Source organism: Prunus persica, chromosome G6 (assembly GCF_000346465.2).
Source record: "Prunus persica cultivar Lovell chromosome G6, Prunus_persica_NCBIv2, whole genome shotgun sequence".
In the NCBI taxonomy this organism is placed as follows: Eukaryota; Viridiplantae; Streptophyta; class Magnoliopsida; order Rosales; family Rosaceae; genus Prunus; species Prunus persica.
In genome coordinates this window covers 23,961,795-24,095,969 of record NC_034014.1, presented here as the reverse complement: position 1 = coordinate 24,095,969, position 134,175 = coordinate 23,961,795, and the positions used below count along the sequence as shown (strand labels likewise).

At 37.3% G+C, this 134,175-nt stretch overlaps 15 protein-coding genes across 23 annotated transcripts in view; 12 read left to right on the top strand and 3 right to left on the bottom strand.

The window, feature by feature from the left end:
* The window catches only part of LOC109949735, a 2,000-nt gene extending 964 nt beyond the window's left edge, over positions 1 to 1,036 (top strand). Inside the window, exon 3 of the mRNA XM_020565859.1 lies at positions 49 to 1,036. Within this exon, the coding sequence (XP_020421448.1) occupies positions 49 to 1,036 (988 nt within the window). The remainder of the gene's footprint in view (positions 1 to 48) is intronic.
* Positions 17,868 to 21,501, top strand: LOC18773658 (AP2-like ethylene-responsive transcription factor TOE3). Of its 2 annotated transcripts, XM_007205081.2 has the most exons (10): positions 17,869 to 18,808; positions 18,905 to 18,930; positions 19,038 to 19,068; positions 19,188 to 19,275; positions 19,370 to 19,515; positions 19,759 to 19,803; positions 19,911 to 20,014; positions 20,152 to 20,288; positions 20,404 to 20,520; positions 20,887 to 21,501. In XM_007205081.2, the coding sequence occupies exons 1-10, from the start codon at positions 18,342 to 18,344 to the stop codon at positions 21,139 to 21,141; spliced, it is 1,416 nt and encodes a 471-aa protein (XP_007205143.1). In that variant the 5' UTR covers positions 17,869 to 18,341; the 3' UTR covers positions 21,142 to 21,501. The 2 variants fall into 2 exon arrangements, with proteins under 2 accessions (XP_020420590.1, XP_007205143.1); XM_020565001.1 differs by lacking the exon at positions 19,759 to 19,803 and having other exon boundaries at positions 17,868 to 18,808.
* On the bottom strand, positions 25,042 to 30,729 carry LOC18772725. Of its 4 annotated transcripts, none has more exons than XM_020566545.1 (14): positions 30,610 to 30,729; positions 30,376 to 30,514; positions 29,917 to 30,044; positions 29,690 to 29,831; positions 29,428 to 29,537; positions 29,024 to 29,107; positions 28,899 to 28,947; positions 28,715 to 28,806; positions 28,398 to 28,536; positions 28,106 to 28,179; positions 27,146 to 28,026; positions 26,730 to 26,846; positions 25,636 to 26,650; positions 25,042 to 25,271 (listed from the first exon to the last, which is right to left on the bottom strand). In XM_020566545.1, exons 2-13 carry the CDS (start codon positions 30,466 to 30,468, stop codon positions 26,121 to 26,123), a joined length of 2,439 nt encoding a protein of 812 aa, XP_020422134.1. In that variant the 5' UTR covers positions 30,469 to 30,514; positions 30,610 to 30,729; the 3' UTR covers positions 25,042 to 25,271; positions 25,636 to 26,120. The 4 variants fall into 4 exon arrangements, with proteins under 4 accessions (XP_020422134.1, XP_020422137.1, XP_020422136.1 ...); XM_020566548.1 differs by having other exon boundaries at positions 25,636 to 26,596; XM_020566547.1 differs by having other exon boundaries at positions 26,730 to 26,840.
* LOC18772001 (L-ascorbate peroxidase 2, cytosolic) lies at positions 36,013 to 38,402 on the top strand. The gene is made up of 10 exons (XM_007205711.2): positions 36,013 to 36,137; positions 36,212 to 36,343; positions 36,450 to 36,624; positions 36,730 to 36,795; positions 37,260 to 37,308; positions 37,391 to 37,473; positions 37,573 to 37,652; positions 37,740 to 37,842; positions 37,965 to 38,023; positions 38,124 to 38,402. Exons 2-10 carry the CDS (start codon positions 36,225 to 36,227, stop codon positions 38,140 to 38,142), a joined length of 753 nt encoding a protein of 250 aa, XP_007205773.1. The 5' UTR covers positions 36,013 to 36,137; positions 36,212 to 36,224; the 3' UTR covers positions 38,143 to 38,402.
* LOC109949734 lies at positions 43,244 to 43,850 on the top strand. The gene is made up of 2 exons (XM_020565858.1): positions 43,244 to 43,468; positions 43,594 to 43,850. The coding sequence occupies exons 1-2, from the start codon at positions 43,244 to 43,246 to the stop codon at positions 43,756 to 43,758; spliced, it is 390 nt and encodes a 129-aa protein (XP_020421447.1). The 3' UTR covers positions 43,759 to 43,850.
* LOC18774131 (laccase-15) lies at positions 46,801 to 49,230 on the top strand. The gene is made up of 5 exons (XM_007204938.2): positions 46,801 to 47,054; positions 47,196 to 47,347; positions 47,433 to 47,677; positions 47,760 to 48,833; positions 48,939 to 49,230. The coding sequence occupies exons 1-5, from the start codon at positions 46,953 to 46,955 to the stop codon at positions 49,067 to 49,069; spliced, it is 1,704 nt and encodes a 567-aa protein (XP_007205000.1). The 5' UTR covers positions 46,801 to 46,952; the 3' UTR covers positions 49,070 to 49,230.
* LOC18772943 (probable LRR receptor-like serine/threonine-protein kinase At1g67720) lies at positions 66,106 to 72,983 on the top strand. Its single transcript, XM_007207160.2, has 15 exons — positions 66,106 to 66,594; positions 66,942 to 67,470; positions 67,667 to 68,172; positions 68,322 to 68,454; positions 68,558 to 68,629; positions 68,745 to 68,813; positions 68,888 to 68,959; positions 69,712 to 69,777; positions 70,080 to 70,234; positions 70,328 to 70,575; positions 70,962 to 71,088; positions 71,158 to 71,226; positions 71,350 to 71,536; positions 71,983 to 72,118; positions 72,395 to 72,983. Exons 1-15 carry the CDS (start codon positions 66,189 to 66,191, stop codon positions 72,725 to 72,727), a joined length of 3,108 nt encoding a protein of 1,035 aa, XP_007207222.2. The 5' UTR covers positions 66,106 to 66,188; the 3' UTR covers positions 72,728 to 72,983.
* On the top strand, positions 73,764 to 76,686 carry LOC18775276 (nuclear transcription factor Y subunit B-10). The gene is made up of 7 exons (XM_007205951.2): positions 73,764 to 74,028; positions 74,163 to 74,387; positions 74,487 to 74,616; positions 74,839 to 74,844; positions 74,957 to 75,031; positions 75,122 to 75,172; positions 76,275 to 76,686. The coding sequence occupies exons 2-7, from the start codon at positions 74,170 to 74,172 to the stop codon at positions 76,311 to 76,313; spliced, it is 519 nt and encodes a 172-aa protein (XP_007206013.1). The 5' UTR covers positions 73,764 to 74,028; positions 74,163 to 74,169; the 3' UTR covers positions 76,314 to 76,686.
* On the top strand, positions 78,593 to 86,667 carry LOC18773343 (E3 ubiquitin-protein ligase UPL4). Its single transcript, XM_007208333.2, has 17 exons — positions 78,593 to 78,823; positions 79,344 to 80,018; positions 80,132 to 80,242; positions 80,362 to 80,478; positions 80,563 to 80,721; positions 80,812 to 80,973; positions 81,389 to 81,541; positions 81,618 to 81,739; positions 81,835 to 83,011; positions 83,559 to 84,791; positions 84,897 to 85,124; positions 85,213 to 85,317; positions 85,428 to 85,508; positions 85,589 to 85,657; positions 85,757 to 85,885; positions 85,982 to 86,065; positions 86,165 to 86,667. The coding sequence occupies exons 2-17, from the start codon at positions 79,386 to 79,388 to the stop codon at positions 86,228 to 86,230; spliced, it is 4,629 nt and encodes a 1,542-aa protein (XP_007208395.1). The 5' UTR covers positions 78,593 to 78,823; positions 79,344 to 79,385; the 3' UTR covers positions 86,231 to 86,667.
* Positions 87,489 to 90,091, top strand: LOC18775629 (pentatricopeptide repeat-containing protein At3g09650, chloroplastic). Its single transcript, XM_007206366.2, has one exon. It carries the CDS (start codon positions 87,637 to 87,639, stop codon positions 89,857 to 89,859), a length of 2,223 nt encoding a protein of 740 aa, XP_007206428.1. The 5' UTR covers positions 87,489 to 87,636; the 3' UTR covers positions 89,860 to 90,091.
* LOC18774136 (probable DNA helicase MCM8) lies at positions 90,158 to 95,292 on the bottom strand. Its single transcript, XM_020567013.1, has 16 exons — positions 95,070 to 95,292; positions 94,627 to 94,885; positions 94,304 to 94,526; positions 94,058 to 94,221; positions 93,651 to 93,908; positions 93,232 to 93,327; positions 92,983 to 93,135; positions 92,618 to 92,688; positions 92,417 to 92,535; positions 91,940 to 92,069; positions 91,425 to 91,476; positions 91,133 to 91,289; positions 90,821 to 90,995; positions 90,577 to 90,747; positions 90,382 to 90,495; positions 90,158 to 90,246 (listed from the first exon to the last, which is right to left on the bottom strand). The coding sequence occupies exons 1-16, from the start codon at positions 95,253 to 95,255 to the stop codon at positions 90,193 to 90,195; spliced, it is 2,382 nt and encodes a 793-aa protein (XP_020422602.1). The 5' UTR covers positions 95,256 to 95,292; the 3' UTR covers positions 90,158 to 90,192.
* LOC18775320 lies at positions 96,306 to 105,042 on the top strand. Its single transcript, XM_020565857.1, has 10 exons — positions 96,306 to 96,528; positions 96,646 to 99,570; positions 100,632 to 100,800; positions 101,307 to 101,504; positions 101,618 to 101,878; positions 102,304 to 102,338; positions 102,419 to 102,511; positions 102,750 to 102,900; positions 103,014 to 103,666; positions 103,894 to 105,042. The coding sequence occupies exons 2-10, from the start codon at positions 96,676 to 96,678 to the stop codon at positions 104,608 to 104,610; spliced, it is 5,172 nt and encodes a 1,723-aa protein (XP_020421446.1). The 5' UTR covers positions 96,306 to 96,528; positions 96,646 to 96,675; the 3' UTR covers positions 104,611 to 105,042.
* Positions 105,250 to 109,744, bottom strand: LOC18773886 (interactor of constitutive active ROPs 2, chloroplastic). 5 transcript variants are annotated; one of them, XM_020567092.1, is made up of 4 exons: positions 109,412 to 109,744; positions 108,179 to 108,266; positions 107,354 to 107,537; positions 105,250 to 107,160 (listed from the first exon to the last, which is right to left on the bottom strand). In XM_020567092.1, exons 2-4 carry the CDS (start codon positions 108,196 to 108,198, stop codon positions 105,523 to 105,525), a joined length of 1,842 nt encoding a protein of 613 aa, XP_020422681.1. In that variant the 5' UTR covers positions 108,199 to 108,266; positions 109,412 to 109,744; the 3' UTR covers positions 105,250 to 105,522. The 5 variants fall into 5 exon arrangements, with proteins under 5 accessions (XP_020422681.1, XP_020422682.1, XP_020422683.1 ...); XM_020567093.1 differs by having other exon boundaries at positions 107,354 to 107,534; XM_020567094.1 differs by having other exon boundaries at positions 105,250 to 107,154; positions 109,412 to 109,742.
* LOC18775394 lies at positions 112,758 to 113,726 on the top strand. The gene has a single exon (XM_007206910.2). It carries the CDS (start codon positions 112,758 to 112,760, stop codon positions 113,712 to 113,714), a length of 957 nt encoding a protein of 318 aa, XP_007206972.2. The 3' UTR covers positions 113,715 to 113,726.
* LOC18774275 lies at positions 123,283 to 123,921 on the top strand. The gene has a single exon (XM_007207763.2). It carries the CDS (start codon positions 123,283 to 123,285, stop codon positions 123,919 to 123,921), a length of 639 nt encoding a protein of 212 aa, XP_007207825.2.

The window sequence follows — 134,175 nt, the reverse complement described above, 5'->3', positions numbered from 1 at the left end:
TCCCTTTTGCTTTGCTATTGTATCCGGTGAAACTGCTGACAATCGGAGGTGGTTTCTGCCAAGGATATCTGAAGTTTTGGTGGATGAAGGTAGGCAACTTACATTCATTTCTGATAGGCATGGTGCTATTATCGATGCTGTTAGGACTGTTTTTCCTGCTTCTGCCCATGGTTTTTGTCTATATCATTTGAAAGAGAACTTGAAAAAGAAGTATCCGCATTCTGTTGGTTCCTCTTTCAAGGATCATATTTTATGGCTTTTTTGTAAGTTGTTGTATGCACCGACTGTTGAGGAATATCAAGATATTTTGAAAAAATTAAGAGATGATGGCGGTTCAAAAATAATTGATAAGTTTTTGGCTGATCTCCCTGTCCAAAATTTTGCTAATGCATTTTTTCCGGGAAAGAGGTATGGGGAGGTTAGTAATGCCTTGTCCGAGTCGTTTAATTCATGGGTTAAGGATGTGCGTAGGCTTCCAATTTATGAGATGATTGACACTATTAGGGTCAAAATGATGGAGATGATTTCTAGGAGGAAGCTTGCATCCGAGAAATGGTGTAGTGTTTTGTGTCCGGTTATTGAGGATGAGTTGAAGAATTTAGCTGCAAAGGGTCGTCATTGGAGGATATGTCGCGCGAGTGAATCTATATTTGAAGTTCATGCTGATTTGAGTGTTATGGTCAATTTGGACGAGAGGTTTTGCTCCTGTTATCAGTGGCAATTGCTTGGGTTTCCGTGTCAGCATGCGATTCAAGTTATCCAACATTCCGGGTTATGTTTGTATAACTTTGTTGATGAGTATTACAAGGCAGACTTTTATAGGGCTACTTATGCAACCCCTATATTTCCTATACCTGATATTGAGAAGCCTCCTGCTGGAGATGTTTTTCTTCTACCTCCGCATACAAGAAAGCCTCCGGGACGACCTCCGACAAATCGCTTCAAGTTAAGCAGTGAAACTACAAGGCAGTTGAAGTGCAAGAGATGCGGTTCTTGTGATCGTCATAATAGGAGGACTTGCAAGGCTCCTATTTGATGTAAAGGTTTTGGAGTATAAAGACTTGAATGAGAGTATTAGTCTTTAACTAGTTAAAGTGCTATGTGATTGATTAGTGACAATCATAGTTGAAAGGAATAGAAATTGATATGCAAGTTGTTAATACGGTGAAATAGCAGTCACTGCATATGAATACTGTTTGAATTTTCGGTATTAATACATAATATGTACCATTTTTGGTATTTTGGAAATTTTGGTTTTGAAGTTTGATATGAATTAAGCATTACTGCTGTTTGAATAATCTATAAATGAAGGAACACTGTTTTAATACCCACTGTTTATGTCATTGTTGAAATTAAAAGATAGTTCTATGACATGGTATTAACAATTTATTTCTATCAAATAGGATTAACATTGTATTGAGAGTGCGTTGTTATTTGTTGGAGTTCACCTTTTTAGTTGTTTTAGTGTTATGGAGACCATTATTTCAGGTTACATACACTGTTAATTCACGTAAATAAACTGATTTTTGAATAAGTACATAACTTGAATTTGAAAATCACTTTACTTCAATGTTCTAAACCTACACAAGTCCTAAGAAACTACAATATAAGCAAGAATTTTTGCAAAATATTTGATTACAACTTCGTTCCTTTGCATTTCTCTCCTCTTTCTTTGATGGAAATCCAACTTCTTTCATTGCTCATAATTTTCATGAGAACTTCTTTTCTCATTTCCCAGACCTTTTCTTTGTTGAAATCTGATTCTATTTGTTGGTCTTTGGAAAGCTGCTTCATGAAGTGCATGACAAAGACGCCACAATCATTGCTGCATAATAGAGATACGCATGCAGGAGTTAGTTCAGTATTTTTTTCAGTTGAATAGGATTAAAGTTTCACTGTTATTGCATAACTTACGAATTGTTTGCTTGTTGGGGACATTCTCTGTTCTCAGTCAGCTTGAAGTTAGTAGTATCATGACGAATCAGATACTTCAATGTCTGAGCATATTCCGGTGTAAGTTTGTTGCTGGCAAGCATTTTTGCTATCATTCTAGCTGAAGCTTCATTAAGCCCTCTCGGCTTCTTGGCATCAAAATCAGGAATTTGGACGAGTTTTGTTTTCAGTGATGCTGCAGCACATTCCTTAAGAAGACAGAGGAACATATTCGCTGTCTCAACCTGCATCATAGTCATAGTCAAGTATGTGCGTAGTTTCCTTTAAATTTAGTGTCCTATGTATTAACAGTGTTAATCACCAGTTTTACTTACCAAAACAATTGCCTTCTTGTGATAATATTCGAGAGTTTGTTTTGATGTCCCCCTGAATGAGTTGAAGTGTGTCCATTTTGCTGCACCGGTGTCAAAGACAAGCAGCGTATGGTGGTTCTCATCTGTAATTGGTATGAACACTCTATCAACGCTTCCAATATTTTCTAGGAGTGGCATATAGAAAGCATGATATGTCAGCTTGTGTGAAGCACCTCGCAAAAACATCTGCATAAGTCATGTGTTGGTGATTAGTAACAATGTTGATGATATAATATTGATGTATTATATGTGATCTTACATAGTTATTGGCGGACAAATATGCATTTTTTTGTTTCTGAGGGTTCTGCTTCGCATCATCATTAAGTGCCTCTCCATAAGCATCGATGATTAGTGCAGAAATTGGATCATCTCCCATCAGCTTTTCAATGTTATGTTTGTACAATACTGTCCTATTGTGTAGGTAAAAAGCGCCCCTGAACAATAATGTTGTTTAAATAATAATTCAGCAAATAATAATGTCATAACAGTTTAATAGCAAGACAGTTCTACGGCATAGTATTAACAGTGTAATTCTATGACAGTTCTACGACATAGTATTAACAGTGTAATTCTACTACAGATTGGCTTACTCATCGGAATCAGATGCAGATATCCAGTAATTTTCCAAATTCTTCTTTGATTTTTCATCCAGCCTGTTGTAGACCTCATACATGCGCAACTGAAGGTATGTATCTTTTTCCTTCTTTTTTTTGTTGGGTGCTTCATCTTCGCTTTGGCTTTCTCTTTTTCAGGCTTTCTTATGTGCTTCGGGGTATGTGTAATCTGGTTTCTTTGCAGGCTTTCTGTCTTTTCTGTCTTTGATGATTTTGATGCCAGAACGTAACTGCCTGGTTCCTACTTCTTTCGCTTGCAGGAGAACTGACTTTTCAGGAGTTTTTTCATCAGCATTCTCATCTTCATCATTAGGAGTTTCTTGCACCTCCAATTCACTTTCTTCTGCTATTCTCTCATCTTTTTTCTCCTTATCAGCTTGTTCTTTCATTGTAATTTCTCCTTGTTCACCTTGTGTGAAATTTGTTCCCATCACATGTTTCAAAGAGGCAATAACAGTGTCTTTTTCTTTCATGCTCTCAATGCAGGACAACTTTTCCCCTTCAAGTAGTTTATGTTGTTCCTGTAGCTGTCTCTTGTTTGTTTTGAGTGCATGAAGTTCCCCTTGTAATTTTGCACCTTCTTTTTTCTCTTTCTCAAGCTGCTTTTTCAGTATTTCAATTTCTTTCTCCAACTCTTCTTTTTCTGTCCATATTTGTTGAATGAATGAATTTTTCTTTATGCAGGATTCTATAGCACTCTGCATCATATCCCTTCGAGTATCTGCCTTTTCAATCCAATAGTCGACTGCTTCTTTCAGCTGTTGGATTTTCTCATGGGTAGGGACTATTTCATGCTTGTAGTACTCTGGGATTGAACCCACTATGTCCTCAAAAATGGTGTTGAAGTCTTCTTCCTGGCTGTCAAGGTCTGGATGCTGTTGCTGGACATTAACAGTGTCCCCCTCCGTCATTGAGTCTCTGCTAAGGTCAACTGCTTGTTCTTCAATTTCATCATCTGCTTCGCATCCCGGTGCTTGTGCTGGTGGTTCTTCAATTTCATCATCTGCTTTGCATCCCAATGACTCTGTATTGTCTTCATTTTGCTCCTGTTGTGGAGTGTTTGTCTGGGTTGCACTTTGGTCCACATTTTCATGGAAGTTGAAGTTCTGTTTCTGGGTAATAATAGTCTGCTTTTTTCCTTTTTGTGTTTGACTCTTTAACTGTCACAAATATTAGAAAGGAAAAAAAGATCATTAGCAAATTTATATACATGTATATGTGTGTGTCCACCATCAATTCAGTTTTGAAATATAAATGTTGGGTCATTGTAGGTTATCTTACCCAATCTTTAAGTGTGATAACAAAGTCATCATCCTCTTCATTTTCTTCTTGTTCTTCATGGTCTGCGTGATCAGTCGTTGCTTCTTCTTCTTTTTCATTGTCTGCAGCTTTTATCTGTTGAATTATTGGAGTCAGTAGTAATTATGGTGTACTAACATTATATATGTTTACGGAAGTAAGAAAAATGCCTTAATGTTTTCATATTTTGCAATATTCAGCTTGATATTGAGCTCCGGAAGGCTCCATTTGACAGCCGCTGGTTTATGATCTTCTCTTCCAGGAATTGGACTGATCAGGTTAGTTCTTTCACACAGCCAATACTGCAAACATGTTTTTCAATATAAAGTGTTAATGCACGTGAAAACAAATAATATAATAGGATTAACAAATGGATGTAGTTTCTTACCAGGATTAGCACAAGGCAACCACTGACACTTGGTTGATTTGTCTTGTGCTTTTTATTTTTCATGGCTTGGTCCAGTCCAAAATGCATGTAATCTAAGACTCCTTGTGCCCAGTTGTAGCTGTTCATTGCTTCTAAGGTGTCAATCATAGTCAAAAAGGTCCAAGCCATTGTCGCCCCCGAGTTGCAAAAGAGATTTGTGATGAGGAGCTCTAGGATTAACAACCTCACAACATCCATTGCATTGTTCTTTCTGTCATCTGCTATTGCTGTGTTCAGGCACCTATCAACCTCAGTTTTTGTGATTTTTTTTGAATTCTTGAAGTACTTCTTTTCAAAGCCCAAATTTGTTCTTGTGGAAGTTGTTGTGCTTGGCAACTTGTTTCCTTTGTTAGGCAATCCAAAGATTTCAGACACATCATTGCTTGTAATTTCATACTCGTTGCCTTCACTGAATTTGAATTTTTTGGTTTCGGGGTTGTAGAACCTGATTAGTCTAATTATTTGATAATTAGACTTCTGGCATTCTACCTTGGTGAGCTGACCTTCCATGTAAGCCTTGATGATGCTCCAGAATGGCGTTTTTTGTAGGATCTTGAGGACATCCTTTCTTGCTGCAAGCTTGTCTTTTACCGTTTGCAATGTGTTGTCAAATGTGAGCATGTTGCTCTTGATCTGCACATAATTTGGGTTATTGCGTCTGCTTGGTTTGGCTTTTGCTGTTGTTAGTGGTGTGCCTTGTGTGTTTGTTGATTTTTTTTTGCGCTTTTTCTGGCTTGGGATACTTTTGTATGCTCTTTTTTTGAATTTCAACCCGGTTACCTTTTTTCATATGATCACCTGCAAAGTGAAACAAATATGTAATTTTAACTTAACAAAAGAAAGATGAAACATAAGTATTAATACTTCTATGACATGGTATTAACCATTTACTTCTATGCATTTGAACCTCATATGCATTTCTAGTGCATGTTGCACTAGAAGAGCAAAATGCATAGAAGTCCCAGGTTTTGATTAACAAAGGATGCTACATATGTTGGTCTTCAAGTGCACTCAGTGCACTAGAAGAGCAAGACACATAGCATGCTATATATTTTGGTCTTCTAGTGCACTGCAAGCAGTGCACTAGAAGAGAGAGATGCATAGCAGCCACAGATTTTGATTAACAAAGCACTGCACTAGAAGAAAGGATGCTACATATGTTGGTCTTCAAGTGCACTCAGTGCACTAGAAGAGCAAGACACATAGCATGCTATATATTTTGGTCTTCTAGTGCACTGCAAGCAGTGCACTAGAAGAGAGAGATGCATAGCAACCACAGATTTTGATTAACAAAGCACTGCACTAGAAGAAAGGATGTTACATATGTTGGTCTTCAAGTGCACTCAGTGCACTAGTATTAACAGTTGTGACATAGTATTAACAGTTCAAGTTCTATGACATAATATTAACAGTTGTGAAACATATACATCGCAGTCAAAACATGCGTTTTTTCAGAACATTTCTATCGGACTTTGAAGTTAAGAGATTTTGTAATACCTGGGAGTTTGATTGTGATGCTTTTTCAGCCATTTCTGAAGCTTCTTCGTTTGATTTGGGATGGTCTTCTGTGTTTTTTGCATCTTGAGTGTTTGTTTCTGTCATTGTTGGCCCTTTCGTTGGTTACCTGTATTAAACGTCGTACTCTTGCATTAGTTAGCAGAATCTTAAGATGAAAGTAGAAAGTGAGTTTGGGTTTTTGGGATTGTACCTTATGTCGATGTTTATGGTTGAAATTTTCTTCCTTTTTCGCTGGGTTGTCCTTGTGCTCAGTTGCTTTTTTCCTGGGTTTTGTAGTGTCGATTTTGAAGACTTGTGGCTATGGCAGAATGTAACTTCGATTCGCCGGCTTTCTCGTAATGGAGTTTGTCTCCTGTCTGGTGGTTATGGAGGTTTTCGCCTGCTTTTGGAGTTGGTGTCGCAGAGATCGGGGTTAGAGGTGAGTGGGTTTTCGGCTTTTGGGTGCCTGCGTGTACTGTTGTTTATCTGGGCTTAGATTTTTTTTGTCTTTCAATGGGCTTAGTTAAATTGGGCTTTATTGGCTTGTTGAGTTTTCTGGGCTTCTTTTTTTATGAGACTTTTTAGTTTATTTAGTTTATTTGCTTGATTTGTTTTGGGCTTTATTTCGTTTCTGAACTTGATTTTCTGAAGTTGGGCTGGGCTTTTTGAAAGTCACTGTTAATACGCATTTTGAACATTGTTAATGCGCAGTTTGAAATTTAGAAGAAGCTACACAGTAACAATTTTTTACATTTGAATCTCACTACACAGTAACTATTAGACATTTGAAAGTTAAGAAGCAGCAAAAGATTTTGTTTAGAAGCTACATATTAACACTTTGACATTTGGAAGTTAGAAGCCGGACATTTTCTATTTTATAGTTCTAAAATTTGTGAAATCCATGCTTTCATCCTTCATTCCCTTTTGTGAAATACCAACTTTTTTCACTTTCCATTGTCTTCAATAAAACTTCTTTTCTCATTTCCCACACATGCGCTGTACTCAAGCTTTCTTCAATTTGTTTTCCTTGTGACAACTGCTGGATGTAGTACATGACAAATACTCCACAATCGTTTCTGCAAATTCAGACATATGTATATGTAACATTTAGTGAATCATAGTTTAATTTGAATTGGGGGAAGAAAAGTGTTATTGTGACACTTACGACTTTTGGGGTTGTTGGGCGCATTCCCTGTCCTCCTTAAAGTTGAATTTTGTGGGATCATGTTTCATCAGATATTGTATTGTTTGAGCAATTGCTGGTGTAACTTTCAGGTTCGGAAGAAGTTTTGCAATCTCGTCGGTGAATTCTTCATTGTAGACGGGCTTCTTGAACTCAAGAAGTGTGAAGCTGTTTTTTTCTAAAATTGATGGAGCACATTCCTTGACACTATTGAGGAAGACATTTGATGCGTCTGCCTGCATTTTAGGCAAGTATGTTGTTAGCTTCACTGATTAAATGTTTTGTTCATGCATTGTATTAACAGTTCATATTAGGAGTCTGTCTTACCAAAATTATTGCTTTTTTGTTGTAGTATTCAACGGTTTGCTCAGTTTCCCCCCACAATGAGTTGTAGTGCGTCCATTGCGATGAATTGGTGTCAAAGACAAGCAGGGTGTGGTGTCCGCCATCCGTTATTGGTATGAACACCTTTGAAGTCTTCCCTATGCATTCAAGGAGTTTGACAAAATATTCATCGAATGCTCTTGGGTGCATTTTACCTGTGAGATACCTCTGCAAGATTAATAGTTTCGGCATTAGAGAGAATGTGAAAAATATAGGAAGATGAATAATTTGTGATTTTTACTAGAAGTAACGGGATAGGTATGATCTTTACGTATGCGTAGCACGTGATGTATGCATTCTGTTGTCTTGCAGGATCCTTCTTTTCATCATCATGAAGTATCTCGGCATACGCATCTATGATTTGTCCATAAATTTCAGTATCTCTTAATAAGCTTTGTATGTCATCTTTGAACAAAATGCTTGTCCCTTGCCAAAAAGCAGTGCTGTAACAGTATTTGTAGTTAGAAAAAATGTCAATAAATTGAAAGAACTGTTCAATAGAGTTCCAGTATAGCGTAATAATACTGCTTGTTTCCTTAAAAAAACCTTTTCCTAATGCATGCCTACCATGTAAAGTTCCAGTATAGGGTAATAACACTGCTTGTATCCTATGAAATCCTATATCTAATGCATGCCTACCATTGTATATCCTATGAAATCCTATAACTAATGCATGTCTAACCACTGTAAAGTTCCAGTATAGGGTAATAACACTGCTAATTTACTCTGAAATCCTATAACTAATGCATGTCTAACCACTGTAAAGTTCCAGTTTAGGGTAATAACACTGCCATATTACTCTGAAATCCTATAACTAATGCATGTCTACCCCCTGTAAAGTTCCAGTATAGGGTAATAACACTGCCATATTACTCTGAAATCCTATAACTAATGCATGTCTACCCCCTGTAAAGTTCCAGTATAGGGTAATAACACAATGAAATCCTATTTTCTAATGCATGTTCAATAATAGCATCTTGCATTGAAAATGAATGAAACACATTGCCTTACCTATCAATTGAACTTTTCCAGTAATTTCTCAGCTTTTCTTGTGAGAGTTCATCCAGCATGTTGTAGACCTGATATGTATTCCATTGCAGGAATGAACCTTTGGCCCTCTTCTTTGATTTGGCTGGTTCTTGAGGTTTTTTTTGCAGGCTTTCTCTTTTGTGCTCTTGTCTCTGCTTCAGGGAATGAGGAATCTGGTTTTCTTGATTTTATCTTTTCTGCTTCACCTTCTTTCTCTTCTACTTTATCTTCTTCACTCTGCAGTTCTTGCGCTAATTTTTGATCCCTCAATAGGGCAATAACAGCTTCCTTTCCATTAATAATTTCCAAGTAGAAAATCTTCTCCGCAAGAAGTTGATCATTTTCTAGCTGCAGCTTTGTCATGTAGGATTTTTCCTCATACATATCAAGTTGTATGGCATTCTTGTGATATGCTGCTTCCTTAACCATCTTCTGCAGTTGCTGCTGATGCTTCCTTAATTCTTCTTTTTCATTGTACAGCATCTGAATCAATTTATTCTTTTTTATGCAGGATGCTATTGCATCATGGATCTTTTGATGCTCTCCTTTCTTTGTCCAATATTCAGCAGCATTGTTGATCGCAATCATGTACTCTTTTGTAAGTTGTATTTCATCCTCCTTGTATCCCAGGACAGATCCAACATTTTCCTCAAATAACGTTGAATTCCGGTATTGCTGGTGGTGTTGCTGGTGGTCTTCTTGTAGCTGGTGGTGTTGCTGGACTTGATGTTCAGCAGCATCATCATGCTCTTCATTCATTTCAGCATCCTCCTCTTCATTTTCTTCTTCATCAGCATCACCATGCTCTTCATTCACCTCTTCAGCAGCATCATCATGCTCCTCATTAACTTCTTCAGCAGCAGCATCCTCCTCTTCATTCTCTTCTTCAGAATCATCATCCGGCTCTTGAGCTTTAGTGCTTTTTATCTGTTTGTTGAGTAGAGTTAGCATTAAGAGTGACATGGTATTCATAGTTTACTTCTATGACTGGAACTTGACAGTGGTAGAAAAGCACAAGAAATAGGATTTCAAAGAGAACTAGTAGTGTTATTACCCTATATTGGAACTTTGCAGTGGCAGACATGCGTTAGAAATAGGATTTCCTAGGGAACAATCAGTATTATTACCATATACTGGAACTTGACAGTGGTAGAAAAGCACAAGAAATAGGATGTCTATGACATGGTATTAAGAATGTATGTCTATGACATGGTATTAACAGTACCTTTATCTGGTTGTTCTCTAGATGATGAAGCTTCGCGCTGAGTTCTTGAAGACTCCATATGACAGCTGCTGGTGTCATTTGTTCTCTTCCAGGAATTGGAGTGAGCAGGTTAGATCTTTGACACAGCCAATACTGCACAATATTTTATTGCAATATCATGTGTCAATTCATATCATTTAAAGTAATGCTACGAATTTGCAGTTTGGAGATTGGTGTTCTTACCGGTATTAGGATTAGGCAGCCACTCACGCTTGGCTGCTTCTTTTTGTCTTTCTTGTTCTTCTTTGCTTGTTCTAATCCAAAATACATGTAGTCCAAAACTCCTCGAGCCCAATTATATTTCCCCATCTCTTCTAAGGTGTCTATTGTGGTTGTATATGTCCAAGCAAGTGTACAACCAGAGTTGCAGAAGAGATTGGTCATGAAGAGTTGTAGGATTATCAATCTTGTTGTATCCATAGCCCCCTCTTCTGTTTCATCTTCAAGTGCTAAGTTCAAGCACTTATCAATTGAAGTCTTTGTTATCTTCTTATAACCCGAGAAGTACTTCTTTACAAAATGGAGATTTGGCCTTGTTGAGGTTGTTGTGCTTGGTAGCTTCTTGCCTCTGTTTGGCAAGCCAAAAATTTCAGACACATATTGGCTTTTGATCTCATTGTCACCATCATCAAACCTGAACTTCTTTGTCTTCGTGTCATAAACTTGTATGAGTCTCACAATGTCATAGTTAGACTTCATGCACTCTACCTTCGTTAACCTTCTCTGGATATATGCTTCTATCAATGTCCAAAAAGGTGTCTTTGATAGCAGTGTTAAGACATCGTGCCGTTGTTCAAGTCTTTGTCTGATGTTGTCAATTGTTGTTGCAAAAGAGAGCATGTTGCTCTTGATCTGGACATAATTTGGGTCCTCCCATCTGCTTGGCTTCTTGTTTGTTTTTGTTATGGCTGATGACTGTTGTCCTTTTGGTTTGGAGGTTCTTCTGGTTTGTATTTTCTTCATCTTTTAATTTGTATACCTGCATTAGAAATAGGAACATGACAGTAAAGTATCGATGTTAATACCCTATACTGGAACTTGACAGTGGTAGAAATGCACAAGAAATAGGATTTCAAAGAGAACTAGTAGTGTTATTACCCTATATTGGAACTTTGCAGTGGCAGACATGCGTTAGAAATAGGATTTTGTAGGGAACAATCAGTATTATTACCATATACTGGAACTTGACAGTGGTAGAAATGCACAAGAAATAGGATTTCAAAGAGAACTAGTAGTGTTATTACCCTATATTGGAACTTTATTTACAGTGGCAGACATGCGTTAGAAATAGGATTTCCTAGGGAACAATCAGTATTATTACCATATACTGGAACTTGACAGTGGTAGAAAAGCACAAGAAATAGGATTTCAAAGAGAACTAGTAGTGTTATTACCCTATATTGGAACTTTATTTACAGTGGCAGACATGCGTTAGAAATAGGATTTCCTAGGGAACAATCAGTATTATTACCATATACTGGAACTTGACAGTGGTAGAAAAGCACAAGAAATAGGATTTCAAAGAGAACTAGTAGTGTTATTACCCTATATTGGAACTTTATTTACAGTGGCAGACATGCGTTAGAAATAGGATTTCCTAGGGAACAATCAGTATTATTACCATATACTGGAACTTGACAGTGGTAGAAAAGCACAAGAAATAGGATTTCAAAGAGAACTAGTAGTGTTATTACCCTATATTGGAACTTTATTTACAGTGGCAGACATGCGTTAGAAATAGGATTTCAGTGTACAATCAGTATTATTACCATATACTGGAAATTTACAGTGTTAGGCAAGCATTTCAAAGGGGATTTCGTAGGAAACGAGTAGCGTTATTACCCTATACTGGAACTTTATTTACAGTGGCAGACATGCGTTAGAAATAGGATTTCATAGTGTACAATCAGGGTTATCGATCCGAGATTAGTGACTAGAATAATGGTCCTATGCATTTATTCCAGTAGTGAATCCTATATAGTTTCAAGATTTTGTCCTTCATTCGAATTTAAAATACTGTTATTACCCTAGACTGGATCTTTATAGCAAATAATCAATATTACAGTAAATGTCTTACCTTTGAAGCGTTTTCTTGTCGAAATCGTTCTCTGAAATTTTGTCTTGGTTCTGAAGGTGGAGGTCAGTGTCTGGTGTTCGTTTTGAAAGTAGATGAAGCTTCGTGGTGATTATGGAGTCTCGGTTTTGCAGACGATTTGATGAAGACGAAGAGTGAAGAGACGTTTTGCAGAGATGGCTTAAATGAAGGCGCGCGTGCTGGCAGTTAAGTTACTGTTTGTTTACTTTTACGGTTTACTTTTTTTTTTTGGGCCGAAAGTTATGGAATACCAGGTACAATGTTTGGGCTTGTTTATAAATTTGGGCTGGGTTTGTTTTGGGTGTTTTTTGAGTTTTTTTCTGTTGGGCTTGATAGTGGCAGTGCTGTAATTTATTGGAACTTCAACACTAATTTGTTATTTAATAAATGGATTTTGGGTGTGTTTATGAAGTGTTTTCCATGTGGGGTTTTTTTTATAATTTCAGCTCCTATTTTGGGTATATTAGTGAAGATCCCTATAATTTTTCGATATATATTATTTTTATTCAACAGTATGTAAAATTGTGTGTATAATACGTGAATTTTGTGTGTATTGTTGACAATTTTGTAAAAACACGTGTATTAAACATGAAAAATCCGCACGTGCGTGTATTGTACGTTTTCCTTGTGTACGAAAAATGGAAGTATTGTGGAAAAATACGTATGTATGTGTATAACACGACTATTAAACGGCAATGTGTTATACTATTTATTATTAAAATTAAAAATGAAGACAAAATAGGCCCCCCAGTGAAATTAATTAAACTAATCCGAATTTTAAATTTTTTTTAAAAAAGAAATTATAATAATAATTCGAAACTAATTAATTAATTTAAATCATAAATGCCCAAGTGCACCAAGGCCTAAGGCCATCTTTTTGATAATTAAACATTATATATTCAATGCCCAAGTTGAATTTGAAGCCCAATTGGCTTCCACTTGGCCCAACTTCCAATTGCCTTGTGTGGGCCAACTTCCAATTACCTAGTCTGGCCCAACTTCCAAGCACCCAATGTATTTTATTAGTATAGCCGTGCGGCTATACTATCCTTCAAAGAAATTTTCCAAAAACCCAGTATAGCCGTGCGGCTGTACTATTTATTAAAAGAAAATCGGCAAGAGTACTGTTTCGGAAAAACAAAAAAGGACCCAAAAAAAAAAATACAGTATAGCCGACCGGCTATAGGCTTGAAATATATTATATTCAATTGTATAGCCGTGCGGCTATACTATTCTGCAAAGAAATTTTCAAAAAACCCAGTGTAGCCGCCCGGCTATACTATTTATTAAGAGAAAATTAGCAGGGGTACTGTTCCGGGGGTGGAAAAAAAACAAAAAAAAAAAAGGGGTCAAAAAAGTACAGTATATTATGTTCAATAATAGTATAGCCATGCGGCTATACTATTTGTTAAAAGAAGAGATTTTAAAAACCCCTACAAGAGTGGGTATGAATCGATTTCTTCTTTTTCCTTGGGCTAACTTACCTTACTACCAAGCATATGAATGATCATAAAGTTCGGCCACTATATAATTTTTCGATATATATTATTTTTATTCAATAGTATGTAAAATTGTGTGTATAATACGTGAATTTTGTGTGTATTGTTGACAATTTTGTAAAAACACATGTATTAAACATGAAAAATCCGCACGTGCGTGTATTGTACGTTTTCCTTGTGTACGAAAAATGGAAGTATTGTGGAAAAATACGTATGTATGTGTATAACACGACTATTAAACGGCAATGTGTTATACTATTTATTATTAAAATTAAAAATGAAGACAAAATAGGCCCCCCAGTGAATTTAATTAAACTAATCCGAATTTTAAATTTTTTTTAAAAAAGAAATTATAATAATAATTCGAAACTAATTAATTAATTTAAATCATAAATGCCCAAGTGCCCCAAGGCCTAAGGCCATCTTTTTGATAATTAAATATTATATATTCAATGCCCAAGTTGAATTTGAAGCCCAATTGGCTTCCACTTGGCCCAACTTCCAATTGCCTTGTGTGGGCCAACTTCCAATTACCTAGTCTGGCCCAACTTCCAAGCACCCTATGTATTTTATTAGTATAGCCGTGCGGCTATACTATCCTTCAAAGAAATTTTCCAAAAACCCAGTATAGCCGTGCGGCTGTACTATTTATTAAAAGAAAATCAGCAAGAGTACTGTTTCGGAAAAACAAAAAAGGACCCAAAAAAAAATATATATACAGTATAGCCGACCGGCTATACGCTTGAAATATATTATATTCAATTGTATAGCCGTGCGGCTATACTATTCTTCAAAGAAATTAATTAAACTAATCCGAATTTTAATTTTTTTTTTAAAAAGAAATTATAATAATAATTCGAAACTAATTAATTAATTTAAATCATAAATGCCCAAGTGCCCCAAGGCCTAAGGCCATCTTTTTGATAATTAAATATTATATATTCAATGCCCAAGTTGAATTTGAAGCCCAATTGGCTTCCACTTGGCCCAACTTCCAATTGCCTTGTGTGGGCCAACTTCCAATTACCTAGTCTGGCCCAACTTCCAAGCACCCTATGTATTTTATTAGTATAGCCGTGCGGCTATACTATCCTTCAAAGAAATTTTCCAAAAACCCAGTATAGCCGTGCGGCTGTACTATTTATTAAAAGAAAATCAGCAAGAGTACTGTTTCGGAAAAACAAAAAAGGACCCAAAAAAAAATATATATACAGTATAGCCGACCGGCTATACGCTTGAAATATATTATATTCAATTGTATAGCCGTGCGGCTATACTATTCTTCAAAGAAATTAATTAAACTAATCCGAATTTTAATTTTTTTTTTAAAAAGAAATTATAATAATAATTCGAAACTAATTAATTAATTTAAATCATATATTCAATGCCCAAGTTGAATTTGAAGCCCAATTGGCTTCCACTTGGCCCAACTTCCAATTTTCTTGTTTAGGACTACCACACTTATAAAGATCTCATGTTTTCTTCTTTATAGCAATGTGGGACAAAAGTCATTGAATTTCATTCAAACTTCCAACAATAACTGAGAAATAAGTTCTCAAGAGAGAAGGGAAATAAATTAAGGGAGCTCCAAACCTGAAACCATTCACACTTGCATGTCACTCATCAGCATATGGAACTTTTTTGGTAGAGTCTTTTCTGTGTTTATCTCAGAAATCCTACTCATGAGAGACCAAATTCCAAGACCCCTTATGGTCACAATTGTCCTTGTCATAGCCACCACAGGCTACCTTCTCATTGCTTTCTCATTCCCTGGTGCTTTGTACATTGCTTCAGTGATCACTGGGTTCACATTAGGGGCTCAGTTGCCATTGGTTTACTCTATCATTTCTGAAATCTTTGGCTTGAAATACTATTCTACCCTTTTCAACTTTGGCCAATTGGCAAGTCCTCTTGGCTCTTATTTGCTCACTGTGAAGGTCAATGGAATGCTCTATGACAAAGAGGAAGGACCTTGCAAAATTGGGCCAGACTAGGACCCAAGGGAAGGACCTCACCTGCATTGGAACTCATTGTTTTAAGATGGCTTTCATTATTTTGGCTGCAGTCACATTCTTTTCGGCTCTCGTTTCATTTATTTTGGTGGAGAGAGCCAAGCCATTCTACAAAGGTAACATATACAAAAAGTTAAGAGAGAATGCTGAGCAAGTCAAGGCTGAAGAGGTAGAAGAAATGGCTTCACCGTCATTTTCTAATGGATTTAAATGATCACTTGGATTGGATATAAGGACGGTTTATATTAGGGACGATTCTATGGGTAATGTTCTCTCTTGTTGGACAGGCTAGCAATGCAACAATTCGTGTTTTGTCAAACTGTGAATTTGAACACCTCATATTTAAAAGGGAATCCAACACAGTTTGGTAGAATACTTATATATATTATGTTGTTAAATTGTCTATTGAAAAGTTGAAAATGTCACCGCTGACCATGTATACATCAAGAAACCCTTGTAATTTGTAAACATGGGCGCATATTCAATTCTTTAGTATGAGTTAACATTTTTTCGATACACCGAGTTTTTTCATATTGTTTCGTAATTCTTATATTGTATTCATCCAAATTAGAAGAAAAATACCACATCACAATGCAATGATTCACTGAAAAGTAAAATATAAACGGCAGACGAAGTCTAATGTAACCAATTAACATAAACTTATTACAAGTAACTTCGATTTAATAACAGAATTTTATGTTATAGAACAAAATTTGCATGGGCTATATATCCCATGAAAATGAACCAACTCAACTTGCCAGCCCAGTCAACCCCCAACCCACCTCAATAAACTTGTATGGCTGCCATGCCAGCTAAGATTAGAAGAAAAAACAAAATACACACACACATACATATCTTCCGACTGAATTTTTGGACACTCTTTTTGTACAAGTTAAGCGCAAGCAGTGCACAGTATGAAATTAAAAACGTATCGAGAAAACGCGGTTATCATCAAAACACATGTTGAGTGGTTAACGATGAGGCTTTGCTAGGGTTTAAAACTAACGGTAACGGATTGTGTCATTCGTTTTTTCTTTTGTCTGTTTCTCCGACGGTTTAGGACACGTCGGGTGTTTTGCTCTTTTTGATATAACGAGTTAAACGACGAGGAATGAGAGGTAGCTGTGTCTTACGGTACCGACACCGAGTCACATGAGGGCAGAAATAAATAATATTTTAAATACATATTCTTGTATTTTATAAAAGAAGAGTTGTCATTAAGACCAAAAAAAAAAAAGAAGAAGAAGAAGAAGAATTGTCATTTTGGGCAGGCAATGGGCCCAGTTGCGTTGGGTCTACCTAATTTCGGCTTCTGTCGTTTTTGGGTACTTAAGGAAGACGTGTACGGATTCTGCCACAGGCCAACTTGGACTTGCAGATTGTTTTAGTAATATATACATATAGTAATTGTTTTAGTAATATATTGAGTAACATTCTACATGACCAATTTATGTATCACATTGTTGATATCATTAATAATTTAATAAAGTTGTGATACATTTATACTGAGAGTAACCGCTTCTCGTAAAGAAGTGGAGTTCACTAATACAAATAATCTCACTCTTATTAAAATGTGATGTTCCTATTATCACATTGTCTCAAATGCTTGGTGTGATTAACTCTTATAATATATGCTGTCATATCCTAAGCAACATCAAAAGGAAAAGGAAAAGGTAAAAGAACAGAAATTGACAAGTTTGTCTAATTGAGAGTTTCAAAGGTAAGGGTGTGCCAATTTTTCCCAACAAAACAAATCATAAAAATTGATTATCTTTATTGATAAATGTTGATGGCTATGGCTAAGTGGCTATGTGTCAGCCAGATGAGAGGGTGGAGGGTAGGGGGCAATATGAACCAGGGAATGGTCTCGTCACCCACATTTGAGATGTGACACATACACACACCCCCATATTCCCACCGCTCTCTGACTGATTGAACCCCCCACTCTCTCTCAGCCCACCATCAAACCCTACAACTTCTTATTCATTCACTCTATAAAGAAGTAGGTGCCAAATATTACAAAGTTCATGAATGAATGTTCTCTTATCAAGTATCTTATATGTTGTTAAATTAAACTACTAGGTACCAAAATATGAATTCACTTAATCAATTAGAAATTTGTGTGTGTGATTGATTGTTGATCGTAGATGTATATGGACTTCAGAATTAGACCGACATATACGAACTTCACCGTAACACTCACCTACATTTACAATCAATAATTAAATACGCTTTTGTTAATTATCCAAATTAACAGTTTTGTGATAAATTGTGTAAAATTTTCTAACAAGATTGAAATTATTGAATAGTGGGCCAAATGTGTGTAGTGAATTTATCTTCCATTTTAATCCCTTTTTCTTTTGCTCCATAACAAACAACTCTCTCTCTCTCTCTCTCTCTCTCTCTCTCTAACAACTTTATTAACTTCTTAATTTCGGTGGGTTTGCATGAATGAAGAGACTCACAAAGCCGGCCTCACTATGATTCGCTTACGCCGGCGCTTCCAGAACCAACTTCAATTTCAACCACATCTCCTCCTCTCTCGTCTCTCTCAATCCTTTTAACAAACACGTACAAAACAAAGCAAAGCTCTCGAAATGAAGATGCTTTTTCCACTCTCATCATTTTCTCTCACCATTTTCCCACTGCCATTGCTCTCTCTCTGAATTCACGTCCCAAACACCGAACCCACCACGCCACCCAAACAAAGCCCAAATCTTTACACAAAAGCAATGCTAGATCTCAACCTCAGCTTCGTCTGCAACGACGTCGTCTCCAGCTCCGACAACAACCTTCTTCACCTTCCCGCTACCACCTCCCCAATCCAGAGCTCAGCCAGCTTCAACTCCTCCTCCAACCTCACTGCCACCGGCGACGACGAAGACCTCAACTTCCTCTCCCCAAACGACGTCGCTGCAGACGACAACGCTCACTGTGATGCTCGGACCATCCAGCTCTTCCCGCTCGCGCAATCCGTACGCTCTTCTTCTTCGTCGTCATCGTCTTCGAGAAAGCAGTGGCTGGGACTATCGTCCAATTCCGGATTGGAGGTGGAGCCGAGCTACTATGCTCCTGCGGAGCAGATCGTGCCCCTGCAGCATAAAGTGAAGAAGAGCCGGAGAGGACCCAGGTCTCGGAGCTCTCAGTATCGGGGCGTTACGTTCTATCGGAGAACCGGGAGATGGGAATCTCATATTTGGTTAGTGTTTGGCTACGGTGATAACACCATTAACACTCTGTTTGGATATTTTGATTGTGGCATGAATTTGAGCTCTCTCACTTCTTTTTTGTGTAGGGATTGCGGGAAACAGGTGTACTTGGGTAAGAAAAATCAAAACCCACCGCTTAGTCCTTTTTTTTTTCTTTTTTCTTTTTGTGGCTGATTATATTTTTCTTTTTGTCTTTTGTTTATTGTTCTGAAATTTTAGGAGGATTTGACACTGCCCATGCTGCAGCTAGGTAAGAAATAAGACTCCTATTGTTTGATGATATAAATATTTTTTTAATAAAAAATTTAGTGCATGTTTTTTTCTTTTAACGTTTCGGGTATTTGTGGGTGTTTGGTAACATGAACTTAGGGCATATGATCGAGCTGCGATCAAGTTCCGTGGAACTGAAGCTGATATTAATTTCAATGTCAGTGATTATGAAGACGATATTAAGCAGGTCGGTTTCAGAGTGTGTTATGCATACAATATGGTGAAGATTTTTCCTGGCATTGTCTTATTTCGTTCTGGGGTTGAATTTGACTGTGACGCAGATGAGCAATTTTACAAAGGAAGAGTTTGTGCATATCCTGCGTCGCCAGAGCACCGGATTCTCTAGAGGAAGCTCAAAATACAGGGGAGTCACTTTGCACAAATGTGGCCGCTGGGAAGCTCGAATGGGCCAGTTTCTGGGCAAGAAGTAAGAACTCCTTTCTGTTTTACTGTCATTATTTTATGTGTCAATGTGTTTGAATATGGATTTTGAGTATTCATTTATGTGTGGTCTAAGTGATTATGATAAGTGAACAAGGGAACAATACAAAGAATTGTGTTCAGCAAGGACCAAATAAATAGTTGGGACTTCGTTTTTGTAAAGTAAATTGTTCGGATGAATTGAGAAATTGGTTTTCATTGGTTATGGTATTTCATTGCTTGCCTGCAGGTATATATACCTGGGCCTATTTGATAGCGAGATTGAAGCTGCAAGGTCTTTACGATATTATATAGGCACCGTTTTACTCGATATCTAAACTTTGAGATCTTACTGACCATGGGATTCATTTAAGTCAGTATAGTGTTGTTCTTTGAAATCAGGGCATATGACAAGGCTGCCATCAAATGCAATGGAAGAGAAGCAGTCACCAACTTTGAGCCAAACTCATATGATGGTCAGATAATGTCTGAGGCCCACAATGGAGGTATATTGTTGTTAGAGAATCCATTTTTGTAAGATCTTTGTGTGTAATCCTTTGTCAATTTAGTTGGGCAAAAAAAAAATTGAACTATTCTTTTATTTCTACCAATACATCATCTATCTACAACCTTCTTGGTACAGGCAGTGACAAAAGTCTTGATCTGAACTTGGGAATTGCTCCCCCTTTGGTTTCTGAGCTCCAAAAGAACAACAGCAATTTGAGCAGCTTCCCTGTTCAGCTAGGCTGCGATGATATTCCTATTCACATGAGAACAAGGGTAATGTTGAGATCAACTTTTGAAAGCCCCACTCAGCTGAATTCACCTTTGCTATTGTACAGAAGTCCTTTGCAACTTAAGCTACTCCCTTTAAAGCATTTTGTTCTGTTTACAGAATGAGAACTGTGCTCCAGCACCTATGAGGGCTCAACTGTCTCATGGCTCAATGGTGGCGTCTGAGGAGCCTCCTATAATGAGCAACATAAATTCCAGTTTCTTTCCCATCCAAATGGTAATTTACATTCACTTCTAGTCACTATCATAATTTATTATAAGAAGTTATCAAACCTTAATTTTTCTGCCTGAAGTATTTTCTTCTTGACCTTTGCAATGTTTTCATTTGATTGTGTTATTGGTGTACACTTCAATTTTTTATGTTAAATCTTCTATCCAATTTACAAAGAATCTCCTTGTTTTTTACATTCGATATTCCCTATTGGTCCTTGCTTTCTTAACCCTTGGAAGAAGCACTGTAGGCTTCCCTAATATGAACAAATTCTTTGATTGCAAAGGGGGTTTATTTCCTGTTTATCACCAATCACTGACAATTCTAGTTTTGCTGCGTTTGTTAACAATTCGACTTCTTTTATATTTTCAGGAAAGAGCAACGGAAAAGAGAATGGATGTTAACTCCTTTCCAAATTGGGCATGGCAACTCCAAGGCCTTAATGGTGGAGCAACTCCAATGCCACTCTTCTCTGCTGCAGCATCATCAGGATTCCCTTCTTCAACAGCCACTTCACCACCAGCTGCTGTCACTCAACTTCATTTTCCTAACACAACTATTCTCCACCACCATTTTTCACCATCGACAGTCACCAACAACATACCCGGTTTCTATTGCAGGAGCTGAAAACCAGAACCAGATAGGATATAAACCACGACACATTAGTATTTTAGTGTTTTTAGTGTAGAATGTAGTCACGGGACGAGTAGAAAAAGATTGGTAATGAAATTTGTTTTGCTATGATCATGTAAAGCTTATGAAACTTGAGGATCTTGGTCTAGAGGCATGGAAAAATTGAGGTAGTTTTGCCTTCTTCTGACTTGTGGTCACATTCTTTTGCATGCCTCCTTCCTTTGAGGGGTGCTGAAAAGCAGGTGGACCAAAATCTGATTTGGAAGCTTAAAACAGTTCAATGTCACATGCCTTTTCTTTTTACTGCTGAAGAGTTTGTACTTTAGCGTGAAATGAATGGTATCTTATTTCTGATTCCCAGATTGGTAACATAAAGCTTGACCTGCTCTGCTAGCAAGCACTAAGCTAGAACAAAACAAAACAACTTCCAGCAATGCAAATTTTCAGATTTGTAAAGAACATAGAAAAGGAAATATATATTTGGAAAAATAAAAAAAAACTTTCCCTATGTTGTGTTTAGTTTTAGGCATTGTGGGTTGTTCTTTGGTTGCCAAATGGAGGACACGTGGACAAGTTGGGGTTGGAGCTAGCTAGCTACGTGTATGTCTGCAGACTGTAAAGGAAAAGTAGCAATGTAAGGATCCGCAATCCTCGGCTTTCAGGCTGAAGCAGGTACTTGTTACACACTGCACTGCATACACTGCAAATTTGAAAAGGATCAAAGATGGAGAAAGAGGGTCGTCGACCTGTCTGTAAATGATAAAATAATAATATTTGTAATTTTGTGTATCTGCATTGTGATTTATGAGCAGCGTGAAAAGCCCGTTTGTACTTTCATACGTCTCCAAAGTAAAACCATTCAGGCCAGGTACCTCCAGCCTTTTCAGCGTACCTTACCATTTCATACTTACCTTTTGCACTTTTTTTTAATCATTTTCACATACAAATTGTACTTAAGATTCTACAAACACTTTTTCCTATGTTTTCGAGTAGAAGGTTACCCAGTGAATTTGTACACAAAATTTAAAACCCATATGGAGCATTATATCACTTTGTTAATTGTCATTTGACGAAATGTGATTCTTCATTTATAGTCTAAAATTAATCAAGTTTATTGGAGGAAAATTCGAAATTAGGTGTAAGAAGATGAACTCATTATTTTGACTAACTGACTTAACGCATGTCTACGAATGTTATTTAACCTACATATTACACATATCTAAAAAATTAAACTTATCAAACGACAATTGACTTGGTGGTAATCCTCCCCACCAATAAGAATGATGAGAAAAACAGTATGTTATAAAACCCAAAGTTTTATAATTTTTTTTTAAAAAAGAACTTAACCTAACTATGTTTCTCTCTCTCTCTCTCTCTCTCTCTCTCTCTCTCTCTCTCTCTCTTCACACTAGAAACTTGTAGGGTATATTATTATATAGGGAGGATGTGGTGTGGGCTATAACTGCTATGTTCCTCCTCCTAGTGTTGCGTTTGGTACAACCTGATGTAATCTGATAGCTTTATTGGGCAGTTCACAGCTGTGTGCCTGTCTCAGTGTGAATGCATGTCATATATACTTAGATACAAGATTTCTGTTTATGGGGGCAGAGCATGACCTCGTGATTTGCAGAAGTGTGTTCATATATAGTCAGTTTCCTTCCACTTTGGTTATTCAACCAAACTCTTTCAAAACAATTCAATGCTCTCTCTCTCCGTTTTGTCTATCATTTTTAGGATGCCCCCCTTTCATTCTGTCACTGACTCAAGCCTCTTTTTACTTCTCTGCTCATAGGGTTTAAGGCGTTTTCGCTTCTCGGGCTGGTCTAATATAGGCTCTTATAATTTCTATTTTTTAGATATTAACCTATTAATTTTGAAATCTATGTATAAAATTTAAATTCAAACTAACAGGTGATAGTCATTTTTCACTCACAGTGTATGTGTATTTAATCTCTCTCTCTCTGCATTTATTTGCTGCATGGGCGGTTGGAAGATTTACTTTCCTTTCAATGGCACTGTTTATGCATATGCATGGCTTGTGCACAAACATTTACACCAAATTAAATCACTACTGAAACTTAATTATAACTCAAATCCTTCTTTTGGGAATTTCCTTTTCACTCAGTGTATGTGTATTTAATTAATCAATGTGATGAATAATGTTATCTTGTCACATTATTTAATGTGCCAAATAAATTCTTATTTTGGCAAACTGAATTCGATAATGCTAGCCAGGATTTTCTCACCATTACCACTGATGATATTGTTACATTTGGTTTCTCAACTAAATTGACAAAGGATATTTGGTTTCTTGAGTTGATAAATGCAAGAAGAGAATGAGGGTATATTTTGTTACATGTTCAATAAATTTGATCTAAATAGATTACAAGTGTAATGATGTTATAAAGTTCGATTGAATTTAGGCCACACATTTAATGATTCAAATAAGAATCAACTTAATTTATGGTTTAAATTTACAGACAACATAAATATTTTATCAATTAATTCGACAGTATAATATATTATCTTTCCCACGAGTCTATATCTTACTTAGAAACAAATGAGAAGATCCACGGTCAAACCCAACTTTACCGTATATTCCTCTCCCTCACAAACACACACCAGAAAACACAGAGCTTGTGTGTTTGGAATGCATCAAGTAAGTACACGCCAATGCCACGCAACTATTTGAAATGAAAGAGCGAGAGTGTGCAGAGGAGTACAACTACTTTTACTATTTTACTGATTTGCTGTTTTACTACTCTAAAGTAGACTATGTACATATAGAGTGGTCCAGTCAACTGGCGTTGGGCATGTTCATGATCCTCTCTCTCTCTCTCTCTCTCTCTCTCTCTCTCTCTCTCCCTCTCTTGCATTGCATTGCATTGCATTGCATGTAAATAAACCTGGGTTCCTAGGTTTCCCTTTCACAATAATACACACTAGAATACAACACAAAACAGCTCAGGCTCATATTTTGATTTTTGGGGGTACCTTTTTGAACTGTATGTGATGGAATCTTCAGGGGATGATAAGGTTGATGAGTCACAGTCAAAGTCCTGCCTGCTTGTCTGCCAACCTAGGCTACCATTCTAATCTTCACTGTGTATCTGCCAGAATTATAGAGTGAGATTTTTTACCCTTCGATCATTCTTATTTACTCTCTCTCTCTCTCTCTGTGCAAGAGAAGAGACTTCACTTTTTATAAGCAAACAGGGATGCCAATAGTGAACTAATTTGCATGCGGCCGGATGGATACTATTGTCTAGAGAGAGAGAGAGAGAGAGAGGCCAGTTCAAATTATTGAAGCAACAGTTCATGAGGACGTCCATCAGACCACACCCTTGAGAGTTGAGAAAGGTCTAGCTAGCTAGGGCTTCAAAAGCTTCTGTTCTCACGAGCTTTCAGTTCTAAAGCACTAATTAATGACTGTTCGATAATTATTGTGGTTGAGTTGAGTTGGGCTAAAACAGATTGCCATGTGATGCTTCTCCATTCTTCTAAGTTCAAAGTTCAATCTCTTTGTAGGGGTTCCATTTGGTTGATAAATCAGAAAATTTTATATATACCAAATAGGCATGCACGTTCTGGTACCCAAAGGACCTAGAAAAGGTGAACTGATTAAGACTGCGGAGCCCTGTTCCGACCCTACAAAAGCAACCTAACCACACGAGAATTTAAAAACAATCTTTCACCAAAAGAAGAACTACAGTGGCTTGAATCATGCAAGTAAGAAGACAATGCACCCCTAATTGCCTAATCTGACCTTTAATGCCTCAGGCAAAGGCATGCAATGGTGCCATTTTTAAAGTTCCTTCAACTTTGCACATGTAATGGCACCTATGATAAACATAAAAATGGGTGCTCATTGAATCTCCATCCCTTTTCAGTTAATTTCTTAAAAAAATTCATACCTTTATGGACAACCAAAAGAAGTTCCGTAAACAACATCCAGCAACGTCATTAACACCGACTTGACTTTCAATTTAGCATTTCATTCATTGTCATTATACACTTGATCACTGGTGAGAGTTCTAAAACATTAACAGAGGTCGATATTGGGTAACATTAGATGCATCCATTAGGTCAACCAAACACGACAGAACCACTTTCCTCAAGTCTACCTGCATAGAGAAAACAAGACAAACAAATAAAACATTACACTAGTGAAGAACTTTATGCAAACTTTAATTTGTTCACAATAAAGAAAGCAAGACAAGTTTATGACAGTGAGAAAGATATTTCCCAACATTTGGATCGTATTCTGATTTTTGTTGATAGATTTGGATAGATCTCATGCATGCATTAATATTTAATATACAACCTTCTTTCCACAGACTAGATATAGCCATAGGTACAGGGAAAGTTTACTATGTAGTTATGAATTTTGTATGATTTGACTATAGTAGTTTATATTCAAAATCTGATTACCGTAAATACAGAAAATAGACATTATGTGTTCCAATATCTGTGTTGTATGTATCTCACCTTGCTTTTAGAAGAATGGTTGTATTGTATAGGCGCATCTGTGTTCCCTCATACCCCCATCATAGCATATCGAAATCCTTATATTTTTCCACTCAAGAAAGTGTGAAAACAGGCCTCCCTCGAGAACATGTACCTCCACTATATGGAGTTATAGTCACTGCATTGACACTTACCACACAGACAGGGAATGTCGATACTCAAGGCCTCTCACTAGCAAATGAATGCATAAAATTCCCTCACTCAATTTCCATTCTGTGAGAATGCAGTAACCCTTGAACCTATCACTTCGTCTTTTCAAGAAAAACCAATTTCCGACAAAGAGAAAGACAAAGGTTGATCCTTACTAGGTGATACTAATAAACTGTGGATATAACTCAGAAGGTGAAGGTACTTCAAAAGGGAAAATTAGCATCAAAAGAGCAATCCACTCAGTCACGCTTGACCCCCAGTCAAGCACGAAAGAGAAACTCCAGCTACATAAAAACTCACATTTCAAATGCTCTGTTGCTTAGATGGCTGAAGCAACCTGCTGGAGACTTCATATTCTCATAACAGGGAATGAGGTTGGTAAATCCCAATCTATCATTTCTCAGTAGATCTGATATACCAAGATCGCTCACACTCCTGACCTCATTCCATTGAGCCCAATGACTGTTTGATACATGCATGTCACTGAGTTGTTGAGTGCTGGACTGTACAAATGAAGATGTATTGTTGGGCTGGAATTGATCTGGATGCTGTGGAGAAATTCTATGTGCATCATTTAGGGAAGAGTACCTAGTACTGAAGTGGTCTTGAAATCCTAAGTTCTGCTGTGTAGAAGTCTGCTGCCTCATCAAATGGCGCCTTGCATCAGGCTCAGAAGTATTAAACTGAGATAAAGTTGCTCTCCTACTCAACCCTCTCGCCAATATTCCTTCACCAACTTCCAGAATTGCCTGACCATTATTCTTAACATCCCCTGTGTTGCCAGAATTACCAGTTGAAATACAAGATGGTTGCAACAAATGATTCACTGGAGGGCACAAGCAGTACTCTTAGAATAAGTCTACAAAAGAAAACCCACAAAACAACACAAGTAAGAGACAACATACCAGAACTGTCAAAAGCTTGGTTCACCCTCCTGCTGCTCAAATGAGATGGAAACCCTGGAGGTGGTGCTCTGCTTGGCACTGAAAATCCTGGCGGGACTGAACTAGGAGCTTCTGTAACTGTCAGAAAATGTCAGAGCAATGGACAAAAGAAGTTAATTTATAGATTCATATATGCTAACACAAAAAAGGAGAACCTAAAAGATACTGAGTGAGAGTAAACTTTCAACAATAAAGCACCACAAAAGGCTATGCCTAGTGAAAATTTGCGATCAAGATTCAAGAGAAATGACAAATCATGAACTACAAAAAAGCAGATTCTACCTGCTGTTTACCCAATAACAAATAAACAAGTGAAGAGTGAAAAAAGAGCCAGACAGAGAAAACATAATTACAATAACTTATTAAAAGTTACAAACCTGGAACTTTAGAAGACGCATATGAAGGAATCCTGAGAAATTTATTAGACTCAAGATCTACGAAGGAACCCTTCTTGTCCATCAAATCAGATAATGCAGAGTAGTCATTTGATGCTTGCCATACATTATCGCAAGAGTCCTCTTGTTGGGCAAATGAGAACCTGGACTGCTTTTTATCAAGAAGCTTTCTTGAACTTTGTACTTTCAGGAGACTGCAATCTTTATCAGTTTCACCCAACAACTTAATGAGATTGTGAAAAGGAGATAGAGAGCCTTCAGATGCATCCAAGTCCATTGCCAAAATATTTGAGATTATGCCACTCTCTCCTATATCGTAAGCAAGACTGCAGTCAATACTGGGCTTACTGGTGTCAGACCCTCCAAAGTACTTGCCTGATCCCATCTCGGGTAACACACTGGTAGGTTCAACTGTCCTATCAAATTCACTGATGCTATTGCCTTTGTTATCAACGGATTTATTTGACAAGTTTGATGAAGGATAGCATATGTTTTTGTTGCTTGATAAGTCAGTGGATGTTGCTCTAATACCTCGACCAATACCATTGTTTGGTAATAGACAACCTAAGTCTTTTATGGAAGTTCTATCTACTAGAGCTTCTGAAGTTGTATTTGATACAGCTACTTGACCATTATTGTTGATATTCTGTTCATTCAGTACCAGTGGATCCAAACCATTAAAATGCCCTTTACAGCCTTCTGCAGATATAATAGATCTTACATTGCGGGTAGAACTTTCATTCCTAACAACTTCGGATGAAAGGGGATGAAGATCATTAGATGTCTCAGGATTTTGATGGGGTAGCCTTTCGGAACCTGGAGAACTTGTTGCTGTGGGCACACTAGAGGAGACTTCCATGACCCTGATAGAGAAACCAAGATGACATTAGTTATCGAACACACAATCAAAAGCATGAAACCACAGATCATAAAATTAGATACCAAGGTGCTCTTGCAGGAATAGATCTTCTAAAGTCAGAATCTGCACAAGAACTCTTAACCACATTCCCAGCAATCTGTTGAAAGAAGATAAATAAAAGGTTAAACATAACTGAAGTGCACTGCATAGATAACATCCAGAGCTTATCTGCATAAATCATGCATTTTATTTACTATAACACTTCCATCTCAATGATCATCGTTCATTTGATTTTAAATTACCTTGCACCTTTCTGCCACTATAGTATAATTATCTATCCTAAGCAAATAAACCAAAACATGTGCAGAGCCTTACATCTGACGGTTGATTAACAAGTGGTTTAGCTTCTGTTGATCTTTCACATTTGCTACACTCATCCATCGGGGGAGGTAAACCTTTCCCCGGACGCCGATGCAGATTATTTGTAACACCAATATTTTGATGATCTTTACTCCTGCGAAACAGTAGAGTTTAAGATATAAACTACAATATGATATTTACCAAAGCGATAAAGGCCAAGTCACAAGTGAGATTGCCCAAACAGTTTTTTTCTTTTAAAAAAAAAAACAAAAAAACATTTAATGCATATTTCAAATTCACAGAAGGCATGTCAGATTGCTTCTTTTATATACCTTTCAAAGGCTGAAACTAATCCATCCTTGGTAAAACTATCTTCCTGAGAGCCAAAATCATGCAAATACCAACAATCTGGATTGTTGCAAGGCTGAACCAGCGAAAGAATTCTTCTTAGTGATGACAAAACTAAGTTTTTCTTGTGCAAAGAACTCGCCCAGATGAAATAAGTTAAGTACTTACTACATTTTTCAACCACGCATGGCAGTACTTTGTGGTTCCAAAACATGCCCTGAAAATGCAAAACTCATAGTCACAAAACTGCAATCAAGGCACTATAATCCTAATAGATACCAAGGCAGGCTTACCTCAAGCATTTACCATCTAACATAAAACTGTGTACTGATTGAATACATCGAGCTGCTTCATATTCCTTTGTGTATGATATATACCTAATACAAGGAATGGAACCATGGTCCATTATTACCCCAAAAACAAAACAAAAAAACCAAAAAAAAAAAAAAACAACAACAACAACAATAAATATATAGCCTTGATAACCAGCTAACATGCCTAATAAAGAGACAAACATTTACAGCCTTGAAAGACACCTATAGCCCAATCAAAATTGTAAATGGCATATAATTACGTAAAAATAGGGATCATTAATGACTAGTAAACATAGGCACAAAAGAAAATGTGAACCAAATACTGTGCATTCCACATCAAGCAGGTTTAAACTTAAGACACTGAAAGCGGTAAGCCAGCTTACACACAACAACCGTTGTTTGGAGACTGTTGAATAACCCCATTTGCTGTACGAGAAACAGAAACCTTCAAAACCTTTCCATACTGGCCAAAATACTCCCTGCGCTTAAGAAGCTAGTAAAACCCCACAAAAACATATTTCAGAATCTACATCAATATAAGTACAGATTTATATAAGTTCCATAAAACATCAGATTATTTGTGCACTATGTTCCACTTAGATACCTAACAAAAATGAGACACACAGTAACACACTAGCTACTCACGTCTTCATTTGCAAGGTTAAGAGGTAATCCAATCACATATACTAGGGTCCGTTGGAGAACTCTAACATCAGTAAGTTGCTTCTTTGCTTCAGGTCCCTTGAGCTTTTTCTGTTTCCGCTTCAGATTAATATCAGCCACCAACCTGTTCAAGGAGGGGAAAAGTTAATCCTCAACTTGTCACACAATGTTATACATTAACAAGAAACTCCTCCAATAACTGTACCAACTTTTGACAATTTGCTGCCACTCCGACAATTTTTTCTTTGTCATAAGTTGTACGGCACACTGGACAACGACCCTCCTTTCCATCCTTCTCTGCCATTTCCATAATGTGATGCCAACACCAAACACACACCTGTGACGGTAAATGGGGATCAAGCAGGGCACAAAGAGTAAGCTCACAGAGAACTACCAAAAAATTTGAACAGTTACCATGGAAAAATAACCCCCCAAAAAAAAACTTACCCCCATTTATATGAATTACAATGTCATCACATTTTCACATCCTTCTATCCAATTTTCTATATCAAAGGTTTTTACACTTAAATGGGCGACTAACTACACACATTGTCACATTCACACAGGATGCAGCAGCAGAAACAATGAATTTATGATGGCCACAAGAGCAGAAATCACAAACAAACAAAACGACAAAGTAAACAAGGCTAGTGTTGGTTCGTTCAGACCTCGTAACCACATTTGCACGGCTTCAGCTGCTGATCCGTAAAATCCATCTCCTCAGCGCAAATTGGACACGTTTTTTCTCCCTTGTCACTCATGATTTTCCTGAGAAACAAACAACGCCACAGCGATGCACCCGCAGACCTAAATCATAGCGCATTGGCATTGCAATTGTATTATGCAAAATTAAAAAATTATCCAAACAATTCTGCTCATGAGGTATTTGAGAGAGGACTTACAGTGTGCGATGGAGGAGGAGAGAGAAGCACCGAATAGAGTGTGGAGATGAAACCCTGGATAGGATAAAGCACGACGAAATAGAGAGAGAAAAACAAGGCTTGAGGGTTTGGATGTGTAGGCCAAAGTGGAAACGAGCGTTTTTTGGTGGCCTTTTTGCGCGTCTCATGACCTGTGTCACTGGGACTTTATGACGTGTCACCTAACGCCCTTGGACTTCGCGCTAATTTCAATACCACCACGCGTTTTTACATGTTTGCCCTAACCGCGAACAACCAATACTTTTGGGCTTGGCTTTGCGTTTGTACACATATCACAAGTTGGGTTTCGAGCCCACAATTAAAATTGCTCTAAATTGGGCTTTTTTTCTCTTTCCTATTTTCACAAGAGCAACATTCTAAATTAGTTTAATGTATGGAAAAAATGATCGAACTTAGGTGCAATGGGCCAGTCGGGCACACTATCCTAACCACAAGGCATGTGCTAAGAGCATGTACAGCGCCAGGGGTTGGCCCAGGCAAAAGGCAAAAATCAGCCCAAGTCCAGCTCCAGCGCGCGCAAAGCAGCCCGGGCAAGTTGCGGGTCCCACGAGCCCGGGCAGGCCCAAGGGCGAAAATCGATTGGGCTCGAGCCCGAGTTCAGGTGACGTCAGCGCAGTAAATTCAAATTTTTAAAAATTTAACTGAAGTGCGCTGACGTCGTCGTGACGTCACCACCAACGGTTACATGCCACATGTCGGCACCGGGTGGCTCCGATTGGATTTTTTTTCAGAAATCCTACGGTAAAAAATTCGAAAAAATTCTGAAATTTTTTTTTAAAAAAAAACCAAAAATGTATGTATTTTTTCCCTATAAATACCTAACCATTTTATCTACTTTCAACACCAAATCTTCATACAATTTCTTCTCCATACAATATTTTCTACTCTCGACTCACATAATTCATTTTTCACACCAAATCTTCATACAAACTCATCTCCTTCCAATATTTTTTACTCTCTACTCATATTTTCCACTTTCCACACCAATTCCATACAAACTCTTCTCCTTCCAATATTTTTTACTATCCACTCACATTTTTGTACTACTTTCCATTTGTAGAAAATAAACAAATGGCATCTTCTGTTGAAATCGGAGGCTCGTGGTCAACTCAGGAAGATATTGCGTTGTGCGAGTCTTGGTTGAACGTTAGTCATGACCCTATCACGGGCAATGAGATGAAGTTCCATCATATGTAGAGCAAAATTCATGGAGAATTTTGTCAAAGATCGGGTTCCATTCGGACCGAAATGGCTTTGTCTAGTAGATGGAAAATTCTAAACAAAGAGTTAGGGAAATGGAGAAATGCCTTGACAAAAGCAAAGGAGAACATTCGGAGCGGTGCGAATCTTTCCGATGAGGTAAAATATTTTTAATTGCCATTTTAATCAATTTAATGTAACTTTTTTTTATTGCATATTCTATTTCTTTTTTGTTGCACAATGTTTATTTTATTTTTGCATTTCCTAATTGGCTTTATTTATTTACATAATCAATTTTATTCTTGCATTTCAAAATAGTTTATAATTTCATGCATAATCTTTATTTTTGTTTTTGCATTTTCAATTTGTCTATATTTATTTACATAATCAATTTTATTCTTGCATTTCAAAATAGTTTATAATTTCTTGCATTGTATATTTTTTTAATGCACTTCCAATTATTTATTTTGAATAGATCATACAAGCACAAATGTGGTTCGGTGCCACGGGGCAAGGGAAAAAAAGTTTTGTGCATTTCCAATGTTGGGAAATTGTCAAGGATTGTTCTAGATTCAAAATTATTCCTACCGCACCCCCGGTTGTGTTGCATGAGACGCCGCTCCACGAATCGCCATCAACCAATTCGCCATTAGACTCCCCAATGGAAACGGAGTCACCACTCCCACGTCCGCCGAGACCTATTGGGAGAAAGGCGGCAAAGGCCAAGAGAGGGGCCACTTCGAACATTGATTGTGTTCAAATATTCGAGCAAATAGCTAAGAACAACTCTCTAAGATTGGAGAGAGACTTGAGGAGAGATGAAGCGGACAAGGCACGATTGGAAGCCTTTGCAATTGAAAAGCAACATGCAAAAGAAAAAGACGACGATGAAAGAGAGATGAAAATCATGGCCATGGATACGAGCCATATGTCTCCTGAAACAAAGGCCTATTGGAAGCATAAACGAAGGGATGTGATGAGAAGAAAACTTTTCCATGACGACGGACCTAGCAATACGGATTGGCTAAATGATGAAAACCATTAGATTGTATTGTTGTATTTTTTTATAATTGTTGTATTTTTTTTAAATTATTGTATTATCCTTTAATTTGTTGTATTGTTTCTTTTTTATTCAATCAAAAAAGCATTCTATAATTGGACTACTTATTAAAAACATTTGAGCATTCCTCACAAAGATTAATTAAAAACAAACCTTCATTTATTGCAAACAACACACAAAACAAACCATACATAAAAGCATAATAATAAAAAAGACCTCGCAATAATTCCACAAAACACAACACACAAAAACAAAGCATAATTAAAAACAAAGCATAAATCTAGCCTTCATCCATTGTGATTGCCTTTCATCTGCCACAAGTGCTCGATCAAGTCAACTTGACGTCTTTCGTGAACATATGAAGATTGCATTTCTTGATAACGATCAATCATGGGGTTGTTGAATCGACCATCCTGAAGTAACGGTTCGGGCTCCAATGGTAGTCCATTTGGTCCTATCGGCCTTTCATATATTCTTGTCAATGCCGTGTTTATAGGATCGGGTTCAAACACCTCTGGAGCATCGTAGTCATACTCATCCTCCACAATCATGTTGTGGAGGATGATGCAAGTCATCATAATACTCCTCAGCACCTCCTCGTCTAGCATCCGAGCAGCACCCCTGATAATTGCCCAACGAGCTTGCAAGATACCGAAACACCTTTCCACGTCTTTCCTGTAACCTTCTTGAAAGGAAGCAAAGCTTCTTTCCTTCTCGGATTGGGGATTCGGAATTGTTTTCACGAATGTCGTCCACCTAGGATAAATTCCGTCGGCAAGGTAGTAGGCCCCAGAGTATACGGTATTGTTAATTTGGTATGTGACCTGAGGGGAATGACCTCGCAATACCTCATCGAACACCGGGGATTGACCAAGGACATTGAGGTCATTCTGAGATCCGGCAACCCCAAAAAAGGCATGCCAAACTCAAGTGTCGAATGAAGCTACGGCCTCCAAAATGATACTTTTTTGGCCCTTCCGATTCCCATACTCTCCTTGCCACGCAGTAGGACAATTCTTCCACTGCCAATGCATGCAATCGATGCTTCCGATCATTCCTGGGAAACCTCGAGCCTCACCTTTTTGTAGAAGCCTTTGCAGGTCCCTCGGAGTGGGTTTGCGAAGGTACTCCCTCGTGTACAAATTTTCCACTGCATCACAGAATCTCACCAAGCACTCTAGGATAGTAGATTTTCCCATCCTTGCAATCTCATCCACCTGCTCTGCAGATGCCCCATAAGCAAGCATCCGCAAAGTAGCTGTAAGTTTTTGCTCCGGGATAAGACCCAAAACTCCAACAACATCATGCTTTTGAATGAAGTATGTGTCGTAATTACAAATATCATGCATGATTTTTTGGAACAAATGTGGCTGCATTCTATATCTCTCTCGAAACTTATGAGCAGGATATAACGAATTTGGGATAAAGTAATCCTCCAAGAGATTCTTACCCCGAGACTCTCTGCGTCTGTCCACATTCGGGGCACGACGACGATGGTGTTGGCTTGATTGATTCATCATACACACCGCCGCTACTTCAAGCATTTCTTCCTCTTCTTCATCCGCGTCCCGATCTTCTTCCTCACGTCTACGCCGGATTTCTTCCCATTCTTTCTGTTGCCTCTCCAACACCCTCCTGAAGTTTGACATTGAGAGTATAATGGGAAATTGTAAAATCTGAGAAATGAAGGAATATATCAGAGATGGTGTGAGAGGAGTGGTGTTGATGGTGTAGTTATATAGAGGGATTCAGAAGATAGAGATGACACGTGGCACAATTTTAGAGGGTGAAAATCTTATTTGAAATCTGAGATCACTATTTGTAAAAAAATATCTGAAAATCTTATCAGACATGGGACACGTGGCACAATTTTAGAGGGTGGAAATCTTATCTGAAATATGACATTATAATTTTTTAAAATTATCTGAAAATCTTATCTGACATGGGACACGCGGCACAATTTTAGAGGGTGAAAATTTTATCGGAAATCTGAGATTATAATTTTTATTAATGAATATCCGAAAATTTTATCTGGAATAAGACACGTGGCAACCGAGATTCACATCCGAAAATCTTATCCGAAAATTTAATTACAAAAGATTATCAAAATTAATGATTTAAAGTATTAAAAAAATAGGAAATAAAGTACAATGAATAGTAATTGCCCTAGACTTGCCCTAGACTTTGCCCTTGTGGGTGGAACCACAAATGGCAAGGCTGACACTATTCACGTAAATAGTGTCAGCCCTTGCTTGCCCTTGCTTGCCCTTGCCTTAGACTTTGCCCTAAGGGGTGGAGTTGCTCTAACTGGTAGTAGGGGTGAGAAGAGTTTCGGGTGACTTAACGTCCATTCACATATAACGTTAGTTCTTCTCTACTTAGTAATTGACGTCCAAATATCATCCTATTATTCATCTGTATTATCATCTCACAAATGCCACGTGATAATACAGTACTACCTAATAATTTATCCTAACTCTCATTTGCATTTAAAGAGAATTATAAAACTGCTATTACTATTTATTTTTATTGGTTTAGTTTACAATTTTAGAAATATAATGGGTAGTTGTGTTCCATAAAAATAGAATTCATTATCTGCTTTTTTTTTTCTTTTAATTTTTTTAAATATGAAAAAGTATGAATTTACCATATTATCCTCATTTAATTAATAATTTGAATTCTTAATGTTTGCATTAACCAAGAGCATTTTCTGATATTTTGAATGTTTCACCATTCTCTGTCTTTTACTTTATATATATAGATACAATGGTTTCTCCTTTTCTTTTTGGTCAGAAATTAAATACAAGGGTCTCTAGAACTCGCTAAAATGATCCATCCAATTATAGTCAAACCCTACACCTACACCACAACGCCAAAGTTTCTTCTCGAAACGACGGTACCAGCCATCTAGTAGCAACCCACGGGATTGAACAACAGAAGAAGCCCTGCCAAGTCAACCATGCCCCACTCCCCGTATGACACGTGGCTCTACAAGTCCCATTTCCCGCTCAATAAGCACACAGCATCGCAACCTCACATCGCCGACGAAGCACGATCCTAGCCGTACGTTTAGCACCCGAAGACTAAAACGAGAGCGCTAGAACCTTCGTCCCGAAACAGAATACGCTTCCTATATATACAATTTCCCCTGCTTCTGTGCTCTGCAGTTTGTACTGATAACTTCGACCATTTCAAGCAAGCTTCAACTGTTTCTAGCAACTTCGATCACGTAAGGAAAAAACTTTTCCTTCTGTTCAATTTCATATACTAATTTTCTCACTAACCAAACAGAGGGTGGAACAGATCAATTGTCGCCATGGCGAAATGCTACCCGACTGTGAGCGAGGAATATCAGAAGGCAGTGGATAAATGCAAGAGAAAGCTCCGAGGACACATCGCTGAAAAGCACTGCGCTCCTATAATTCTCCGATTAGCGTAAGAATCAAGAACTCTCTCTGCCATATGCTTAATGATCTGAGAGCTCCATCTGTTGGTAACGGTTGGTGTTTGCTTTGTGTTTGATGTTTGGTGATGATCGCAGATGGCATTCGGCTGGTACCTTCGACGTGCAAAGCAAGACAGGAGGGCCGTTCGGGACCATAAGGCACCCGGAGGAGCTTGCTCATGAAGCAAACAATGGCCTGGATATTGCGGTCAGGCTCTTGGAGCCGATCAAGGAGAAGTTTCCGATTCTCTCATACGCAGATTTCTACCAGGTATATAGATATTTGTTGAGAATATTTGGCTTGGGTTTTGGTTTTGGTTTTTAGTTTAAATTTGTAGATCGATGTTGTGAGTTTTTATTTGATTGTGTTTTGAAGTTGGCCGGAGTTGTTGCTGTGGAAATTACAGGGGGGCCTGATGTTCCTTTCCACCCTGGTAGACCGGTAAGTGCCTTCTTGGCTTATTTTCAATTACTGGCCCATTTCTTGTCGTTCAAATCACAATATAAAACATACGCAAAAGTAACTCATTAAAATTATATAAATTGAAAGTTCATACAGGCATGTCATACTGTGATTGTCTCGAGATTTCCTTTATTATATGCCCAAAACCTATTTCCTATAGCACATGTAGTTCACATTTGTTTGTCCTTTTTTTTACAATAATAATTAGCCTTGTGTTGTCGAATAATTGGAAATTATATAGGATCAAAGAGCTTGGTCTAATGAAACTTGATTGATTTGCTGGTTTTTTAGGTTATTGACATTGACAATACAATATGTGATGGTATTGATTGTTTAGAGTGCCTTTCTCGGCTCTCAAACAATGCAGGCATGGCAAGATTGTTTTAAAATGTGATCTTATTTTAAACTTGTACTCATTGGTTCAATTCATGTACTAATTTCAGGACAAACAAGAACCGCCACCAGAAGGTCGCTTGCCGGATGGCTCCAAAGGTAAGTTAGCGGCTAGATTTTGCAACTAGTGTATGGTTGTAAGATGAATTTGCTTAATTTTTGTTTGTGTTGTTCCTTTTAGGTTCGGATCATTTGAGGGATGTCTTTGGTCACATGGGTCTTAGTGACAAGGATATTGTTGTATTATCCGGTGGACACACATTGGTCAGTTCATGCAAGACCATCAAAACTCTTCTATTTTTTTCATTTACTGGTAGAGTTTAGCATTTTAAATATTGTGTGTTTGGGGAATTTTTTTTTCAGGGTAGGTGCCACAAAGAACGTTCTGGATTTGAGGGACCCTGGACAACCAACCCCCTCATTTTTGACAACTCCTATTTCAAGTAAAGACCTATTCATCTTCTTCAATAATAACACTGTTGAATTTATACCACTTTCTAGATAGTTAATCTGATTTGTTTCCCAAACAGGGAACTTTTTAGTGGAGAGAAAGAAGGCCTTATCCAGCTGCCATCAGACAAGGCTCTTCTGGAGGATCCAGTCTTTCGTCCTCTTGTTGAGACCTATGCCGCGGTTTGTATCTGATCGTGCTTTATACTTAATATGATCACTAAATTATGGCTTAGCTATACTCTTTTTATGTCTTGATGTTAATTTGATCCCGTTTTCGGTTGCTGTGATTTTGCTTTGACTAGGACGAGGACGCTTTCTTTGCGGATTATGCCGAAGCGCATTTGAAACTCTCAGAGCTTGGGTGAGTATGAAAAACACCTCACTTTTTATTGATTTCCTTCTATAATTCTCCATAGTTGCTCACATTGTAACATGCCAATGTTTTTTGTTTTTTTTTCCAGATTCGCTGATGCCGAGTAAAGGGGGATTGTAAATAAGGCAGCGGTGGCTTGTGTGATGTTAATTCTTCTAGATCAGGCTGAATATATGCTTGTAAATTGCTTTAGTTATTGGTGTGTGGTTTTCTAGCTATGTCCAATAAGCCTTTCTGTTGGCGAGTGTGGTAATAATATGAGTTAAACTTGTGTTTATCATAATGATCCACATATTACCATTAATTATATGCTGCTTGCTTATGTAATATTTATTTCTATGGGTTATTTTATCTTACATGGTTAGATATAAAATGCTGTCTGCATATTTGTATCTTACTTGGAAATGGTTAGATTAATCCAACGGTGTTCAGTCATGGTCGTCGGCATTTTTACAAGAAATGCTCTAAAGTGATTGCAAGAGAATTCACCATCGAGAGAGAGAGAGAGAGAGTAACCAGAAGATTTTCTAGCAAAATTGTTCATGCTGATTACAAAAATAGATAGGGCTGAAGATGAACAACATAGAATATAAATGCATACTTTAAAATCCAAACAATAGAAGACAATTCAGAAAGGAAGAGATGGATAACAAACTTCATCAATGGAACTAGCAAACACATGATGATTTTGCTGTTGGACTCGGAAGCTACAATTGCTGATGTAGCTCAATCAAGAAACTTTGAAATAAGTAATCAAGATACATAACATCCATCAACCCGACCCGGATCATCCATCAATAACCTCCAAAAACAATCAAGGACTTTCGCAACGTCTGCTCTCTGTTTTCAGATGAAAAATTTAGTCTAAGAAAAGAAATTGCCTGTTAAAATTAATGGGTAAAGACTTAAGCTTGGTACTTTAACAGGACAACAAAATTTCAAAATAAAACTTAATAAGCAAAATATAATACAGAACTTAATTCTTATCTTTAGGTGAACCATTCTAAGAGCATCCACAATGATAAGGTGTATATGAAGGTGTATGTCAAATACACACATTTGGTTGTCAAAATGTCCTGTAATAGGGAGGTGTATACGGCTGTAAATGTGTGAGATGGGAAAAAAATGCAAATGTACATCTAATTTTACACCTAGCCAAGTGGGTCCCGTGACAGAAAAGTCAAGAGAAGAGAGAGGAAAGCTGCCTAAGAGATGGGGAACTTATTAAAATGGTGAGCCCAGGCAGGGCGTGGTTGAGATTTATTAAAATGGGGAAGTTATTAAAATTATGTAAATGTACAAAATTATTCTCCAACAACTCTCTAATGTATGGCCATATTTCATTCAAATTGAAATATGTAAGTAACAATTACACTGATCAATGGTGACGAATAAATTCATATCCGTCGCTACGGTTCAGATTAATTTTATTTACATCATATTGAATGAAATTATATCTTATCGGAAAATTTAAAATTTTACTTCAATTTGTTTAGAAAAAATAATTAAACCTAACACACAAAAAGAAGTGAATATGTGAGATTCAAGCTTGCCACACAAGCAATTAACGAAAAGTTTGACGATGAAGTTAACACATGAATAAGTCTTTAAAGTTAAGCACTTTAAGATGTTTGGTCAAAATAAAACATCCTGATTATTTTAAAAGCAATGACCTTCTGACATCAGCTTTTAAAAGCAACATCTAGGTTGCTTTTCAACGCTACTTTCACAAGAAGCAGATAAGAGCTTTTAATGAATTTTTTTCAATTCCCATAATGCCATCATTAATTTCTAAAATGACGTATGCCATCACCACCACCTCACCTCCACCTTCATCACCACCACCTTCTCCACCACCACCCACCTTCACCTTTATTTTCACCTCCACCACCTCCACCACACCACCACCAGTACCCCCATCTCCCACCACCACATGGTTAGCACGTAACACTTTCAACATCATGTCCATTTTAGTCATCATCCACAATTACACTAGTTTTATATTAAAATTTACTAAACGGTTTTGACATTACTTTTTATTCTAACAACACTTAAAAAATGGGGCAAGTACATCTGGAGGGCATAGGGGATCACGGTCTGATGCTCATCAATAGGGTAAACTTCTGATGTTTGCAGTTTGTGTGTAGCTTTTAGTTGCTGTGTGACAACCATAAGGTCTGATATTCAGGGCCGGTTTTGAGATTTTGAGGGCCCTGTGCTAATCTTAAACTGGGGCCTCACATAAGATAACACAAACTTACACCATTACGTAATGCCATACAATAAATGTTTTTTTTTCTTAAAGTGACCAAAGTACCCCTACTCCCAAGGGCAAAATTAAAATTTCACAAAAGAATTAAATTTGATTAAATCAATTAAATTGTATCAGGGATGTTACACCTTTTGAATAATCACCACGATTGTGATGATGAGTCTTTGTCGTAATAGATCAGATTTAGATATTATATATTTTTTAACACCTAATTAATTTTGTATCAATATTCCAAAAACATCATTAATTGGATGCGACTTTTTTGGTTGAGTTAGTTGGATGCATTATTTTTGCAAAAATAAATATCTTTTTAACACCTAATTTATTTTGTATCAATACTCTAAGAACATCATTAATTGGATGCAACTTTTTTGGTTGAGATAGTTGGATGCATTATTTTTGCAAAATTAAATATCCGAGCATATATAAAAGCAATCGTGTACCACTTTACTAACTACATTTTTAATTGAAGTGAGCCTATATATGGAAGTCTTATCTCTATGGGCACTTGAAAAAAAAAAAATTCTACATGAGTAATTGAAGAGCTAGCGTCAAGTCAATGATGGGGACGTATGCATGTGACAAGCAATGTCTACAGATAGGAATATAGATATTATTCGGGCAATTAGAATATATTTGCTGAAGAATATATATATATATATATATAGTGCCATGCATGCAGTTGAGAGATCCAGTGTCATCATTTAAGGAATGAGGTGCATAGTCGTTGTATTTCAATGAAATCATGTGGTTGAGATTGATTTAAGTGTTTAAATTTGTTTGTGTCTAATAACTTACCAAAAACCCACATTTACGTATGCTTTACTGTGTACCAAGGCTGATGTAACTCGTCCACGTGTTATAATATGGATGAGCGATATGGTTAATATCTCCCACTTTTATGATATAATACCAATAAATATCCACTTATATATTCTAACAAATGAGTTATACCATGTGACATACTCTCATACTACGTACACTATAATTACTCACACTTAAAGCATCCACAATGGGGGTCCCTAAACCACCTCCTTAGACAAATTTTAGGGAGGTATTGGAAAAATAGAACTCCAACTATGCTCCCTATTCACCTCCTAAAATAAAGAGACCTCTAGGAACTCCTAAATTTGAAGAGAGAGAAAGAACTCCTAGTGACTCCTTATAATTTAATGATGTTTCGTTTTATGCATATTTAAACTTTTAATTAATACAAACTATTTTTTTTTATAGAGATGATAACCAATCATACTTAATTAAAAAATAACTATAGTATTTATGACTTCCTAACTTTGGGAGTATGATTGGAGTTCAAATTTTATGAGTTCCTAAAATAACTTTTGTGTGTTTTTAGCTAAATTTTAACTAAATAATAGGTAGCATGACATTTGCCTACATAATTACTGACTAATTCCTTGTGATCGGGTATTTATTATTTCAATATGTGGTTGTGAAAGTAGCTGTGATATTGAATGTTGGTGTTGACATTGGACAAGCTGCTTTAAAGAATGGTTGCAACATTATGTGATTGATAGACAATAGAGTTGTTTTTATCTTTCAACGAAAACAATAAGTTTCATAAATAAATAAAAAACCAAAATTTTAATTTGACCCTAATTGTCATTATGGTGGTTTTGCTGTTAGCTAGGTCACATTTGCATATGACTCTGTTTTTTAAAGAAATTTTACTGATCCTGTACGTAATAAATTTTCAACTATAATTTTTATTCTACTTTTTGCAATTTGAACTTTTTTATTTTATTTGTGTCATTCGATAGGGAGGGAAATGAGGGAGTATTGTATTGGGTTGCCTCAAGATTGTCTTTTACGTGAATCGAACTTAGGTGCACAGTGCAAGATGATAATGAAGTAAGTCATTTAGTATATATAAATTGCAATTTAGGTTACATACTTGAATTTGAATTCATATTTAAATATGACTATTTGCTTTTGAGTGACATTTATCAATTTTTTTGGTCGATTTTTTGTGTTGAAATCCTTGAAATTGAAAAAAAAAATATCAAAGGATTAAAAAATAGAGCCAAGGAGAGATATTGGTGATGATTATTACTTGTAGAAAATAACGTGTTTGCCTTTTTAATTATTATCATTATTAATTGTTGTTATCAAAAAAAACCAAAAAAGAACTAAAACTTTGCTCTACACAAGCGGATTTTGAAGTTGCGCCCTTAATATAACATTTATTAATATATATACATGTATTATACACATAAAAAAATTCAGAGGCCCTGTGCGGTGGCACCACTTGCACACCCTCAGGGCCACCCCTGCTGATATTTGGTGTTAGGGGATCTTAACTTTGTAGCTTTTAAACATACATTTCCTTTTTCTTCATACACGAAGGGTCATTACTAAAGGAAGACAAAAAGGAAGGCACCAATAAACTGCAATTTGTGGCTTTAGTAGTTTTTAGAACTGGTGTGGTTTCATGTTCCATGTTTCATGGTCGCTCTTTTGGTTTCAAATGGGACTTTTAGTAAGACATGGTGGTTCATTCATTCATTATAAAGCTTTGGTGAGGTGATTATGATTTTAATTGGGAATAGGGACAGGCACAACAGCTCAAGGTGGTGGGGTTGCTGGTGATAATCTCAGTCAACATGAAGCCAGACTCCAAGCTGCTGCTGCTGCAGCATCGATATATGAGAAGTCTCATGTATATCCATCTGCAAACAGACTAGTATGGTACGGCACCTTTATCCTAGTGAACTGTTTGCTTTTTATATTGTTGAGTGCTCATATTGTCCCTTTCGGATTTTCGTTTGTTCCTAGGTTTTAGGTATTTGCATGCCTGTTAGAGTGTGCATGTGTATATACTTTGGACATGTGGCTGCAAAGAGCCTTATAGAATGTCCTGTTGTATGTAGGTCTCCTGGACATGTGGCACAGTGGCACTTCCTCAGTTTCAAAGACAAATGACCGACTCCGCTAATACTGAATCTAGTGGAGTATCGCACCCACAGCTTGCAACTCCTGGTGGACCTTCAAACTTGTCCTCCCCTCAATTTCCACATTACATGTTTGTCCCATTTGAGGTTCCTGGAGCCAATGTGGCCTATGGGGAGAGGTTGGGCGGCGATCCGAATATAACAGCTTCTCAACTGGAGGCCCAGAAAAAATTTCTCCAACACCAGATCGAGGTACTATTGATTGTTTGTTGCGAAACATAATTTGAAGAAAAGATAATCACTTATGCTGTGATGTTGTGGTCGCTGCCCGCCATTTTATTGTGCTTTGCTTCTGAATAACTATTTTTCTTCTACAGATCCTGCAGAATCAGCTCCAAACTTTACAGAAGCCAAAACTGAAGGAAAGCATGGACACGGGTCCATCAGCATCTTCGGATGGCAAAGGAAAGAATGTCGAATCTTCGTCCTCATCTGTTTCAGATTGTGGACGTCATGTGGAGCTTGAAGAGATTGATTCATAGGCATCGCTAACTTCATGTATATTTTAAGACGCAATATGTTATATGTGGATACAAGGGATGAGAAAAATAGGTTAGGGATAATAACTGGAGTTTGAGCGATATTGTATAAGTTACTCTTTCTTTCTTTTTTGTTTCTTTGTGAACATTAACAATGCTAAAATTTGATTATGCAAAGCGATGCACTGATTCAGCTTGGGAAGGCCTCTCTAATTTCTAAACTAAACATAGCGGACGGAGGAACCTCTTTCTAGCTAGTCAGTGACAAACCAATGACCGTTGAATGCAACTGTGTGTTAGGAAATAGGTGTGTTCTAAAACACTGGAAAAAGAACCGTAAATCAAACTAATATATAGTTCCCGTATATATGTCATATAATAGGCCCCATTTCTTAACTCATGGCATATTACATACGTGACACGGTCACTTAGTCATGTTGTGTTATTAATTTACACATATTATAATACGTGTGACAATTAAATTATATTTTGTTGTTATTAATTCACACATATTATAATGTGTGACGGTTAAATTGAAAGTCAAGGATGTGACATGTGAATGATATATATAAGACCAAAATGCAAGAGACGCGGCGGCCACCTCCAGGTGGGAGTGAGTTCCTTTGACCTTATTGTGTAAGATGTTGATCTCACAGCCATTGGACCAAAGTGGTGGGGTGGTGTGTGTTTTGGTTGGTTACCTAACCCAATAACCCACAACAATGACCTTCTTGTTGTTTGTCTTTGATCCCAAATTGAGAAGAATTCATTGCACCAGAACTTTATCATTATCTCATCACATGTGATGTGATGTGATGATTGATAGGATTTTTAGTACTTGTGCAAACAGAGTTAAAATCACATAAAATACTTGCAAGAATACAAGGCTATTGTAGTATAGATGCTCATGCAATGTCGTTTTCCTCAAGGACTAATTAGCAATTTATGTAAAAATAAATTCCAAATAACTACTTAAAATAAAAGGTCAAGAAAGATGATTATGAATTTGGTTGATTCTAAAAACAAATACGATTGAAGGAAAGAGTTTTGAATATCAATTTATAAAAGCACTAGGGTTTCACCATCACCTAGCAATCCTATGAACTTTTACCAATTACTTATGATTTGCACATGCCACTTTGAAGGTTAGGTTTTCCTAATGTATATTCTACTTGGAACCTCCAACACAGAACGTATATCTAACATGCAACCCGTCAGGACGTTCGGATCAAATCTGAACATGAAAGATTCATTAAGTTTTGTGAAAACCCTTAGAAAAACCATGCAACCCTTAAGACGTGGTATTCATCTTAAGTGAAATTACAATTATTAATCACAAGAAGGTAGCATCAATTTCAGGGAACCTTCCGACCAAAATTGCATCCAATTACTTTTCTAAAGATCCTAATGGTGATCAGGCATTAAGACAATTAGATAGTTTAAAACAATGATTAACAATTCAAGTAGGCATGCACTCATCATAAGCAATTAAATAAAAATCACATATTCATGCTAAGGTTCAAGGCTTCACCCTAGCAAAAGAAATTTAGTTACGCATACTCATAATTGAAATCCAAGAAAATATCATTAAGAAGAAAAGAACGAAAACACCTGAAAGTTGTGAAAACCCAAAACCCTAGCAATTGCTCTCCACAATGCAAAGTTCAAAAGTGAAAAGGGAGTCCTCAATTCCTTGTGAGAAAGAGCTTAAATACCCCTTAAAACCTAGCTGCCAATGTACAGCTTTTCTATCCCCACAAGGAAACTAATTAAAATAAAATAATACTAGGAAATAAAGTTCAAATTGGAATAGGAGAATCTGCCCAAAATCTGCCCAGCCACGTTTTAGCCCCAAATCTCCTCCAAATCTGGCCCAAGATAGCTTGTTTTAAAGATAAAAATGTTCTGAACACTTCTCTAGAAGGCCACGAACCCATCCGAGGTCATCTTGGGCTCCAAAAACGCAATAAAAGCCCAACACGTCACTATTCTAGCACCGCGCACTGCTCCTTTATTTTATTACCAGAAAATAACCGCTTGGAAGAAAAATCTGAAATTTTGATATGATCAAGCTAAGTGACTCAAGAACGTCCTCCAACTGGAATTACTCCAAAATTCCTCAATTTGATTATGTTTTGCTCCAGAGAGAGTCGAAAGTCCTATATTGGAAATATAATTCAAAGTATCAAAATTCTTCCAAAATATTAACCAAAATATACTAAGAATGAGGTTAAATATATAATATAAAATATGTCCATCAATGATCGTGTTTTTTGTTTAATACGTATTTTTTTCTGATTTACCACACATTTCTTTCTTTCTTTCTTCCGGGGAGAGGATGGTAAAAAGATTCACATGCTATTAATATTATACAGAGGCTAAAACCAAACTGTTCGGTTTTGGTTGTTGCTCAAATTTCGTTATCAGGTACTAGCACTAGGATAAATATTTTATCCATTAAGCACCATAAATAGAAAAGTAGAAGCAAAGTAAATTGTGCAATGTGATGTACTAGGATAAATAAATCTATTGATTGTTACTGGTTTCCTAAAAGTGTTACGTACCGTAATCAAGCCTCAACGATCAGGCATTAAAATATAGGATCTTGGAATTTTTCTGGTGAGGTAAGAATTAACTGCTACCGTTGATCAGATAGTTTGTTTATAAATTGGTCTTTCCTATTTCTTAATTATGTTGGATTAAGTATCCCTATTTGAGTGGTAGCTAGGTAATCCGACATAATTAGTTGTTATAATGATTATAATATCCAACATAATTAGGGAGTGAAAGGAAAAGCGATGAGTAACATTCATCGAATATGGTAGCTAGGTAACACTCACTGAACATGTTGATACCAATAAAGAAGCAGCCAACAGAGCAAACTAATTAGCCTTAGATTCAATTCAAAGCAAAATTCTGCAAGTTACAACTTGCAATGACTGAAATGCTTTAGGGTACCTTCGCCAGCAAATTTTCGATTACGTCTAATTGTTTGTTGCCTCGTGTTTCTCTCTCTCTCTCTCTCTCTCTCTCTCTCTCTCTCTCTCTCTCTCTCTCTCTGTATATGTATATATAGGTGGCATGGCATTATGGAATATGCCCCCTGAACTCATCTGAACTGCATCAGCTAGCTGTAGCTTAGCTAGTCATAGAAAAAAGATCAAGTACTGTCATCACTAGCTAGAAGAGAAAGACTCATGTTGGCCATGAAGATTTTAATTAGCTTGCAACTTTTAGGCTTGACGTTATTGTGTGTTGGCATCTTCCATTGCCAAGCTTGGCCTCGTTACACTTTTGTGGTAATTAGTATAATATTTTGTATTTGTGTGTGTGTATGTATCAATTGCATGCATCCATGGTTATGTATATATGATCATGTTGATTGATTCAGAGCTTGAAATAAACAAAACTAATGAAGGATATCTTTGTAAACACTGTAGGTGGAAGAAACTCCATATAGAAGACTCTGTAGCACGAAGAACATATTGACTGTAAACGGCCAGTTTCCTGGACCAACACTGTATGCTCGCACGGGAGATACTATCATCGTCGATGTCTATAACAAGGGCAATCGTAACATTACCATCCACTGGTAATATTCTTTTATTTATTTATTTAAATATATTATTTTTATGTAATTGTGACTTGTGATATATAATTAAAGGATTTCATTTCAGGCATGGAGCTAAGCAACCAAGGAATCCATGGTCGGACGGTCCTGATTATATCACGCAGTGCCCAATCCAACCAGGAGGCAGGTTTACCCAAACTATCATATTTTCCTCACAGGAAGGCACCCTATGGTGGCATGCTCATAGTGAGTGGGATCGAGCCACCGTCCACGGCGCTATGGTCATCTACCCCAAGAAAGGAGACACTTACCCTTTCCCCAAGCCTTATGCAGAATTTCCAATCATCTTAGGTACGTAATGCAAAATTAATTCGACAATAATATAATGTTATTGGATATATACCTGTTCAACAAATTGACTTGAAAATTGTAGGGGAGTGGTGGAAGAAAGATATAGGACAGCTTTATAATGAAACTATTCAAAGTGGAGGGGACCCTAACATTTCCAGTGCTTTCCTCATCAATGGTCAACCTGGCGATCTTTATCCTTGCTCAAAACCAGACACATTCAAGCTGATGGTTGATTATGGGAAGACCTACCTGCTAAGGCTAATCAATTCAGCTGTGCAAGAGATGCTGTTTTTCTCGATTGCCAATCACAAGGTCACGGTTGTGGGCTCAGATGCTAGCTACACCAAGCCATTTTCATCAGATTATGTCACAATATCACCCGGCCAAACCATTGACCTCTTGTTCACTGCTGACCAGAGCCCCAACCACTACTATATTGCTGCTAAAGCCTACGTTGGTGGGGCTGGGATTCTTTATGACAACACAACCACCACCGCCATACTACAATACAATGGAAATTATACCTCAACTTCAACCCCTTCCTTGCCTAATCTTCCTTCCCATAACGACACCAAAGCATCGGTTCATTTTACTGGTAGTCTCAGAAGTCTAGCTGATAAAAACCACCCCGTTGACGTGCCGCGCAACATAACAACTCCATTGTTTTACACACTTTCTATCAACACACTACCATGCCTAAATAATTCATGTGCAGGGCCTAATGGGACACGTCTGGCCGCTAGCGTCAACAACATTAGCTTTGTCGACCCCAGCATTGACATATTGCAGGCTTACTATTACCATGTCAATGGGGCATTTGGAACTCGATTTCCGAATTTCCCACCTTTTCTGTTTAATTTTACGGCTCAGGACTTGCCATTGTACTTACAGACCCCGAAACAGGGGACGGTAGTGAAGATACTGGAATACAACTCGACGGTGGAGATTGTGTTTCAGGGGACAAATTTGGTTGCAGGGGATGACCACCCAATGCATCTCCATGGATTCAGTTTCTATGTTGTTGGATGGGGACTTGGGAATTTTGACGAGGATAAGGACCCTTTGAAATATAATCTTGTTGACCCTCCTCTTCAAAACACCATCGCTGTCCCTGTAAATGGCTGGACTGCCGTTAGATTCAAGGCAGACAATCCTGGTAACTTTCCTCTCGTTTGGTTAACTTCTGAATTAATCAAGTTATAATGAATGATGATGGATGATGCTGATCATGTGATGTCAATGACTTTTTGGTTGATCACAGGAGTTTGGTTTATGCACTGCCATCTGGATCGGCATATGTCATGGGGCATGGACGTGACGTTCATTGTGAAAAATGGAAAGGGTCTAGGAGCCCAAATTTTAGCTCCGCCACCAGGAATGCCTCCATGCTAATAATTTCTATAAAGCTGTGTCGGGCTATATATGTGTTCATGGGATGGCAATAAATTGGGCCATGTAATCAAGTCCTTCCTTTCTACCATTGTACTACCCTTTGGACTGGCCAGGATATTATATATATTAATAAAATTTTAGTCCGGTCTTGCATTATAGTTTATATGTTCCAAAAGAAGTGAGATTATTATTTGCTTGCTATAGCTGCAAATATCTGAAAAATCATTTAAAACATAAGGAAATTTTAAGACGATCACAAAAATGTATCATATCAGCATCTATTTGTAATATTTCAAACTCTACACTCACTGCTTCTCTATCTTGTAATCCTGTTTCCCCTAGGTTGATCCCAAATGATAGGACCCGGCCCAAATTCCACTTTGGAATCTGTGTCAAACCCTGTGTGTATTTAACACCTAGCAGGTGTCAGGCACAATTGTCCAAACTACCCCTCTTACCCTGAACCACAAAACAAAAACACCCTCAAGGGTTTAACTTATGCCAGAAAACATGCAGAGTCTCCTCTGAAAAACGGACATTTCCCAAAAATTTTACCTGTAAAAAATAATGTAGTTAAAGTTGAAAATCAAATCTCAATCGTTCAGCAAGCATCAGACAAATAAATCTAAATGGCCTTAGACCTCATTATACCACATAAATCATTCAACCATTTGAATCTGATTTCAACTCTTAGAACGACATGGATACATTATCAATTGCCAATATGACCTAACTGAGCAAATTTTCAGCACTTGCTTATGTGGATGTACCTAGTAACTCTAGGTTGCCTATGTACCCTTACCAAGGGATCAAGCCACACGTGGTTCTTTTTACAAAAAATATAAGTAAACATAGGCAACTTAATCAAATAAAATCGAAAAACCTTCATAAGTAATTCGAATCAATCCGCTGAAACTCAATCAAGGGCTATTGATGTTAGAACAATCTTCCACTCATCCCACATGTGCATAAATAAATAAATAACTTGTATATATATATAATTAACTTATTATTGATAAGTAGGAAAACGAGAAAATTATTAAAATAACATTGACCACGTGAAACCTTAATGTCAATATCAACAATTTAAATAAAACATGTTTCCCTCTTTCACATGTAAAAACAAATTCATCACTTAAGAAAATAATTGTGAATTATATAAAATCTTTAAAACTTAGAAAACTTCAATCCTTGTCTCATAAATCGAAAAACATGTATTAAAACCTTCACCAATAAGTACGAAGATAAAATCATCAATTTTAGTTTAAAACATCTCAAAACTCAAATACTGTCCACCTAGGTGTACCCCCATTCATAACCCGTCAATTCCAAGTACCCTGTCTGTTACATCCTCACAGAACTCGGGGGACATATAGTCAACTCGAGATCGGATATCCTCGCAGAACTCGGGGGACACGTAGTTAGCCTGAGAACGCACTTCCTCACAGAACTCGGGGGTCATGTAGTCAGCCCGAAAATGCATATCATCGCACCACAAGGTTCAGGTGTCCTCGAGACTTGTGGGGCATTATCATAAATGACTAAACTTTTCCAAAGGCAACTGGGGGATACTCTTATGGTGGGTTTGAAAACCATATTCCGAAACTTATCATAAAATTTCCCTTATTCCAAAAATCCATTTTCCAAATCTTTTCTCGACTTCCCAAAAAAATCAGTTCTTACATGGGTAGCCAAAATCCATTCTCCAGCATAAAGTTCATAAAGATCCAAAACTATTCACAAACCTCAATATCAAATTAAAGTCCAATAATCTCATAATATAATCTTGTAAACCTGTCAAGACCCCAAAGTAATTTAAATAATAAACAACACTTGTTTATATATAATTTTCATAAAATACTATATTCCACAATTACAGCAATAGGCTTTCATATAAAATAAAAAACCCAATATCATTCAGTCATACACTTTATTAATAATCAAAATAATAATAATAAATAATACTAAACAATAATCCCGAGAGATCCCATAACTTCCAATATTGCATAACTTTCAAATATCAAGAATAATACCCAAGAATACCATAAAATACTAAAATATAATCTCATAATCTAAACATAATCAAAATACTTCACCTAACAATCAAGCCTCGTTTATAAGATCGTTCTAGTACTTCTCGAAGGATGAAACTACCTCGGAAGACTCTCAGTCAACCGAGGGATCAAATTTCCCATATTGGTCAACGGGGCCCGCGGGCCCAAGACCTCCGATTTTCGATCCGAAAGTTTCTACAGGTTCAACCAAGTCTACTAAACACGTTCTGTAAGTTTGGTCTTGATCGAGCGGTCGGATAGCTCTCAATCGCACGATTAGACGGTCGTTATTTAACCTAATCTTTGAATCATTGAATCAAAGTATCCAGGACTCCAATTCACGATCCGCAAATTCCTACACAATCTTAGGGATGCCCAGATCAACATATAGAAATGGAGTCAATCCAACGATCCGAACATATCGAACCCGAATAACGCCTAATATGCGATATCCAATCGACAACCAAACGATAACCAAATTCACATCGAAACATACCGTCGTGCTCAGGACGAGATGAGGAACATTTTATGACCCAAAGGCTCGCCATAAAGTGGCCCACGCCTCGCCATACGAGTGGGTGCCTAGAGTAATTCTGGTGATCAAAAATCTCCAAATCGCCGGTCCAGACCTATACCTACATGATCATAACAATGAGTGAAACAACTTTTGTTCTTGGACCATGGCCAAAAAGTACCGGAACTTACCGAAATCACGAGCCGAAAATCGGCCAAACTTTAAGCGATAATTTCAATTTGAAAATACATAAATTGATCCCAAACAACCAACCATCAGCTAAAACACATTGAGAGCATGAAACAGCATACCTAGATCGAAGAAATTGGTGGCCGGAATCGCCAGAACGAGTTTTGGGAAGTTTGGGTCAAAACCGGCCATATTTTTGCTTTTTTCGGTGACCACAGGAGGCGGTTCTATCGGAGGTTGGGTGGGGTTAGGAAGAGGAGGTTGAGCTGGTTCTTTTGGTACCAATTCCGTCAAGTTGGTGTCCGAAGATGGCGGCGGTGATGAAAAATCCAATCGGTGCTGTTTTTGGGGGAGAGAGGGGTGTCGCCGATGGGAGGGAGAGAGAGAGAGAAGAAATTCTGGGTTTTAAAAAAAAAACTAACTTCAAAATATTTACGGTTATGCCATTGGGCTGCTGTAGATCATACATTCTTCGTTATAACTCCGATTTGAGCTCACTACATGTCTACGGACTCATCTGGACATGTTCTACACAACAGTTAGTAAAATTGCCAAATTCTTTTCCAAATAAAAAGTCAACTTTTAACCATTAAATTATTATCGGGGTAAAATCGTCTTTTAATTGAATAATTAAATAATTAAATAATAATTTAGGATCAGGTTACTACACCAAAACCTGTATGATAGTTCTCGATAACTACTAATCCTGATAATGTTGTTGCAATATACAAAAAATCCTATGACACCAAATCCTGTTTGATAGTCTTGGAAAACTACTAATCCTGATAATGTTGCTACAATATACAAAAAATCAAATGACATAGAGAATATTGGCCAGCTTTGGTTATGTATCCATTGCTCTTGTGTTTGTGGATATTACACATCCAAAAGCATCCACTTCAAGCAAGAACCTTAAGCTACTTGTGTTTCTTCCAACCGAATGAAAATCAGACCAGCTTGTTAGTTGGAATATGCAGACCAGCTTGTTAGTTGAAATATGCAGCACTCAAAAACTCAAAAACTAGAAAATGGCACAAATATATCAAATATTAGTTGGAGAAAGAGAAAAAAAGATTGGACTAATTAGAACATAAAGCCAATGTCATATGCTACAAAGTTCCAACTTTACCTCATTATCATTTGCTGTGTGGGGTAGCATAAAGATTTGGACCCTTGCCCCGTAGGTCACTCATTTCGACGTCCAATTCATAAGTTTTCTGGAAAAAATTCGTCATTAGTTTGAGAAAACAAACCTGCCAATCTAATGTTTTGACGACATCCAAAATCTTTTTCTTCATGGGTCGAACCACAAAAGACACATCAGATTTCTCAGTCATTGCAGTAAGATCGTTAATTACCTCCAAGATTGCAGTAAGATCGTTGATTACCTTCAAGATTTTAGTGAGGAGACGGTCCCTTTCCAATTCCATGGTAAATTGGTCATCTGGCTCGACTTCTCCCTGGAAAAGTGGTTCCATGAAAGGTTGGTCCTCGGGCTCTGGATCCACGTCTTGGTCCTCTGGCTCTGGATCCACTTATTTCTTGAAAAAATGTTTCAAGAAACGTTCTTTCTCGACTTTCTTAGAATCGAAAACGTCGTCAATGGAAGAGAAAGGGTCGTCCTTAGAAGCGGCAGCGAAACCGTCGTCGATGGAAGCGGAAGCGTTGTCTTTCGAAGAGGAAGCGGAAGCGTCATCCTTGGAAGCTGATGTGTCTTTCATTTCTGATTCTCTGATCTTGCTGTCAATAACCTTGAGCCCATTAAGGACCTTTTGTACCAACCCATTGGAATTGGAATTAGGATTTTCTAAAAACTACTCGTGTTTCTTCTAGCCGAATGAAAATCAGACCAGCTTGTTAATTGGAATATGCAGCACTAAAAAACTCAAAAACTGAAAAATGACACAAATATATCAAATATTAGTTTGAGAAAGAGAAAACAAGACAGAACTAGTTTGAACATAAAGCCAATGTCATATGCTACAAAGTTCCAACTTTACCTCATTATCATTAGCCGTGTGAGGTAGCATACGAATTTGGAACCTTGCCCCATAGGTCACTCATTTTGACGTCCAATTCATAAGTTTTCTGGAAACAATTTGTCATCAGTTTGAGAAAACAAACATGCCAATCCAATGTTTTGATGGCATCCAAAATCTTTTTCTTTTCAGGTCGAACCACAAAAGACACATCAGATTTCCCTTTAATTGCAGTAAGATCATTGATTAACTCTATATTGAAGTAAGATCGTTGATTACTTCCAAGATTTTAGTGAGGAGGCGGTCCCAATCTAATTCCACCGAAAATTGGTCTTCTGACTCGACTTCTTCCAGGAAAAGTGGTTCCATGAAAGCTTGGTCTTTGGGCACTGGATCGATGTCTTGGTCCTCCGGCTATGGATCAACTTCATTCTTGAAAAAATGTTTCAAGAAACATTCTTTCTCGGCTTTCTTGGAAGCTGAAGCGTCGTCCTTAGAAGCAGAAACGAAAGCGTCGTCCTTAGAAGTGGAAGCGGAAGCCTTGGAAGATGAAGCATCTTTCAGTTCTGATTCTCTAACCTTGTTGTCAATAATCTTGAGCCAATTGAGGAACTTTTGTACCCACCTACTGGAATTGGACTTAGGATTTTTTGAAAGCTACTTGTGTTTCTTCCAGCCAATGAAAATCAGACCAGATTGTTAGTTGGAATATGCAGCACTCAAAAACTGAAAAATGGCACGCTTTGAAAGTGATGCTCTTATGCGTTGCAAACCCATAAGATTTTTAAAAACTTTTTGAAAAATTTCTTACAAATGACACATTTTGGTCCTTGGCAAGTCCTCAATCCGTAACTATCCAATCACCTCCACACCACACGAGGCGGGAGTGGGTGACGATGGGTTGGCTTCGGGTTTATTTTAGCTTGGAGTTGTCCTCGGTTATGCTTTTGTGTTGGGAGTACAGCCACCAAACCTTTTCAATGTAAGGTATGTCGAGGATGGCTTTCGGCGGAGTTAATGAAGAAGCTAGCCAATTGTCGGCTACATGAACACGTGGTGACGATGGGTCGGCTTCGGGTGAACTTTAGCTTAGGATTGTCCTCGGTTATGCTTTTGCGTTGGGAGTACGGCTACCAAACCTTCTCAATGCATGAGTATGTCAAGGATGGCTTTCGACAGAGTTGATGAAGAAGCTAGCGAATTGTCGGTCATTCGAACACGTGGGGGGTGGGTTGGCTTTGGAAGAAGCTAGCCAATTCTCTTCGTGGGCAATTGAGCTAATATTTCAAATATTAGTTTGAGAAAGAGAAAAATGATAGAACTAGTTAGAATGTAAAACGAATGTCATGTGCTACAAAGTTCCAACTTTACCTCATTATGATTTGCTGTATGGGGTAGGATACGGATTTGGACCTTGCCCTTATAGGTCACTCATTTCGACGTCCAATTCATAAGTTTTCTGAAAACAATTCGACATCAATTTGAGAAAACAAACTTGCAAATAGAATATTTTAACGGCGTCCAAAATCTTTTTCTTTTTGGGTCGAACCAAAAAAGATATATCAGATTTCTTTGTCACTGCAATAAATTCGTTGATTACCTCCAAGATTGCAATAAGATCGTTGGTTACCTCCAAGATTTCAATGAGGAGGCAGCCCCTTTCTAATTCCACGAGGAATTGGTCCTCTGGCCCGACTTCTTCCTGGAAAGTGGTTCTTTGAAAGCTTGGTCCTCTGGCTATGGATCGACGTCTTGGTCCTCTGGCTCTGGATCCACATCTTTCTTGAAAAAAGTTTTAAGAAACATTCTTTCTCAACTTTCTTGGAAGCGGAAGGTTCGTCCTTGGAAGAGGAAACGAAAGCGTCGTCCATGGAAGCGGAAGTGGAAGCGTCGTCCTTGGAAGTTAATGCGTCTTTCAGTTTTGATTCTCTTACCTTGTTGTCAATAAGCTTCAGCCTATTGAGGAACTTCTATACCAACCCATTGGAATTGGAATTAGGATTTTCTGAAAGTTACTCGTATTTCTTCTAGCCAAATTAAAATCAGACTAGCTTGTTAGTTGGAATATGTAGCAGTCAAAAACTTAAAAACTGAAAAATGGCACAAATATATCAAATATTAGTTTGAGAAAGAGAAAAAAAGGTAGAACTAGTTTGAACATAAAGCCAATGTCATATGCTACAAAGTTTCAACTTTACCTCATTATCATTTGCTGTGTAGGGTAGCATACGGATTTGGACCCTTGCCCCATAGGTCACTCATTTCGACGTCCAATTCATATGGTTTTTGGAAACAATTCGTAATCAAATTAAGAAAACAAACCTGCCAATCCAATGTTTTGATGGTGTCCAAATTCTTTTTCTTCTTGGATAGAACCACAAAAGACACATTAGATTTCTTTGTCACTACAGTAAGATCGTTGATTATCTCCAAGATTGCAGTAAAATCGTCGATTACCCACAATATTTCAATGAGGAGGCGGTCCTTTCTAATTCCACAGCAAATTGGTCATCTTGCTCGACTTCTTCCTGTAAAAGTGGTTCCATGAAAGCTTGGTCTTCTGGCTCTTGATCGACGTCTTAGTCCTATGGCTCTGGATCCACTTCTTTCTTATAAAAATGTTTCAAGAAACGTTCTTTCTCGGCTTTCTCAAAAGCAGAAGCGGAAGCGGAAGCCTTGGAAGCTGATGCTTCTTTCAGTTCTGATTTTTTAACCTTACTGTCAATAACCTTGAACCCATTAAGGAACTTTTGTACAATCTTTTTCTTCTTGGGTCGAACCACAAAAGACACATTAGATTTCTCTGTCACTGCAGTAATATCGTTGATTACCTCCAAGATTTCAGTGAGGAGGCGGTCACTTTCTAATTCCACGACAAATTGGTCATTTAGAATGACTTCTTCTGAGAAATTCCATGAAAGCTTGGTCCTCTGGCTCTAGATCTACTTCTTTCATGAAAAAATGTTTCAAGAAACGTTCTTTCTAGGCTTTCTTGGAAATGAAAGCATCGTCCTTGGAAGCGGAAGGGTCGTCCTTGGAAGTGAAAATGAAAGCGTAGCCCTTGGAAGCGGAAGCGTCGTCCTTGGAAACGAAAACGGAAGCGGAAGCCTTGGAAGTTGATACGTCTTTCAATTCTGATTCTTTGACCTTGTTGTCAATAACCTTGAGCCCATTGAGGAACTTCTGTACCAACATATTGGAATTGGAATTAGGATTAGGATTTTCTGAAAGGTACTCGTGTTTCTTCCAACTGAATGAAAATCAGACCAGCTTGTTAGTTGGAATATGCAGCACTCAGAAACTCAAAAACTGGAAAATTGCACCAATATATCAAATATTAGTTTGAGAAATTGAAAAAAAGATACAACTAGTTAGAACATAAAGCCAATGTCATGTGCTACAAAGTTCCAACTTTACCTCATTATCATTTGATGTGTGGGGTAGCATACAGATTTGGACCCTTGCCCCATAGGTCACTCATTTCAACGTCCAATTTATAAGTTTTGTGGAAACATTTTGTCATCAGTTTGGGAAAACAGACTGGCCAATACAATGTTTTGACGAATAGAAGGCAGCACAGTGAATATATCTCCCAACATGCAACAAAGTCTCAAGCCAATTTCTGTTGAATTGAAGTCTTCAACAAAGTCTCTGCGCGGCTATACTATTTATAAATAATAAAAAACAAAACATGACCTGCACAGCGATTAGGCCCCCACGTGTCAAAATTAGTATTGCCGAGCGGCTATAATATTTTTTTTTAAGAAATATTAATTAAACCGCGTATAGCTGCCCGTCTATATTATTTTTTTTTAAAAATAAAAATCCGGTATAGCCACGCGGCTATACTATTTCTTAAAAAAAATTTAGGAAAACCCCGAGTATAGCAGACCGGCTCTACTATTTTTTTAAAAAATTAAAAAAATCGAGTATAGCCGCATGGTATACTATTTATAAAACAACAAATGAGGACCCACACAGGAATTAGTTGCCCAATTGTCAAAATAAGTATACCCGCGCGGCTATACTATTTTTTTTAAAAACATTAATAAAACCGAGTACAGCCAGCCGACTATACCATTTTTTAAATTAAAAAAAGGGGTATAGCCGCTTAGCTATACGATTTTTATATATTACAAAAAGGACCTGACTAGCGCCTAGGTGCCACGTGTCAGCAATAGTAAAGCTGTGTGGCTATACGATTTTAAAAAATTAGGGAAAACGAGTATAGCAGTGCGGCGGTGCGATTTTTTAAAAATAAATTATAAAAAACCAAGTATAGCCTTTTAAATAAATTAAAAAACAACGAGTGTAGGTGAAAAAAGCAAGTATAGCTGCGTGCCTGAACATTCATTCATTGTTAGTAAAATACGGAACATTAAAAATACGAATAAAATATGTATGTGTTTTATTCGGCAAAATTTTTCAAATTACAACTTAAATGTTCGATCGCTATATTATTTTTATTCAATAATATGTGAGAATTTTGTGTATAATACGTGAATTTTGTGTGTCTTATTGAAATTTTTGTAAAAAATACGTGTATTAAACATGCAAAATACTTACATACCTGTATAATAAGAGTATTGTACTTTTGCTTTTTTTAAAATGTGAACTTTACCAAGTCTTTAAGACGTATGCAGAACACGGATGTATTATTAGAAAATACGTACATACGTGTATAATACATTATAGTTGCGCGACTATATTATTTTTTAAGAAACATTAATAAAACCTAGTATATTCGCGTGGCTATACTAAACAAAAATTTAAAAAATAGGGTATAACCGCGCAACTACACTATATTACAAAAAGGACTCGCCTACCGCCTAGGGTGCACTTATTAAAAACAGTAAAGTCGCACGGCTATACTATTTTTTTTTTTAAATAAAGAAACAAATGAGTATAGCCGCTCGGCTAGACTATTTTTTTAAAAAGAAAAAAAGAACAAAACCAAGTATAGCAGCGCGGTTGCACTATTTTTTAAATAAAATTAAAAAGCAATGAGTATAGGTGAAAAAAATCAAGTATAGCCGCACGGCTGTACGTTCATTCATTGTTAGTAAAAAAACAGAATGGGAAAAATATGAATAAAATACGTAGGTATTTTATTCAGTAAAATTTTGACAAATTACAACTTGAATGCTCGGCCATTATATTATTATTTTTAATATAAATTATTTACATTTTTAAATATATATTATTGTTATTCAGTAATATGAATGGGATAGATTGACATGTTATATGTTTATTCAATAATATATATTATTATTATTTTTATACAATGGATAGATTGACATGTCATAATTTGTATTTCAAACGTTTGGCTAGGATCACTCAATCATACTTGATCAGACTCTGCGCTATTGTTCTTCTAAAAAAGAATTAAAAATGAAAATAAAGACTGCTATGTTGTTAGATTCAGTCTCTTTTGCGAGGATTAGCTTTTTCGTCCAAATTATAAAACACACAATTTGAAACAGCATTATCATTCTCACACATAAGCACTTCCTGAGAGAAATCATATTATTGTTCGCCAGAAATCAGTGCCACAATGCTTAGGCTTGGATTTGTGATAGTTTAATCCTGGTGGTCTTCCTATTGAATTACAAACACAAGAGTAGAGAAGAAATATTTTCTAAAGGACACTGCAAGTCTGCAGGACTCTATCATCTATCCAAATCAGTATTCTGTAATTTATTCTATTGTTGTATTGATTTGATTATATATATAAATAGGGATGGATCTAGGATTTTAAAATGGGGTGGGCTAAATTTACGTTATATACGCACTAAAGGGTGGAATATAAAGGTGCAGCTACTGCAACGTACCAATTCGTTTATTTATTTATTTAATTTTTTCACTTAAAGGGATAATATGTGAAATCAGTGAAAGGAAAATTAGCAATAGACTGTTCATAATATATATAAAGAAGTTGGCAGTAGGCTAAAAAAGTAATAGCAAGACGGATAGACTTCTCATTTTAGAGAGAACTTTACAGAAATGTCCTACACAATAATGTCCTGGGATAGTCAAAGAGAATTCAATTCGTTAGTTTGTCTCATCTTCTTTTCCTGTATTGTTGGATGAGTGATGAATTTGTGAGTCTTTTTGGATGTAAACGTGGCATGCTTGTCATTAGTAGGCATGAGTAGGCAAAATTAAATTTAAAGTTGATAAAATAACAACTCACTTGGGCTATAGCTCGAGTTAATCCCTTCTAAGGACCGTCCCTGTATATAAAGCATATTTCGTTTGTTATTGTTCTGTTATTTGGTTATATTATAATTGTTTTCGAACACAAACTTCATCAAATGGAACTAGCAAACACATGATGATTTTGCTGTTGGACTCGGAAACTACAATTACTGATGTAGCTCAACAAGAAACTTTGAAATAAGTAATCTAGATACATAACATCCATCAACCCGACCCGGATCATCCATCAATAACCTCCAGAAACAATTCAAACGCTTTCGCAACAACTGTTCTCTATTTTCAGATGAAAAATTTAGTCTAAGAAAAGAAATTGCCTGTTAAAATTAATGGGTAAAGACTTAACCTTGGTAGTTTAACAGAAGAACAAAATTTCAAAATAAACTTAATTCTTATCTCTAGGTGCACCATTCTAAGTTGTAAGCTCAACATGCCATGACTTTTCAGAGAACCAAATATCATTTGATTTCACAAATTTAGGAATCGTCTGTTATAAATACTCACACTGATAAGTCCATAAATATACTCATTTATGTCCTCTTTTTACTTAGGTTTTGTAGGAGAATTAGATTTAAAAATGGCTTATTACTTTACTTTTCTGATTTTCAGCTTTTCTGCGCTCTTAGAAGGTTTTTAAGGGAAAATCAACTTTTCAGAGGAATTTTAGCACAAGGCCAATTGGAGATGAAAGTTAACATCTTAAAGTTCAATCTATGATTTTTCTAGAATTGTCTACCAAGCCAATTGGTACAGTATTACCAGTAAATTTAGCCCACGTGCATACAGGACAGTTTCGTACATGTTACGTGAATGTGAAGAAATGGAAGCCTTTTAGAATTTTTGAAGTTACGTGCTATATATGGTTGGAAAGATAAGACATTTACCTTTCTACAATATATTTTTACTGATTTTTCTAGAAGGCCAAAGATCTCCAAATCATGTGACAATTGGGCTGAGCTGTATTTCCCTGTGGAGTTAGGAATTTTGATTTTTACTTTCCTATTTGGATTCCTTGTTTACCAAGACTTCTTGGACGACTTTTCAGCAATATTAGGATTTAGACCTCTGATATAAGTAATATAAAAGGCCGGCCAAGGCCCCCCATACAAAGGATTCACGTCCTAAGGAGATCAACCACGCAAGAGGAAAAAGCTGCCAATGAGTTCTTTATTTTCCTTCCTTCTTTTAATTTTCAGTTCTTATGTATTTATTTTTTGAGTTCATCCAAGAACATGAGTAACTAATTTCTTGTTATTTAGGGCTTAATCTTGAAGCCCTAAACATGATTTCAATTTTATAAACTAGTTTGAATGGATTTTCAGTTTCTACAAGCGTGATGATTTCGGTTTCTCTATGTTATGTGAATTCTGATATTTTGTTTCTTTGAGTAGCTAACTTGGAAGCATGTATTGAAATTAAATTATTGTAGAACATAGGTCAATTGCCATATTCAATGTGTTCTTGTTTGCAACGAATAATTGGGTCAAGAACTAGTTATGAGAAATCGATTCTTGAATTCCTAATAACAAATGCCATGTTTTAGGGTTTTTGTGACACTCATATTCTCTTTGATCTTAATGGATTCTTGATTGTTAATTTGAGTAAATGTCATACTAGATTTTAATTAAGAATACACGTATTTATGTAAATGCCATACACTTTACATACACTTAAGAGGGAATCATACAACTCGAGTCAAATGCCATGATCTTGTTGTGAGTATCGTCATCATATGCTTGCTAGAAATTGATTATCTATTGTTGTTTATAGATTGATTGATTGTTTGGAAGTGGATAGTAAGTCCTAGCTATTGTTCTTGATTGATTTTAAACCAGTTTCTCTTAAACTCTAATTTAAATTCTGTTTTGTTTTATTCACAAAATCAAATCAAAACCCCCCTTGGTGTTGGTGTGTGTGTGGAAGTCCTTGTGTTTTAATTTTCGTTGCATGACATTGATAAACATCTCTTTAGATTACAATCTCTATGAGAATGACCCTTGCTTGCTTACTATATTATTATTTGATTTGTGCACTTGCAAAGTTTTAATATTGTTGTTAAAAATTACCAACACACACGTATAGAAAGAATCCCAAAAATGAAAAAAACTTCATTGTTTTCACCAATATGTGTAACATGGATACTATTAAAATTCATCTAAACCAAAAGTGTGGAAAAAATAATGTCAAACCTGACAAATTTCATATGGGAAAAGAGAAGGTAGAAACCTTACCACATAACACTTGGCATGCATTACTTGAGTTTCTGTAAACTCCATCTTGAAGGATGAATGATTTCTTGAGGTTTAGGGTATCATCCTACATTTTTGGGATTGCCTTTTTGGCCAAAAATATGCTTCAATTTAAAGTTAAGCACTTTAAGGTGTTTGGTCAAATAAAATATTATGATTATTTTAAAAGTAATGACCTTCTGACAGCAGCTTTTACAAGTAGCATCTAGGTTACTTTTCAATACTGCTTTCACAAGAAGCAGATAAGAACCTTTAATTTATTTTTTTTCAATTCCCATAATGTCATCATTAATTTCTAAAATGACGTCTACCATCACCATCACCATCACCTCCACGACCTCCACCACCACCTCACCTCTACCTTCATCACCACCACCAACCTTCACCTTTATTTTCACCTCCACCACCTCCACCACTACCATCACCACCACCAATACCCCCCTCTCCCACCACCACATGGTTAGTACATAACACTTTCAACATCATGTCAATTTTAGCCATTATCCACAGTTACACTAGTTTTATATTAAAATTTACTAAATGGTTTTGACATTGCTTTTTATACTAACAACACTTAAAAAAATATTGTTTACTAAACATAGAACTACTTTACAGTTGATTATTTTCAAATCACAGGAGAAACAAATTTTTTTTTAAATGATAGCAATCCCAAGTTAGACCTTAATTTCTTTTGTTTTCCACAAGGGAATTTCTTAGTGGAGAGAAAAATGGCCTTATCCAGCTACCACCAGATAAGGCTCTTCTGGAGGATCCAGTCTTTCGTACTCTTGTCGAGACCTATGCTGCAGTTTGTATCTGATTGTGCATTATACTTAATATGACACTTAATGTCAAAGATAATCCTCGAAAACCTTACATATTTGGTGTTTATCATAATTATCATCGTTTTAATCCAATTTTATCGTAACAAACGAAAATCTTACAAAGAATATCCGTACAAGCTTTATACCATACATATCAAATTATAATCTTTAGATGTAAAACACCTTCCAGAAAATGACCTAGCCAAATACAAGGATTCGCACTCCTGGAAAAAAAAAAAAAAAAAAAAAAAAGGATTCGTACAAGTTTCGTTTTAATCCAAATAGGAAATTTATGTTCCTAACTTATAAGTAGTATTCTAATTTTTGTTCACGACTTATAGGCAACACAATTTATCATTAAGTTTTTTTCGTTGCTAATAAGAACACTATTTACCAAAAACGCGTGGACTAAATTCAATGACAACTAATCATTTTGGACCTAGATCTAAGAACCCCTTGATTCAATCTAGGCTTCCTTTGACTTTGGGGTTTTGATGCTTGTGCTGCAGCTCTGTGTTTTCTGGGCACCAAACACTTACCATTTTCAAGTGTAATTTGGACTTGTTTTATATTATGCTGTAGGGTCGTATTGTATACTTAGATACTAAGAAATGTGTTGTGGCCTTATATATATATATATATATTGTATATTACTCAATTATGCTGTAGGGTCGTATTGTAGATACTTAGATACTAAGAAATGTGTTGTTGCCTTATATTTTATGTATTGACTGCCTGTCGGAGTGTCTGTAGCTTTTGATCTCACTCCAAAGTCCAACAAGCAAAAGTATACATCGATGCACCAAAAACAGCTCTCTTTTTGTAAAGCTAATTTGGACAGAGCTCCACTTACATTACACTTTGATATAAAAGGCAAGGGAAAGGAAGGAAGGAGCCGTAGAGCTTCCTTCTAGGTCTATTATTGCTGCTACGAGCATTAACTTTAGATTACACTTGAAATACTAAATTCTTTGGACTGGTCTAAAATGAAGAAATGATTTGACATAAAATTTTAAGTTTATATAACACAGCTCTTAAGAAGTTCACGTCCATGGATAATCACAGATATATATATATATATATATATATATATGCCAACCTGTGAAAGTGACTATTTTAAGTAAATCTCTTATATTACGGACGTACAAGTGCGTGCAGCGTGATCAATTGTCATAAACAAATCTCTTTTATCCCTTAATGTCATCAATTAAGGTACCTAAGCATGATAAAATACAAATAAAACCCAGGTCAAGTCGTTTTCTGTCTCATAGTTAAAAACAATGCATGATTCACGGGGCAACTCTGTTTAAACAAAATAAAAAGTGTAAGGAGACAAATTCTCAATAGTTTTATGAGAGATTTACTATTGTACCCAATATAGGATTAGTTGTTATTTATGAGTTTTATGACAAAAAGTTTAGGGGGAGATTGGCTACTCTCACCACCAGCACCGGGATATACTCACAACCTCGACCTAAAAGGACTTATGTGTGAAACTCATTTGTCAGTTTTATTGGTATGAATTTATGTAGAAAATTACAGATCTCGCACTAATAAAGACTGTTGGCAATAAAACTCGAACACTGATGAGGTTACACACAATACATAAATTTTACCAACTAAACTAACTCTCATTAGTAAATAGTGTAAGTTTTATCTATGTAAATAGTACTAAACATGGATATATAACTAAATATATAACAATTATAAATGTGACAGGAAACCAAAGCTCTCTCGAACATGGACTGAGTCTGTGGTCAACGATTTAGTCAACCCGTAGTCCCGGAAGCACAAGCCACAAGTAGTTGCAACTTGCACGTTCTACAGTCTTCGAGCCACTTAATAAGAAGTTGAAATGTCTGCGCGTGAACATTTAGTCCATTTTTTTGGTTCGTTAACTCATTAATACAATTTTTTTATTTCCCATTTCATTAATACAAGATTGGAATTTTCTTATTTCCCATTTCATTTTTTTTTTTTATAACTGTTTTTAGATGGGTTTATGATCAACCATGGAATGGCAGGTATTGCAAAACAAGAAAGTAGATGGAATGTCCAACATCAATTCTTACTTTGGTAACATCATATCATTCACCAAACTTAATAAAATGTCATGTCATGTAATGAAGTTTGGAAATCGACCCTTATCAATACAAAACACGTGTAGTCCACTTGATTTAGAACAATTGAGAATTTACATAATCGGTCAAGAATTTTTAAGTTAAGGTCTATGCCTAAATTATGATGTACTTAAAAGACTTAAAAAGATCAATCGAAAAATTATGTAACCAACTATGAATTCTTAAATTAAGATGTATGACAAAATCATGATGAACTTAAAGATTTAAAAGGAAATTCGATACAAAGAGAACACTGCTTTATTTATTAAGTCTAGAACAATATGATTATTTATTTGTCACATTGGATGAACCCAAATCACTCACCTATCAAAATTTTAAGTCGTTATCTCATCCTCCTTTTTTACCGTGTTTGATTTGATGACCTTAGGGTAAATTTTATTTAATTTTAAACAATAAAATATTATATGTCCACATTATAAAAGTTTGTAATCTATATATATAAAGCAAAAAGCAAAAAATGGTGACACATTCAAAATACCAGAAAATGCCCTTGGTTAATGCAAACATTAAGAATTCAAATTATTAATTAAATGAGGATAATATGGTAAATTCACACTTTTTCATATTTAAAAAAATTAAAAGAAAAAGAAAAAGTAGATAATGTATCCTATTTTTATAGAACACAACTACCCATTATCTTTTTTAATTCTAAAATAAATTTACTTATTTTTTTTAAAAAACTTCTCGCAAGCGCGGAAGCGCGTGCAAAGAGGCTAGTTATTGACAAAAGCAAAGCGCCAAAGAAAAAAAGGTGCGTGCGATGTGAATGTGTCATGGTGCAAAAACAAATGGCGGGACCCACGCCTTCATATTGGAATCTCTATTCCTTGGCAATTTTCATCATCTCTCTACTAACTTTGCAACTGCAGCAGTTGCCAGTCGCAAGACCAGAGGGCCTTATTTTTTTTCTCATTCGGTGGGCCCCACGTGGCCAACCATTCTCGTTTCCCCAGATGGGAAAACATTTGACCTCCTGCTGCCCCATCAAAGACTCCTTCTCCCTCCAAATCACTCTCACTCTCACTGACTCCCTCACTTACCCTCCGTCGACCACCGTTCTCTCCTTTCTGTTTTTCCTTCTTTTTTATTTTATCTGTATTTTATTATCCATTATTCGGGTTTGTTTGTTGGGTTTTCACTTTGTACCTTTTTATTTTATTTTTAATCTCTCTCAGTGGTGCCTGCCTTTGCAACTTTATCTCTCTGTAGCTCACGCTCGCACTCACTTTGCTTTTTCCTCACAGCCATTTTTATGGTCTCCTCCTCTCTCTTCTTCATCTTTTCACACCGCCATGGAGATTTCCCTTCTCCTTTTCTCCCTTCTTCTTCTCATAGCTTGCTCCTCTGCTCAAATGCCAGGTACCCTTCTCTCTCTTAAATATTTTTGTTTGTAGTTTTTTCTTCTTTGAATTGAATCCCAACAATTCTAATCAAATACATGTACTTTTATTGTATTTATTGTTTGTTATCTTAGTTTTTAGAAATCCCTGTTCATATATGGTATAAAAAGACTTTATAAGTAACAAATCAGTTCAAGCTTTAACTTTTTTCTTGAACAAGAGACAATTTTATTGCTAAAGAACAAGCTTTAATGAATTCTACCATTGATTACAAGTTTCTGATTGTAAGAAAAATATATGTTGTGGTTGTAGTCAAATTAGTCCAAATTCCTTGTATAATACTTTTGTAAACATTGTGTCAAGCAGGGTTTGTGAGTTTGGATTGTGGAGGTGAAGGAGTTTTCACTGATGATCTGGGTCTGGAGTGGACTCCTGATCAACTTAATTATGGCGAAACAAGCTTTATATCCGTTGCGAATGACAAGAGGAAGCAATACTCAACATTGAGGCATTTTCCTGCTGATTCAAGAAAATATTGTTACACAATGAATGTCACAAGTAGGACTAGGTTCCTTCTAAGAGCGACATTCTTGTATGGTAACTTTGACGACAATAATGTTTATCCCAAATTTGACATTTCTCTTGGGGCAACCCATTGGTCTACGATTGTCATTTCGGATGCCACTACCATAGAGATGCGAGAGCTAATATTTTTGGCTACTAGTCCTACTGCCAGTGTGTGTTTATCCAATGCTACGACTGGGCAGCCTTTTATATCAACTCTTGAGCTTCGACAATTCAATGGTTCAGTGTATTATACTGATTTTGAACAACAGTTCTATCTCAGTGTCTCTGCCAGGATTAATTTTGGTGCAGATGATGAAGCTCCAATCAGGTATTGTTCTGAATGTATGTTTCAAACTAGTGCAAAATCAAACTTTGTAATATTCCTTGAATTAGAAAATCTGAGCTAGGAAAACTGTACTAGGTTCTTACTGGTTTTGTCAAAGAAGATACGCATTTGCAGTCTGAAGTCTTTTCTCTTGACAAAGATTTGTCATTTTAAAGGATATTATTTCTGTAAATTTCAGGTATCCTGATGACCCTTTTGATAGAATATGGTTATCAGACTCTGTCAAGAAAGCAAATTTCCTCGTTGACATTGCTGATGGAACCAAAAAAGTGTCAACCAAGTTGCCAATTGATGTTAATAAGGATGAAAGACCACCTGAAAAAGTGATGCAGACAGCTGTCGTTGGAACAAACGGATCACTGACTTACCGACTAAACCTGGATGGTTTTCCTGGTTTCGGATGGGCAGTCACCTACTTTGCAGAAATTGAAGATTTGGCTCCAGATGATTCCAGAAAGTTTAGGCTAGTGCTTCCGGGAAATCCTGAACTCAGCAAACCTATTGTTAATATCGAAGAAAACGCTCAAGGAAAATATCGTCTGTATGAACCAGGATATACAAACTTATCCCTTCCATTTGTATTATCTTTTAGATTTGGGAAAACGTCTGATTCTTCCAAAGGGCCACTCTTGAATGCAATGGAGATAAATAAGTATCTGGAAAAGAATGATGGTTCTCAAGATGGTAAGTTTGATAGTGGTATCTTAAGTGCATGTATGTTTGGGCTCTGTTTCTCTATGGTTATGAAGTGTATCCTCTTGTTCATCATTCTCTGAAATGAATCTTTTGGAGCTTTCCAGCTATATGTGATACTGGGCTTGTATGAGTTGCAGGAGCTGTTATTTCTAGTTTTGCTTCACACTATTCATCAGCAGACTGGGCACATGAAGGTGGTGATCCATGCCTTCCGGTTCCTTGGTCTTGGGTTGAGTGTAACTCAGATCCACAACCAAGAGTGGTTAAAATGTAAAGCTTAAGAAATTTTTGTTAGTTTTCATATGAATTATTACTGCTTCTGCATACGTATAGTCCCCTGCTGACAACTGCTTTTGTATCCCTTGCTTGGCAGTAAATTATCTAGTAAGAATTTGACAGGGGATATCCCTTCCGACTTAACAAAGTTGAGCGGCTTAGTTGAGTTGTAAGTTTCATATTGCATTCTTGCCTTTCTGAATGGTGTCAGCTATTTCAAAGTTTAGTTTCTTAAAACTTGATGTTCATTGCAGTGTCATTACTAATTTGTCTTCTAATTACAGATGGCTTGATGGAAACTCACTGACTGGTCCAATACCTGATTTCACTGGATTTGTAGACTTGAAGATCATGTAAGTTAGACACTTCCTCCAATGATGCTTTTCCTACAGAGTTAACACTAACAAAAGGGCTTTGCTTTATACAGTCATCTCGAGAACAATCAGTTGACGGGTGGACTGCCTTCTTCTTTAACGAACCTACCAAGTTTGAAGGAACTGTAAGTTTTCTGGGACACACATATCAATTACTGAAGTTGGAGAGAGAATGTGTGTGAAACTATGTAGCAGTTGTCTTGTCAAACAATGAGTCACATGGCTCACTTGGTGTATAATTTCATTATTTACATAAATGATTTTACTGAATAGTGGTTAGCATTAACTCATGGCTTCCACATGCTTTTGGGAACAAGTTATATAAGTGTGTTTAGAAGACTTCATGTGTGGGTGTCAGTGTGTTGCAAATCTTAGGTTGATATATATTGCCGGCCCATTCCCTAACAACGCAAGTTTTTGGGCTCTAGCAGTAGTCCGTCTAATATGGTTTAGAGTTCGAGTTGCTGAAGGTCCTGGGTTCAAAACCTCCAATCCCCAGTCTCCTCTTTTTAGTTCATTTCAAGGTCCATGATATGAGAGAGTTATACCTATATGTTTCTCTTTATCTGCATCTCTACATAGCTACACATGAGAGAAGATGTTAGCTTGGCCCATTCCCTAATAGCTTAAGTTTTTCAAATGATGAAATTTTGCATATGTATAAAGATATTCTAAGATATCTCATACCTTTTGCGTGTCTATTTGAGTAAAAAAGAAAAAGAATTAGACCAATGATTATTATATTTCAGCATTTGGAAAATCCCTATGAATTTATTTATGCTGCTCAGGTTGATTTTATTTTTTTATTTTCAAAGGGATGTCTGACATGCTTCTTTGAATATAAGATCTTATATCTTGGTGAATCTTATGTTTTCAGGTATGTGCAAAATAATATGTTATCTGGAACAGTGCCGTTGGGTCTTCTCAATAAAGTGGTTTTGAAGTGAGTGGTAATTTTTACAGCTAAAATTGAAGTACATAAGAAGAAAGCCATATGTTAATTCTAAAGCTTAAAATGTTTGTCTGATTCAGTTATAGTAATTGAATGTCCTACACTAAGTGCAGGTCTTAAATTATATCCTGCATGCCGTTTATAGCGTACACAGATATATCTTTATCTTGGTTCATCAAATCTATCTCTTCCCCAAATTTGTCTAATTTATCTCTCTATTCTAGTCATCTGTTCCTTGTCTAGGACTTACTCCAATGTACTTATCACCGCTTCTCGATGTTGAATTCTGACAGCTACACTGGAAACGTTAATCTTCGAAAAGGGAAAACAAGTGGGAGCCGTGTGAACATTATTATTGGTACATCAGTCGGGGCTGCTGTCTTGGTCATAGTTACCATTGTATCTTGCGTACTTTTGCGCAAAGGAAAGAAGAAATATTATGATCAAGGTGTGAGTCTGAAACAGTCTTAGTGGTTTACATGTCTTTTTTTTTTTTTTTTCAGTTGCTTGAACGTGCTGACATTATACTAACTTGCCATAGACCACCAACTTGGGCGTCCTCTGCCTAGGCAAGGTCTACTCTCTTCCAAGAGTGATTCTGCTCCCACTGAAGCTGCACACTGCTTCTCTTACTCCGAAATTGAAGAGGCTACTAGAAATTTTGAGAAGAAAATAGGTTCTGGAGGTTTTGGAGTTGTTTATTATGGTAGAATGAAGGATGAAAGAGAAATTGCAGTCAAAGTTCTAACCAGTAATTCGTACCAGGGAAAACGAGAATTTTCAAATGAGGTTAGTTTTCGTATGATTGGAACCTCTTTTTACATTTTGACATTTCAGGTTTTCCTCTTTCTTTCATGATGCTTAACCCTGTCTGTATCTTTCTATTTGTTGAACTGTGGAGGATTCTTCTTTTTTCCTTTTTTTGCCTTTTTTTTTTTTGTTCGGGTTGAAATTTTGATAAATATTTTGTCAAACTTCCCCCTAATATGAAAGATGAAATGTAAACTAGTGGCATATGACTGCTTGGAAACCTCTACCAATTTAGTAAAAGAAAAATAAAACAGAATGTAAGTAGGACATGGAAGTGGAAGGATTTCCCACCTACTTTGGGTTGACCTATTGCTGTCGGACATAAAAAATGTAATCATATGGACTGACACATGTATATGATCTAGGTAACTCTTCTTTCAAGGATACATCACAGAAATCTGGTACAGTTTCTTGGGTATTGCCAAGAAGATGGAAGAAGTATGCTTGTTTACGAGTTCATGCATAATGGAACTCTCAAAGAACATCTTTATGGTAAGCTTGCAACTTATTGAATGAATCTTTTTAAATTTGGACGGCCAACGAGTTTTGAATTATTTGTAGGCCCATTAACACGTGAACAGAGTATCAATTGGATCAAGCGCCTTGAGATTGCTGAAGATGCAGCAAAAGGTCTTATAAGCTTAAAAAGTTTCTGTTAGTTTTTACTTCTTTTCGTTTTTACAGACAGAGAAGGCGCCTCTCCCAAAAGATAGAGTATTAAATTGACTCATGGGTTTTCTTGTGCTTGTTCAGGAATTGAATACCTTCATACAGGCTGTGTTCCGGCCATCATTCATCGGGATTTGAAAAGCAGCAACATTTTAATCGACAATCACATGAGAGCAAAGGTTTCAGATTTTGGTCTTTCCAAACTTGCAGTAGATGGAGCATCCCATGTGTCAAGCATAGTTCGGGGGACTGTAGGGTATCTGGATCCCGAGTAAGGCTTTCTTTTCCATAAACATATATATTTTTCATTGAGATCAAATCTAACATCATATTGAGATAAGTCAAATATGTTATTGCTGCCTCGTGAAGCACTAAATGCCTTCCTTTGGTAGAGTGCTCCAATTGGTCATTCATTTGTGTCATAAATGGACAACAGATTTACGAGATAGGTTATAAACGCGATAAAATAGTTGCACTTAATGACTCTTATTATTCACAAAAGCAATCAGAAAATTTTAAATAAAATGTGCCAGGGATGTTTCTGTTTACAGCTATAATCAGTGTTTTCCTTCTCTGTGTTACGTAATACTGAGAGCTCTTTCGGTCATGCACATGCCAACCAAAATTGAACCCAAACTATGTTTGCAATTTCATTTTGTAACCCAGATTAGTGAGCATTAATTATGGTTACTTCTTTCTTTCCTCATTGTCTTTCAGGTACTACATCTCCCAGCAGTTGACAGACAAGAGTGATGTCTATAGTTTCGGTGTCATTCTTCTTGAGCTGATATCCGGTCAAGAAGCGATATCTAATGAAAACTTTGGTGTTAATTGCCGCAACATAGTCCAATGGGTAAGTGTAGTTTGCTTGTACTGCAAGGAAGTATTTAAAACTTCTGATCACTAACTGTACGTACATTATCGATTATTTTCCTTGAACAATTCCACTAAATCCATTTCAGAGGCTAATAATGTTATGACATCACATGCCCTCATGCTGACAGTCGACATGCTCCCAATTTTATTTTGAGTTTCTCTTCAATTTGTACTGTTACTTCTGTGCCACCATTGCAAGTTTGTTGATATAATTGTGGACTCCTTTGTTACCTGTGAAAAATGGCTGTCACAGGCAAAGTTACACATCGAGAGCGGTGACATTCAAGGCATCATCGACCCCTCACTGCACGGTGAATATGACATCCAGTCAATGTGGAAGATAGCAGAGAAAGCCTTAATGTGTGTTCAAGCACATGGATTCATGAGGCCATCAATCTCAGAAGTTCTCAAGGAAATCCAAGATGCAATCTCAATGGAAAGGGATGCTGGAGCAGCAAGAGATGGTACCTCAGACACATCAAGGAATTCAATTCATTCTTCCTTGAACTTGGGTTCCATGGATCTTGGTGGAACAGATAACTTCTTGTCCATTGATGAGTCTATCGCACGGCCAACTGCCCGATAGTGCGATTTTCTTGGCAATGTATACATGACATTATATATATTTTTTATTTTTAGGAGAGGATCAAAATAGGTATTATTTTAGTTGCAAATTTTGATCTTGCAAATTATATTAGCACAATGGATGCTGTATTGAATTTTTCTTTGGGCGGTCTGGGTTTTTTGGGTTTGTTAACGGCCATTATACCCCTTTGCAAAAAGACTAGAGTGTACAAATGATCCATGGGCTGCTAATAATACATGTTTGGTCGTTCTTGAAACCCACGCTTTGCATGAAGTGCTCCACGTGCTATGCACGTTACAAGTTTGGACTATAGCCAAGTCACGCCATTAGTACGTTTGGAGACTAAGGCCACAATCTACATGTGAAGGGCTCGCAAGGTGCGTTTGCATGGAATGTAACCGAAATGAACCCAGGGCTCTTTGTGGGTTTTCACATTAATCAACGAATTGGACATAGAATTACCTATGAGATTAAGAGCTAACACAAACGTTAACCAGAGCAAACATTTCTCCACTAATTAACCCGTCTTATTTCACCACTTCTCCTACTTTCTTAGGGTCGGTTTAGTACAGTTTTTGTACACTTTAATTTTCTTAGGGCCCGTTTAATAGTGTTTCTATACACTTACTTATGCGTGCATGTTTTGAGAAAAAAAATGAAAGAACTTAAGTGTTTCTCTACAAATCATTACAAATTGGGCAAAACCGTATTAAAAACCATACTGATTGGACGAAAGATATCACTAAACCAATAACTAGTTAGTGGTAGAATTACTCTAGACTATCAATTGCGCTGAACTAGAAATTTAGAATGAGAAGCTGTAAACTAGCAACGATGTCTTGTCGGTTGGATGGATAATTACAGGCCTAGCTAGGCCCATAGGTAGCCAGGGGCAATGTTTATCCATCTATCTCATCCCACAAACAAACACACAAATTGATGATCTAAAGCGAGGTGGGGGGATTACACAACGACGTCGTCTAGCGCACAGATGTAGCATCCACCTGCAACGGCCCCAAACACGTGGTCTAATCGTTATGACCACACCACGCCAGAAGCATAACCGCAGAAGAACACGGAATCTATCTCTCTCTTTCTTTCTCTCTCATCTCTCAAATACAAAAATAAAAAGCTAGGCAAATCCAGAGAGAGAGCCCCCAAAAAAGAAAACCAACGGTGCTGATAAACCTCACTCTCTCATCCCACTCGTCTCCTCTCTCCTCTCTTCTCCAGCGTCCGATCAAATTCCCCCACAAATCTGAGTCTCTCGCGCCAAATAAAAGCCCTCTAAATACAAACAGGTACTCTCGCGCTCTATTTCCTTTTCTCATTCTCTCAGTTATGGCGGGGCTAGGGTTTCTGGTTTCGATTTTGATTTTGATTTTGATTTTGATTCTCCTCGGTGACGGCTCTGCTCTTGTGTTTGTTGGGCTAGGGTTTCCATGGCCGAAGCTCCGGGAAGTCCAGGCGGCGGGAGCCACGAGAGCGGCGGCGACCAGAGCCCGCGCTCGAACGTTCGGGAGCAGGATCGGTATCTCCCGATCGCTAACATTAGTCGGATCATGAAGAAGGCGCTTCCTGCTAATGGCAAAATCGCCAAGGACGCCAAAGAGACCGTGCAGGAATGCGTTTCCGAATTCATCAGCTTCATCACTAGCGAGTACGACGCCGTTTCGTAACTCTGTTCATGATTCATGATTATGTTTGGAAATTGTATTTATCCTTTTTTGTTTTGATGTCGGGGTGGAATTGTGTGCAGGGCGAGTGACAAGTGCCAGAGAGAGAAGAGGAAGACAATTAATGGCGATGATTTGCTCTGGGCAATGGCTACTTTGGGCTTTGAAGATTATATCGACCCCCTTAAGGTTTACCTCACTAGATACAGAGAGGTAACGCTTTTTTGCTATTTGGTTTCGCCTTTTCTTAATTTGGTCTCTAATTTCGAGTTATTGTACCCAATTAAGCTCCGAAGTTCAGATTTTGTTGAGAAATGAGTGTTTGCTCATCTCAATACTGTTGCAGGCTCGGGTTTGTTTAACTATTTAATGACAAGATTTGACTAATACACTGTTTCTTTTCTGTTGTCTTCTGGGTCTATTCGGACACTGCAGATGGAGGTGAGTTACAATTGTTTTCTATTTATGCGCGGGTTTTTATTTTACTTTCTGCAGTTTGTTTTTATTTAACCTTCTCACTTACTTTTGGGTTTCGGCTTGTGACGTCTAATAGGGTGACACCAAGGGTTCAGGGAAGGGTGGAGATTCATCTTCTAAGAAAGATGCTCAGCCAAGTTCAAATGCTCAGGTTGAGTATGATTTTGTTTTATTAATGAAGCAAGGTTCTTTTTTTGTGTTTTGTTCTCGGGTTTTAATTTGTCTTATTTTCATTTGGCAGATTTCTCGCCAAGGTTCTTTCTCCCAAGGAGGGAATTACTCAAATTCTCAAGTAATTTCTTTCTCTTTGTCTCTCTATACCTATCTGTTTTAAAATATTATTATCTCTCTTCATCATGTTTGTGTAATACTTATCGGTGTTATAATATTAACCGGATTCCTTTATTGCCAACACATTTCCGTATGACTTATAATGATTTCCATCCATGTATACCATTTTCCTTTGATATTTTGAGCATGATTTCTGTATATTCAAATGATGGCCCTTCAGACTTAATCATTGACGCAATTTGTTTTCACAGCAGGATTTATCTTATTATTGGCGTGCGTTGGTTGGTTTTGTTTCCTTTGGTTTAAGTTAAAATTTTGTGGTCATTAGTGCCTAATGTTTGAAAAGTTGTGCTTTTCAATTTTATATGTAATAGTTGTGCATGTCATTTGTAGAATTGTGATGATATGCTCAATGATCATTTGTCTGTGGAAAGTGGATGACTTTTACTTTGCAGAATAAAGTGAAAGCTGCACAGTAGTAGGGTGCATTAAACCGTTAAACATATATGGTTTTCGTGTAGGTGCTCTTGTTTCTTGTACTTGTTCCATAGAAACGTTTGCATGCCCTGAAGCAGCAATGTAAATTTTGTCCCACTTGGAATCTCTTTTGGAAAGTTCCCAGTTTGCTTTTCTCCTAAGTTTTTACTTGTTGCTTTATAGTTGGTGCTTTGCTGCAGAGTTGTAGTTGCGGTTATTGGGTCAATAATATTATTCTTTATAGCATACAATGTTGGTAAGATTATAGCATTATAGCATTGTGGATTATATCAATGTTGGTGGATTATAGCATGCAATGTTGGTGGATCTATATGAGCAACACAAGGCATTGTATTTTCAACTTAGCTTTCCAATGGTTGGGACTACTGTACAATGTTAAAACTTCTCGATAGGGAGAGCATGAGATGTGGGAGTGGCAAAGCAACTGATGAATAGTAGTGTCATTATATTAGTATGTTTGGCTTGTTCTACAGTTTTATTTATTTTTCGGTTTTGGAAGGTGCTGTTTATGAAACTATTGAAATGTTTTTGCTAGTGGTGAGTAAGTATGCTGGTTTTCTGGTTCTTGTACTCAACATGGTCTAATGAATGATTTGTTATTGCAGAGCCAACATATGATGGTTCCTATGCAAGGGACAGAGTAGATCCAGTCGTCTTGTCGATGCAATAATTTAGCTGCCTATTTAAGGAGATCATATTCGGTGCCCGGAACATATTAAATTATTTCTCTAGTCAATGACATAATGTGTGAGTATTAGAGCTCTGTGTCCAGTAGTATTTTCTGTTGTGTAAGTTTAGGAGTTTCTTCGAGTTGAATGTCTCTCTCATGAGATGGTATTGTAAGCCTCAGGAGGATCCTTCATTCTTCTCATCTGTAACATGTGTCATGGCATGTGTTAATCAAACTGATTAGGAAATTTATTCCCTTCAAATTTCTATGTTATATTATTATTTTAGTCCGTTTTACGCGGAATTGGAACGACAGGTAATAGATCTAACAGATCATTTTCCCAAAAATTTAGCCTGCTTCTGATTTGAAATGATTAAGATAGGGTCAATATTCGAGTTGATAAATGCTTGACATAATTATCTATGTTATTGGTTGAATAATAAACCCAAAAGAATTTGAGTTGAGACTTTAAAGTCAGTATTAAGTTAATTGTTTGATTATTATTAGCCATAAGATATCAATGGAATTTATACGACAAAGGGAAAAAGAATCCAGTTAGAAAGTAGAAAGCAAAAAGAGTGGAGTCTGTTCGCCGTGTGCTGGCCAAACTCCACGTCGAATTGTTGCTTTTGCGCGCCCAAATTTCACGTCAATCGACTTTTAGGCTCTTTCTATAGCTGCGCCAATCTTTGCTCTTTCTTCACCCATAGGTGGTTAACCTAGTGGAAGATACCTGTTGATCATTTCTTTTTTCTTTTGAGTAGAGAGCAGCATAGAAAAGTTGACTAGCAATCTTCTTTGCCTCCCGTGTCTTGTATGCTTATGTACCTAATCTTTCTGTTGTAAATTGCTCGGTGTGCACTTCATAGCCGATTCGTACCTACCAAAACTTCTTCCCAACTTTCAAGTACAAATTGCAATTATGGTGTCATTTCTTGGTTGTCTTTGGGCAGTAGCAAACGAGGCATTGGCTTTTTCATGTCACGCCATGCTTGGTATTGCTCCTTGGCTTCTGACCTAGTACATAATTTACATAGCGGCAAATTTGGCAAATGGGGGTACCTAAGATTCGGTTCCTTAATTGACCAATGGCCCAATGTAATGATTAAAGTAGCCTAGTTTTCCATGTTTGATCAATCACAACCATCACCCGGTTCAGATATGCCGAGGATTAAACAATGTGCGTGATTTTCTTCGTGCACAAAACATACAATTTCTATTCTTTTATGATCGAGCATTGGACTTAGGGCCCATCTAAAGGCTCTCATAAAGCGGTGTTATTTAATCCGACGGTCCAAATCCATCCCAATCATATTCCACCAGAGGGTCCCGCGCGAGCCATCAGGTTCGAGCCTACATCAGCCACCATGCACCTTGTGCACACTATATCTTAACTGCCAGCAATAGAAATAGAATTCTAATTAAGGAAGGAAAATTGGGTAAAGAATCTTTCCGAGATTTTGGGGAGATAATGATTTGTTTTTTGGTGGAACAGGAGATAATGATTCCAAATATCTATTTCCATGCTAATTGCATACTTAAGAGGAAAGGTCCTCATAAAAAAGAGGCCTGTTAATAATAAAGAAGTGCAATTATTATGAAGAAAATAAATAAATATAAGTGTATACATTATTTTCTTGCTAAATATGTTCCATGCTAATTGCATACTAAGTTTTTTTTAATAAACAAAAATTGTTAATATTTATAGCAATTTTGTGTTCGATATAAGACACAATTCGCTCTTTATTTTTTAATTATTAACATTTTAATATATTATTGTTTTAAGAAATAAAATAAAATAATGGTGTTTTAGGAAAAAATTCTTATTTGGAAACAACTTTATATTATTTGAGAATTTAATTATAAACGTCTTTTATTTTACACATATAGGGAATACTCCTAACATTTTGAATTCAACAATAATATGAGAAATTGTTGTACGACTCGTGTTATAATACGAGGGAATGACAAATTAATATTTTAATATACAGTATTAATAAATATTCATTTATATGATAATGTGCAAATGATTTATTACATGACCATACTCTAGTAATAATTACTCTAATAAAATTGTAAGAGTGCCAGAAAATTTTCTCAAATTATTTTGTTCCTAAAAGAATAGAACAGAGAAAATAACTTTTTTTATTATTGTAAAAATATACACAACTTATATAAAATGTGAAAAAATAGGGATGAAATAAAATAAATAAAACAAGTGAGCTTCAACTCTACGACATCTTCCATAGCACACATTGTTTAATAAGATTCATCACCCATATATATCTCTCCCTCTAAGCTTCCGTATCCTCATCATTATCGTCATCGTCCTTAAATTTTCCAGAGGCGAAACCAGAGACCATTGAGCCTTTACACCTGCGAAAACCCTACACGAAGCTTTCCTTTATAAGTCAGGTCTTCGACTCCCTCGAAGGCCGATTAACAACAGCAACCACAACAACATCAACAGCTACAGCACCTTAGGTACAATTAAACAACCACAATTCCCAATTTTGATAAATTATCATTTTCGATAAATACACAGGCACACTCATATTCACATCTATATAACACTAATGATGTGTTTGTGTTAACGCAAATCTTGTTTTGTTTTGTTTTGTTTTTTTATCTGTTTTTTTGTTTGGATATTTTTTTATGAGTCGGTTTTGATGGATGAGCCTATGTTTGCACAATTTCTATTGCCAGTGAACATGAGAGCGTCAGGTATGATATAAAAATGCAAGCTTTCACATAAATAAAATACATTTTGCTTCCAGATTTTTTATGATCATCTGGGTGCTTTTTGACGATCATCTGTATTTGGGTTTCGATGTTACTGTATTAGAATACATAAGCTTCTTGCTCTCTGTTTTAGGTGTTTTCTAATGCGAAAGTTTTAATTTTTGATTGTTTGGTAATTCTGAATTGGATTTCTGGGTTGAACCCAGTTTTAGAACTAGAGTTGAGGTGATTCAATCTGCGAGTTCATGCTCTGATCATGCAGGAGTAGATATATTTTGGATTTCTGTTAAAGGTTGAATTATAAATGGCAAGTCGTGGCCAAAAGCGTACTGAGGTTGACGATGAATTGCCGGCGGATAAGCGAGCATGTAGTTCTTTGGAGTTTAGACCTAGTTCATCGAACTCTTCTGCTCAAACCCATATGAATTCTATGAACTCCACACCTGAAACCAATGACCATGATATGGACACTACATCCTCTGCTTCAGCGTCTAGCCGGTCCGAGGGAGAACATGAGAAGGATTCAGCATATGGGTCTTGTGATTCTGATGATGCAGATCCTAGACACAGTGAACTCCGGGACTATCAGAGACGGAGATCTTCGGGTGATCATGGAAAGTTTAAGAGGATCTTATCATCTTTAAGTGAAGAGACTGATCCTTCTGGGCAGTTAGCTGTGCTCACCGAGCTATGTGAAGTCCTATCATTTTGTACAGAGGATTCACTATCCGGGATGACATCAGACTCATTATCACCGCTTCTTGTTCGTCTCGCTAGGCACGAGACTAACGCAGATATCATGCTATTGGCTATAAGAGCTATAACTTATTTATGTGATGTGCATCCTAGATCATCGGCCTTCCTTGTCCGACATGATGCAGTTCCTGCTCTTTGCCAAAGACTTATGGCTATTGAATACTTGGATGTAGCTGAGCAGGTAATGTTGCTTTACATGGTCATATTTATGTCATCAATGCATGATCTTTATGGTATTGTTTGTACAATGTAAGATTGGGGGATACATGCGATTCTTTTATTGTTCTTATGCAGTGTCTACAAGCATTGGAGAAAATGTCACGGGAGCAACCACTGGCGTGCTTACAGGCTGGGGCAATAATGGCTGTTCTGAATTATATTGATTTCTTTTCGACAAGCATACAGGTAATTCAATCTCTGATGTGTTCTTGATTGGAAATTGGTGTTGTTATCTTCATGGAAGAAGATTTTGTTTTGTAATAAATAGTTTTTTTCCTATATTATTTATATCTTATCTGCATCAGAGAGTTGCCCTTTCCACGGTGGTGAACATTTGTAAGAAACTTCCTTCTGAATGCCCTTCACCTTTCATGGAGGCTGTTCCTATACTATGCAATCTTCTCCAGTACGAGGATCCTCAGGTACGAACTGTGAAGTGTGTTTTTGTGGCTTTTAAATAGATTTCAGATGACCTTCTAACTCAAACTTTTGTTTTAATTTCTCAGCTTGTCGAAAATGTTGCTGTTTGCTTGATTAAAATTACAGAACGAGTGAGTCAGTCTACTGAGATGCTGGATGAACTTTGTAAGCACGGGCTGATTCGTCAAGTCACGCATTTTATGAACTTGAATAACCGAGCAACTCTATCCCAACCAATTTGTAATGTAGGCATTCAATATCATGTTCCTGAGATCCGCCTCTTTTGTATTTTACTGCCTTGGAGTATGTTCTGACTAATGTACTTTGGTTGGTAGGGTTTGATAGGGCTACTTGGAAAACTTTCTTCTGGTTCAGTTATAGCCTTCAGGACTCTATATGAGCTCAATATAAGCAGCACTTTAAAGGATATATTATCTACATATGAACTCTCACATGGAATGTCATCTAGTCATGTGGTGGATGGGCATTGCAATCAGGTACACATCTTGACCTGTAAAAGTGGTTCTGAAGTTCTATTCTTTTTTCAGGGCTACTGATTCTTATCAATTCTTTAGAGTGTCAATTTTTTTTCCATGACAATGTTGTGACTTAACTACCCGTTATATATATTATAATAAAAGTTCAGGATGTTTATTGACTTCCTAAGAAAATCCAAGTATATATTTGTATATTCATGTCCTGGTTACAAAATTAAGCATGTGCTTTATATTATATATATATATATATATTGGTTACATTTGGAGGAAAGAAACCCTGGGGTTTCCATCCTGGGTGCCAAGTAGGGGGAAGGGGAAGGGACACAACCACTGTGGTAACCCCACTCGACGCTTTATATTATATTTTACTAGAGGAAATTCAATGGTATTATTGTTCCTATTTTTTTTCCCTCAGGTATATGAAGTTTTGAAGTTGCTAAATGAGCTTCTACCTACTTCTGCTGGAGATCAAGATGATCCACAGCTGTCAGATAAGGAATCTTTTCTAGTTAATCAACCTGATCTACTGCAAAAGTTTGGAATGGATATACTTCCGTTGTTGATTCAGGTTTTGTTTCTGCTATTAGCACTTCTTTTGCACTCCATCCCAATAGTATTGTAATGTTTCTTTCACCTCTCAACAGGTTGTAAATTCTGGTGCCAATTTATATATTTGCTATGGCTGCTTATCTGTTATCAACAAGTCAATTTCTTTGAGCACATCTGACATGCTTGTGGAACTGCTTCAGAATGCCAACATTTCAAGGTGACTTGGTCTCTTTGTATTTTGAGTCTTGACTAGAGATTAGCAAATCTTGAAGAAATTCTTGCTGATGCTAATATATCCTCTAAATGTGGCAGTTTTTTGGCTGGAGTATTTACACGAAAGGATCCCCATGTGTTGATTTTAGCTCTACGGATCACTGAGCTCATCCTGCAAAAGCTTTCTGATTATTTTTTGGACTCTTTCATAAAAGAGGGCGTCTTTTTTGCCATTGATGCACTGTCAACACCAGAAAAGTGTCAATTGGTAACCCTGGAAAAATGTTCGAGGCTGGTGTTCCCAGTGTTCAGTGGCACACAGCCTTTGTTTGATCCTAGTCAGAAGTCTGCTTCAAGGGAGGTCCTGAGATGCTTATGTTACGCTTTTGCTACTGGTAAATCACCATTGGTGTCAGAGACAGGAAGCTGCATGCTTGAAAAGGATTCTGTATATAATCTTGCAAAGCATATAAGGACCACGTACTTTGCACCAGAATTGTATGACCCTGGGAAAGCATTAACTGATGTTCTTCAGAAGCTTAGAAAATTTTCTGCTGCATTAAGTGATTTGAACACATCCATGAATAATGATGCTCTTGATCAGCATGAAGAAAGGTTCTATGGTATAATGCGTCAAGTAATGGAAAAGCTTGGTGGAGGAGAACCCATTTCCACTTTTGAATTTATTGAAAGTGGAATTCTGAAGTCCTTAATGACTTACCTGTCCAATAGCCAGTACTTGAGACAAAAGGGGGAAGTTAGTGCTGTTAACACTGATATCTATTCTGTAGAAAAAAGATTTGAGGTGTTTGCAAGGCTATTATTTTCTCCTTCAGACCTGCTCTCTGCGGACGTACCCATAATAACATTAATACGGAAGTTACAAAATGCACTATCTTCTTTGGAAAATTTCCCTGTTATTTTGAGCCACATGCCCAAGTTAAGAAGTTCATATGCTGCAGTTCCATACGGACGTCGTACAACGTATACATGTATTAGAGTTCGTTTTGTGAAAGACAAAGGGGATACATACCTATGTGATTACTCAGAAGATGTTCTGACTGTTGACCCCTTTTCTTCATTGCATGCCATTCAAGAATTTCTGTGGCCTAAAGTCAATGCAAAAAGAACCAACCACATTAAATCAGCTACACGAGTTAAGGGGCAATCTGAAAGTCCACCACTTCGATCACCATCTAATGCAAGCTCTAGTCAAGGGGGAAGCCCACATCCTATGGACCCTGAGAGCATGTCAATGGACTTACCTGAGTTGCAGGTTTTTCTTTTGCAGTCTCTCAATTAATTATAACTGATAATGATTCTTTTAGAGAGCAGAAATTCTTCGTATTTTTTATTTTGTTTGATGAGTTCATGTAGGGTGCATTTCTTCATCCTCAGTCTTACTTTCTCTCCAAGCAGATGAGGTCAATTAAACACAGTCGGCACTTGGACAAGCAATAAGCTTATAACATACATGTCCTCAAATATCTTTGGATGAAACTAATTAAGAAAAAATTTCAAGCAGTCATAAGTTAGAACTTGTGTTCCCTTTTGTTTTTGCTGATTGAAATGTAGTTGTGGTTTTGATCAGCTCATGTTCTGTCTGGTCACCTTACGTAACTTTTTCTTCATGTTGCCTAGCGATGGAATAATAATTCTTTTTGCATAATTTTTATGAGCTTCATAAATAGAATACCGTTCCTTCTATTTATATTCCTGCTCTCCTCCATGCATTCCTTGTCTCCTATGTTATGGCTGATTCTTCTTATCAGCTCTAAGATGGTGCCAATACCTTACTTTTGGTTGGTTTGTGTGTGTTTCAGGAAACTGTGGAGAAACTAGTGCAATGTCCATCTGATGAGGATACTGAGATGGAAGAACAGTGTCCTGCATCTTGTAGCAATGAAGATTCTTCTTTGAAACTGATACTTTACCTTGATGGGCAACAGCTGGAGCCGTCATTGACACTATACCAAGCAATTCTGCAACAACAAATGAAAGAACATGAAATTGTCATTGGTGCAAAACTGTGGAGTCAAGTATACACATTAACATATAGAAAGGCTGAAGGACAAGACGGTACTCGTAAAGAATGTCCTTATTCAGCAGAAAGTTCTGCTGTATCAGATAAAGTTGGGGTGTATGAATTGTATACTTCATTTTTCTCCAGCATGTTTTCTTGTGAGCTTGCTTCTGACTTAGAGAAGTCAAGTCCTACTTTTGATATAATATATCTTCTTAAAAGCTTGGAAAGCATGAACAAGTTCATCTTTTATCTGATGTCTCATCAGAGAATATGTGCTTTTGCTGAAGGGAAAATCAATGACTTGGATAATTTTCAGATGTCAGTTATTCCAGTGCCACAGAATGAGTTTGTAAGCAATAAATTGACAGAAAAACTGGAACAGCAGATGCGGGATGCTTTAGCTGTGTCCATTGGTGGTATGCCTTTGTGGTGTAATCAGCTGATGACATCCTGTCCATTTTTATTTAGTTTTGAGGTCAAGTGTAAGTACTTTCGGTTGGCAGCATTTGGTCCACTACTAGTTCAACCTCATTCACCATCTTATAGAGATTCAGGGGTGGCAAGTGACAGGCGTCTAAGCTCTGGAGGCATGCCTCGAAAGAAGTTTTTGGTTTTCCGCAACCAAATTCTTGATTCTGCTGCCCAAATGATGGACCTGCATGCCAGTCATAAGGTACTTCTTGAGGTGGAATACAACGAAGAAGTTGGTACTGGCCTTGGTCCAACATTGGAATTCTATACCCTAGTTAGTCACGAGTTTCAGAAGTCTGGTCTGGGTATGTGGAGAGAGGATCATGGGTCTTTTATATCTGGTACAACCCATGCTGAGGATACTGGAATTTTGATATGTCCTTTCGGTCTTTTCCCTCGCCCATGGTCATCCACTTTGGATACATCTGATGGGATACACTTCAGTGAAGTAATGAAGAAGTTTGTCCTTTTGGGGCAAATTGTAGGAAAAGCGCTTCAGGATGGGCGAGTCTTGGATCTGCATTTCTCCAAAGCCTTCTATAAACTTATTCTTGGGCAGGTGCGCTCCCAATTCTGAACTATTTATTGTTGGAAGTGGATTTTTGTTAACAATTTTGCACACTACCAATTTCTTGTCTCAAACATATGTTTATTTGTTTCCTAGGAACTTGGTCTGTATGACATCCAGTCATTTGATCCTGAGCTTGGCAGGACACTGCTAGAGTTTAAGGCTCTTATGGACAGAAAAAAGTTTATGGAATCTGTACATGGAAGAACAACATTCGAATTTGACTCATGCTTTCGGAAAACTAAAATTGAGGATCTTTGCCTTGACTTTACACTTCCCGGTTATCCTGATTTTGTTCTTTCTTCTAGGCCTGATAATAAAATGGTAAGTCGCACTCCTAACTATGATCCCATTTATTGTTCTGAGTTCTTTCATTTGGCGAACCGAAGATTCAACACACCCCATGTTTCAGGTAAATGTAACAAACTTGGAAGATTATGTTTCATTTGTGGCGGATGCAACTGTAAAGGCTGGAATTACTAGACAAGTGGAAGCTTTCAAATCTGGTTTCAACCAGGTGTGTACAGTCATGAAATGTCTTCTTATGCAAGGAGAGAGGCTAAATTACCTCAATGCTTTTTTCATTTCAGTATAAATTAATGATTTCTTTTATCTATGATGGTTCAGGTTTTCCCTATTGAACATCTTCAGATATTCACTGAAGAAGAATTAGAGCATTTACTATGTGGAGAACGTGATTCTTGGGCTGTATGTGTGCAACCATTTCATTTTTAATTGTTTTAGGACTATTGACTATATTCTTAAGTGATAAATATTTCTCTTGGCAGTTCAATGAGCTCCTTGATCATATCAAGTTCGACCATGGCTACACTGTTAGCAGTCCTCCCATTGTTAATGTTAGTTTTGCTTTATCTTTGCTTTGTGTTTTTAATGTTTCACTCGAATTTAATAAATTTTACTCTCAGCTTTTTTCTTTTATTCTTTTGCAATTTCAGTTGCTGGAAATCATACACAAGTTTGACCAAGAACAGCGAAGAGCGTTTCTGCAGTTTGTGACTGGGGCACCTCGCCTACCTCCAGGAGGTTTTGCATCTCTCAGTCCGAAGTTAACTATTGTTCGAAAGGTACATATCAGTAAAGCATCTTGTTTCCTAGTTGCTTTTTATTTTTGGTTTAGGCATCGTTTGATCATCTCGTTGTTTGCTTTGTCTATTTTACAGCATTCTAGCAACTGTGCTGACTTGGACCTACCAAGTGTGATGACTTGTGCAAATTATCTTAAGCTGCCACCTTACTCTTCAAAAGTGAGCTTTATTTCTTTATAGCTTATCTTATTACTCAGTCATTTCTAGGAAAACACTGCACAAGCTAGATGTTTACATATTTTTCATATCTTTTTTCAGGAGAGGATGAAAGATAAGCTCTTATATGCCATTACAGAAGGGCAAGGATCATTCCACCTTTCATAACATTCAGTGTCTCAGTCCAAATGATCAGTTTAACTTAACTGTGAACTTGTAAGTATTAGAGTAGGTCTTGCTGGTGTGTAGATAAAATGAATGGGTGGCTGAATGGTGATGGTGGTGGTATATTCATTGATGAAAAGAGAGCTGATCCTGATGAAACAAGAGTAGGCTTCTGTTGACTGACTAATTGGTGGGATGTGTATATACATGGAAAAGTTTAGGTAGTTGGGGAATCTTGGGGAGCTGTACAAAAGAAAGATGGGAAAGTTTAGATGGATGGTTTGCAGCACTTTAAACATGGAATTAGTACAAAACTGTGTACAGAGGTCTTCATTATTGCAGTTATGCTTTTAGTTACAATGGAAAATAGTTTCCTCTTTGGGCTATTGAATTAGTTAATTGAATGGTCATCTCTTTCCAATCAATACTTGTTTTGCCAATTCCTGGCTTTTAATTTCCATCTTTAACAGGTTTGCTTGGAAATTCTTCCTATTGTGATGTGATAAAACCACATTGTAAATGCATCTGGTCCTGCACCCCAAAAAAAAATGGTGATCAAGATGTGAGGATGATGGTAAACATTGGAAATTTGTATCAAATGGAAGAATTTTCGGTTGATTCTAGTATGTTCCCAGTTTTGGGTAATTCCAAGTTTAGTTTCAACATCGAAACTTCTTCCAGCCAAATTGAAAGACTTTGGTGCGATAAACAAATAAAATTGGAAAAAGCTTGGCTACTCAAAGATGAGGAGTAGCCTCTCCCCAAATAAAATGGGCTTTTCACACTTGTCTATTTCATTTAATTTTCTTTATTTTGGAATTTGACGAGAGTTAAAATCCCATTTGCTTTGAGGATGAACTCTTCAGTTTTAATGAGATCAATTAGACTGAATTGAATTATCACAAGCAAATCTGTCATCTAATCCACTCATGGATTTGGAATTTAACTAACAAATAACCTTTTTTTTATTCCCGTCCCCCTGACTTTTTGGTTTGGGTTTAAATCCGAGCGGGCTTAAGAAGTTATTTAAAAAAACCGCACGAACCGTTTGTGTCGATATCATCAAATTACCAAAATAATTTTGTGTCGAGTAACTTTTTAATTCCTTACAAAAATAGCATTTTCTTTTACTTAACTGTCACTGTAGCTCACTGAAAATAGAAACTGAACTTATCTGCAAGTTACTGCGTACACAAGTAAACAAGAGGATAGAATATAGTCGACGTACATACTACCATTTCCACTCACCCAAAACTTCAACTATCTCCTCCCCCTTCCCCTTCCCCTTCTTAACCCCAATCTCCATTATCTTCTTCTTCTTCCTTCGATCATTTTAATTAATCAGACCCCTCTCTCTCTCTCTCTCTCTCTCTCTCTCTCTCTCTCTCTCTCTCCCAAATGGAGCAAACATGAACCTCAAACCACCATCTTCTTCACCACTAACCTTTAACTCCAACAACCCATTTCCTGCAACCCACTCTTCTCTCACCCTCCATTGGGTTTCTTCCCCACACTATCCCTCCTCCATCTCCAGCCCCACGCGCCCATTTCGCCTACTCGCCACCGCCAACCCCCCCACCAACCCAACTTCAGACCTCTCTCTCGCCGCCACCGCCGCACTACCTAATGAAGACCAAAAGCTTCTGACGCTCCTCCGCCAGAGAAAAACAGAGGAGGCTTGGATTGCCTACACCCAATCCACCCATTTGCCCAATCCCACTTGCCTCAGCCGCTTGCTCTCTCAACTCTCCTACCAGAACTCTCATTCCGGCCTCACTCGCGCCCAGTCCATCATCACGCGCCTCCGCAATGAGCGCCAGCTCCGCCACCTCGACGCCAACTCCCTTGGCCTCCTCGCCGTCGCTGCCGCCAAGGCTGGCCAGACCCGCTATGCTGCATCCATTGTCAAGTCCATGCTCCGCTCCGGCTTCCTCCCTCACGTCAAGGCCTGGAGTGCCGTCGTGAGCCGGCTCGCCGCCACTGGGGATGACGGGCCTGCCGACGCTCTCAAGCTCTTCCATTCAGTCACCCGCCGTGTCCGGCGGTTCTCGGAGCCGGAGTTGGTCGCTGACTCGCGGCCGGACACGGCAGCCTTCAACGCTGCGCTGAATGCCTGTGCCAATTTGGGGGATACTAAGAGATTCTTGAAGCTGTTCGATGAAATGCCTGAGTATGGTGCTGAGCCTGATGTGCTCACTTACAATGTTATGATCAAGCTGTGCGCCAGAGTTGGAAGGAAGGATTTGCTTGTTTTTGTGTTGGAGAGGATTCTTGACAAGGGCATTACCTTGTGTTTGACAACGTTGAATTCGCTGGTGGCAGCTTATGTTGGTTTCGGTGATTTGGAAACCGCAGAGCAAATGGTTCAAGCAATGAGGGAAGGGAGGAGAGACCTGTGCAAGATTTTAAGGGATTTGAATTCGAATAATTCAAAGTCGAGTCTAAGTGATGGGGATGTGTTTGAGAAGTTGCTTCCTAATTCGGTTAGAGCAAATGATTGTGAGCCGCCATTGTTGCCTAAAGCATACACTTGTAACTCTAGGATTTACACTACTTTAATGAAGGGTTATATGAACGTTGGCCGTGTTACTGACACCGTTCGGATGCTAGAGGCACTCAGGCACCAGGATGATAGCTCAAGCCATCCTGACCATGTAACCTATACGACTGTTATTTCTGCATTTGTGAAGGCTGGCTCAATGGACCGTGCTCGGCGAGTGCTTGCAGAGATGACAAGAGTTGGTGTGCCTGCAAATCGGATCACGTATAATATTCTTCTCAAAGGTTATTGCCAGCAGCTGCAGATAGACCAGGCCAAGGAGCTCCTTAGGGAGATGGCTGATGATGCTGGGATTGAGCCTGATGTGGTTTCGTATAATATATTGATTGATGGATGCATACTGGTTGATGACAGTGCTGGGGCTCTTGGCTTTTTTAATGAGATGCGAACAAGAGGACTTGCTCCCACCAAGATCAGTTACACCACTTTGATGAAAGCTTTTGCCTTGTCGGGTCAGCCGAAGCTGGCTAACAAGGTGTTTGATGAGATGCTTAACGATCCTCGGGTAAAGGCTGATTTGGTTGCTTGGAATATGTTGGTTGAAGCGTATTGCAGAATGGGGTTAGTCGAAGAAGCCAAGAAAATCATTCAGAGAATCAAAGACAATGGGTTTCACCCTGATGTGGCCACTTATGGCAGCCTTGCCAACGGAATTGCATTGGCTAGAAAACCAGGGGAGGCACTCTTGCTTTGGAATGAAGTGAAGGAGAGATGTAGGGTTAAAAAGGAAGGGGAAACTTCTGATCCTTCCGATCCGCCAACACTGAAACCCGATGAAGGGCTATTAGATACTTTGGCTGATATATGTGTCAGGGCTGCTTTCTTTAAGAAGGCTTTGGAGATTGTGGCTTGTATGGAAGAGAATGGGATCCCTCCAAATAAGACAAAGTTCACTAAAATTTATGTGGAGATGCATTCTAGGATGTTTACTAGTAAGCATGCCTCACAAGCCAGGCAGGACAGGAGGATTGAGAGGAAGAGAGCAGCTGAGGCTTTCAAATTTTGGCTGGGTTTGCCCAATTCTTACTATGGGAGTGAATGGAGGTTAGAGCCTATAGATGGAGATGAGTGATGTATGATTATGCTTCTGGTTCAGCTGAACCACTTGGCATGTCAATGTATACTTTGTTACTCAAAAAGGTAGAAAAGAAACAGTTCTAGGGTATTTACAAAATCTGAGAAAGTGAGAAAATATTCCAATGTAATATAATTATGTTATCATATAGGTGATTGAAAATGATGTCCTTGAACTGTTTACATTACAAAATTATATACAAAATTATGCCACTACGGTGTTTTTGGCATTAGATTTTTCCAGTACTAATGTTTTTGAAGCAGAACTCTGAAACAAAATTCAGATGCAAGATGTAAAATTTTCAATGCGCTCCGAATTGCTGCACTAACCTTAGCCTCTTGACCTTGATGACGATTGACTCCGAGAATAAGATGATGAAAGTACCTGAACAAAAAATTATGATTAAATAAAAGATGCATGATATAAAATTCTAGATATTGAGATTTACATGGAACTATTGTTGTGTTGTCACATTGGAATAGTAACTACCAGATCGCAGTAGAGAAGGTTATATAGTACCTGGTACGTCTTTGCCCCTTTCTTGAGCAGATAACCAACACTGTTTAAGTTATCAACAAATGTGTCAATGTCTGGAACTCTTAGGCCAATCCTATCTGCCAAACTGTATATTTCCTGAAATAAAAGAGTACATGAATACATGGGCGACTGATGGAGCATGATAATTGCAGAAGCACACAAAAGAATGTGACATACCGATATTGTAAAACAGTCTTTCTGCTGCAACTCCGATTGCCTATTGAGGGCACTTAAAAACCGTTTTGCTTCCTTTTGTTGACTCATTCCTCCACTTCGACCAAAATCCACAACACCATGCTCGTCAATGTACTTGTCATACAAGGATTCTCTCATGATTTCAACCACATCCTGCAAAGAAGACACTCTGGTAGAATGATCCAGGAACTTTGTCCAAACTCATCTGAGCAGAATTAGAACTAACCGTTGCATCTTGGGCTGTTATTTCTTCTCTTAAATCTAGCCTAGCTCGAGCTTGTGTCAGCCTCACCAGACTCTCCAATTGCCTTGCCGTTATTGGTGTGCTATCAGCAGATGTAGCATGGTCTCTTAGTTTTAAGTAAAATTTCTGTAGGATTTCTGCTGCAGGCTTTGACATCCTGGTTCACCCAAAATTGAAAATTGAGAGCAAAAAGAAAATGAGAAACCAAAGAAAAAAACATAGAAATGAATCACAATTCCTGCGTGAGCAATCAGATGCACACGAGTGACAAGGCAAAGGTCATGCCAAAATCACCTAGGAAAGACGTAATTTCTTGCATAAGCAATATACTTGCGTAGGAGTTGAACTGGTAATGGAACAAAATCACCATCCGTGTTTGGGTCAAGCCTCAACCTTGAAACCAAAGAACCACCTTCTCCATTCATATCTATGCCTTCTGCACTCTGTGATGCTGTATTTTGTGAACCAGAAGGCATTATTTTGTTAAAGAGAGAATCTTTTGTAAGTGGAACTGTATTTCACGACATGCAATTGCTACCTTGCTTTGCAAGAAATAATTAATAAGTCTGGTTCTATATGGACATACCTCCACGAATCCTTTTTGCTGCTGGTGAATGTTCTCCATATCCAGCATGAAGCTACATGATAGACAACCAAATCCTTGAATTACGCACTGAACAAAGAATCTTTTTGTTTTTTTGGCAACTGGCATTACAAAGTTCTATTAAACTCTGTTTACTAATACTTTCGTAGCATACTGAACAAATGTCATTGCAAACATGTAATATCAAAAGAGATAAGTAAATACTCTATTTTTCTAGGACAAAATTTGCTTGTAATTCCTAAAAGAAATTTGGTTTTAACATCTCAATGTTGATTTTGTATCACAGTTTATGACTTGCATTGTCTAGATAAATTTTGAAACTCCATGTAGTGCCAATATGAACGATTTTCCAATTGACACCACGATACATGACAGGTTTTATGCAAGTCATGAAAACATAGTTGGTGTGTCTTATACAATTACCTCAAATGAGATAAGAATAGCATGTAACTAATAAAAATATGTACATTATGAAGGGCCAAGAGAGGATAACTTACCGACATGATGTGCTCCGAGACTCGCTTATCCAGAAGTTCATTTGGTTTGTCAAGTAATATGAAAACCAAATCAAATCGTGATAGGAGAGCAGCACCTATTTTCAAATTTTCGTTCACTGTTTTTGCACGGCTGCCATTGGAAATGTTATTGGTATCATAAAATGCGGGTTTGAAATGTCAAGATATCACAGCTACAGATATGTTATGTTATTGATGAAGTATTTCGTCCACATAAGCAACAGATTAATGAAATTGCAATAAGAGAGCGGGGAGGATGGAGAAAGTGAGAGAAAGACAGAGTGACATAATCTGCTGATTGACAGAGTTCTCCAAAAGGACTATAGGGGATATGAAATAGGACTCATTCAGTAAATATAAGCAATGACAGAGGGAGCAAAGTCTACAACAACAGAACATTTTATCCATTACCAGAATCATAATAGTCCTCTCACCAACAATTTAAATTAAAAACATTACTTATAATGACCACCAACAGGGTTTGCTGCTGCTAAGACAGAAGTTCGTGCTGACAAACTTGCCACCAATCCAGCCTTTGCAATAGAGACACACTGTTGTTCCATGGCCTCCAGTAGGGCCTGCAACAATCTCAATATAAGCACAAGCAACTCTTTTAGAAGTTAGACAATAGAAACTAATATAAAACCACTGGGGACAAACCTGATGCTCTGTAGTCATTTTGTCAAACTCATCAATACAACACAATCCACTGTCCGCAAGTACCATGGCACCTAATCCAAGATTTGGTTATTATAGATGAATGCATTGAGACAATAGCTTAATATAATCACTCTTTTGAAGCTATAATAACAGAATACATATTGTAAGATTAATATGTACTTTCCCCTTTAAGAAGGGAGGGGGGCTATTAGTTAAATTTCACCAATCAACTGTGAAATTAATCACAAGTACAACATCCATAAGCAGATATTACATATAAGTTAGCAAAAGCATTAGACTATCTTTATTGACAAGAAAAGGGAAAAACAAAAGAAGATGAAGAAAGAAAGAAAGAAAATAACTACCAGCTTCAAAAGCATAATCACTTGTCATAGGATCCTTCACAACAGCTACAGTGAGACCAGCCCTGGTTGTGGCATTACCACACACATAAATGCCCCTTGGAGAAACAGCTGCTGCTGCTTGCAGTAGTTGGCTCTTGCCTAGTCCAGGATCACCTAACAAAATGAGGTGGTACAAATTCATCTTCTCTTTCCATGCACAACTTTCAAGGTTTAGTACCGTTAAAAGAGCATGATGGAGTTCAACCATACCAACAATTATGACATGAATGTCTCCTCTAACAGGAACCTTGTTCTGATCATTTGAATGCTTCCTCACACCCCCAAAGAGTGCCAATATTATGCCCGCTGGTGAAAAACAAGTAAACTAGCATTGTTATACTGCTTTATCAAATTCAAAAGATATGCTTAATGAGGAGAAAATTAAATGTAGAACTTGAGAAACCAGGCAGGTACCATTATCCATAAGTAACTTGTATCATAGTTCGCATCTCATATATAATCTAAGGAATGTTATCATTTTCATATGGTTTATAATATGCATCCTTATCACAATAACAGTGATAAAATACAAGAAAAAAATGAGGGTGAATTAGGAGAGAACCAAAAAGATTAATTAGCATGAGACTTATGGAGACACTGTAAGATGAAGAAATAGTATATAAGGTTACCTTTAACAAGCTCATGACCATAGATGGATGGACAAATAGATTGTAGTAGTTGCCTGAAGGTATCTGGACCATGTTCCTCTGAAAACTTCACAATGAATTCCAAATCCCTTGGGGAGAATGAGCAAAAATCAACAAGTGCCATATCATTAGAATTAGAATCTTGTACATCCTCAGGCGTAGACTGTGACTTGGAGTTTTTAATTGAAACAGCTTCTAGATACAAATAGTAAATTCCTTGACTCTTTCCTTTCGATTTGCCTGAAATAATTAAAACAAATTACCCATTTTAAGTTAGTGGGGAGAATTTGAATTGTCCTCTTTTCTGGTCCGCTGCATACATAGGAATAAGATATAAATTGTTACTGGATGCATAAAGTACTGAAATGAATTAGGATGAATTTTTTTACCTCCTCCAATATCCATGTAATTGTTAATGACTCTTATAATCCCAGTGACAGTCACCACGTCTCCCGGAATGCATGCATCAACAAGATCTTCAAGCAGTTCACATTCTACTGTGCGAGGCACCCGGCCATCTTCATGATCCTCAGGCTTTAGTAGCTCCTGTATCCTTAAGTGGTATCAACGAATTTCAACAAGGTCAATGGAGGTAAATGTAAAATTGGAATTTGCTTGATATTCAAAGCACCTACCTTATCTTCTGAAAATCTATCGTTTGTGCAGTAGATCGAATTGGGTTAAAATTTCTGCTCTTGCACCCATCTAGATCACATTTTGATGGTGGTGAAAATTTCCCATCAGGAAACATGCGTGTAATGCTTGTCTTACACTTCACACAGTCAAAACCCATTTGCACCACAAGAGGTTTGACAGTGCTAACTTTTACTACAGTGCCACGCACAGATACAAGCTTATCTGTCATGCCACCAATAAATCAAATATTACCTTCAAATGCTTCTAAATATATAAGATATGAAAGGTTAAAATGAAAAATGAAAAGGCCTAGACTACATACCTATATATGCAGCTTTTAAATTCTTCAAAGCAATCATGGATTCGGGGTAGTTATGCAATCGGATATTAACTTTGATACCCTCCTCCACCCGGTTATTGTCCCACTGGGTCAACAGGACTTGGTGAGCTGCAACGCTCATACATAAGAGGGTTATCTTGGGTTTCTCCTCTAGTGCTACATACAAATCTTCAACATCACACATTTTCCGAAATTTCTCAAAGTCAATCGACAGAACAGAAACACCACCATCGTCCTTTAGCTGCACCAAGTATAATTCTAATTATAAGCCAGATTATGAAATTCTACTCAAAATTCAAAGTTCCACAAACGCAAACCCTAACTAATGCAATTGATTGCCAAAACCAAGCACAACAACCTAATGAAATCATACATTTTGTTAGGAATTGACAAATTTCATAGCTGAAGGAGGTGAGGAATTTGACCTGGGAAAGGAGAACTTGGCCTAGTGTCGTAGAGAAGAAGCCAATGAGCGAATGTGTGAGATTGAGCCAGGGCTTGTCGTCGCCGAGCTCGATTTGAGCCAAGTAGGTGGACCAGATGCTGAAGAAGCCAGGTGCGCACAAGGAGCCGTTGTTCGAGCTTGAGCTCCTCCCTGGTGCTCCGTACATGACGATCGAGATTGGAGGGAGTTCGGGTTTTGCTTATGCGCTTTTGGTGCTTTTTGAAAAAATCCCGGGTTTTGGCGGGAGAGAAATGAATGAAAGATTTCGCCAATACGGTGGTGAATTTGAAGTCGTTTGTCAGTATCCGACATGTCGGTCGCTCTTACACTTGTGATTTTTGTTTTGGTTGGGCTTATTTTTTGTCTTGGCTAGATTAGGACCTAATCTGAATGGTTTTGTTAGATTAGGACCTGATATAAGTAAATGTTTACTTGTATAGTATTAGTTGTTTTTTGTCCCTTGTAAATGTATATCGCATATTTATAAGTTTAATTTCTTATTTGGTTGGATTAGACGATTTTAATTATTTACAAAAATACTAAGTCCTTAGCCTTTGTTTAGATAAAAAAAATGATTGGGTCGTTGTTGTTTTAAGAGTGACGTTATATGTTGCTCTAACAATGGCGGAGTCACACGTAGGCATGAGATGGCTTTAGGCCCCTACCTTACACATAGCTCTACGTACTATGCTAAGGTATTTGTAGCATTTTAACAATTTTGAGACAAAATTTATGTAATGACATCTTCAATTTTCGATATTTAAGCCTTTTGAGAAGAGAAAAAAATAATAATTTGAACTCCACTGTGAATATGTTTAAACTTAATTTTGACGGATTAATTTGTACTGTTAAGTGACATTTTAGGATTATTTTACGTAACACTACAAAGCAACTTACTTTGCGCTATTACTCGAACAATTTTTAAAAATTGTTTATAACTGTTTTACTTGTTACTCACATAATAATGATTTATTTAAAGGATAGACCGTTTACACGATTGTGAAACTTCATATATTTTTATAAACTTTGAATTGTATATATTATGTTTGAATATCTTATGTGGTTGATTAAGGTTGTGACTATTGTAGGGAATTTATATAGTTAGAAGATAGGGTTTGTTTGGGCAAACAATAACTACTGTAGCGAGTAGCGACAATTGCCACTCTTATAAACTGTTAAACTTTAAATTCCAAAAATTGATCCAAATACTTTCCAAACCAAGGCGGTAGCAGATTTAATTGCTTATAACTTTTCGCCCAAAATAAACCACACAACTCCCGCCGATTTCCACCACGTGTCCTCGGAAGATTTCCGGGTCGTCTTCGTGTCATCGATTTGAAACGGAAAGCCACAAATTCTTCGTTCGGTTCTGAAATGGAGGCCTCAAACATTTGACACATTGAAGGATTTCAAGCTACCAGACGGAGCAAGCCCGAAAGGTACTTTGTTTCCATTCGTTTCTCTTCAGCTTGGGTTTCGATATTTGTGCACAGTTCTCCATGATTAGGGTTTATTGACTAATTATAGACATAATATTCGTTCATTCTGGTTTCTAGGGTTTTATACGTTTGACTGTATCTGACTCTATGGACCTGAACGCCGACGTCGTTTTGTCTGACCCAAGTGACGATGGGGTTAATCTCTCTGAGTCAGTAGAACTTGATGATATGGGCCTTGAAGTAGGGGATGGTGGAACAAATGAGGGTTTGGAAGGAAAAGGACCAAAAGGTGAATTGGTAAATATAGTTGAAGATTCTGAAGTGAAAATAGGATCTTTAGATAGAGTTACTGAGGAGAAAGGAAGCGTTGTTTCGTCACAGGTGGGGATTGATGGCGGGGAAGGTAGAGAGGGTTTAAAGGGACCTCAATTTGGTGCAGGGGGTGATGGGATTGCAGCAAATAATAAAGGGTTGGTTTTAGAATCTGAGGATACTTTTAGGAGTGTCGAAAGTTCATTCAGTTTCGAAAAGGATAGAGGGAAAGATGAGATTTCGAGGGAACGTGCAGAAAGTGAAATTGTGAGTGCTGTGGATGGAGATGAGGCGAAGCTGAATGTAGCAGTTCATGGAACGGATGACTCAATGAGAGATGACAAAAAAGAGGACGTTGCTCTAGTAGCCGAGATAGCTTATGTTGAGAAGGAAAGGGGTCAAAATGTGGAGCAGGGCCAAGCTGGAGAGCAGAGTCTTGATGCTTCAAGTTCTATGCAGGACAACGTGAAGCTTGAGTCTTTGGGAACTACAGGATCTGTTGGACAAGTAACAGATGACATCGTAGCTGTGGACCAGAAAGTTGTCAACCACAATGAGTCTTTGCATCTCAAAGACTTGAATTTAAGTTCTCACTCTGAGATGTTAACAAGTGATGGACTAGAAAATCAGGCCTTGGAAGTTGATGTAGAAGCGCAGACCAATGAAAATAAATTGACATGTGATGATGCTCCATGGGTTTCTAAGAATACAGAAAAGGGGCCTAATTTGTCCAGTATGGTTATTGATTCAAACCCTAGTATGAGAACAGATGGGAATGTGTCCATGGATGTAAAATCTACTTCCTCAGAACTAGAATTCCATGGTTCTGATCTAGTATGGGGCAAAGTAAGAAGTCATCCCTGGTGGCCTGGTCAGATCTGTGATCCTTCGGCTTCATCAGAGAAGGCAAATAAGTATTTTAAAAAAGGCACTTATCTGATAGCATATTTTTGGGATCAAACATTTGCTTGGAATGAAGCACCAAAGATTAAGCCCTTCTTGAAGCACTTCTCTCAGATGGAGAAGCAGAGTGATATAGAAGAATTCCACGATGCAATTGCTTGTGCTTTGGATGAAGTCTCAAGACGGGTAGAGTTTGGCTTGGCCTGTTCTTGCATATCCAAAGACGTATATTCAAAACTGAAAACTCAGATAATTAGTAATGCTGGGATCAGGGAAGAAGCAAGTAGAAGGGATGGTGGTGACAGTTCTTTAAGTGCGGCTTCTTTTGAACCTGTGAAACTCATTAAATTCATAAAAGAATTGGCTCAGTTTCCATATAGCAGAGCTGATAGACTAGAACTTGTAACATCACGGGCCCAATTATCAGCCTTCTATCGCTGGAAGGGTTATTCTCAGCTGCCAGAGTTCAGTATGCTTGGTGGGTTGCTGGATGATGATGACATTTTGCTATTGGAAAAGAAGCACAATGGTGAAGTAACTGAAAATGCACTTCCAGTAATTAAGGATGATGATTTGATGGAGAAATCAAAAATTACAGATAACTCATCACGCAAGCGCAAGCACATATCTGGAGATAGTATGTGCCCAAGTAAAAAGGAGAAAAGCTTGTCTGATGTAGTGGCTGAGAAGTATTTGTCTACTTCAACGAGTGAGAACGGATCAGAAGGGAAATCCGGCTGTAATTTGATTTCACAGTCTTCCAGTAAGAAACGAAAGGCAGTTGATTCTTTGGCTGGCGACTCGGCAGTCAAGCAATGGAGAAGTGATTCATCAACAGGGCCTGATAGTAATTCTCTGCAAAATAAACAGGCTTTTAGAGTTGGAGATAGGATCTGTAGGGTTGCAAGCCAACTAAGTGGGTTGAGTCCGATACTCAAGAATTACAATGCAACGTCCACAGAAGGTGCAGTTCAGGATAAAGGCAAAGTAAAAACTGTGTCAGAGAAAGCACAAACTGAAAGGCTGGCTGGAAGGGAGTACCCATCTCCTGATGAGATGCTGTCTCAGCTCTACTTGGCTGCCATCAATCCCATGAACGGATACAGCTTCTTGACTTCCCCAATAACTTGCTTCTCGGAATTTAGGAATACCATATGCCTGGACTGTCCTGGTCCAGAGGAGCATCAACTGTCTCTAAACCAATTGTTTGGTGGTAAGCTGGGCAAGAAATCAGCTAGGACTGGGAAGAAATCAATCAGCTCAGGCATTACTGAAAAATCTGAGACAGAAGCAATTCCTCATGAGCAACCATCACGCAAGAATCAAAATGAAAATGGAAAGTTAGTGCCTGGAGCTCCAACCGATAAGGATACCTCTACCGCTGAACCACAATCAAGTCTTGAGTTGAATCCCAATTTGGATTCTGAACAGAAAATTGGTGGCAGAGATCTTGATTTGGAAACGTCAAAGCCAGCTCTTCACATGAATGAGAGTTGTGAGAAAGATCTCTCACCTACAGCCCTGATCTTGAAATTTACAGACTTGGAGTCTGTCCCTTCAGAAGCGAATCTGAACAAAATATTTAGCTGCTATGGCCCTTTGACTGAAGTGCTGAGGAAGAGTAGCCGCGCCACGGTGGTTTTCAGGAGGCGATCTGATGCTGAAACAGCTTTCAGCAGTACCGGAAAATACAGCACGTTTGGACCTTCACTTGTCAGTTACCGGCTCAAGTTTTTGCCGCCTACACCAAGCAAAGCATCACCTTCTCCCAGTGCGACAAAGCGAGGCAGAAAACCTGCAACGTCTCTGGAAGGCAATGCAGCTAACTAAGATGCCTCAACTTTGATGAAATGAGTGAGCTCACGCTTTGTATCAAATCTCATGAATGAAGTTACCGTTCGTTTTCAATTTATTCTTTAACCAAATTTGCAAGCAAGAAACCATAGGGTTTTGGGTAGTTGACTCAATATTCTTGTGGGAATTGCTAGGACGAAGGCCAAACCAGTATATGTACATCCCTAATCCATGTAGCTTATTTCCTAATCGGCTCTAAGTATCAGTTAATCTGGTGCAATATTACAATTCTCTTGCTCTGTCTATCAGATGTTCGAAACCTGTCTCTGAGTCTCATTTCTATGATCGGAATACATTCTTTTATATTACACCTTAAAGGACTTATTCTGTCTTCCACTATCTTTTTTATTTAAAAGTAAAATTATTAGTTGACCAAAAATAGAAAGTAAAAAGTGATAAAGAACAAATTGAAGAACAAATGATATCAACCATGGACATGGCCAAATCTAGGCATGGGACCGTGGCTGAATACAACCATAGAGAAATTCTTGTTTTACTTTCTCTATAATCATGGTCTCATAAAATTGGTCATGTGACCATAGACCATTTCTTATTTTACTTTCTTTATAATCATGGTCTCATAAAATTGGTCACATAATATAAGAATATTTCTTGACTATGAAACGGTTATTTTCGTTTTTATTTTTATTTTTTAAAAAAGCTAATATTGAATTATGAATGCAATCTTAAATTTCAATTATTTCATCAGGAAAAATGAAGAGGAAAGTATGTAGGATAACTATTTTGAAGTGCTAGAATATTTATAAATTATTTTTATTTTTTAAAAAGAGAGTAGAATGAGAAATGAGAGAGAAAAAAAAAAGTTTCTCAAATGAAGAGATTGGGCCTATGGGCCTTATCAGGGCCCATACATACAAGACACGCTCCCATTCCCTCACTTTCGCGACACATATATAAACTTCCATTTTTTTATTCGATTTTTTTTCCAAATTTGAACCGCCGCTTCTGTGAAGTTCAAAATATTTCACCTTCTCCACACAAAAAACGACCTGCGCTTCCTTCCATCACTGTAACCCCGATCCAGTCCGATTCGATTTCACTTAAGCTCCGAGATGGACAAAATCGAGTTGATAAACAAGAAGGCCGATGTGCAGCAGAGACGCCTTAGTCTCATCGACGTCTCGTCTGAGGACGATTCGCTCATCAATTCCTATGCTGGAGACCTCCGGTTTTCAATTTCAGGTGCTCTTGCAATTTAGCAAATTTTCTTCTCTTTTTTTTTTTACAATTTATTTCTAGTTTTGGTAGACAAGTTTTGTTCTTTTTTCGCTTTCGATGTGTAAGTTTTGGATACTTTATTGGGTTGCCATATGTAGGCCATAGCTGATTCTAATGTTATTGAAATGACAAAAATGGCAAATTGTTCTTGCGCCGTACATTTTTACTTGTTGAATCAGAACATGAAAGCTTAAGTTTGTATGAGAGCAACAAATTGATTTCTTAGTGCAGAAACACCTTATGTTTGTTGGTTTTCTATGTGGTCTCAAAATGATTTTCTTCAAGTCTTGCATTTATGATGCTATACAAGTATCTTGTGCAGAGGCTTAGGCCCGAGGGATGAGAGGAAAAGAAAAGTGCCCTTTTGTGATATTATAATTTCTATATTGTTGCCCTGATTATCAAATGATTTTGGATTATTCGCAAGGTTGATGTGACATCTAACCTAATTTTCACAATGTGATATTCAGAAGATCAGGAAAACAGAAGTTTTCAGTTGTTTGAGGCTATGGTTGCTAACAAATTGGAGGACGTGCCTGAAAACCTTGAGCTAAGCGAGCAAGTAACTCATCCCTCCGAGTCATTGGAACCAGAAATGACAAAGAGAAGTGGCAAGTACAATTTGCGCAAAAGTTTAGCTTGGGATAGTGCTTTTTTCACCAGTGCAGGTGGGCTTGTGTTTAGATTTGATATTCAGAAGTTTATAAGTCAATGTCATTTTGGTCATTTCTGTCTTGCACATTCAAATTCATAGCAGGGGATACACATTTTGTGAATTCAGGTGTTCTGGATCCTGAAGAGCTGTCTACCATGATTGAAGGAGAAAAGAGTGGAAAACATATGTTACCTGGAATTCAAGAGGAAATTCATAGATCCACTGATTCAATCTCCACATTAGAAAGTGATACTTTGACACTAGAAAGTATTGAGGCCAATTTGTTTGAAGATGTAAGAGCGTCAATCCAGAAATCCAATAACGCATCCGGTGTAGTGGATGAAAGTATGGAGGGTTCGAGAGTAACAGCAACCAAAATTAGTGGTTGTAAGTATACTTCTATAACTTGTATTTGGTATATAACAAAAGAGAGTGTTGCTTTGTCTGGTTGATATGCTCGAAGTTTTCTGCCTGGTTGCAGAGCAGACGCCACAAATTTACTTGTTTCTTCTATTTTCCCCCCCTATTCTTGAAGCAATGTAATTTTAGAATTAAATTCGAAAATTGGCAGGATAGGAGAAATTTAATTGATTTCTTTACTTTGGTCTCTCTCTCTCTCTCTCTCTCTCTCTCTCTCTCTCTCTCTCTCTCTCTCATAATGGTGGTGTTGGTACAGATAATACCTATATGAAGGGAACTTATATAAATTATTGAAACCTTCATGGTGCCATTGCCTTCACACTTCTCTTACCAGCCTATATTTTCTTTGGAGACTTATTCCTTAAACTAACCAGGCATTTTCCGTTTTTCAGCTTCGAAGGGGGTAGATTTTGCTTCTCAAGATAAGGTAAGCTTAGTTAATGCCTGGAAGCTTCATTGTAATGATAAGATCATATGAATATCTGAGATAATGGTGTAAAATTTCAGGTGATTCCTAGACTTCCATCTAAGAAGCCAAGTATCAACGTGCAAAAACCAGGGAAAATGAAAAATTTATCTACATGTCCACAAATATCACAGGTACGTAAATGACTCACTGTAGTAATAAGCAGTTAAAACTGTAATTATGCTACTGAGATATAACTCTTAAAATATAATGATGATTCAACCAACTTATGAAGCGATTCATGCTATTTAGATCCAAAATTGCAGGGATAATACTTGACTATGCTGATTAACAGATGGTTAAACTTTATGAAAACGAGTTCTGACCTTTATATTGTGTAATTGACACAATTCTTTTATTCTTTAAATGAAGTCTGTTTCCGCACGAGAAGCAACTACATCTCTTTTGAAGCGAACAAAGGTTTTAGGGAAGCCTAATCCTAGCCCAACAGGATTAACCAAGAGGGCTTCTCTGGGTGGCAACCTTATGAAAATGGAAAAGGATAATGTCAAAAGCACAACTGGTAACAAGAACTTCTGTTTGGTCAGATTTATTCATCTTTTTTCCCTTAGAGGCCGAGCAGTTTTTACTTGTGGTCTAAATTGTCACTCTCTGAACCTAATTTGATCATTGCAGGTAGAGGGGCTCCATTGCCAAAAATACCCTTAAGTTCCCGACTTGTGCCTCGTCCTGGACCATTATCTAGATCATCCTTGGGTTCTTCACCCACAGCCAAGAGAGAAGTAGCTTCTTCCTCATTTGAAAGTTCTGGAAGTACTTCATCTAACAACATTGGTAAATCTCCCTTCAACTCCAAAAGAAAAACTGATTCCAGGACTGGTAATCCGCCTTCCTCTGGTTCAACCTGGGAAACACCATCACGAATTGAACCAGGAAATAAAAGTCAGTCTGGGAAATCTCATCTGTCAACTAATATGGTGCTGGAGACAAAGCTGCTCACTAGCACATCACCTTCTAGCTCTGTCAGCGAATGGTCCTCAGAGTCATCATCATCAATTTCGACTTTAAAAAAAATGTCATACAGTCCAAGAGCTAGCCTTGACATAAGATCTTCCAAAAGCAGCTCTGTAGATGGTGATCCACCAGAGATTTTGGATTTGCAGAACTATGCTTATGATCAAAGCTCAACTGGAGATGAGACTCAGGTCGCTGAGTTACTTAGTCAGTGTTCGGTGAAAGCTCCAATCGAAAAAAATGGTGCACTTCCTCTAGCTTCAAAACCTTCCGGATTACGATTGCCGTCACCAAAAATTGGCTTCTTTGACGGGGTTCGTTTTGCCTTGCCTCTTTTGATCGTTATGTTCTAGATGGGAAGTTATTGTTTCAAGTCAGTTACTAAGTTGAATAAGATAAACTACACTGCTACTAGAAGGCCTAGGCTAAATAAGTTAGAAGTAATATTTGGTGAATGTGGTGAAACTTATGTTAGCAAACCTTCTTATCTTTCTTTTGTTTCCTCTTTTAAATAACCTACATAGTTTTTTACTTTATGCAGGTGAAGTCAGTATTGCCCTCTCCCAATGGAAGTATTCAGCCTCATCCTGTCATACCTAGTGGCTTGCCTAAAAGTGGGGCACGAAGTATTACCCAGGGTGGGGGCCAAAACAAGGCAAAGCCGGGAAAGCTTCAACCTGCTAGAATTGTGGCAAAATTAGGGAATAAAAAACCTGATGCTCAAAATACATCCTTTAATATGAAACCGAAGTCTCCAAAACCACTTCAGCAAGCATCAAATGCTGCAAAGAAGGTCATTAGTCCCTCAAGGAACAGCATATCCCCAAAAGTTCCAAGTAAAGGGTCTCGTAAATCTGGTAGAGAAAATCACTTGAAGCATGAGAAAGTTGGATTTGAAGGACATGGTATTGACATTGATGAACAAGAAAACTGTGCTGCAGGGCCGAATGACTGCCTTGTTTTCTCAAAAGATAAAGTGAGCCCAGCATTGAAGGGTCATTCCCATGTAAAGGCTGCAAAAGTCACTCCTATTGATGGAGGGTCTACTACTATCTCTGATTCAAGTTCCACTTGTGATGCTGACAAAATAACCCCTTCTGAGAAAGTAAGTGAAGATGCAACATATGAACCACGTAAAGCGAAGGAGACGGAAAGAACTCATATCGAAGATTTGGTTGATGGCTTGAGCAGACAAGTCGGAGCTATGGACATAAAGGCGGAGACTCAGCAAATGCTTGCTGCTGATTCTCTCTCCTAAACTCAATTTCAGCAGTGAAGATAATGCTGGTGTTTCTTGAGCTGTGATGTGAGAGGGTGTGTATTGATTGTGTCTTTTATTTAAGGCCACCAAAAGAGTATCATTTTATTATAAGTTACTTCGCAACACGTGGATTGCTTCGGCGTTTCAACGATCACCTTGCCTCTTCTCAAAAGGGAATAAGCTGATATAGTGCAGCAGTGTAGAAGCTATATTTGAGTTATATCATGTTTATGTTGCCATCTTGTCTCTTGATGGTGCATGGTGAAATGTTATGACTGTAGTTGGTCTTGTCACATAGGAAGGATTGTCTTGTAGGACTTCGCAATTGGATGTGTTCCCCCGTTTGCATTGTAAATTGTTTCTTTAGTGCATATATCAACAACGCACTTCAACTGGAAATTAAATGTTAGTGTGCGTTTGTCTGTTTCATTATGCACATTTTTTCGTTTTGGTTTTGGTTAATTTGATGCCTAAAAGGGTATTTCTAAGCGATTAGGTATCTAACAAGGTAAAATTTTTGTTTTAAAGTCTTGGGCCGAACGTGCTCATTTGGTAAATTAGCCAAATGCTTATCGGTTCTCACACATCACATGAAAATCATTAGCCAATTGATATACCAGACGGAGTTTCATATCACATCCCAAATAGCATAATAAAATGTATCTTTCAATCTTCATGTTATTTGTCACTGATTCATACATAATTACCCCACTGCTTTTATAACATAAATGGAAAGACTCAAAATAAGATACAACATTGATCGAGTCTATCCATATCCATATTCATAGCCATATGAAACTCAGGTGCTAGCAGCCTAGCATCCTTCAAAATGCCTGTCAAGATAAAAACTAAGAGAACAACAGAATAACAGAACATACTGAATCAAGCAAACCTGCAACATAATTCCATCTACTTTTGGCCCTTCTTCCACAACACCCCAATCTTCTTTAACATGTTCCCATTTTTCTTCTTCGGTGAGTCATCGTCCAGGTCTTCTGAATAAGGTGAACTCAGAGGGTTGTAGGAGCTATCAAGAGAACCTGTTCTCTCCACAAGTTTCCCATTGTTTCCTGTTGAAAGCATGGCAGCAGCTGCCTCGGCGGCTTTCCTCCACTGATCTGACTGCACCTTTAACCTCCTTAACTCAGCCTCCATTTCCATATTTGCATTCTGTGCCGCATCCAGCTGCTCAGTCACCCGTTCAGCTTTCCTGGTACTTTTATCTGCTTCCTCCGTTAAATATCCAAGTTTCATCAGAGCCTCGTGCTCGGCAGCCCTTGCTGCTTCTGTCCAAACAACAGCCTCATCATTAACTTTATTCCTTTCCATTTCCTTATTTTCAAGTTTCATCTTGAGCATTTCATTTTCCTCAGCTATATTCTGAAATTCCGTCTCCTTATCCAATAAACTTGCCTTCAACTCTACCACTGCAGCCTCTGACTTCTTTAGCTCCAGTGCAAGTTCAGATTCATTTTCAGTCGATACATTTTTCTCAATTTTCAAGGCCACCCCGTCATTTGCCTCTGATAAACTCTGCAATTCAGTTTCCTTATCCATCAGCTGTGCCCTCAATTCTTCAATATGAGCCTTTGTTTTCTTCAGTTCTGCTGTCAGTTCAGCTTCCCTCTGGGATGATTCAGATTTTGCACTGTCAACTTCCTCATATGCACTTCTAATCTGCAATGTGCTCTGAATGTATTCTTCCTGGTACCTGACCTCAGCTGCTTCTAATGCAGATTTCAATTGACCCACTTCATATTTCAAAGAACTCACCTCTGCTTTTAACTGTTTTCTTTCTTCATTTTCTTCATCTTCCTGAACAGGTTTTACATTGTTCCTATTAATCAGTTCTGCCTGAAGCTTGCTAACAAGACCCTCCAGTGATTTAACTCGAGCTTTGGATTGCTCCAACTCCAGTGATAACGAGTTGCCAGACTCAGTGGCTTTGATCCCATCTGATTTTAGCATTTCTATGGTTGCATTTGCGGCTTCCAATTGCATATGAGTGTTTTGTATAACTTCTAGGGCCCGGGCTTCAGAGTCTTTGCAATCATTGAGCTCGGTTTTCAATTTCTCAACGAGGGAAAGAGTTTCGGAAAGTTCCATTCTCAAGTTCTGTATCTCAGCATATGCTGACTCTGCATGCCTGCTTTGGGTGGCTTCAGACTCAGCCACCCTTTCCAGCTGACCCTTTAGTTTCTGAATTTCATTTATGGCAGAAGCCAAGGCAGTGGAATCCATTGAACGCTGCTTCTTGACAGCCTCAAGTTCAGACTCCCATGCTCTATCCCGATCCTGAGAAAGTTTACGAAGCTCTTGCACACGAGCATCTTCAGAAGTAGAAAGTTCCTGCAGTTGCTGTTGGGAGTCTTCAAGCTTTGCAGACATGGCCATTATCTGATTCTTAGCTTCTTCAGCCTCCTGCTGGAATCGCCTCTTCAGTGACTCGGATGAGTTCAACTGGTCCTTTGTCCTCTTCAAATCCTCTTGGAGTTGAGTAAGTTGTGATTCCAAATCTGACACTCTTTTTGGTTGCTTCTTCTGAAGCTCAAACCCAGGAAAAGGAGCAGTCAATGAGAAATCCACAACTAGAATAAGGCATAAAAGAAACTATGATATCTTCATACATGAAAAAAAAGGTAGATGATCAAAAAAAGTTGAACAGTATTGGATGCATTAGCTTTGGCAGTGAAACACTAGAGAACCTTCTAGTCATAACTCAGAAGTTATCATGGAATACCTCAGCTACTGGACTTCGTGGTGACCTGCGCTCAATGACTTTTGGGCTTCTGTTTTTCGGCGTCCTAGTTGCCACATTAGGAGAGGATACCGAATCAGGCTCCGATCTAGGCGTCTTGAGTTGATGAGTAGTTCGAGGTGTTGCTGGAGATTTCCTTTGAGGAACTTCCAAAGATCCAATTCTGCTGTCAAATAGGAAAGGGATATACACATTAAAAGACATGCATCAAACATTAAGAGTAAATGATGAGTTGCAAAAGTTGATGCCAAAAACCCATCAAGAACATGAAAGATTGAAAAAAGATATTTTTCCTTAATTATGCTTTCAGAAATTACACCACAAGCGCTAAATTAGGAAACTCTTGCTAATACAATTTTGTTTCAAGTGTGTTCAACAATATTTGTACCGACCTTATAATCACAAGTTACACAAGCATTGAGCTGGCTGCTTCGAAACCCACAGGGATATGATGCATAACCAACATTCTCCAAGGCACCTTCTTTGATTTGTCTAACTTACTTTTCAGATGCAGAGAGATATACAATCTAGGCCGAGAAAATATGGACTTCTATAGCATTATAACTTGCAAATCAGCATTTTAATTTTGATGATACTTTGTATTCAGTTAAAACTCACATGAGTTTTATGAACACTTTACTAGCTCAAAGTAAATTACTGCTCAAAACTTTATTGCTTTTCTATTATTACAACTTATCTGCATATTTACGCATAATTCGAAGACTAATGGTGATTATGAGAACACTACAAGTTAAGCAAATAAATGTTAATCTAGTTATAAAAGAAGCCAATAAACGTTAATCTTACTTTGCTTTTGGTGTCTGCATCTTGTATATCTATTTGGTAAAAGTGCTGATTGTGTTGTCTCCCTTTCAAATCCCCTGACCCACAACACCTGAAGCAGTTCAGAGAAACCTTTGGCTGAGAAGAAACATTAAAGAGAATATCTTATATATGCACAAAAAAACACAAGCAAAGGGGTCACAAAGGATGGCCACCTTAGATCCGTATTTAGTACAAAACCTAACAAGCAAACAAACAACACACCTGCCTTAAAAGAAAGTCCACAGAAACTAACACCACTACTACCAACCAAACCCACAAAATATTCAGAAGTAAAATAAAAGAAAGCTGCACCTGCAAGTTTCATTAAGCAAACCATGTCACTACCTTTTTCTCATTTTCCCACCCTTTTACTCAGTATTTATACTATGTCCCAGACAAATGATTAAAGACACAAAGGGGCAAGAAGGGTTATAAAATAACAACAATAACCACGTAGGATTGGCAATTTTTATTTTTTATTTTGCATAAATGCTCATGATGAAAGCAGGCAAGTAATTGATTGTGGGCATATTGGACCCAGCAGAGCACAAATGGACACCATTTCTGTTTATTTGATGACATCCAATCTTTCTTGAATTAAAAAGCAATAACAAAATATTTTTGGAAATGCACCAATGCAAGCAAATATGATTTGAAGTGTTCTTCAATTATCCTAAATTACTAAGTACCGCCCCAATTTGATGAAACGCTTAGATCCGTGGAACACTGGGTTCTATCACAGATCTAAAGCAAATTAGGACATGAATAGCTCAAAGAGAGACACTGGAAATAGGACCTTTATGCTTAGCAAAATCCACACACAAAAAACGACATTTTTGGTTAAGCCAAAACACTTCAAAAGCAAAACATGAAAAGAAAGAAACTTCAGCTCTTCTTCACTGTCAAACCTTCAAAATCCAGAGATTGCTTTACAAACCAGAGGTTGCAAAGTAAGAAACTTTCAGCTCAACTGAAACCCACATTTTCATTCAAAACCACAAGTTCCCCAGACATTTAAGTATTTGAGAAAACAAAAGAAAAAACATAAGAACAAACTAAAAGCAAGAGAACCCAGAAATTGACAAAGACAAGCCCTTTAAACCCACAAAAGCTAACACACTTTATTAAGGAAAGAAAGAAAAAGAAGAATCAAGTTAAAGAGGATAATATAAAATGGGAAATGTTTGGAAATGAGAACCAAAAGTTTGCTCTTACCAGAATGATCTCTGTGTCCAACTGGGGTGGCTATATACCTCAGGTTGGTTAGTACTAATTAGCTGATGTTGGGTTTATGAACTAGAAAAAAAGAAGGAGCTTTTCAAAATGGCAGAAAACCTTGGTGTTTGCTTGGTTTTGTGTTGCAGCATTGGGAGGGTTTGGTAGCTTCTTCAGCAGCTGTTTCTGTGTGCCCACTTCCCAAGTGAGTGAGACTATTTTTCTTCATATCTTTGTTTTTGTCAGTGGAGGGAGGGAAGATAGCAACAGAGCAAAGCAATGGCTATTTCGCTATAGAAGATGTTTTTGGCGTCACGCTCCAATTACTCAACGCTCTCCTTCACGCTCCCAATCACATGGGTATGGTGATGGGTCTCTTACTTACCTATGTGATTGCTACAGCTACCTAAATAGTTTTTGGGTGAAGAGCAAAGCTCTATGTCCAGCACTAACCCAAGTTCCAACATACAAAACAAATGGTTAATTTACTTATTATAGTAATATCCTGTGCTCCATCTTAAACTAATCCCCAATGATTTGTTTCTATTAGGTCTGCCTATGCATAATTGTGTTGGTCTCTCAATTCCTTTATATATTAGTTTCTTTTGAGTATAAAACAAATCTTAAGTGCGCTCTATGATATATAACTAATCACGTTTTAAAAAATGTTAACGTAAATTATTCATGTATATATGCTATATAACTGATAGTCGTTGATTTATATAAACCAACCATACAATAAGGAGTTGCGAATAAATAATGCTAAAAATGCTCTCGTGCTTTAATAGGTTTTGGGATTACACATGATCCATTTTTAAAAGTATTAATTTATCAGAGTTTGAAGCTATAATTACTTAAAATAAGAAAGAGTTGTGGTTCCCTCAATTTCCATGTGTTTTGAAATTGGTTCATTGAATTAAGCATATCGTTCACATATCTACCTCTTAACAGCTGGTTTGCACAAGCATTGGGACACACTTGGGTTTGTTCAAAGCTTCCATTTTATAGTTTTCTTCATGATTTAAGACTCCATAGCCAATGTGCAGATCCCCGAGCTTTACTTGGAATCTTAACTACCTTCCCCTTGACTTAGGACTCATGCTGGGTCAATGCAATCAATATATAATGACTAATGAGACATAGTTTAAATAGGTCATGGCCGTATTTTCAACCATGACATGTACTAAGCCATCTGCTTTGTGGTTACTGGACACAAATGGCTGGTAATGAGCTAAGGTCCCTGCTTCATGGGGGTCCCCCCAAAATTACATCAATGAACCACCAAAACTAAGATATAAACATAGATCAAATATAGCCATACATCTTTGTACTTGCAGTTATTTATGTTCCCAAATTGTAGGCCCTCCTTTTCCATGATCAATCATTTTGAGCATATGTGCAAACATTGGAAGATAGTTTCCGTAAGTGGTGTGAAGTGTTCTTCTAGTGTAAATGTAAGTGGTTTTAAGGTCATGTATTGGCACATGCCCTCTATTGTAGGGCACTATTATATTCATATGTTTAGTCTATGCCTTTGCTTTGTTTGCAATAAAAGCAAGTTGCTATTTTAATAGCTTATAATTTTGATCATTTCCTTGAACATGAAGAGGAAAGCAACTCACAGAAGCAAGACCCTTTAAAAGCAAGGGAAAGTCACACTCATTGCTGAAAATGCATCAGAAAACATGGCTTTGGTTGTTGTAGACTCCACTGATCGCATGTTTAAACAGCTACTAGTCTACAGAAACTAGGCTAGCTAGGCATCCAATTAATAATCTGTTGCTTGTACAATTATCAAAATCAGATAAGGAGAGGGTAGGGAGAGAGAGGGATCTTTGTCTGTAAATTACATCATTCTCAAATTGCTATGGAAATAATATTGCCTTTGCTTAACTAACAGATTTGCAATATATTTTATTTTATTTTATCATGTTAACTACTAAAGTACAAATATTAAATTGGTATTACAACATATATGATGTCCAGTATTATGGAGTTTGTGGAACTCATTTGGTAAGTGGTCATCACTTGGTTAATCTAATATTATGAAGGAGTTGACTGTATTGTGTTATTTCTCTTTCAATTTGTTCGATTTGGAAATTTGTAACACCATAATACTATAAAAGAACTACTGACTCTTAATTTAGTGGTATTTTTCTTCTCAGTATTCACGTGCTTATGTATTAAACCTGATTCTAGCTACACAACATGCAGTCATGTATATCTGTCCACAAAAACTTCTTTGGAATCATATTTTTAGCTCCAAAACTCTGTAATTTCTCAACCTCGTTTGTACACAAACATGCGTATATAACAATAGAGAAATTTACTTATCCCTTTTCTTTTTCTTTTTTTGGGTAAAGAAAATGTTTTATAATATCGATAATCAAACAGATCAAATCAATCAAATTGACTCTGCCCTTACCATTTTACGAATCAAATGGTTTCGGAAGCTCTGATTTGTCCATAAAACTAAGGGAAATCGAAAACATCACTAGTGATTAAAAAAAAAAATTTAATAATAATAATAATAAAACATTTTGATATTAAAATATGTCCAATTGGCTATCAGATTTACGCATTACACAAACAGACGACTAATAGCTAGCTTGATCCATTTGATCCAACGGAAACCTAGCTCCTAGCTTGTTAGTTAATTTTTTTTTTTCACTAAAGACATAAATTGCAAATATAATTCGTGGTATATAACCCAGCAGCGTCAGCAACAACGGGAACCAAAATTGCACCTGCAATTTCACAAACAACCCACAAATACACGCAAAAATTAAAGCAGCATTAAATATTAATCATGATTAGTAATAATTAATCAGCATTAATATTAAATATTAAACATATAACACACCAATTTTTTGTATTGAATAGATGACAAGGTGACTGTACCTTACAGCCATAGCGAAGCAAAACACCCAGTGGTGGAAGAATTATAGCCAACAAGATTTCTATGCATGTCGCTTTTGATCTCGAGAAGCCTTGCAGTTTTTACTTGTTGAAAATCGCAGAGTTAGTTAGTTATACACGTGTCACTAACCCAATAAAGCAAAATGCTTGGTGGGTTTTGCTTATTGGGAATTTAGGCTTATGATTTAGGCCCAACATGGAGTTTGGGCCCAAATGCTATAAGGCCCATTAACGGTTGGTGTATTTATGTATATGGCATGCGATTTTATTGGTGATATATGATACGATAATGTCTGGTCTGGTACCCCAAAATCATGCAATTAAATCAGCCACTTTCCCATTTTGCCTTAAAGTTAACGTAATTTTGGGACTAGAATCTTGGGTTTTGAGATTTAAAAATCTTTTGAGTGCACTTTGGTGCACAGCAATGGTTACTTTCACAAAGAAAAGCATGGTGGAAAGATGCCTGATTGCTGCTTCTCTGGCTGCTCTGGTTTGCCATCCCAGCTCCACCATAAAGTGTTTCAAGCCCAAGCCAAGACCCAGATCCCCACAGAAACAAAAACCAGAAGATCCTTCTGCTTCTCCACCAAAGGGTTCAAAACGACATGGTGTTGTAATTGGAAAGGAAGTGCCTTCAAAACCCAAGGAAAAACCATGCCCCAAGGCAGCTTCTTCTTCTTCCTCTGCAAGCAAGTCCAGAAAAAGCACAAAGACAAAAGCTGAAAAACCCATTAACTTGGTCTCGGAGCTTGTTGGAGGGGACCCTTCCATTGGTGTTGTGGAGAGTATTATCCGCTCAGGTTGGGTTAGTGAAGTAGGCCTCAGAATTGAGAAGGTGTTGAGGGTGCACCACAGTTTGGATGTTCTTCATGGTTTTGAAGAGTATAGGAAGACAGTGAAATCCAAGTACGAAAAGGATCGGATTCGTAAGAGGATGGAGAGGTTGGTGGTTGATGGGAATGAGCTTCTGCAATTCCATGGTGCCGCCATTACTTGTTCTTTAGGGATCAATGGTTTCTCAACCATTTGTAAAAAGAAATGCTGCCAAGTTTGCAGGATAATAGCTTCTGGGTTTGACACCGGAGACGGGACTATATCGTTCGTCCACGACAGTGGGAAGGCACATGAGAAGGCGGCCAAGGAATGTTCTGGGAAAGGAGAGTGTGCAAGGAAGGCCATTGTGGTGTGTAGAGTGATTGCAGGGCGCATTGCTCATTATCATGCACATGGGCTCATGGATGAGGAAGAGGGTGAATTTGATTCTGCCATGGAATGGGGGGAGCAATTTAGTAAGCCCAAAAGGCTTGTGGTTTTGAATTCGGAGGCTGTGCTTCCATGCTTTGTAATCATATATAATGTCAAAAATAAAAATCTTCCATGATTAGGAAGACAACAGATTTTCTTATGACTGGAAATGCAGGTTTTCCACAAGCAAAGATAGCTCTATGCCTTCATTATTTGCTCATATATCATCCTGAACTCTAAATTTATGAGAATGTCATACATCATCATGATCTTTGTTAACCAAAAGAGGAACTCCTCCCATTCTGTAGTGGTTCAAACAGAAGGCCAGGCAGAGAGTGAAAACTACTGAACTACTCTATCCGATTCCTCTGGGTATCCGTTGGGCTCACACAACTAAGAAAGCCCACCTCCTCAAAGAATTAAAATAAAATAAAATAAACGAAGAAAGTCCAACAAGAACCCAACAAAAAACAATCTCTAGTAAGTTGTAAATTGTAACCCAACCCAAGTTTGTAATTAAAAATTATTGTTTGGTAAGCTTGGGGTTGTTTTTTTGTTGTTGGGCTTTTCAAGAATATGCCCATTCTAACATGACATATTATACAAGTATTCATATAGAGCTTATTTGGAAAGAGAAACTCAAAACTAGCAACTTGTCATAATCTAATTTGTTCTTAGAACACTAAGAATCAATTTTTTTTTTTAAAAACAAATTGTTAGTTTTGAGTTTCTCTTTTCAAATAGACTCTATATGGGTATTTGTATAATATGTCACACTAAAATGAGCTTTTTACTAAAAACTTAGTTGTTGTTTTTTCTCTCTTCTCCAAAGTCACTACCAAAAGGAAAAAAAGTGAAATTGAACATATCAAACAAAAACAAGAACAAAAACAAAACCGTGTTCGAGAGTTTCTTTATAACACTAGTGGTAGAAGTGGGCAGGGAACCTGATAAATTAATAAAACAACTAATACTATACAAGCTCAAACAATAAATATATCTATCTAAATAGTATATATACAACTGATTGAAGGCTAGTGCAAACAAGTACATATTTGGTAACTAAACTAACTATAAACTTGAACTTATATACACATCATATGCCTAACCTAATGAAGGCCTGATATAAGTAAAGGAAAAATCCAACATAAGCAACCAAATTAGGTCATAATAGTAATGAATCTATCCAAAATAAAATATAAGCACAAAGCAAATTAATTAGGTCCTATGAACTCGTGGAATGTTGTTGAATTTAGAGATTCAATTCGTGTTCGTCGAGTAATCACTTAATTAGAGCAAATTAAGAGACCTTTTGTTCTATCTTTTTTATCCTTAACACAAAGAGTTCTAATTTTCCAATTTTACCCTTCCAATTCTCTCTCTCTCTCTCTCTCTCTCTCTCTCTCTCTCTCTCTCTCTCTCTCTCTTAATAAATAAATAAATAAATAACATTCCCCCAACCAACAAGCAGTCACCAAAATGTCAAGTAATATGCTTGCAAGTTGCATATGCATGCATAATACTGTTTGGCTTTCACGTAACACTGTGCTTGTGCATTCAATCATCAATATTATAAATCAACTATACATAAACATAAGGGACCAGTGCTACTCTTATTCTTTTTGTTTTTTGATAGGTGGACCAGTCCTATATATACACGTGTACAACTGCACAGGTTGTCCCACCATGGCAGCCTCCAAATCACAAAAAAATTGAATATTATCCCATATGCGTTGTTCTTGTGTGTGTGTGTTTTTTTCCCTTCTACGGGCCCCACCCCATCATCTAATTAAGGTGTGGAATTAATTAAGAAACAATGATTATAGTTTGGCAAATATTTCCTAGAGATTAGAGAATATCAGTTTCGAGTTTCCTAAGTGAATACTAGTACTACTACTAATGCATGCAATACGCAAGTACAATGTGGTCTTTATGCCAATGGTTCCCTCCCACCAGAGTGGTGGCGGCGGCTTCCCCCATGGCACCCCCTTTCTAATCCCCAAGTGCACATTTGAGTTTGAGCTCCTCTCCTTCCCTTTGGAGTAGACTATCGATGTATCTCAAAGAAACAATGTGTTCTTTACTGGCCACTTTACATTACAACTTACAACCAAACCAAATGTGCTAAGCCTACAATAAGAATTCTTCCCCTTTCCATTCCCTTCCCTTCTCTTATTAACTATAATGCATGTACGTTTCTATCACAACTCATGTGTTTCTATACCAAAATGAATAAAATTCCCTTCCCTTCTCTTATTCACTTCAAATATCCAACTTGAAATTTTTAACTTGACTAAGTTCCGTCCAAAAGCCAGAGGTGACATAAATTTAAGAACAAACGCTCAAATATTAATGCAAGAGAGCCATGCCATTTTGAAGGACATAGAGTTTAGAGATATGAAAAACTTGTAGTTACGCTGCTCAGCATATATATACATATCTAAAGTCTAATTGATTTCAAACGTCAACACATAAGTTAGTTTCTCCTACTCAAACTTCGACACATACGCAGTACACTAGTACATTTGGTACCTAACCCCTAACCAAGTATCCTAATGTCATGTAAAATAATTAATCTCCCAATCCAACTCTCTTCAATAGCCTAAAAGTGGCAAAACAGCTACCGCGCGCACATATAATTGATAAAGTTTGGGTCACCTTTAACTGTCTCTTCTTGAATAAACCCTTAATATATATAGTTCTTGGGAAGAAGAAGACCTTGAATTGATAGAGGCTGAAGCTTAAGACCCTTTACCATGCATTATGGACTTTAGATGGCCTCTTCTTCTTATTCTTCTTATTCTTCTTATTCTTCTTCTCTCTCTCTCTCTCTCTCTCTCTCTCTCTCTCTCTCTCTCTCTCTCTCTCTCTCTCTCTCTCTCTCTCTCTCTATACCCTACCCAACCTGCCTGCTTAGCAAATATTTAAGATAAGACTCTGCCCAACATGCTTAGCAAATATTTAAGACACGACTTAAGGGTACCAAGGGGTTCAAAGAATTAAACCCAAACAAAATAAAGGTAGTGATGCATTCGTGTGTAGCCATTGGCAGATATTAATTCCAAATATTAAGCTAATTAAGTACCATGCATATATATATATATATGTCTACAAAAGCTAGCTTAATTCAACAAGGTTAATTAGGCTAGCTAATTAAGTAATATATATATATATATATATATGTCTATAAAAGCTAGCTGAATATTCAACAAAAGGAGCTAGCCAAGTACCAAGCATAAGCTAGCAACAAAAGGGAGCTACTTTGAGGAGGCTAGCTAGCCCCTAACCTTCAACATTGGCTTGGATGGACACACCTGAAAAATTAGAGGAAAGAACAAAGGGCGAATTAGATGTTAACTTAATAGTTAAATGACTTAATAAAACCAAAACATATGGGTTAATTAGCATATTACATGATCTTGGTACTCCAAATGACTTGCAAATCTCAAACTACACACTTGACAAGCCTTGAAGAACTTGTAGTGCCTGATTTGATGACTTTGCAAGCCACCAAGTGTGTTAAATCTTGCACGGCACATATAGTAACCAACATCATAATTTTTTTTGTTCTTCTTTTGCATGTTCCTAGTGAGTTTCCTTGCTTTCTTCTTCTTTTCCTCATCAAGCAATGGGTTTTCCTTATTCTCCTCACTCCCTTCATCTTCATCAAAATCATAGGGTATCTCTTTCCAAATGTAAAAAGGAAGATCAACCCATTTTGTTAGAGATCTAGTTAATAAAAAGAAAGAGAAATGTGAAATATGAAATATGACATTGGAATTGGAATACAATAATTACCAGCATTAGCAGCCATGTTGTTGAATGAACCACCACAAAGTGAGTGTGATTTTGTAGAGAAAAATCTGCCAAAAATCTGGTCCGAGAGTCTGAGACCAAGGTATGCGAGGAATGGGCTGATGAGTGCCCCCTCTGTTACTATTTCTATTTCTTTCTATTTCTTTCTTTCTTTATTTCTTTTTTCTTTCAATCCCAACCGTACACGTGTCATCTCACAACCTAATGTTTTTGTCTTTATTTTATTACTCAGTCTTTTATTATTTTTTTATATATCAATTTTTCGGTCAAATAGTACTCTGCAGACTGAGATGGAGGATGGACTCGAGCGGGAGGGTTTTACTGTGGCGGCAGCCCCAGCACCTCCGTACCTCTCCTATGAGGGAGGGCAACCAATGCTGATTGGAAAAAGAAGAAAAAAGAAAGAAGAAAAAAAGTCCAACAAGTAACCAATCAAACACAATCTCTTTAAGTTGTAATAAGTTGTAACCATACCCAAGTTTGTATATTATTTTATTATTTTGGTAATCCTATCCTAATAGGTTTAGGTTTCAGGTGTCCCCAACTTTTATTTTTGTGTGTCAAATTTCGGATTTCCTGATTGGATCATTTGTTTGTGCTGATTTCCTAATCCAAATTCAATCCTTGGGCTAATTAGGAAATCTGTGCAATCCTATTCTTTAAAGGCAATCAATGTACATATGTATAAGCATGCGTGAGATTTTTTATGTGTACTCAACTTGAGTTCAATTACTTCGGTGATTTATGGTAAAAATCTTCCTTCTTGCTTCGACCGAGTCTTTTTATTTTCTTTTTGGTATCTCTCTGCATATTCCTCTGTGTCTTCTCAACAACAGCAACAATAAAAACTTGTTCCGAATTGGTAATTATGAGTTCAGGTATGTTTGGCTTTGGTTTCTCTTTTATTGCATATTGCAATTTGTACTCTTCAAAGTTTAATGCAATTTTCTAATCTCCCAGAAAATCATTTTATTTCGCATCTTGGTATTGAACATAATTAATATGATAAGCCCAACAACAAAAACAAAAACTAATATGATAACTCCATCTTAATAGATCGTTGTAAATTTTTTATTATTTATTTTTCTAACTTGTTGTATGTTCGATTGCTATGTCCGGATGTACTTTGACTATTTTTGGATTATAATATTCATAGAAAAATTAATAACGCCTTTCCTCTTTTTTCTCTTTTTATTTTTTTATTTTTATGTTTATTGTTTGCGCATGTATTTTATAAAAACTATGGTGGACATTTCCATCATTATCATCTCTCTAATTGTGTTTGTTTTTGTTTAGATTGGGCAAAACTTTGTGACCAAAATTTGGATTTAGTTTTAGAGAAATTAGTGGTGTCGTCAGACTATTTGCGATTCAGTCTTGTTTGTAAGTCATGGCATAGTGCAGCCAAGGATTATCAAAGACGTGGTAAGATGTCAACTTTTGATCATCATCCTCCAATGCTCTTGATATCTATCGGCAAAAACGGTATATGGAGATTATACAACGTCATGAATGATCGGATCCTTGATTTGAAATTAAAATTGTCAAATAAGCGATTTTGTGGGTCTTCAAAAGGATGGTTAATAGCTATGGATAAGAGCTTTACTGTAACCCTAATAAATCCATTTGTTAGGGCCAAAGGGGGGAGAATGAAAGAAAATTCAATCATTCGCCTGCCTCCGCTAATCCCCCAAGATCCAGATGACTTGGTCGGTTGGGCTCATGCCCCCAACTATTTTCTTTTGAAGGCCACGCTTTCAGCAGATCCAATATTAGATGCAAACAACTGCATTGTTCTGATCATATACGAGGACCAATGTCAAATGGCATTTATTAGACTTAATAAAGATCCAACATGGACTTATGTTTATCAACATTGGAAGGGGATTGAAGAAGTTGTTCATGTTGAAGATAGCTTTTACGCCGTTACCAATCGTAATTACCTTATAGGTTTTGATATAACTAGTCAGTCTAACTCAGACGAAAAATTAGTTGCAAAACGCCGGGCACCAGATCATCCGCAAAAGACATATCTCGTGAATCCAAATGAGAAAGAATTGTGGATGGTTCACAGACATTGATATTGAAGACGACAAAACACAGGTGACATATGAATTCAAAATTTTTGAATTGGATTATGAGAAGGGTAAGTGGAGTGCGAAAAAAACCTTAGGTGATGTTGCACTTTTCTTGGGTGATAACTCTTCTATATCTGTGTTGGCTTCAAAGTTTCCAGGATGTCAACAGAATTGCATATACTTCAGCCACGACAATGCACGTGTTGCAAACGATGTTGGACCTCATGGACCTCATGATTTTGGTGTTTATAACGTTGCAAGTGGAAGCTTTCACTTTGGAGTTTTTAATATCACAAGTGAAAGCGGTACATGTATAAGGAAACTAATTAAGAAGAGTAGGTCTCCTCCAATTTGGGTTGTGCCAAAAATTCAGTTGTAAAACGCTTGTTCTATTTGTTCTCTTGGCCTGCTGCTTGAAGCTTTCTAAGATATGTAGAAAGCTGCTCTGAATAGTTAATACAACTTTGAACTTTTTATAGTCGTTATAAATCCTTGTATCGTTATTCTTTATACTAGCCCCTTGACACATGCTCACGCATGTGCCAATTGGTTTTCTTTTTCTTTTTTATTTTATTTTTAGAATTAAGAAAAGATAACAGGGTAGTTATGTTCCATAAAAGTAGGACCTATTATCTTATTTTGTTTTTAATTTTAATTTTTTTAATATTAAAAAATATGAATTTACCATATTATCCTCATTTAATTAATAATTTCAATTCTTAATGTTTGAATTAACAAAGGGCATTTTCTGGTATTTTGAATGTTTCACCATTCTCTACCTTTTGCTTTATATATACTAGCCTCTTTACACGCGCTTCCGCGCTTGCGAGAGGTTTTTTTAAAAAAATAAGTAAATTTATTTTAGAATTAAAAAAGATAATGGGTAGTTGTGTTCCATAAAAATAGGATCCATTATCTGTTTTTTTTTCCTTTTAATTTTTTTAAATATGAAAAAGTGTGAATTTACCATATTATCCTCATTTAATTAATAATTTGAATTCTTAATGTTTGCATTAACCAAGGGCATTTTCTGGTATTTTGAATGTTTCACCATTCTCTGCCTTTTGCTTTATATATACTAGCCTCTCTGCACGCGCTTCCGCGCATGCGAGAGGTTTTTTTTAAAAAAAATTTAAATTTATTTTAGAATTAAAAAAGATAATGGATATTTATGTTCCATAAAAATAGGACCCATTATCTGAATTTTCTTTTAATTTTAATTTTTTTAATACGAAAAATTGTGAATTTACCATATTATCCTCATTTAATTAATAATTTCAATTCTTAATGTTTGCATTAACCAAGGGCATTTTCTGGTATTTTGAATGTTTCACCATTCTCTGCCTTTTGCTTTATATATATAGATATAGATAGATAAATAGAGTTTGAATTGAATTTTTCAATTCGCACCCAATAACTATATTTTAGCATTTCAATTTCAATTATAACCCTCTAAAAATAATTCAAAAAATGAAATTAAGATTTAAAACTCGAAAAAGAAAAAAAAAACTCAGCACACATACACACTTCCCCTGTCTGCTCCCAACAAAGGCTCCACCGCCCAGCAACCCCCAAAAATTGAAAATTTTAGTAATCTAATTTTGTTTAATAAATGACAATGTGACTTTACCTTACAACCGTAGCGAAGCAAAACACCCAGTGGTGGAAGAATTATAACCAAAAAGATTTCCATGCATGTCGCTGCTGACCCCATATGTTTTGATCATTCCCTTGCGATTTTATTGGTGATTTATGTACCCCCAAAATCATGCAATTAAATCAACCACTTTCCCATTTTGCCTCAAGTTTACGTAACTTTGGGACTAAAATCTTGGATTTTGAGTTTTAAAAATCTTTTGAGTGCACTTTGGTGCAGAGCAATGGTTACTTTCACAAAGAAAAGCATGGTGGAAAGGTGCCCGATTGCAGCTTCTCTGGCTGCTCTGGTTTGCCATCCAAGCTCCACCATAAAGTGTTTCAAGCCCAAGCCAAGATCCAGATCCCCATGAAAACAAAAATCAGAACCAGAAGATCTTTCTGCTCCTCCACCAAAGGAAGTGCCTTCAAAACCAGGAGATCTTTCTGCACCACAGTTTGGATTTTCTTCATGGTTTTGAAGCGTATAGGAAGATGGTGAAATCCAAGTACGAAAAGGATCGGATTCGTACGAGGGTGGAGAGGTTGGTGGTTGATGGGAATGAACTTCTGCGATTCCATGGTGCCGCCATTACTTGTTCATTAGGGATCAATGGCTTATCAACCATTTGTAAAAAGAAATGCTGCCAAGTTTGCAGGATAATAGCTTTTGGGTTTGACACCGGCGATGAGACTATTTCGTTCGTCCACGACAGTTGGAAGGCACATGAGAAGGCGGCCAAGGAATGTGCTGGGAAACGAGAGTGTGCAAGGAAGGCCATTGTGGTGTGTAGAGTGAATGCAGGGCACACTGCTCATTATCATGCACATGGGCTCATGGATGACGAAGAGGGTGATTTGATTCTGCCATGGAATGGCGGAGCAATTTAGTGAGCCCAAAATGCTTGTGCTTTTGAATTCGGAGGCTGTGCTTCCATGCTTTGTAATCATATACAATGTCAAAAATAAAAATCTTCCATGACTAGGAAGATAACAGATTTTCTTATTATTGGAAATGCATGTTTTCCACAAGCAAAGATAGCTCTATGCCTTCATTATTTGCTCATATATCATCCTGAACTCTAAATTTATGAGAATGCCATACATCATCATGATCTTTGTTAACCAAAAAAGAACTCCTCCCATTCTGTAGTGGTTCAAATAAAAGGCCAGGCAGAGAGATAAAATTACTATAAACTACTCCATCCGATCCTCTATGTATCCGTTGGGCTCACACAACTAAGAAAGCCCACCTCCTCAAAAGAAATAAAATAAAATGAAGAAAGCCCAACATGAGCCTAATAAAAAACAATGGCCCCTATCCCATCCTCTTTGTAAGTTATCGTGTGTGTGTGTATTTTTTCCTTCTATGGGCCCTATCCCATCATCCTATCAAGGTGTGGAATTAATTAAGACACGATGATTATAGTTTGGCAAATATTTCCAAGAGATTAGAGAATATCGGTTTCGAGATTCCTAAGACCATCTTCAACCCAAGGACCTAAACCCAAAATATCCCTAAAAAATTTTCCCAACTTAAGAAAATAAAGAACCCAAAATTTGAGAAAATCCAAATTTGGACCCAAATACCAATCCACTTATTGCATAGACCCAAAACTATTTAGTGGAGCCCACGTTGAGGTGGCACAGCCCATGTGCATGAGAAAAACACAGGGACCGCGCTGGGACCAGCTCTGGCAGGTTTGTTTGTTGCCCATGCACGTGTCTGCTCGTGGTGAGAGAAAAATCTAATAGTATCTTTAAAAAGAGACTGGGCCCACAGGCTGGCTTTATTCCAGCTCAATGTGGCGTTGCAATTCAAATATTCTTATTATTTTTTTTTAAAAAAATTCTAATAGTAACTTTAAATTAACAATCTAGATTAAATTTAAGCTATTTTAACAGTAAAAAAAAAGATCCAACGGCTGAAATTTAAATCAAACGGTCAAAATAATATTTTAAATTAATCCAAATCAGATCCAACCCCAAAACTCACTCCAAACTTTATAAATATTCACTCATTTCTCAATTAATCTACCAAAAATATTTTTTCTATTTCTCAATTTATTTTTTCTTTATCAATTTCATCAATCTCTTTCATTCTCATACTTTTGATATCATTTCAAGCACATCATCTTCTTCATTCTCATACTTTTCATATCATTTGAAGTTTCAATGGATAACCGTGGCAAGGCCATCTTTTCCTTTATATTTGATGATGATTCAGAAGATGAAGAACATCATCAGAGAGTGATAGAAGCCATTGTCCACCATACTTCACTGGAGAATGAAGCCACCAAACATGGTGGGTCAGTAATCGGTCGTATGTACAAGAACCGTGAGAGGGAAGATCGCCATCGCAATCTCATGTTCGACTACTTCGTTGAAAGGCCACATTTTAATACTACCGACTTTCATAGGCAGTTTCGAATACGGAAAGAGTTTTACCACATCTTCAATGATGTTGTCAACCACGAGCCATACTTTCACCAAAAAAAAGATGGGCTCGGCCGACAAGAGCTATCCCTTGAGCAAAAGTTAACCATTGTATTTCGTATACTCGCATGGGGATGCTCAGCTGACGCAACCGACGAGTATTGTAGATTGGGTGAAAGCACATCTCTTGAGTCACTTCATAAGTTTTGTTGCGTCGTTGAAGCCGTGTATGGCCAATGGTACCTCATGTCTCAAAATCCAGCTGACCTTTATAAGATATTGCACAAGGCAAGCAGTCGAGGCTTCCCAGGCATGTTAGGAAGTCTTGACTGCATCCACTGGGAATGGAAGAATTGCCCATCTTCTTGGGCAGGCTAGTTTACTGGTCACAAAGAAAAAAACCTCCACTGTTGCGCTAAAGGCTGTGGCTTCATACGACACATGGATATGACATGCATTTTTTGGAGCCGCTGGATGATATTAACATTTCAGCTTGTTCTCCATTGTTCAATGATGTGGTATATGGAGTGGCTCCTCATGTTGAATATATTGTCAATGGAAATCAATACCATTTGGGCTACTATTTGGCAGATGGGATCTACCCCTGTTAGGCTACTTTGGTGAAGACCATCTCTTCTCTTGATAACCCAAAGAAGAGGCTTTTTGCACAAATGCAAGAAGCGTACATGAAGGTTATTGAAATAGCATTTGGAATATTACAGGCTTGATGGGCTATTGTTCGGGGCCCTGCACGTATGTGGTGCAAGGATAACCTCCACTCAATCATGATGACGTGTATAATTTTGCACAACATGATTGTGGAGGATGAGTACGAATATGTTGAAGAGGAATCTGATGATGAGGATATGTGTCCACAACGATCCAGGAGGGCCAGAGCAAGACAATATAAGCTGGAGCCAAGCATTACATATGAGTACCACCAAGATAGCAGACTCTATTTGATTATATGATTCGTCATAATAGAGTTCGATCTCCACATGTGTGCATTAGAGTCTTCGACATGATTTGATCAATCACCTTTGGAGGAGCTTTGGAGATGGTGAATGAGGTCGACAATTGTTTCAATCCTTATTTTGTGTTTCAATTATGTTGTGTGTGTGTGTTTTTTTATGTTGTGTGTTTACTTTTGGAATAAAATTAAATTTATGGAATTTCAATTTTTTTTAGGTCAAATTGTTCAAAAAATTAAATTATGATGTTATTTAAAAAGATTCAATGAAAAAAAGATATCCCAAAAAAAAAAAAAAACTTAAACAATTCTTAAACAATTTAATAAAGTTGCGGACTTAAAATTTGAGTCCAAAGGGTTGGGAGAAAAAACGATTTGATTCCGGGCAAAACCCAAATAGTTACTTTTTGAAGGGGAAAAATTTGGGTTTAGCCCCTCATGGGTTGGAGAAGGCCTAAGTGAATGCTAATACTAATATGGCTAAATCCCCTAACCCACATGCATGCAATATGCACACAGTGCTATACACTACAGTACAATGTGTTCTTTTATGCCAATGGTTCCCTCCCACTACAGTGGTGGTGAAGGCTTCCCCCATGGCACCCCCGTTCTAATCCCCAAGTGCACATTTGAGTTTGAGCTCCTCCTCTTCCCCTTAGGGTAAACTATCGACCAAATCAAACCAAACTAAACCAAATGTGTTAAGCCTACAATAAAAATTCTTCGCCTTCATTTCTCTTCTCTTCTCTTATTAACTATAAGGCATGAGTATTTCTATACCGAAATGAATACAATTCCTTTCCCTTCCCTTATTCATTTGAAATATCCAACTTGAAAATTTTAACTTGGCGAAGTATTATCCAAGAGCCAGAGGTGACATAAATTTAAGAAAAAAATGCTCAAATAATAATGCAAGAGAGCCATGCCATTTTGAAGGATATGGAGTTTAGAAACTGCTCAGCATATACATACATATCTAAAGTATAATTGATTTCAAATTTCAACAACACATAAGTTAGTCTCTCCTACTCAAACTTCACAGTACACTAGTACATTCGGTGTAACACCCCGATTCTAAATTTAATCCCTTGTTTAAATTATTTAAGTGGAATTGCAAATTTACCCTTGGAGTAGGGGTATTTTGGTTATTTTCTTACACGGAAAGAGTTTGGGGTAGTGACTGGTATTTTTGGGTATGTCGTACTGAGATGAGTTTGTAGACACGTGGAGGGCTCGAATCGGAGTTGTAACGAAAGAGATATGGTCAAAAGAAACTCAGTGGCACAATCGTAATTATTTCAAAATGAGATTTTTTTATAAAAATCAGATTTTTCTCTCTCACTCTTTCTCTCCCTCCCGCGTGCTCTCTCTCTCTCTCTCTCTCTCTCTCTCTCTCTCTCTCTCTCCTCGAATCTCCGGCCATCGGTTGCGGCTGCGGATGGGACCAGTGCCAAAAGGACCGGCTTGGCCTCGGTGTCACGACCCGGCACCTTCCACGACATCGGCCGCCGCTCCAGCAGGCCAGAAAAAGGCGATTTTTGCCTGGTTTTCGCTCGAACTTCGCCGGCTCCGATCTCCCTCCTCCGGCCGCCATTTTTGGCAATCAAGGTATGGAAATTCATCCATTCTTCATAATCTAGCTGCCTGTTGGGTATGATTGGATCGATTCTTAGCGTAGGTAATTCGATTTACGAATTGAAACTCGGTTGATTTTGGGATCGCGATTCCGGCCACCTCCGGTCAGTTTTTGGGGTAGGTCCAAGAACAAAAGTGTCTCCAAATAGGGTGTTATACATAGGATAGGAGTTTGGAGTCGTGGTTTTGAGATTTTTCAGTGATGCGTAATCGCTTTGGGCACCCACCGCTGCCGGGGCATGGGCGAGGGTAGTGAAGTTTCACTTTGTCTTGATGAGATCCTTAGGTTGTCACGAGTGCGTAGGATTTTGCGGATCTCAATTTGGATACCGTTTGAGTCTCGAACGGATATCGTCTATTGAATGTAATCCGGGTTTGATAGGTTGGGACCGTTGGATGGTCTCAAATTTAATATATGTTAATGTAGGTATTTCTAGGATTGTGTAGGAATTTACGGATCATGAATCGGATCCCCGGATGTTCTGATTAAATAATTTAAAGTATATGTTTATAATAACCGTCAAATCGTGCGATCGTGAGCGATCTGACCGCCCGATCTGGACTAAGCTTGCAGGACGAGTGTCCTATACCTTGTAAAACCCATAGGAACTTTCGGATCAGAATTTGGAGGTCGTGGGCCCCCTCGGGCCTTTTGATCAAGGTTGGGTAGTTTGACCCTTGGTTGACCATGAGCCTTCCGAGGTAGTCTTACCTTCCTAGGAGGATTAGAATGACCCTAATGACAGGTCTTGAGCGTTGTTGAGCTATGTTGACTAGGTTGAGATTTTTAGAATGTTTATTATTATCGTAGGAAACTCTTGGACCTTATTTTTAAATGAATAGCATGGCCTTGTGATGGAATTGCTAGGCATATGAATTTAATGGTTTATTTAAAATTATTTTTATAATTTAATAGTTAATTTAGTATTTTTGGTAAAGTATTGATGATTTGTAGGGTATTTGGGATGTTGTTGAGGTTTATACAATATTAGATATATATATATGTATGTATAAAGGTATAAAAAGAGTCTAGAATGTCAGTTTGAAGTGCTATACGCACTACCTTAGGTACCTCTCCAGATTATGACTACAATATAAGTACCACCCTGTGATTGTTAGGTCCCCACGTAACAATATGGTGAGATCGCACGTGGTGTTCCCAAAACGTGGTGTTGGTAGTACTGGCTTTTGGGGAGATTATGTGATAATATGGTGAGGTCGCACATGGCGTAGGTTATCCGGCGTGTTGACAGACCCTATACGTGGCGTTGGTTGTATCGGTGTATGGGGAGATATTGTAATATGATGTTGAGGTCTCGCGTGACGTAGGTTATCCGGCATTGAGACAGATCACATACGTGGCGTTGGTTGTACTGGCGTATGGGGAGATATTGTGATTATATGGTGAGGTCGCACGTGGCGTAGGTTATCCGGCGTGTTGACAGACCCCATACGTGGTGTTGGTTGTACCGGCGTATGTGGAGATATTGTAATATAATGTTGAGGTCTCGCGTGGCGTAGGTTATCCGGCATTGAGACAGATCACATATGTGGCGTTGGTTGTACTGGCGTATGGGGAGATATTGTGATAATATGGTGAGGTTGCACGTGGCGTAGGTTATCCAGCGTGTTGACAGACCCCATACGTGGCGTTGATTGTACCGGCGTATGGGGAGATATTGTAATATGATGTTGAGGTCTCGAGTGGCATAGGTTATCTGGCATTGAGACAGACCCCATACGTGACGTTGGTTGTCTGGCGTATTGGGAGATATTGTGATAATATGGTGAGGTCGCATGTGGCGTAGGTTATCCGGCGTATTGACAGACCTCATACGTGGCGTTGGTTATACCGGCGTATGGGGAGATATTGTGAAATACAGAGATATGAATAAAGATATTATATATGTTTGGAATCGGGTTTTAGTAGGAAAGAACTACGTGTGGCTTGATCCCTCAGTGAGGGTACGTAGGCAGCCTAAGGTTATTAGGTGCAGCCGCAGACATAGATGTGATTGTGTTAGGAGGTTAAAACCTCGTATGTGAAATTGAAAAAGTTAAATGATGTATGTTGTATTTAGTATTCATAATTGAATTTATAGTTTGCCTTGTTTAAGGTATGAATAGAGTTGATAGTGTGCTTGATAGTTTGTTGAGAATTATTAGAAGGCCGAAGGCCGTTTATGTGAATTGCATGAAATTATCTTGTGCATGCTGCCAGTAGGGAATATAAATTGTGTTTTATGCAGGTTGAAATTTTGGGCAATGTTCAATTTACAGGGGAGTCTCTGTCGAAATTTCGGTAGAAAGTCTCGTACCCTTATTTTTTTTGGGAAAAAGGATATAGTTTTAGAAGTGAGCCCGACATCGGGGTGATGTCGGGAATTTCCACAGGATTCGTCTCGAGTCTCGGGAAATTTGGGACGGGTCCTGTCATTTGGTACAGACCCAAGTGTCCTGTCATATAAAACAAGTAATCCCATAATCCAACTCTCTTCAAAAGCCTAAAAATGGCAAAACAGCTAGCACACATATAATTGATAAAGTTTCAATCACATTTAATTGTCTCTTTTTCAATAAACCATTAACATATAGAGTTCTTAGGAAGACGAAGACCTTGAATTGATAGAGGCTGAAGCTTAAGATCCTTTACCATGATTGTGGACTTTAGATGGCCTCTATACATCTAATATATATATATATATATATATGGCATGCCCTGCCATGTGCCATGTACCATGTACCCTGCCCAACCTGCTGTAATTTGAAAAGGTCTTCTTCTTCTTCTTCTTCTCTCTCTCTCTCTCTCTCTCTCTCTCTCTCTCTCTCTCTCTCTCTACCCTGCCTAACCTGCTTAGCAAATATTTGAGACAAGACTCAAGGATACTAAGGGGTTCAAAGAATTAAACTCAAACAAACTAAAGGTATTGATGCATGCGTGTGTGGCCATTAGCATATATTAATTCCAAATATTAAGCTAATTAAGTACCATGCATATATATATCTACAAAAGCTAGCTTAATTCAACAAGATTAGGCTAGCTAATTAAGTACTATACATATATAACTGTATATAAAAGTTAGCTGAATATTCAACAAAAAGAGTTAGCTAATTAAGTATCAAGCATAAGCTAGCTGAATTCAACAAAGAAGATCTACGTCGTGGAGGCTAGCTAGCCCTCTAACCTTCAATATTGGCTTGGGTGTGCACATTTGAAAATTTTGGGGAAATAACAAGGGGTTAATTAGATGTTAAATTAATAGTTAAATGACTTAATAAAACCAAAACATACGGATTCATTAGCTTTTACATGATCTTGGTACTCCAAATGACTTGCACATCTCAGCCTGCATACTTGACAAGTCTTGAAGAACTTGGGGTGCTTGATTTGTTGACTTTGCAAGCCACCAAGTGTGGTACATCTTGTTTGTGCAAATATCTCACAAGAGAAAATTCACTTGAAGATCCTTAGCCTTTTGAACTTCTTTCTCTCTCTTCCTCGATTCATCTAAAATCAAACCAAAATAAAAGACCACACTCGAGGGGTGTTGGCCAAAGGCCCTCCGATGCCTAAGTTAGTTTGATTGTATCTAGGAGAAAACAATACCTAAAAGATGGTAAGGAGTTTTCTCTATGGGAAGAATCAAGTGGCTGGAGCCGTGTGTGGTGGCACTTAACCATGTGGGAGAGATGAAAGTGGAATGGCCGGCGATTAGGGATGTCGTCAGCTAGGAGAAAGAGAGTGGAGTTTCTCGAGTGTTTTTTGCTTGGTTTAGGATTACTTGTGTGTTGAATGTGGCCATGTATTTATTAGGCTTTAAGTATTTAGGGTTTTTCAAAGAATATCTTCTTATTTGGAAGGAAGATATTCTTTTCCCGTAGGGATTTATTAAGATCAACAGTCCTGATCTCTTGGACCACAGGAGTCCAAGAGATTGTGGTCACTCACCGTTGGATATTAATATAATGGTTTAAAAAAGTTTCTTAAAAGGAGTTCAAGATTGAGTGAACCGTTGAATTTACATCCAACGATGAGTGACCACAAATCTCTTGGACTCCTGTGGTCCAAGAGATCGGGACTGTTAAGATCAAATCACTAGTTGATGATGATATCTCCAAAGTAGGATAATAACCTAAATTGGTGATATCATATTTTAAATAAAAACAATATCCCTATTTTTAGTATCAATTAATTTTCCAAATAAATGGGCACAATTAATTGACCTAGGAAATATTCTTCTTGTCCACATGGCAACTTGTGATTGAAAGCCATATTATTTTCTTCCACACATCATGTGGTGCACATATAGCATCCAACATCATAATCTTTTTTATTCTTCTTTTGCATGTTCTGGATGAGTTTTCTTACTTTCTTCTTCTTCTTCTTTTCCTCATCAAGTAATGGGTTTTGCTCATTCTCCTGACTCCCTTTATCTTCTTGAAAATCATAGGGAATCCATTTCCAAATGTAAATTCAAAACAACATATATAAAACAAAACATAATGAACATATATTATTAGAGCTAGTTAATAAAAACAAAGAGAAAGAAGAAGGAAAAAAAAAAAACAGGAATCCCATTTTTTATTGTGAAATATTATATCGCAATTTATATAGAATAATTAAATTTTTACCAGCATTAGCAACTAAAAGTCTCTTGTTGTTGAAGAAAATCATCACAAGTGAGTGAGATTTTGGAAAGAAAATTCCCTGTCTAAGACTCTAATAGCTACATATATGAGGAATGAATGGAATGGAATGGGTGCACCATAAGTTTTTCATATACATATCTCTCCAACTATGTTTAGAGATCATAAGATCCCGAAATTAAAAACTTTATTGTACTTACGAAGTTTTATCTAATGTTATTCATAGTACATGAAGGGATTGGTGAGTCATTGTTGGAAGCTAAAGGGATTCGATTCCATATACAGGTTGATTCTAATCAATATTCGGTTAGGAGGATCTTATTGTCTTGATTTTCTTGTTCACCTTCTTTCTTATTTGTTAATTGAAGGTCTTGAAATGATGGCTTCAAAGATTTATATGGACATACTTGCAACATTAAATTTCTTGCTTTAAATCATGTATGTTAATTAATTCATAAGTACATATCCAAGAAGATGAATTGGGCTTTGTTGTTATTGTTTGTGTTATATATGACCTACATATCTTGCTACTTAACAAAGTATTGTGATCTCTTATAATGAACAGTTGTCAAACTTGGGAGTTCTTACTTACTATAAACAATGGTTTGAGGAGAAAAAAAGATTTATTTAGTAAGCCAATAGCAAATTTTGTCTTTGAAACCATTTTCAATGACGCAGGTTCGGCGTCATGAAAAGTATGATGCTGCTTCCAGAGGACTCAACTTATGGGTTACGATCTGCTTGAGTTGCGTCTCCCTTATGACACTTCATAGTTTTCACCCTACGTCTCCCGGAGGACGCAGCTTGTGGGTGATACTCTGCTTTCTTAGGACACTTCATAGTTTTTGCCCTGCGTCTCATGAAGGATGAGGCTTAAGAGCGATGATCTGCTTGATATAAGTCTCCCTTAGGACACTTCATAGTTTCACCTTATTTCTCCTAGAGAAAGCGGCTTACGGGCAACAGAATGCTTGACCTGCGTCTCTCTTAGGACATTTCATAGTTTTCACCGTGCGTCTTCCGGAGGACGCGGCTTACTAGCAATGGTCGGCTTGACTAGCGTCTCATTTAGAACGCTTCATAGTTTTCACCATGCGTCTCCCGAGGACGCGACTTATGAGTGATGGTTTGCTTGACCTGCGTTTCCCTTAAGATGCTTTATTGTTTTCACCTTGCGTCTCTCGAAGGACGCAACTTCATAGTTTTCAATCAATGTACATATATATATAGTGTGTTTGAGATTTTTTATGTGCACTTTATTTCATCTCCCTTAAGATGCTTCATGATTTTCTCCTTGCGTTTGTCGAAGGACGCGACTTCATAGTTTTCAATCAATGTACATATATATAAGTGTGTGTGTGAGATTTTTTATGTGCACTTCACTTGTGTTTAATTACTTTGGCGATTAACGGCAAAAACCTTCCCTCTTCCTCCAATCGAGTCTTTATTTTGGCATCTCTCTGTATATTTCTATGTGTTTTCTAAACAACAACAACAACAACAACAATAAAAACTTCTTTTGGATCGATAATTATGAGTTTAGGTATGTTTGGCATTGATTTTTCTTCTATTGCATATTGCAATTTGTATCGTTAAAAATTGAATGCAATTTTCTAATGTTCTAGATAATCATACTATTTTGCATTTTGGTATTGGACATAATTAATATGAAACAGCAACAAAAACTATATTACATATCACATAATATGCGAGCGAAGCCATTATGTTGTTTGAAGATGATTAGGTTTTGTTCCAATATATTTTTGATAGAAAAATTAATGTCTTTCCTCTTTTTTCTTTTTTCCTTTTCTATGTTTATTGTTTACGTATATATTTCATATAAAAAATGGTAGACATTTCCATCATTATTATCTCTCTAATTATTTTTTTATATAGATCAGGTAGAACTTTGCGAGCAAATTTTGGATTTAGTTGTAGAGAAATTAGTGGCATCGTCAGACTTTTTGCAATTTAGTCTTGGTTGTAAGTCTTGGCATAACTACAATAAATACATAGCTGCATTCAATATACAATTAATCATAAACCTAGCAAAAAAACACCCAAGAAACTTCACTCTATCTCTCCCACACGACTAAGTGCCACCATACACGACTCCGCCCACTTGATTCTCCGTATAGAGAGAACTAATTTAGGCATTGAACAACATTTGGCCTACACCCCCCCGGGTGTGGTTTTTTACTCCAGTTTGAATTTACTGAAATCGAGGAAGAGAGAGAAAGAAGTTCAAAAGACAAAGGATCTTCAAGCAAATTTTCTCTCGTGGGATATTTGCACAAACAAGATGTACCACACTTGGTGGCTTGCAAAGTCCTCAAATCAAGCACCCCAAGTTTTTCAAGGCTTGTCAAGTATGCAGGCTGAGATTTGCAAGTCATTTGGAGTACCAAGATCATGTAAAGGCCACTGAACCCATATGTTTTGGTTTTATTAAGTCATTTAACTATTAATTTAACATCTAATTAATCCCTTGTTATTTTTCCAAAATTTTCAAGTGTGCCCACCCAAGCCAATATTGAAGGTTATGGGGCTGGCTAGCCCCCTCGAAGTAGCTCATTTTTGTTGAATTTAGCTAGCTTATGCTTGATACTTAATTAGCTAGCTCTTTTTGTTGAATATTCAGCTAACTTTTATGTACAGTTATATATGTATAGTACTTAATTAGCTAGTCTGACTGAACTATGCCATAACTCACAAACAAGACTAAATTGCAAAAAGTCTGACGATGCCATTAATTTCTCTACAACTAAATCCAAAATTTGCTCGCAAAGTTCTACCCGATCTATAAAAAAAAAAAAAAAAAATTAGAGAGATAATAATGATGGAAATGTCCACCATGTTTTATATGAAATATATACGTAATCAATAAACATAGAAAAAGAAAAAAGAAAAAAGAGGAAAGACATTAATTTTTCTATCAAAATATTGGAACAAAACCTAATCATCTTCAAACAACATAATTGCTTCGCTCGCATATTATGTGATATGTAATATAGTTTTTGTTGCTGTTTCATATTAATTATGTCTAACACCAAAATGCAAAATAGTATGATTATCTAGAACATTAGAAAATTGCATTCAATTTTTAACGATACAAATTGCAATATGCAATAGAAGAAAAATCAATGCCAAACATACCTAAACTCATAATTATCGATCCAAAAGAAGTTTTTATTATTGTTGTTGTTGTTTAGAAAACATATATAAATATACAGAGAGATGCCAAAATAAAGACTCGATTGGAGAAAAAGGGAAGGTTTTTGCCGTTAATCGCCAAAGTAATTGAACACAAGTGAAGTGCACATAAAAAATCTCACACACACACACACACACACACACACACTTATATATATGTACATTGA

Coding starts and splice junctions, on each gene's coding strand:
- LOC18773658 (XM_007205081.2), top strand. CDS start 18,342: ATGCTAGATCTCAACCTCAGCTTCGTCTGCAACGACGTCGTCTCCAGC. Junction 19,069..19,187: donor ACTGCCCATGCTGCAGCTAG/GTAAGAAATAAG, acceptor ACATGAACTTAG/GGCATATGATCGAGCTGCGA. Junction 19,276..19,369: donor ATGAAGACGATATTAAGCAG/GTCGGTTTCAGA, acceptor ACTGTGACGCAG/ATGAGCAATTTTACAAAGGA.
- LOC18772725 (XM_020566545.1), bottom strand. CDS start 30,468: ATGAGTGACAAGGGAGAAAAAACGTGTCCAATTTGCGCTGAGGAGATG. Junction 28,807..28,898: donor ATGCGTGGTTGAAAAATGTA/GTAAGTACTTAA, acceptor TCGCTGGTTCAG/CCTTGCAACAATCCAGATTG. Junction 26,847..27,145: donor TGCGTCTTCTAAAGTTCCAG/GTTTGTAACTTT, acceptor ATTTTCTGACAG/TTACAGAAGCTCCTAGTTCA.
- LOC18772001 (XM_007205711.2), top strand. CDS start 36,225: ATGGCGAAATGCTACCCGACTGTGAGCGAGGAATATCAGAAGGCAGTG. Junction 37,309..37,390: donor CTTGCCGGATGGCTCCAAAG/GTAAGTTAGCGG, acceptor TGTTCCTTTTAG/GTTCGGATCATTTGAGGGAT. Junction 37,653..37,739: donor TTTGACAACTCCTATTTCAA/GTAAAGACCTAT, acceptor TTTCCCAAACAG/GGAACTTTTTAGTGGAGAGA.
- LOC109949734 (XM_020565858.1), top strand. CDS start 43,244: ATGACCGACTCCGCTAATACTGAATCTAGTGGAGTATCGCACCCACAG. Junction 43,469..43,593: donor TTCTCCAACACCAGATCGAG/GTACTATTGATT, acceptor TTTCTTCTACAG/ATCCTGCAGAATCAGCTCCA.
- LOC18774131 (XM_007204938.2), top strand. CDS start 46,953: ATGTTGGCCATGAAGATTTTAATTAGCTTGCAACTTTTAGGCTTGACG. Junction 47,348..47,432: donor CGTAACATTACCATCCACTG/GTAATATTCTTT, acceptor ATTTCATTTCAG/GCATGGAGCTAAGCAACCAA. Junction 48,834..48,938: donor ATTCAAGGCAGACAATCCTG/GTAACTTTCCTC, acceptor GGTTGATCACAG/GAGTTTGGTTTATGCACTGC.
- LOC18772943 (XM_007207160.2), top strand. CDS start 66,189: ATGGGAAAACATTTGACCTCCTGCTGCCCCATCAAAGACTCCTTCTCC. Junction 69,778..70,079: donor CTCAATAAAGTGGTTTTGAA/GTGAGTGGTAAT, acceptor GAATTCTGACAG/CTACACTGGAAACGTTAATC. Junction 72,119..72,394: donor GCCGCAACATAGTCCAATGG/GTAAGTGTAGTT, acceptor TGGCTGTCACAG/GCAAAGTTACACATCGAGAG.
- LOC18775276 (XM_007205951.2), top strand. CDS start 74,170: ATGGCCGAAGCTCCGGGAAGTCCAGGCGGCGGGAGCCACGAGAGCGGC. Junction 75,032..75,121: donor AGCCAAGTTCAAATGCTCAG/GTTGAGTATGAT, acceptor TTCATTTGGCAG/ATTTCTCGCCAAGGTTCTTT. Junction 75,173..76,274: donor GGAATTACTCAAATTCTCAA/GTAATTTCTTTC, acceptor TTGTTATTGCAG/AGCCAACATATGATGGTTCC.
- LOC18773343 (XM_007208333.2), top strand. CDS start 79,386: ATGGCAAGTCGTGGCCAAAAGCGTACTGAGGTTGACGATGAATTGCCG. Junction 85,125..85,212: donor CTAGGCCTGATAATAAAATG/GTAAGTCGCACT, acceptor CCCATGTTTCAG/GTAAATGTAACAAACTTGGA. Junction 85,509..85,588: donor GAGAACGTGATTCTTGGGCT/GTATGTGTGCAA, acceptor TTCTCTTGGCAG/TTCAATGAGCTCCTTGATCA.
- LOC18775629 (XM_007206366.2), top strand. CDS start 87,637: ATGAACCTCAAACCACCATCTTCTTCACCACTAACCTTTAACTCCAAC.
- LOC18774136 (XM_020567013.1), bottom strand. CDS start 95,255: ATGTACGGAGCACCAGGGAGGAGCTCAAGCTCGAACAACGGCTCCTTG. Junction 94,222..94,303: donor ATAGATTTTCAGAAGATAAG/GTAGGTGCTTTG, acceptor ATACCACTTAAG/GATACAGGAGCTACTAAAGC. Junction 90,996..91,132: donor AGAAATTACGTCTTTCCTAG/GTGATTTTGGCA, acceptor TGGGTGAACCAG/GATGTCAAAGCCTGCAGCAG.
- LOC18775320 (XM_020565857.1), top strand. CDS start 96,676: ATGGACCTGAACGCCGACGTCGTTTTGTCTGACCCAAGTGACGATGGG. Junction 101,879..102,303: donor AGCAACCAAAATTAGTGGTT/GTAAGTATACTT, acceptor TCCGTTTTTCAG/CTTCGAAGGGGGTAGATTTT. Junction 102,512..102,749: donor CATGTCCACAAATATCACAG/GTACGTAAATGA, acceptor CTTTAAATGAAG/TCTGTTTCCGCACGAGAAGC.
- LOC18773886 (XM_020567092.1), bottom strand. CDS start 108,198: ATGCAGACACCAAAAGCAAA. Junction 107,538..108,178: donor ATGCAGACACCAAAAGCAAA/GTAAGATTAACG, acceptor CCTATTTGACAG/CAGAATTGGATCTTTGGAAG. Junction 107,161..107,353: donor CACGAAGTCCAGTAGCTGAG/GTATTCCATGAT, acceptor CCTGGGTTTGAG/CTTCAGAAGAAGCAACCAAA.
- LOC18775394 (XM_007206910.2), top strand. CDS start 112,758: ATGGTTACTTTCACAAAGAAAAGCATGGTGGAAAGATGCCTGATTGCT.
- LOC18774275 (XM_007207763.2), top strand. CDS start 123,283: ATGGATAACCGTGGCAAGGCCATCTTTTCCTTTATATTTGATGATGAT.